The 144,179-nt window shown below is 46.5% G+C and overlaps 1 protein-coding gene across 1 annotated transcript; it reads left to right on the top strand.

Moving 5' to 3' along the window:
• Positions 1 to 5,087: 5,087 nt before the first annotated feature.
• Creb3l2 (cAMP responsive element binding protein 3 like 2) lies at positions 5,088 to 117,769 on the top strand. Its single transcript, XM_032906747.1, has 12 exons — positions 5,088 to 5,548; positions 72,356 to 72,572; positions 88,233 to 88,408; positions 89,927 to 90,014; positions 92,845 to 93,029; positions 95,698 to 95,844; positions 96,696 to 96,754; positions 97,872 to 97,940; positions 112,646 to 112,745; positions 113,007 to 113,133; positions 114,306 to 114,525; positions 116,286 to 117,769. The coding sequence occupies exons 1-12, from the start codon at positions 5,447 to 5,449 to the stop codon at positions 116,359 to 116,361; spliced, it is 1,566 nt and encodes a 521-aa protein (XP_032762638.1). The 5' UTR covers positions 5,088 to 5,446; the 3' UTR covers positions 116,362 to 117,769.
• Positions 117,770 to 144,179: the final 26,410 nt, after the last annotated feature.

Consider the following 144,179-nt stretch of genomic DNA (forward strand, 5'->3'; position numbering starts at 1 on the left):
GGATTTGCTATGTAGCCCAGGCTAGTTTTAGTCTCCTGAATGTTGGGATTATAGTGGATGTCACCATCTCTAAAATTTACTTTTAGGCCAGCATGGTCCTACGTGCCTATAACTACAGCATTTGGGAAGGTGGCAACAGGAGGGTCAGGAGTTTAAAGACACACTGGCTACATAGTGAGTTTGAGGCCAGCCTGGGCTTTGTGAAAGTCTGTCTCCAAAATAATAAAAATTATAAAACCAGCTAGCCAATTTACTTGGAGTTTTGGAGGTACCATAGTGCATTAGTGGGCTCTATCTCAAGGGTGAATTCCTGTGAGTAGCATTCCACACTGAGATGCTTAATAAAGTTAGGAGTTAGGGCAACACAGGAGGCAGGACAGTGTATGTGCTTGCTGCTCTCTCCTCCCAGCCTGTCTCTGTTGTCCCACTTGCCTCCACATGAACTTGTCAAGGCTGGTGGACGTCTCTGTACAGATCTCTGTTAGATTTCCAAAGGGCGTCCTCTGCTGAGGACTTTCATAGTCCAATATTCAGAGACTGAGAGATAGGAACTTTCTTCTCTGCTACAGGCAGAGTGGCTGCACCCAAGAGGCCTCTGTTATTTTCTCTCCACTGTGATTCCCCACTGAGGTGTAGGTGTGCGTGCCTTTGGCCCTTCCTCACAGGGAGTGCTTCAGAGGTCAGCAGCCTCTTAGCCCTTCCTGGAGAATGGGAGGGAGAGACTCCAATTAATGGCACCTACCTGTGTCCCCACCAACTTTACCACATGAGTTCCAAGTTAACCACATCCTTTAAACTCATTAACTACCCCTAAGTACAGTATATGGTTCCTTAATAAAACCAGCACAGCCTTTAAAATAGGACTCTATGTGACAGCTGAGTCCTCAGTGGTCGGTCATGTGCCCCCTGCTGTTCTCATGTGGGTTACCCCAGTGTCTCGGACTTCTTAGGGAAAGGCTACAGTTTCTCCCAGATGTCATGCCTCTGTGCACAAAAGAATAAAAACTAAGAAGTGGAGGAGGAGGAGCTCTTTTCTGATTATGTTATCATAATTGTAATAATTCCTCGATTATTAATTCCACCAGTCTAGGAAATGTGTCCCACTGCCAATGTCAGATGTTAGGTATGGTGGTGTGTGTCCATAGACCCAGACGCTCAGGAGGACCGCCTGAGACCAAGTGTTCTGAACCGGGTGACTTAGCAGGACGCTATCAGAGAGACTAAAGCAAACAGTCCAAGAGTGTTAAAGCAGGAAGAATGAAAAGAGGGCAAGGTGAACCTAGTCACAGTTTACTCCCCCTTCAAAGAACGGTGCTAACACAGAAAGGAGATTTTCAAAAGATGGCAGGAAGCAGGGGTAACTGAGGTGCAAAGCCAGTGCTGGGCAGAATTCATGGAAACAGTGTTGAGGGAGGTGACGGAGTTTGCTAAACTAGGAGAGAAAAGCGCCCAGCAGGTATGGGACATGCTCAGAAATCGCATCGGGGTGTGCAGTTCTTACACTTTGCACCACATTTCCATACTGACTTGGTCTGGCTTACTTTCCTCTCCATTTATGACTATCTAGACTGAATTATGTAAGCATGATGACAACCGAGGAGCTGAAGAGAAGGCTGGGTGGGTAACAGCGCTGGCCACCAACTTAGTTGAATCCCCAGGACATACATTGTCCTGGGACCTCTCAATGCTTCTTGCGGCACATTCAAGGCCTCTCACTCCAGATACATGCACAATAAGTAAATACACGACCTTGTTCTAAAAACAATTACGGCTATGGAAGAAAGAAGAAGAAAGTATCTTTCTGACCATCATTGACTTCAGTCTCTTTGGCTAAGTCTTCAGAACAGAGGTCAGTTATAAACCCAGGGAATGCTTGAGAAACACCATGCTGGAATGCATCTTCCCCCCGATGGCTTCCACATCTTCATGCTCAGACTGAATATGACCTTTTTTTTTCTCCTGTAAGAGTGAGGCCAGAAACAGGTGAACGATAGACCAATTTTACTCCAATAGGGGAGTTTTATACTCAGATAAATGTGCACAAAATGCTGTCTGGAGTTTTCCAGATATTTAACTAGCTCTTTCAGAGAAACTAAAAGTCTTGGATGTGAAAAGGTGAAATTCATGGGCTGGAGAGATAGATGGTCCAGAGGTTAAGAGCACTGACTGCTCTTCCAGAGTTCCTGAGTTCTATTCCCAGCAACCACAAGGTGGCTCACAACCATCTGTAATGGGATCTGATGCCCTCTTCTAGTGTGTCTGAAGACAGCTACAGTGTACTCATATATATATATAATAAATAAATCTTTAAGAAAAAGAAAAAGGGAAATTCAACAAATTAATATTTGCTGGTTAATCAAATACAGAGTGCGCCAATGAGCGGGGCCAGGTTAATATAGAAGTTGGATTCTGCTCTCCTGATGCAAGAGTCTGTCAAGTGTTGATTCCAGATAGGACAACAACAGAGATGAGGGGAAAACAAGCATGGAGAGCAAATTTGTAAAGAGGCTGACACAGGAAAACAAACATCAGGGGAAGTCAGGAGAGCATCTGGCTGGCTCGTCATGTATGTGTCTGAATTTGGTTTAAGGAAGCATGGTGTCTAGCCACACTGTTGATAATAGAGAAGGGACAGGGGCACGATGCCAAGAAGCTGGGGAAACAGTGAGCTACATTGTCAAACCCTAAGAGTGCCGGGGAAAGGGAATGGATGACTTTAGCATTCAAGATGGGAAACAGGAGGATGTACTAGCAAGGGGTCTTGTGTGCAGTTGTTGGGAAAAACACGTATGAGACAGGAGGCTGAAGAAATCCATGGACCACACTGGCATCTTTAGGATCAACCTAACATTACTCAAACCTCCTCCTTACTTACCAAAGGAAAGACTTGGTGGCTTAAAGCCTTTTAGCACAGAACCTGTGGGTCAGGAATCTGTGTAGCTCAGCCACAATCTGTGACTCCAGTTTTCTCACAAACTGTAGCCATCTGAAGGGCCACCTGGGAGAGAATCTTCTTCACAGCTATTAGCAGACTCAGTTGATCATGGACTGTTGCTCAGCTGGTAACTGAGCACTTCCGTTCCTTTGATGTATCTGTCTCTCCACGGGGAAGATTACATGGTGGCTGGCTTTCCTTGGAGCAAACAGGCAAGAGAGAAGAGGAGAGAGCAAGAGGGTCAGTCAGAATCTTTTTATTGTCTCCTCATTTTTGCCCACTCTGGAGAGGAGGGATACACCCAAAGGTGCTGACACCTGGAGGGCATTGTGGAAGCCGCCTACCACTGGGGCATTACTAGAATCAACCTTTGTCAGATGCAGTTAGGCTGGGCAGAGAAATGCTTGGGCCCTTATGTTAAGGAGAACGAACATTTCTAACCTTACTTGCTCATGATAAATTCTGTGTTAAAAAGAAATAGGGCTTTAAACGCTGAAAGAGGGATTTGCAAAAGAGATGCGGTGAAGGGGACTAACAGGTAAGAAAAGAAGGACCTAAGGCTTACAGAAAAGTTGAGAAAACTATTGTATAAGAAATGTGTGGCTGGGCAGTGGTGGTGCTCACCTTTAATTTCAACACGCCGGAGGCAGAGGCTGGTGGATCTCTGAGTTCGAGGCCAGCCTGGTCTACAGAGTGAGTTCCAGAACATCCAGGACTACACTGAGAAACACTATCTCAAACATAGATAGATAGATAGATAGATAGATAGATAGATAGATAGATAGATAGATAGATAGAAAATAAAAAAACAAAGAAAGTTCAAATATTAAAAGTCTCAAAAGATCCTAGGCTAGACAGACTCATTTACATGAAGATGAAATGTTGCTCAAAGACATTGTAAAGTTCTGAGACTTTTGAGTATCCCCACACAGCAAAGCCATGCTTTAAGGAAGACACTATACTCTGTAGACCTGATACCTGACTGTCCCCTGTAAGAACCACCTGGAACCACAGCATTTCCCTTGTATGTAAAATGGCTAAACTATAGCAGACTAGGGCTGTTTCCATAAAAGGAATCATCAAAAAGGAAAAAGAAAAATCATGTTGGGGGAAATTCCACAGAATGGGCCCTTTTCTTCTCTAATGGGGTCAAGGCTTAGAACTCTTTCCCACCACTCACTTTGGGGTGCATTAAAACACTTGCTTTCCTCTAAGCCCCACTTCATCCACATGCCACACAAATGTCACCTCCCTGACCAGTATCTGAAATAGTATCCACCTGCCCATTCTCTCATTTTTTGCCTGACACTCCACTGGGAATAAAAGATCTGTGAACCAGGCACTAGTAGCATAACCCTGTAGTCCCTCCCAGCTCTCCGGGAAGTGAGGCAGGGAGATCAGGAGTTTAAGGCCAGCCTCAGCTGCACAGCGAGGTTGAGGACAGCCTGGGCTACCTACATTCTACCTTATCTCAAAAACAGAACAAATCAACAAAACTCTATGAATTAAAAAAAAAAATCAGGCCACTGATTTAGGACTTGGCAAAGTGTGTCATTGGTTAATATCTGTTTAATAAAGCTCATAAAACTACATAAAAAGCAGGCAACGAGTGTGCTAGAACTGTGATAATCCAGAATTCTGTGCACGTGCGCCTTTTCATATATGTAGTGCATTTTTTAAAATCCAGAGTCAGGCGACCTAAACAGTTTGAAATGTGGACAGCGCTTCAATCTGCTTGGTTTCTCTGAGGAAATAAACTCGCGAAACAAAACTCCTTTAAGCGGAGACTCTTAGGGAGCACACTGGACGCGCACGCCCTCTCTTATAAAAATGTATTCTTGTCGCTATTTGATTGGTTGGCTCCGCCAGGTCCCCCTCGCTCATTGATCTATGTTCCAGTCTATCATTTCTAGACCCAAGCACCCTATTGGTCCGTTTCGACGCTCCGGCAGGAGGCGTTCCTCAATGATGTAAAAGAGCCTCTCCGCCCACATTCCGAGGTCTAGGCCGAGACTTCCCTCGACTCTGTCTCTGGGGGCGGGACATGGATGAGAGAGAGACTTTTGATACGGTATAGATGGCAAGACGCGCGTCCGATTGGTCACTGGCCTGGAAGGAGGTGGGGTCGCCGCTGGATCCAGGGGCAGAGCTCAAAAGCCCAAGGGAGTCTCAAAGTTTGTCTGGAACACTAGTGGGGAGTGGGCTTGTTGCGGGAGGACTTTCTTGGGATGAAAGCTGCCTTCTTGCCTTCCTTTTGGATGCACAGCCCGATTTAACCCCTGCACTTCCCGCCCGATCCCAGCAGTTTTGTCCTCCCCGGGGATTCACAGATCTCCGAGGACACGGGTCGTGGAGCCTTCGGCAAGGCTCTCCCGGGTTCCTGCTCCAGTGCTTAAGTTCCACTCGCGCACACGCAAGTACCCGCGGAGAGAGGCGTCTCACCCGCCCGCGGCGGCTCTGCGTGGTCCCTTCCTGCCTCAGCATCCTCGGCCCTGCGCGGTGCCCACCGCCATGGAGGTGCTGGAGAGCGGGGAGCAGAGTGTCCTGCAGTGGGACCGCAAGCTGAGCGAGCTGTCAGAACCCGGAGAGACTGAGGCCCTCATGTACCACACGGTGAGGACCCGTGGTCCGGGCAAAGGGGGACGGGGGTGAGGAGAAAAGTGGATTTTGTCACCAGCTGGGTCCTGGGAGGCAACGTTTGGGAAGGGGCATGGCCATAACTAGAGGTCTGGTGAAAGGAGTTTTCTTCTATGAACACTTGAAGGTGCACAGCTGGGACCTTTAAACTTTCTTCCGAATAAATCACCCTTTGTATTCCAAAGCAGTTTATAGTGTTTTCCTACCAGTCGCACCATTTCCTATTGCTAACGGTACAGCAACGCTGGGAAGGGACGCGTTTTGAGAATAATGCCTCCACCCAGTTACATTGATTTTGGGGGGGGTATGGTAAGGTTTGTAACTAACACACACACACACACACACACACACACACACACACACGCACGCACGCACACACACACACACACCAAAATTTGGACAAGCTAATGTAATATTTTCTTCCCATATGGTTTTTTATCCCCACCCCACCCAGTTTCTTTACTTTCTTGTTTATATCTTTAAAATGTTCCTGAGTCTTAAAAGCCTTTCTTCTCCACACTGGAAGGCGGCTGCCTCACTTGGCTGCTTAGTCTGCGTAGCCGCGAACTCCTACCCCCCTTTTCAGGAGAAAGATCTCTGAGAAGTTTGGAAAATCTGAGGCATGTTTCTGAGAGGCTCTGGGGAAAGATGGGACAGCTCACGAGTTCTTTCCTGCAGAGACCTCTTTGGAGACTCAGCTGTCAGAAGCGTGAATCTTTTAAAGATGTCACTTTTAGCTTTTTTTGCAAGAGAAAATCCTGTTTGTAATAGCCAGTGCTTGTAATGTGGCTTTGTTCAGACCTCTTAGAAGGGGAGAGAGAGAGAGAGAGAGACAGAGACAGAGACTGAGAGACTGACTGAGGTAAGGACAGGCTTGGCTGCATTTCTGTCTTAGTGCTGTTAATGGGGTCAGTACTAGGATATTTGAAACTTTTGCAAAACGGCCAGTCAGGCTCCACCTCTTTGGCCTTTGCTGCTGGCTGACTGTATTTTGGGAAAAGGGATGGGGCCTCCCTGCTGCTTCCCACCAGAGCATTTGTGGTGGCTGAGAAGGTTTGGTTAAAAAAAGAAGCCATGTGTAGGGTGGAGAGGGAGTGGTGGTTCACTCTGGAGCAAAAGCCAGATGTTGAGTGTGATTCTGATCATCCGGCCTTTGCCCACTGTCTATCCCAATGAAACCTTCGGGTTGGGAGCCTAGGTGTGCTTCATGGGCTTCAGAAAGAGCCTGAGCATTTCAGACCATAGCCGTTTTTTTTTTTTTTTAAGCTTTGGGGACTCCAGATGTTTGCACTGACATGAGCTGCAGCTTGCCACGAGTGGAGAGACAGCTCTCCCCTTGTTTTCAGCAACAGCTCTCACCAAAATGCCTTACACAGCAGCCACAAGGCCACAGCGTCAGGCCATCTTTCAGTGGGTTGGATAAAATGTGCAGACAGCCACATTGCTGGATCCTGAGAGATCCCAGGCCGGGCTTTGAGATAAGTCTCTACCTGGGACTCGCAGGAGCTGTAGGACAAAAGCTTGGCTTGGCTCCAGCTGCCTACCATCCTTACAGATTCAGGGCTGAAGACCTTGCATTCCCTTTGATATTAACAACTTAGGTGTCCTGTGAAAGGCAGTGCTGTAGAGTTGGTTTTTGTTTTGTTTTTGTTTTCCTGACAACCCTCTGCTTCTCAACAACTATTATATGGTCTCCAGACAAGCGTCTTACTTCTGAACAGCTCACATACACAACATGCCACTCATGGTGGCTGTCAGTCATTAGTATGTGTGCATGGATTACTAACAAAAGAAACATAGATGACTGGATTCTACGCCTCTGAACTGGGGCAAGTTTGGAAAAGATTTATAAATCAGTATTTTTTCCCCCGCTAGCACTCAAACTCAGATGTCTCTGTTCCGAGCGGTCAGCGCACTTCGTCCCTGATGGTGCAAGGCTGAATCCCCAGTGTGGACCAGTTTTTATTTTGTTTTCACTCAAAGACATTCTTTCCCTTCATATTTATCCAGTAATTTCCACGTGCCAAACACTATTCCAAGCACTTGGGATCCATAATGAACCAAAATAGACCAAAGCGCACATGACTCTGAGAAGTTGATGGTTTTTTTTTTTTTTTTGCATGTTTGTAGGAAAAAATAAACAAGAGACAGCAAGCGTAAAAGAGGCGTGCAGTATAGAACGGTTGACATTTTAAGTGCAGAGGAAGAAGTAAAAGCAGACTGGTGTCACCCCTGTTGTCTACCCCAGGGTAGAGACCTCAAGGACAGAGGCTAGGATAGTATCTGTGCAAGGGTTTGAAGAGGGGAGTGTTAACCCCTTGGAAAAGCCTAGGCTCAGGCTGGCTGTCAGAGGTAGGGCACCTCAGCCGTGTTCTGTGTCTGTAACATCATGTTCTGTGTCTTGGTGAGACATTTTCTTTGTAAAGATGGGCCACTTCCAAGATGCTGGTGCCTGGTTTTGGAATGACCCGGGTACCTTTTCTAAGTTGAGTGTGGCGAGAGGAGAACGTTTGGGGTAGGAATCAGAAGAGAGATTGTCTTTGGAAAAAGTGCTAAGAGAGATCATAGTTACAGTCCGTCCCCACTTCACAGAAAGGGCTTCTTTCTTTGTGTGCCTGTGCCCTGCTGCAGTCTCCCAGGCCCCACCCTTGGTTGGATGCTCTTTTTGTTGTTGTTGTTGTTGTTTTTTAACCATCTTTTGACTATCTATGATGCATGCGTGCTGCATGTGTGCCCGTGGAATCCAATACAGTCTTGGATGTTACTCCCCAGGTACCACCCATGTCGTTTCTTGTTTGGGACAGGGTCTCCCAGTGGCCTGTAACTTGTCCTATAGGCTAGGGTGTATGGTCAATGAACCCAAGAGATCTACTCTTCTCTACTTCCCCAGTGCTGGGATTACAAGCCTGAGATAGCAGGCCTGTTCTTGCTTTGTTTTTGTTTCGTGTTTTTAACTATGGCTCTAGGGTTTGAACTTCAGTCTTTGGGCTTGCCAGGCAAGCACATTCTGGCCTGATCACCAGATCTCTCCAGCACTACTGTCACCATCTTTAAAATCTCAGTTATTTTTGGGGTAGGAGCTCTAGACTTTTATTTTGCAAGGGTTCCCCCAAATTATGCTGGTGCCCTACTAATGTCGAATACTTTACTAAAATCGTGTGGTTTCCCCTCTTTCATGACCCAGTGAGAGCGCCCCTTCTTTGTCTATTTTTTCACTGTAGGTCCCAGGGCTTCAAACTCCGGTCTTCAGGCTTGTGCAGTTAAGTCCCTTGATCTGCTGAGCCGTCTTGCGGTTTAAGCCCATCTCCTTTTAGTTTTGTTTTTATATAAGAAAACTACGGCTTAGTGCACTGGAGAACGCTGTGGGACCTGGGCCTCACCCCTAACTAGTAATGCAGCCTGGATGCAAATCCAGATCTGCCTGACTCCAAAACCCTTTTCACCGCTATAGGTTGAAAAATCCCGACTTAACGAGAAGTATCTGATTAGAAGGCTGGGAGAGAATGATAGGGTTATAGAAACTGCTGAGTCCCAAAGCAGCCAACGTTTAACTGGAGCTGCCAGTGTCTTCTGTAGTCAGGTTCATTGCTCTAAGGCAGGATTTAGCGAACGACATATCTGATCGCGAAGGCTCTTTTTAAGCACACTTTTAACACGCTCACTTTCAAAAGGAGAAAATGTCCAAGTTGCCCGAGGTTGGGATTTTTTTCTTTTCCAATTGTGTCTTGTGAGCCATGAAGAGCTATGCTTTTTTTTCTCCTTTGGCTAGCGGTGAAGACTTCTGGGTCTTGAAGGCTCAAGGCTTAAGGGAGACGGTCCACAGAATGATGAAACCCTTGAATAGGGTGGATGTGGACTTGCTCAGCAGATCCCGAATTACTAAAGCTTTGGGCTTCCTCTCGAGGCTTGTATAATAAAACCTTCTGAGCTAGAGGTGTGAGTCAGGTTTCCAGCACTACCGCTGAAGTGAAGAGTCGTGATTAAGGTGAGGAATGGCCTTTTAGTTCAGTAAATAGTTTTTCTATGAACGCTGCTGCTTCCAGTCTGATCAAGGCCGCCACAGAACCCAGGACTTGTCTCTCAGGGCTGAGAAACCTTGCTGGCATGCCTGGATGTTCTGAGGTTATATGACCCTGTAAGGCTCTATACAAATTATATCCCTGGCAATTCTCTGTGGGCTTTTGCAGTATAAAGGACAGATTCACCAGTTCTCCATTAACGCTCAGTACTCACGTAGCACAGGCTTTTGGTGAAGACGCCAGAGAGCGGGATGCTTGGTGGAATGGGATTCCCAGGTTGAATAAACGTCGTCATCTTGGCTACTTTTCCTTTTCTATTCTATCTGGCAGACAAAGATTCTGTTAGTTTTTTTTTCTGAACAATTCTATTCACTTAAAATGGAGTAGGTAGAAACTAGTCTTGGCCAAGGCGGCCACAGATGTTCTGTGTGTCTTTAGTGTATAGTACAACGAGTTGGGGGGTTATGCTACTCTGATTTTCCATGTGGTCAGTTTCTGAGGTAAAATGGCTGGTGTCGGTGCTTGGGAGGGAGTATAGGGAAGCTGATGGTATCCTGAGGGAAACATTTGGCTTTCTCGTTGTCTGCTGAGAGGAGTACACCTCCTACGCTGAAGGGTTTGGTCTTCCTGCCAGCAGGCCCAGATACTAGGGTGGTTCTGATGGGCAGTGAAGCCTTTGGCTGGACACTTGGATGTCATTTCCTGTTGTCACCTCCTGCAAAGTGCTGGTGAGGAATCTGGGTCTTCGTTGGCTGAGATTGTCACTGTTTCAGGTCACCTGGCCTTCACCCGTTGAATAGGCCTAGAGATCTAGCAGGACACAGAAGTATCATTTGTCTTCCAGGCCCTTGTTTGATCTTCCTACATCGTTATCCTCTTCAAATTTTCCCTCTTTCCCAGGCCCCAAGTATTATCGCTTTGATGTCCTCTCCCCAGCCCGTCTCTTTACTTCATGTTCGCTTCTGCTAATATTAAGATTTTGAGTGCGTCCATATCGAGCCATCATTACTTTAGAGCAAAATGGCAGCTCTGTACATACCTGAGGCAGTAGCCGGGGAGTATGGCAGAGCACTTGGGGAATGGAGGGCAGGGTGAGTCTCAACTGCTCTGTTATTCCACACACAGGGCCCTTGAAGGACAGCCTCTCTTGCTCATGTGTGGCTAATTTAAGCAGGACTTAAAGATTCCCAACGTCTCTGTAAATATCCCTAACCCCTTATTCTTGTTGTTTCCCAGATGGGGGTGGTATTAATTGGTCTGAAGTATTTCTCATGTCGCAAGGGGCTAAGAAATGTAGCTCTGTGTTTGGATGATTCACTAGCTCCCCAGTGTCCCAGTGGACTTCGGTTCCACCCATCCATGTGGGCTTCCTGGTGGGCACAGTGGTTTTGGATATTATACCCACGGTGACAGTATGCAGACTAAGAAGAGAGGTGGTTTCTTTCACATGGCCCTTTTCTGAGTTGGAGGAGACTTTTCTTTACAAAGGGGTTTGTTTGTTTTCCACAATGATCGATTGCTTGTGTGCACGGGTGTGTTCATGCGCATATGTATGGGTAATGTGTGTGCTGCACATGTATGTGGCCTACAGAGACCAAAAGAGGATGTCAGGTCCTCTGAAGCTGGAGTTACAGGTGTTTACGAGCCACCCAGCATGGGTGCTGGGAACCAAACCCTGGTCCGCTGCAAGAGCCATCTCTCCAGCACCCCCCAAAATTTTCTTAACAACTTCCCAGAGTTAGTTTATGTTTAGGATTGGGTCATACACGGTCATTTCTAAACGCACAACTAAAGAAGGGTTTAGTTTAAAAGAATTATATATTCTAGCTAACCCATATAAATGACATAAAAACCTGGTATTTGACAAGCTGTAAACCTAGAACGGACAGGTTCTGAGCTATTCTAACTGACACCCAATCCACAGGCCCCCGTGTTACCTGCCGTTTGAGTCTTGCCCGGGCCTGATTCCATCATCTGGTCCTCAGGGTGCACTTCTGGCCATGTGTTCATGATCCACGTGACCTCATGGTGGCCTCCTCCTCTCTCGGTTTCCTTCTTCTTCTCCTGTGGTCTCTCTTAAGACCCCTCACTAGATAGATTCTCAGGTCCAGCCTTTCTCGCTCTACTGCCCAATCACAGCTCTAGCCTTTCATTAACCAATAGCTTTAAATTGGGGAGCAATGTTTCCACAGCAAAGTCCGATGTGTGTGAGAATTCACCAGTCTGGGGGCAGCCAGACCCTGGGGTTCAGAACTTAGCATTTGAATACATAGCAGCACCACACCAACCCCCAACAGCCAGTGTAGGATTGAAAACACTGGCTTAGATTAATCATTTCAGGATGAAAGAGATACTAGAGACCAGGTGTGATGGTTGGTATAATAGTCTGTCAAAAGTTTTGTTTGATTAGCAAACAAAGGTGTGCCCGCTATCTCTCAGAGGTGGGACAGCAACTAGAAAAATGTTTTAAATGGATAATTATTAGCTATGAGAACAAAAGAACAAGCCCGGAGTCTATGCCACTTGCAAAGTCTAAGGATTGTTTAGGCGTGCCGTAAGTATCCAAGGAAGGACCCTTAGAGTGGTAGAGAAAAAACATCCTGGGCTACATACAATGCTTGATCACGGAGGTACGGTTGGCCATGGACCGGGAGGGAGTGTCCTGGCTCATTGCCTGGCACATGCAGAATTAACTACATTATCCAGACTCTCAGCATCAGAGCCCAGTACCAGGGCTAGAGGTAGGCAGCAGGGCCGGGGATCTAGCTCACCATGCAAGGCAAGGAGGTAAGAGAGACCTCCCTCCTTCCAGGGCCACAGCAGGGTGAAAGCCAAGGGCCAATTTCAAGGCTGTTTTCCTACTTGCATGGGGCTATTGAAATATTGATGAGGCATCCTGTGTCTCTCCACAACCTGGACCTCCTGCCACAGCCTGGCCTCTCCGCTGACTTCTGTGGGAATGGTCCTGAGGCCTTGCCGGGGTTGAGCGTATGGCTGTAGGGCCCCAGTGAATGCCTCTGTTTCCTGCCTGGAGAACTGAAAGGAAATAACAAGACCTGTCACCTTACCATCTTTTCGTTAACCTTGAGCCAGTTCCTTCCTGCTTACTTGATGTTCGCCAGCTCTTCCAAATAAAATTTCCAAGTGACCTTGGTTTTTCCCTGGATGGAATTGTATGCCATAGGTGTGGCATACAAAGTGGGTTTTATATGGACAGTCTGAGACTTGGAGTCATAAAGGAATTTGTCCCCCCCGGAAGACAGACTTCTTGAGGTCAGATGTGCCTTCAGTTTTTCTGTACTCTTCTCTTTGCTAAGGTCAGGCATGAAATGTTAATCAATCCGTGATTGTTCCATGGTACACAGTCTTCCTAGGAAATGGAGAAACTGAGTGATTCTGGCCTCTTTTGTTGATAGAGAACAATGTATCAGTACATGCACATATGTATATACATTTTTAAATCTGCATCATCATGAGGGCTTTTTAAGATATTCACGTTTAGTTTGATAACGAAGTGTCTTAGCTAGAATTCCTTTTGCTGTGATGAAACACCACGATCAAAGCAACTTGGGGAAGAAAGGGTTTATTTGGCTTACTCGTCCATATCACTGTGTATTACTGGACGAAGTCAGGACATGGGGGGCCACAAGGATAGACTCAAGCAGAGCAGGAACCTGGAGGCAGGAGCCAATCCTCGAGGGGTTGCTGCGTACTGGCTTGTCCCCATGGCTTGCTCAGCTTGCTTTCTTATAGAACCCGGGGCCACCAGCCCGGGGATGGCACCACCGACAACAGGCTGGGCCCTCCCCATCAGTCACTAATTGAGTGCCTTACAGTTAGATCTTATGGAGGCATTTTCTCTGTCGGGGTTCCCTACTTTCAGGTAAGTAGCTTGTGTCAGGTTGACCTAACCACTTGGCATCCATCGCTCTCTTTTTGTTCAGGGACTACAATGAGGGTGGAGCGGCTATGTAAGAGCCCCGGCTTTCACTAGGGGTGGGGGTGGGGGTTGTATTGTGCAGTGGGTACGTCTTTGATCCAGGTCGTTGGTGACCTTGGGCGTCGTGCTAGTTGGATTTGTTTCTTTGCCTGTAATAGAGGCATTCATTTTGACCCTGTCCTCCGTGTGTCTTCAGTTTGCAGATGAGCTGTCCCAGCCAAGAGAGTCTGATGTCATTTGGAATGCAGAAGGGCATGCAATTATTTTCTCTTGTGCATCCCAATTCTTCTCTTGCCAGCTTCTATCTTCAGCTATAAACACAGGTTTCTGCCGTCAACACACGCTTGCCAGCTGCCCCTTCTCTATCTTGTTTCTGTCTGTCTTGTTTATGGTCAGGTTTTTTCTTTTTTTTCCACACAAGTAGTTATCAGCTGCAGCCTCCGTTTCTTCAGTTTTCATTGCTGTCTAGACCCCACCCACCCACCCACCCACCGTGTTCTGTTTCCTGTCACTGATTGTAGGGTTCACCAGCCTCTCTCTAACTGCAAGGCCAGCCATCTTTTCCCTGTGTTTCTCTGCTAGACCTTGTGGAAATATTTGATAATATTGACCATCGGTTTACCTTGTAACTCTTTTCTTTGAGACAGGTCTTGCACTGTAGCACAGGCTGGCTTTGATTCTCTCTGTAGCTCAGGCTGGCCACAAACTCACTATCTTTTGGCAGCAGCCTCGTAAGTACTGAGTTTATAGGCACGTGCTATCGTGTCTGACTATAAGGGGCATTTGCCTGAGTTTCCCCAACACTGAGGTGTCAGGGTGATGGGCTTAGCATTTTTCCTCTTTCCCTGAGTTGTTAATCTTAAACATTGAGCATTTGGTCCTTGGCTGTCATCTCTTTCTCTGTCCTCCCCACCGCCTCTGTCAGCTGCAGTGGAACTAATTCTTCACATCTCTTGTTTGTGGATGGAGAGCAAGAGATCTTTGGAGTGTGACATAAGATTCTTCTGGGTCCACCTTAGCCACAGAATAGCTCAGGCTGGCTAACCCTTCACAATGTTTCTCTAACTAAGGAGAACTGAGGCTACTTTGACTCCTGTTATCAGGTGCCTCCCCTTCCTTATCTCAGGGATGCTTGGTGACTCAGTAGTTCCAAGTATAAACCCATGCAGCGTTCTCATGGGCCATTCCTGGGACAGCCGCTTCTGGATTCAATGTCACCCACCAGATAAAGCCTGTGTTTTGTCTGGGCTTCTGATACACTTTGGCTAGGGAAACCATGAACTTGGGGTGGTGGTGGTATGTAGAGCTGTTTGATTGTTTGGAAGGTCAGGGCAAAAGTCAGACCTTAGATTATGTCCCTTGCATCCCTGTGTTGTTTGGGTGAGTTACAGTCGGTTCATGTTAAATCGCCTGCCTTGGGGTTGTTTTCCCCTGATGTAATTTAATTATCTAAACCTAACTGGCATCATAGAAGAGCTTTGGTGGTGGTGGTGGTGGTGATGGAGGTGGTGGTGATGGAGGTAGTAGTGGTGGTGGTGGAGGTAGAGGAGTGGTGGAGGTGGAGGTAGTGGTGGTGGAGGTGGAGGTGGTGATGGTGGAGATGGCGTGATGGTGGTGCGGTGGTGGTGGGTGGAGGTGGAGGTGGAGGTGGGGGAAGGTGGAGGGGGAGGAGGCGGTGGAGGTGGTGGTGGTGGTGGAGGTGGTGATGGTGGTGGTGGAGGTGGGGTGGTGGGGTGGTGGTGGTGGTGGTGGGTGGTGGAGGTGGAGGTGGGGTGGTGGGGTGGAGGAGGTGGTGGTGATGATGGTGGTGGTGGTGGTGGTGGTGGTGATGGTGGTGATGGTGAAGGTGGTGGTGGTGGTGGTGGTGAAGAAGAGTTGAGATGGGTCCCTCTGAACTGCTCAAATCTCTATGGCTACTCCACTGTGGCTGCATCTATGGTTGGTAACCCTCAGCTGGCATCTGGGGCATTTTGATGTGGGAACTCATTGTATGCAATTTGCCCCAATCGAAGGTCTGTGTTTGTGTTAAATAGGCTGAGTTCTGTTTTGTACTTTATGTCTTGGGTACCTACCATTGAAAGCTGTGTAGTTGGTTTTTGGTTTTGGGTTATTGTTGTGTGTGTGTGTGTGTGTGTGTGTGTGTGTGTGTGTGTGTCTGTGTGTGTCTGTGTGTGTCTGTGTGTGTCTGTGTGTGTCTGTGTGTGTCTGTGTGATACTGAACTCTCTAGTTCAGCCTGGCCCCAAACTCACTGAGTAGCCAACACCAAATCTTCCTGCCTGAGCTCCTCAGAGATTTAGAATTACAGATGTTAGTCACCACACCAGGCTAAAAGTCTCCTGCCTAAAAACCAAAACAGGCTACTTAATGCCACAGTGAAACCCATTACTTTGCATACTAACTTAACAATATACTAAAGAAAAAAAAATACCACAAACTTTAATTAAGTGGGTCATTAAAAATAACAACAATGAGGATATTAAATTGGTTGGACTATTTCATTGGGACAACCTGGTTTATGAGTACAGTTATGTTTGTTTTTGTTGTTATTTTTTGAGACAGAGTCTCTCTGTGCAGTCTAGGCTAGTCTTAGAGTCGCGGTCCTCTCGCCTCACCCCCCTGGGTGCTGGCATTCCATGCGCTTGCTGCACCGACTGGCTAATTTGTATTTTATAATGTGGAAATCTGCTTTCTGGTTTAAAAGTTGGCTTCAGTGAAACCTAGACAAAATAAAAAGTGGAAAAAAAAAAAACGGAGGTAGGAGACATTTTTTTTTTTTCATACTAAGGAGAAAAGGCCTTTCAGACTTCTTGGCCAATAAGAAGTGCCTGGGGAGAAACAATCCACAGTTTCCAAGTTGTCTGAGTGGAAAATCCTGGTTTGTAGCATTTTGTGCCTTGGAAATGTCTGAATAGTTTTTGTGTGAAGGGAAATTCCTTTTGGCTGAGAGAAAGCAAGCCAGCCGGATTCAAACTGATAGGATGGTGTTTTTAGACAAGAGGAGGAAAATGGGATTTGTGGTGGCAGAGCCCCCTTACTGGTCAGTCCTGTTAACGGACAGTCAAGGCAGCCAATCAGAGCTTTGCAAGAGTCCCCATCCTCAGGGCCTTCCTTGCTTCCTGCTCACACATCCTGGGGAAATAACACTCTTAACTGGCTCTTCCTCCAATCTCAGGATCGCTGTCTCTGCTTCTGTCTGTCTCTGACTCACACTGTCTCTCTGTCTGCTCCCCCCCTCCCTCTCCCTCCCTCCCTGCCTGCCTCCCTCGCTTGTTTTCTGAACCGATTTCGAAGCCTGTCCCTGCAGGCTATACCTGTTTTGACCTTGCGCTCTCCCAGTAGTGGCAAGAAAGACAGGCAAGGAGGTCATCGAGTTACAGGTCGTTAAATACCCGGAATGTGTTTTGCAGCAGAGCTGTGTTCGGACTCTTTTTGCAGAGAGGAGAATGGAAAGACAAAATGAAAGTGCGGAAGGGCTCTTTACAGAGAGTGTGGCATCCGAAGTCTGTGCCGAGGATAAACAGAAGTTCCCCAGCCTTCGGAGCAGAGCGTACAACACAGGGCGATACAAAAAAGCTAACGTTGAATCTGGGAATCCTAAGTAGCTTGGTTCAGAAAGGGGCTTCAAACTTCAGATCTTTCTGCCTCCATCCCCCAAGTTCTCGAATTACAGACACACACCATCACCTTCCCCCACACGCCGCAGTTTTAAGGAAAGGGGCTCTGTTGGGGAGCGTTGGGAGCCAGTCCAAGATGGTGAAAGGTTTGCACATTCTCCCTGTGGACCGGAAGGCTGAAGATAAGAGAAGGACAGACGTCGGAATGAATGTATTCGAGGAAGGAAACTTAGAAAGTGGCTAAAAGAGATAAGTTAGAACGGCTGGAGCTGATGGTGGCACAATGGTCTGCTGGCCCCGGCAAGTTCATCCTGGAGCAGAAGCCTATGAGGCCTGAGACCACGGGGAGGAGCGACGTATGTGAGAGGACTAGAAGCCAGATCTGAGGACTTGGTGGCTTTAGGGGAGACTTCCCGTCCCCTGCGTAGGCTGGCTGAGTTGCCAGTGACCTAGAATGGAAATGTTTAGAGAGCAAATGAGTTTGATGGGAAGATAGTGAGCTCATTTTAAGACTTGGTGACAGACAGATCTGTGGGACATCCGGGGATGATGTTAAAAAAGCAGTTGGAAAATTGTCTGGAGTTCTGGAGAGAGGTTCCGACTGGGGACTTAAATTGGGGTGTTGGGAATCTGGTGTTTTGTAGTGAAGCTAGGGGTTCATATAATCCCTATACACGGTGAGAGCCCCTGGTGAGAGGAATCGGAGCAGTAGGAAGAGGACGGAGTCGGGATGCAGGAACACTGTCAAGGCGGAGGCACGCTAGTGGAACTCAGGGAGAATGGGCAGAGAGAGTTCAGAAAGTGACTACGCCTCCTTTACAGGATCCTGAAGAGGGGCGAGATGCTGGTCAAGGAGACTGCCCGTTCAGCTGACTGCGAGCCTTGGAGGGGTGGATTTGCCTGTTAGCCCAGGGTTGTTTCAGTCTCTGCAGCCATGGGTCTTCTGTGGTGACAGAACCTTTGTGCAGGGCATGTGACTCCCTCTGGGAGGAGCTGTCTGCTGAGAGTGTAGACTGCAGGAAGAGGGGAGCCAATGAGTGGGGTGCACTGTACACAGGACTGCTTTGGTTTCTAAAAGGATTAATCCCAGTTCTCAAAACTGGCAGCATTTGGGTACCTCTGTGGTCTTTTATTCTGTCCATGGTGAGCTCATCTGTCCCTGGATGTCCTTCTTGTCAGCATAGTTTTTTTTGTGTGTGTGCATGTGTGTGTATATGCATATGCGTGTATGTGTGTGCGTGTGCATGTGTGTGTATGTGTAAGTGTATATGTGTGAGTGTGTGAGAGTTTTTATGTGTGTGAGTGTGTGTGTGCATGTGTGTGTGTGTGTGTGTGAGAGAGAGAGAGAGAGAGAGAGAGAGTGTGTGTGTGTGTGTGTGTGTGTGTGTGCATGAGATTTGCCAATGAACCACATGTGCTTTGGGATCCACAGAAAAGATGGCCGGCCACGGCCTTCATAATACTTAAGTGCTGGTGTTTGCCACTCCATTTCCCCTTGTTACTTCTGATCCGTTCACTAAGAAGGGCTTGGAACACCAGTGTCCACACTGTAGAGAAATGAGAGAAAGCCAGGTGTGGTAGCCTGTACCTGGGAATCCCAGCATTTGGACGGGACAGGCACAAGGAGCAGGAGTTCAAAGCAAAACTCAACTACAGAGGGAGTTTGGGCCGAGTTTGGGCCCAGCCTGGGCTTTATTCAAGAATTACTTCAACGAGAGAGAGGGGTGGGTAGAAGGGGAGAAAAAAGAAAGAAAAATAGAGGGAAAAAAAGCGTCTCCAAACAAATTGGCTCCAGTCTTGTAGGAAATAGTAACAGGGCAGGTGAGGACAGATGGCGTTGTAGTGTGGTCAGACTGTAGGAGAGACTAAAATAAATAACGTTCAAGAAAATGAGCAGTTCCAAACTCACCAGAGGGGGATACGGCCAACCCTGCCGGATGCCGTTTTCAGGCCCTCAGGCCTCCCAGAGATGTGAGGAGGTGGGCACATGGGGACTGTAGATACGTGTGGCTGTAGAGAAAAGGTTAGTTTCTGGGCTTCATGGAGGAGCCGGAATTCACACTACAGTTTCTGATGTCTTTTTTAAATTATTGATTAATTTTATTTTGTGCACATTAGTGTGAGGGTATCAGATGCCTTGGAACTGGAGTTGCAGACGGTTGTAAGCTGCCATGTGGGTGCTGGGCATTGAACCCGAATTCTTTGGAAGAGCAGGCAGTGTGCTCTTAACCACTGAGCCATCTCTCTAGCTAGTTTCTAGTGTCTTAACTAGGACACAAAGAATTCTGTCTCAGCCTTTGGGTCCTGAAGTTTATTTTATTTCATTCCATTTTGCTTATGTTTGTGACTGGGCTCACATAATGCAGGCTGGTCTTTTAAACACTTTTTTGGGTCTGTTTTAAAGTTTAAAAAAATATGTGTATGTGTTTCTTTTGAGTGTGTACACGTGCGTGTGGGTTTCAGGGAGACCAGTACAAGTTTCAGATCCTCTGGAGCTGGAGTCGAGCAGTTGTGCACCAACTTCGGTAGTGGGGCTAGAACTCTGGTCCTGAGAAGAGTAGCAAGTGTTCTTTCCAGCACCGGCTTCAAATTCTCCTTTGGCCAGCGATGACCCTGAATTTCTTAACTCAGATCCCAGGGATGTGCTGCCACACCTGTTTTACATGTTGCTTGGCATTGAACCTAGGGGATATATGTGCATGCTAGGTGAGCGCTCTGCCAAGGGAACCACTTCCCAACCTTTCTCATTCTTTCAATAAGAAATGTCTTGTAAATTTGAAGCACCTGTAAAGAAACATTTTTTTTTTTTAAAAAAAAAAGGACCTTAAAAACATTATTTTGTTTTATGTCTAAGAATGCTTTTTCAGCATGTATGTAAATGTGGCATGTATGTAAATACATGCCTGGTGCCTGAGGTAACCAGAAGAGGTCATTGGAACCTCTGGACCTGGAATTACAGATAATGTGAGCTGCAGTGTGGGTGCTGGGCACGTAACATGTTTTCTGCAAGAGCAGCAAGTGCTCTTAACCTCTAAGCCATCTCTCCAGCCCCTGATTCTAATTTTTGAAGCAGTTTTAGGTACAGAGCAAAACATAGCACAGACACAGAAAGTTCCTGGAACCCCTGCCCCGGACATACAAATCCTTTGATCACCCCACTGTCACACTGTGGACCATGGCTTCATCAGCTTTGGTTGCCTGTGGCAGTGTTTCACTTTACTTTTGTATCTTAAGTTCAGTCGTAATGACTTTTCCCCCATACAACCAGCAAGAATCCGGAATAGCCTACAAGAGCCTTAAACCTGTTGGCATGCGCTTGCTGTTTTCTCTTCATGTTGACAAGGGCTTATTCAAACACCCAGGTGTACTTCAGCAGAGCGCAGCTGAAACAGTAGAATGTTCTCATGACTTAGTCACTGTATGCCATCCTTTCAGAGGGAACTGGAATCCACCAGAGACTTTATATAAAATTCTAGTGAGGGATATTTATGTAAAAACCAAAGACTTCCCATGCCAACTTTTGTGACTCTAACTTTCAGCTGGCCATGCACTCACTGGGGAGGTGCAGGTACTGTGAGAAGTTGTTTTTCTGGTTCTGTTCTGGGTTTGTGAGTTTTCTTTCCAGGATTCTTGCTGCAGGCTGTGATTGACATTTGAGAGCCCCTAGAAAGCAGGGGCCCAAGGGGTAAGGCCATGACCAAACCCAGATGGAAAGAGTCTGGCTTCCCTTGGGTCCAGGTCATCAGGGGCTGTGTAAACATAACCAGTGACCTCGATGGTCAGGAGGCGCACAATTTTCTTGCACGGTGAGAGAGGTGGACATAGCTGCCAGCAGATCCTTTGGGAGGAGCATGAAGTTCTTTGGTGTTGCCTTTGACTTTGGGAGGACACTGGATCAGCAGAAAGGTCAAGTGGACCAAGAAGGGAGATGTTTGGGCTTTCTTGTTCCATCCTTTCCTGATTCTGTTGTGGGATTCCATTTGTCCTATAGGGGAGAGAGGTGGGAGCTTGCCTTTCACACATCTCCATGGCTCTGACTGCCACCAACAAACTGATGAGTGTGTATAAACTGTGCTGGCATGGCACACAGACAAAATGATGGTCCCTGGAGTCTCAGATGAATGCAGGTGTGATCCACCCCAAGTGGATCCAGGTTCCAGGTTCCACGGCTACATGAATGGAGCCGGGTTGCTCCGTGGCACACTTGTTGGAAAGCCCTGAGAATTCTAGTTGTCCAGTATTTCCTCCAGTAAAGAATAAACACCGTAAAAGCAGATCTCCCTGTGGTTAACCACTGTCGGGGACCTTAACTTCCGGAAGAGTCTTGGACACTTTGCAGTTATCCAATAAAATGGTTGGTGGATGATGGGTAAAGCCTAAAGGAGTGTGGTTCTGGCTGTCTAAACCCCAAGTGTCTTTCTGAGACTATTTTACTAAGCTTTGAGAGAGAAAGGAGGACATGGCATAGGTGTCTACTGTTGTGCCTGGTGCCAAGCTACTTACTTCCTTTGCCCTAGTTTTCTGTTTCCGTAACTTCAGAGAGACATAGGAAGAAAATGTGTTGGATCATGAACTTACGATGAAAAGGTCAATGAGCAGAACAGGGGGTCTGGGTGTATTCTGGCTCAGCTGTGAAAAGACGTTGAGAGAATAGAGTTACCAGAAGTTTCCTTGGCTCCCTACAGAATGACCTTGGGCTCCAGGCCCTTTGGTGATTTGCATGGCTGAGTTCACACTTCAATTTTTCAGGCACCTGCCCCTGAGGAACTGAAATTCTCTGTGAGTTTTGGTGGGGGAGGGTTGAGGCAGGTGTTTATATCCTTGAAGTTAGTCTTATGGTTTCCATCGCCATGAAGAGACACCACGACCAAGGCAGCTCTTATAAAGGACAATATGTAATTGGGGCCGGCTCACAGGTTCTGAGGTTCAGTCCATTATCATCATGGCAGGAAGCATGGCAGCATGCAGGCAGACATGGTATTGGAGAAAGAGTTGAGAGTTCTATCTATATCTTGATTTGAAAGCAACCAGGAGAGACTGACTTCCTCAGGCAGCTTGGAGGAAGCTCTCTCCTGCAATTGGTGGAGCCTACGCATAGGAGGAGACCTCCAGTGCCCACCCCCACACTTCCTCCAGCAAGGCCACATTTCCTAACAGTACCACTACCTAGGGGCTTGACAAGAGGGGACAAGATACCTGCCAGCCTCTGCAGCATTACTAGACATTGAGATGACCAACTTCATGTTTTCCTTGTGTAAACAGCCTTCATCGCTATTTAAAGGAATCTGTCAGCATGAGGAGAGTGGAGGAGGGGGACCCATAACTGTGATTGAGTGGCCCAGGTGAGGTTACAACCCATGGCCTCACAGAGCTCATAGCTCCTCCATTTTATGACACTACTTCACTACCCCCAGCTTCCCAGCAGAGCGGCTCTACCATGCCACTGAGAAACAGAACTGAGGACAAGGAAGTCACATGGAGTCCCTCTGGCGTGGGCTGCATCCAGCCTTACTTAGGTTTTCTGAAGAAGGTCATAAAAGTAGCCTGCAGTCTTCCACACCTGTAATCTAAACACTTAGAAGTCAGGGATAAGAGGGGCATCACAATTTTGAGGTCAGCCAGAGTTACATCCTGTCAAAAATAATTAGTACGTATCCATGGAAGCTGAGTTATTCTCTTCCTCAGAGAGCCTCCTGAGACCTGTGTTCTAAGATGTTACCTGTCTTTCCTTTCATGTGGACCTGTAGGCCCCCATCATACAACAGAAATTCACAGAGGCTCCGGGCTCCCTCCCTGTGGATGGACCCTTTCCCATGGCGTCTTATAGCAACATAGCTCCAGGAAGAAGCTTCTAGAAACAGGTGTCTAAATTTCCACCTCCCCTGGAGGTTACAGTTTTTATTTTCACGAAAACGTCACTGCGGATCATGGTGTTGACCGTGGAAGAGCGAGTCCTTGGCCACGCAGCTGACACGTTCTAAGCAGTTACCCAACAGTTCTTTGTGGAACTCCAGTACAGCAAGACATTTTATAATTTCGGAGGCTTTCTGGTGTCTTTGGTCTTTCATGAAATGGTCTTTGTCAACTGAAAGAGAAATCCCTGGTTGAGAGACTTTCCTTTTTTACTGTTCATTTAAAAAACTCACTTTGGCCAACTTGCCTTAAGAAAAATAAAACAAACACACACACAAACCAAAAAAAAAAAAAAACAAAAAAAAAACAAAAAACAAAAACAAAAAAACCAGTGACAATTTAAAAACTATAAAATTCACAAGCACATTGGTCAATGTTTTGAAAGCCCAGCAATTTAAACAGGTAAGAACCTGCTTATGCCATGAACCCAAAGTGCTTGAGCTAGGTCCTCTAGGACTCGTGTAAGCTACTGGCCCAAGTTCACGGGGCCTGGAATTTTCCTGTACGTTTATTCCTCCATCTTTAGCACAGAGACCTTTGTTTTTATGACCGCAGAGCCAGCTGCTTCACTTGTAGCCGTCCTTACACTGGGAAGGAAGGGAAAGGCGAAGCAGGAAGGCCTGACTTGTGAAGCCAGCGATTCTACCCACACCTTCAACAGAAGGCCATTTGCCTTTCCTTGGCCGCCTCTCCTGAAAGAGCCTTCTCATAGCTGAGCGCCTTTCTATCCAGGGCAAACACTGGATGGGAAAGGCAGATACTCCAGGGCCAGGCAGCAGTGTCTTTTGTGGCATCGGAGTCCCATTTGACCAGGCTTACGCAGTCATTGGACTAAAGATGAGCTGTGAGCTGATCACAGTCCCTTCCCCCATAGATGAAGGAGCTGTTTCCTTTTCTTCTCTCGCTTCTCAGGGGAGGAGGAGGGAATCCTCAGCGGTCCTTTTGATACTTCTGGGTGGGTGCTTCTCTTCTGATCTGTTAACTGTGGCTGGAACATGTGTGGACTGTGCGGTTCCCTTCCACTGGCGATGTGGGTAACAGGGAACAGTCAGTGTTGTGTGTAGGAACCAAAAGGCCTTATTATGCTTTCCCAGGAAAAGCGGCCGGCCAACAATAATTAAGGGGCCGCCTCTGAGTGCAGGGCCTGGAATCTGGCCTTCTGGAATGATCGCAAAGCAGAAACCGTTGTAAGACTCAGCCCTGCCCTTGAGGAGTGCAGGCTAGGAGGGCCTACAATCCACAGTTGCACAGAAGAGGCACCAAGGAGGTGAATGGGGAAGAAGGAAAAGCCATGGAGTCAGAGTAGCCAGGGCCAGATGTTGGCTCTGAGGGAGCTGATTTGGAAGAGGCATTTGTGAAGCTCTCCTAGATGGTGGATGGAAATCTGCTTTGACAGTAAGCAGTTTTGTTGGTTGGAAATAGTGCTGTCACCAGTCAGAAACCCGGTGTGTTTTCCCTGCAAGAGCAGCCTGAGCCGCCAGTGCTCAGGGGTGTTAGAGTACCCCGGTGACTATAAGTGGCTCTGAAACTGCTCTGAGACTCAAACTGGAGTGGAACCCTCCGGAATGCTCTCTAGGATGTTGGATGTATACTGTGTACTGGCACCTCTCATGAAATGTCAAGGAAAGTAGGTAGGAGCCAAGCAGTGCCACATGTCATCGTCTTAAGTTGCAGGGTGAGGCCACCAGCCATGTTCTGTATGTGTGTGTAGGCCCTGTTGTGGCTGTTCCTGTCCTGGAAGCGTTTTCAATAAGCTCTGCTTCCTGTTGCCTCCAGGACTCCACTAGATCCTGGCTATTGACAGGTGAGAGCTGATGGCCTGAGGACCAAAGAGAATTGCACATCAGCAAGTTGTGCTGTGCACTCAACAGCTGCACCCAGAACCTAATCCTTAGACTTGGCTTTTTTTTGGGGGGGGTGTGATTGTTTTTTAAAAAGAAGTGAAAAAAGAAAAACAGCTGTGTTACATTGTGCTGCTAATTCAAGGCCTCTTACCACATTCTCAGGATTCTAACTTGGAGAAGACATAGGTCGAAAGTGACCTTTCTGACCATCAGTGGTGGGCTCATAGGTCCCTGAGTTGAGCCACCATTTCCCCTCCACTTACCCTGGCTGCCTGGCTGTGGCAGGCTCTCTGATTTGGAGCACTAGTGGACTTTTCTGAGTTGGTTGGGGGTACAAACAAGAGTGTTTTCCAGCCCCGTGCTTCCTTTTCTTCTTTCCTTGTTCTTGGCATCGCTGATTCTTTTCTACACCCGTTTTGAATTTTATTTGACCTCAAATTGTTAAGTTTCCTTTAAGTTGCTTAAAAGCCTTTCAAAACCTGGCCAACAAGAATGTACTTGAAGAGTGTAGATTCAGAGCCTGACTGAGGGCTGAGCCACTCCTGACCACAGTCCACTCACTCACTCCATAGTCCCTGAAGCATGCAGAAGGCATTTGCCACTGCCTCTGCCTGCATTTCCCATGTGGCCACTGCTCTGCTCTCTCCCTCCCCACTCCCCTCCCTTCTCCTCCCTCCCTCTCCCTCCCTCTTTCCCCTCCCCCTCCCTCCCCTTTCCTCCTGCCTCCCCCTCCCTCCCCCTCCCTCCCCCATCTCTCTGTCTCTGTCTCTGTCTCTCTCTTCTGTCTCTCTCTCTCTCTCTCTCTCTCTCTCTCTCTCTCTCTCTCTCTCTCTCTCTCTCTCTGCTGTTGCATTCCTCTTCCTTGTTCTTGGGCCTGTCTTCCCCCTTCTCCCCTTGTTTTAGCTTCTAGTAGCCTTGAACTAGGGTGACCTCTTTCATTCCGAGGAGTTGATAGTCACGGTGTTTTGGAGGGTATCCACTACAAGACATGTATCCCTACCTGTTTGGAGTGTATGTCTCTCTGGTGTATGAAAACTGCATGATTTTAGTCCCAGACATATGGGACAGCTAGGGCCAGAGGAGGAGTCCCTTTGTGCTAAACCATGAACTAGTGAATAAACATTGGGTACAGCAAGGACAGGGGCTAGGCGCTCTTGGAATTAGAGATGGATGAGGAGTCTGGTTTCTGGTTGGGCGGATAATTTCTTCCCATTTTACCTTTCCTGTCCCTCGCTCTGTTTATTTGAAATACTGGTTCTGTAGCCCTACCTGTTCTTCAACCCAAGTTTAGAAATCTCTGCTCTGTATTTTCAGAGCTGGACTTGCAGGACGGAGACACGTGAAACTGAGCTGCTGTTTACAGATGTCTGGAAGCTTAGTGCAAGCCTTGGAGGGTAGCTGGCGTTTGCTACCCTCCATTTTCTCCAGCTGAAGTTTCCTAGGCCTAGGGGGCACTCTGCCAGTGTGCCTCCTTCTTAATTAGACCTCTGGTCACTTCTTTGACTTACTTCAACAGTTTTGGAGCTGTGGAAGCCCTGTTGTGATACCTCTACTGTCTAAGGCAACTGTGCTGTCTTGGATGCTGGCCACAATGACCTTGGAGCTTAGAAAGCAGTGATATTGGTGTCCCAGCCTCAGATTTATGTTCAGTAGGTTTTGGGGTAAGATCAGGATGCCACAGGTTTTCCAGTCTTTCCTGGTAATTCCAAAATGAGTTTGAGAACTACCTGGCTTTGAGCCTTGACACTCAAGACTAGTCCACGGATGGGCAAGCATCAGCAACACACGGGAGCTTATCCTTCATACAGGAGTTCAGATTCTCTTCCAGAGTCCAAGTCTGAAGAGCCGGCCATCTTCAGATACCCTAGGACATACAAATTATTACAAAGCAGTGTCTACATGAAGACATTGAAACAGAAAAAAATGTTGAATTACTGCAGATAAATATACACAAATAACAAATAATAATTAGATACTGCGTTCTTTGGCAACATAGGTAGATTAATTTTAGTAAAGTTTCCCCATGTTCTGGTCACTGTTTGGTACTTGGAAATAGTTTTTATTAAAGTATAATTGTCTTATTTTCCTTTCCCTATTTCCTCCCTCAACCCATCTTGTTCTCTCTCAAATTTGTGGCCTCCTTTTCTTTAATTGTTATTTACTCCAATAAATATATAGTCAGTGTGTGTGTGCGTGCGTGTGCGTGGTGTGTGTGTGTGTGTGTGTGTGTGTGTGTGTATGTAGTTTCAGGGCTGATGACTAGGTTATTGGATAAACAGTTGTGGGGCTCCTTCCCAGGAAGATGTATTTTTCCAGCTCTCCTTGGTTGCCTGTAGTTCTTTGTCTAGGGGTGAGATTTCCCCCTTCCCTGTTAGCATGTGTGTTGGTATCATGCTTGTTTAGAGCTCCTTTAAGGCAGCCATGTTCTTGACATTTCCTGAATGTAGCTTCAGACCTTTCTAGAAGGTGGAGTCTTGCCGGCTTTTCCAGTCTTTCCAGCCCTTGTTCTGTGTCGTTCCCTGAGTCTTAGGTGCAGGAGTTGTATTATCAATGCATCGGTTGGGGCAGGGTACCCCACGACTACTTATTCTCTGCCTTTTGATAACTTGTGGGGTCTTTGGTAATGGTCTCCGTCTGTTGCAAAGAGACGTTCTGAAGGGTGAGAGTTACGTTTGTCTGTGAATCTGTGCATATAAAATCTGAGAACTACTGGCTAAGCCGCTCGAATGTCTGATCACCCTGGTATGTGGCTTCCTGGGCCCTCAACATTCTTCAGTGTATGAGGGGAAGCTAGAGGGAGTTGAGCAAACTGAGAAGTCCATCCTCGGGGTCAGCTCTCGATCTGCATCGGGATCTTACCACCTTCCCTTCCTGACCAGTACTTCATGCATCGGTCCACTCAGAAGCCCCAGCACGTGTCAAGGCAAGGATCTAGTCACTGTTCTTTTGAAATCAGTCAGACAGGACTTTGTACAGCTTGTGCTTTTTGATAGTTTGAACCAATGGCTTCACCTGGCTCTGTGTCGTTCAACCTGCCTGGTAGAGTTTGCCCTGTCTTGACCTCCGAGGTGGAAGCAGGAAACTCAGGCGGAACAGTGTTAAAAAGGAAACAGACAAAGCTTTTGAGAGCTGTGATAGGTGCACATGGGTGACAGGTACAGGGCCCTAGCATTTATTCCTTCCCTCTCTGGTTCCCACAGACAACTCTCATGAACCTAACAGACACAGAGGAAGGGTGGCTAGGGGCTGAGAAGGATGGAGAGCCTAGGATCTGTTCATAGGGAGCAGTGGCCCCTCAGCTCTCATGACTCCTTATCAGCATTTGAACCCTGAGATGCCAGATGATCGGGAAGCAAAGTATAGGTTTGGGGGATGTAAAAAAATTGCTTCCTAAAAGTTGCCCTACCTGCCTCCCATGGTAGGCCAACAAATTTGAGAGAAGGCTAAGCCATGCGTGTCTTAGAGGCAGACCATCCAGGGTAAGACGGGGATGTTGGAAAATTCACAGACATAAGGCATGTGTTTTACCTGGTTTTCTTTTCTTTCTTCTATCATCTATCAATCATCCACCTATTTATCATCAATCAATTATCATCTATCACTTTCTTGTCTCTATCTCTACCGATCTACCAATCATAACCACCATTTATCACCTTCATGATCTTGTCCAGGACCAGGACATCCTGAAACTAGTCTAATGCTTCAGTCAGATGCCTCATAGATTCTATGAAGTGCCCCACTCCAAGTCACAGCTTCTCAACTTTTCTGAGCCCTGTTGAATATACCCACCCCCACTTCTGTGCCCGCAGCCACTGTGCTGCTGGAGCTCCCTCTCCTTAGCGTGTTCTGGGTCTCTGAGAGGACGGGACTGGGCTGTAGCTCCTGTCACTTCAAAGCATCTTGGGCTAGGATCCTCTAGTCTAGTAAACCCAAGCAGACTTCCTTGCTTTGTTTGTGGTAGCGATTATACATTTGATGAAACCTGGGGGCTCCAGGCTGCTTGGCTCCTGTAGAATATACAGATTTGTGACAGGTAAGAATAATGGAATGCTATTGATAGCCCATAGGCATGCAGTGTTGTAACATTTTTTTTTCAACTTCTCCGTGATTTACATTTTTTTCCCAGTGTGAAAGGCGGGCGGGGGGGAAACACAGCATACCTCCACAGAGGACTATCCCGGCACTGAAGTGTGAAATGGTGACCGTGGCTATGAGACATTTAGGGCATGATATCTGGGGCCGATTCCTGCAAAGCTTGATGTTGAGATGAGCAGGCAGAGACTGCGTCGGCTTTACGGAGAAGGAGTATGGGAGCGGCAGCTCTGAGCGCATGCGTGATGGCCGTGGGCGTAGGCGGGGTGGCGTTCCATTTGGAGAAGGAACCTCAGAAATCCCTAGATAGGAAAGGGAAAACTCGGTTGCTCACATAGCCCTGTTAAAACCAAAGCTTGCTCAGTCAGAGCTCTGAGTATCCTGAATTCACATATTCTCAGAGAGAGAAGGGATGTTTTGGACGAGGCTGACTCCATCAGAGGTGGTGTCTGGGGAACATCTGGTTCTCACATGTGGGAGTAGAGCGCTCAGCAGTAGGAAGCAGAGGGCCATTTGGCCCAGCCTCCCCCTCAGTGTCTCTCTCAGTGAACTACACTCGGTTTACACAGCTGGGCAGAGTGACTCCAGGGTACAGTTCTGAGAATGAAGCCACTTTTAACTCCAGCAGATGTGTCTCCAAGCCTGTCTTACGTAACACCCAATGGCCTTCTTCCTGCTCTCCTATATCGGGGTGTGGAGAGTCTGTAGGAGGAACAGCACCCTAAGGAGAGCTATGCCCTATGTCCTTCGCTCTCCTTGTCAGCTCCTCAACCCTCCCCCAACCCAGCCATCTCCTTGCAGCTCCCCAGCTCCCCTGACTTCTGCTTCTATGGAGTGCAGAAGCAAAGGCCCTTCTGTCCTGCCGGGGAGGCTGCAGAACAAGGGACAAAGGCCCTTTAAGAGACGGAGACAGACCAGAGGACTGCAGATGTGAGGTTACAGTGTGTCCGTGGGAGCTGCCGAGCTGCAGTCAGCTTGTTGCTGAGGCCTAAGTATGGGGCTCACTTGTGGCTTCTGGAAAAGAACCCCTCTGCCGCCGCTGTGGAACTTTTCAGCGCCCCCCTTCCTGGAGCCTCCTCAGAGCCCCCAGGGAGCTCAGGCTGTTCCCTCCCTCGGCTTTTTGGAGCTCTGTTATAAGTTAAACTCGGTCTGAGTTTATGTGGCGAATGTCCTTGGGAGCCTGACTTGCAACCTTATCAGCGCCTGATCTAGGAAACACAGAGAGAGCTTCCCCGGCCAGGTCCTCTCAGTTGCTGGAGTCACTGGTGTTTTAAAAAACGCCGTACTGTTTATAAAACACGCCCATTAACATTATCTCTTTCAATTCATACAGCCTTCTTAGAGAGCCCAGATACCTGGATGGTGACATGTCTCTTCTCACTGTCACTTTTGTGGCTCTGGGTATCATCTGTCTGTAGGTGATGGAAACCTCATTAGCCTGGGTCTCTCTACAAGGTCCGATCATCAAGTTTCCAGTGTATCCCAAAGACTCCTCAACTAAATCTCTCCTGCCTAAATTTGCGCTGTGTTGCCCACCTGAATGAACAGGGAGGTCATCTCTCCACACGCACAGCAGCATCTAGCACCTCCGTCGTCTCCCCCTCCAATCCAGCTGTTCACACAGGCCTGCGCCTTCCTTCCTGAATTCTACTCCACGCCCTTCTTCTGTTCCTTTAGCCTCCTTGTTAGGACAAGGCGAGCCCTGTTTTCTCTAGCGGAGTCTCCTGGAACGTGCTGTGTGTCCTCTCTGCTTCTTGTCTCCCTCAGATTGGTAAGAAATCCTTCAGAGTGCAGCTCTGGTTGTGTCACTGTTACTCCATAACTCCACAATGGCTTTTACGTGGCTGTGGGGATAGAAACACAACACCCAGTCAGAGGGGCCTACAGCATCCTCTTTGGTTCGACCTCTGTATAGCTAGGTCTCTGATTAGGTCTCTTCTCATACATAAGAGCTCCTCCCCTCCCTCCCTCCCTCCCTCCCCCCCCCCCCTCCTCCCCCCCTCCCTCCCCCCCCCCCCTCCCTCCTCCCTCCCTCCCCCCCTCCTCCCTCCCTCCCTCCCTCCCTCTCCCCTCTCCTCTCCCTTCCTCCCTTCCCTTTTCCTTTTCTTTCCTTTATTTCTTTTTAAATGTATTTTAGGCTCATGAATGTTGTTCTGCTTGTATGTACATGCACTACATGCTTGCAGTGCCTGAAGAATTCTGAAGAGGGTGTTGGAGCTCTGGGAACTGGAATTACAGGCACTTGTGAGCAGCTGCCGTATGGGTGCTGGGAACCAAACTGAAGTCCTCTGTGAGAGCAGCAAGTGCTCTTGACCACTGAGCCATCTGTCCCTCCAACCCCCCTCCCCTGTTCCCCTTCTTAAAGCTCGTTTGCGTTGGGCTCATGCACCCATGCCTTGGTGTGAACACTTCTTCCTTTTGCTTTGATCAGTTAGCAGTTGGTTGTCCTTCTGGTCTACCCAAGGCATAAACAAATGCTCACTGCTCTTCCCTAAGAAGAGAGTTTCTAACCTGATCTCTTTCTGGCCCACTCCTGATTGTTTGATTGTCATCTTGTCTCCTGCCAATGTGAGAGGGATCTCTTTCCTTTGCACCACTGCTGCCCCTCCCCCTGTCCCAGCTCTCAGAAAGATTTGTTGACTGAAGGATTCTGCCCATCAGGGTTAGTGATGCATAATCATTGGCTTCGGAATTGTTCCTCAGAGTGCACGGCACTATTTTACACAGTGATCTCTGATAGCCAGAAATGATATGGAAACCTGCAGAGTAAACTTTTGGGGAGTCATTGGTTAGATGCTTGGTCTCCATCACTGGTGCCACAATGCAGGGAGGCTTGTAAGAGGCAAGATTAAAGACTGACTTGTAAGGCTGGCCGCGGCCCCCTCTCTCCACTCCTGTGTTTTCCCACATGGCCCTTGGCACCTGCATCATCTCAGATCTCCTGAGTAAGTCTGGGAAAAATCACTCATCTGTGTAGCTAGGTCTGTGTGTGCTCAGTGTGGGGGCATCTCCAAGTGCTGTTTGCCGCTTGCTGCTTCTGAGGAGTACAATAGGCTATGACTTACTGTGAGGTTGGTTCCTCCAGCTCCCCAGGGCTGTTTGGCTTTCCCTTGTGTTCTTCAAAGAGACTAGGTACCCCTGGTTTGTCCAGCGTGCCTTGCTGCAGTATCAGACTAACTCCTAACAGCTCACCACTTCTAAGCCAGAGTCACTTTGAGCTTATGGATTCCTTGGTGGGTCCAGGTCTTCTGTGTGAGGCAAATCAATGAGAAAACTGGTCTGTCTGCAGCACTCAGACAACATTAGCTGAAGGTGTTCAGATTTTCACTCCAGCTCTGCTGTTTTAAGTGTCTGAAGGAGATGGTGCACAGAGGGATGGAAGGGAGAGGGGGAGAAAGGAGGATGGTGAGAGAATGAGAGAGTGAACCTTCTTCCCATCTGCACTGGGATTGGGGACAGTCCCCGAATCAAGGAGGATTCTGTTGCCAGGGTGTCCATCTGGGCACCTGCTCTCAGGAAAGCACAAGTATTTGCCCGTGAATATCACAGCGACTTTGATGTTCATGGTGTCCCTTGGATATGCATAATTCAAAATAAGAGATCTCCTCATCCTAGATTCATGGTTTTCCCATTTTCTTAGCTAGAAAAAAAAATTTTTGTCGTTTTCGTTCGTCGTAAAAAAACATTACCTCGCTATAGAAACCTAAAAGCATTTATTTGTCATTTTGTTCATTATATAAAAAAGTATTGCCTTTCTATAGAAACCCAAAAGCCCTGCATCCCTCAAAAAACTCATTATCCACTTCCCCAGTTGATGCTTATTCTGACAGACCATCAGCCACCACTTCCTATGAAAGTCTGACAGGGTTATGGTCTGTTATATGGCTGCCGGGATTCGATGCCTTCTGTTCAGTAATAGAAATTTTCCTACATAATACTGACCTATCACTTTTAGTGGCTGGGTCCATCCTTTGTATGTAAGCTTTGTAGTTTCTTAGTTAACAACCACGCAATGTTTGGCTGTTTCCTATATTTTGCTTTTGGAAACCCATTGTCTTTGTCTTTAACTAATTATTTCAGAGGGTGAGAACTGCCCAGATATGAAGTGGAAGGGCTTGGTAGCTTTTCTGAGACTCCATGGGAAGCCCAGGGCTAAGTCCAGGCAGCTGACCACCGGGAAGGTGACTCAGGCAGTCATGCCTGCGCTCAGGCCATGGGTTCTGTGCACACTAGCTCATTGTCACACATACACAGGAGTTCTGCTTGATTGACCTTCCACAAACCTTCAAATCCCACACAGCCCCCTCTATTTTTGATGTAACTCAAACTCTTAGAATAGGCGAGCTATGCCAGTAGCTATGCAAGCTTGATTATTTTCATTCTGATTTGTGTTTAACTCTCAGAAATCACGCTAACTTTATTTAGGGAGTCAGATCATGCTGGGGTTGGAAGCCTGCCACCCTCCAGGCCTTTTAGAAGTGTGGGTATTCCCAGAATCTCACAGTGGGGCACACAGTTCTAAAATGACTGGGGCTAGGTGTGTACGCACGGTGTTAAGGGAGCTCCTGTGTGTTGGAGGCATGGCTCAAGGAGAAAGCTGTTCTTAGAACAAGGCGCATGCTGTCGGTTCCAGACAAGTGGTGTTTAACAGGCCGCTGGCCCCTGGCCCACCCTCCAGACCTGTGGAATGTGCTCTGTCTGGACTACACTCCCAGCCAGCCAGGCCCTGACTTAGAGAGGTCTGAAGCCCGCTCTCCTACTCTCTCAGCCCTTGGCCCATGCCCTTGCTCTAAGGAATAATCTGTTTGGAAAACTGGGTTTCACCCTAGGCCACCCCCCTCATTCCAGAGGCTGTCCACTTACCTGTGGAGACTTGGGGTTTTTTTTGTTTGTTCGTTTGTTGTTGTTTTTCTTCCTCGTGGTTTCTTCCTTACGTGGGTTTTCCTCAGAATGTAAAACAGAAGACAACACTTCTAAGAATGTATGTAAACTTCAGTTGAGATACATCAACCCATTCTGAGCTAAAGGCTGTGACAGACAGAGAAGCTGGAGAAATGGCTCAGATGTGGAGAGTGGTGAGGGGCAGCTCCAGGCACCCAAGTGGAGTTGCAGATGCTTGTGACCACCATGTGGGCACTAGGAACTCGGCTCCTCTACAAGACAGTCAGTGCTCTTAATCACTAAGCCATCTCTCCAGCCCTCTAAGTTTTTTTGTCCTGAATAAGTTCAAGCCTGAGGGAAGTCATATAAACAGAGCAGCAGGACCAGGAGGTAGAGGTACTGATGCCAAGCCTAACAACCCGAGGCTGCGCCCTGGGAAATACATGGCAGAAGGAGAGAACTGTCACCCTTCCATTTGTCCCCCAATCTCTACATGTGCACCGGGGCACACTTTTCCCCCCAACCCCCACATAAACAAGTAGACGTAGTCTAAAATCTAAAAGTAAACAAATAAAAGCCCAGTGCCACAAAGATAGGTCTCTTTCAACATACATACACGTACATACATACATGTACACACACACACACACACACACACACACACACAATTGAGTGAGGGTATTTATAATTGCTTGGATTATTTTGTCCACGTGAGGTTGGATAGGCCATGTGGAGTCTCATCTCTGGAGGAAACTGCTTCTTCTCCCACGAGCCATCACAAGTGTACAGCGCTTCATCTAGCAGCGAGGCCTTGTGGAATGTCCCCATCCCCTTTGGCATGTCTGCCGCTGTGGTTGCTATGCAGGCCTCCTTTAGGCAGCCATGTTGTTGAGAGGTCATCGGTGCAGCTTCCCTGTCAAGTCTTGAGGACACTAACTGGCAACCGCCTTCCTGGTCTTCCGGCTCCTACAATCTTTTAGTCTCCTTATCCGTGATTTTCGCTGAGCCTTTAGGGATTGTGTTACGGATGTATAACTGGGGTTGCGGGAGGGTGGGGGAGGGGTGGTTACTCAGGATTTTGTTTGTTTGCTTGTTTTGTTTAATGGCCCTTTGAAAGCTCATTGAGACGTGGTGACATCCCTCCCCAGAATGCTTTGCAAGTGTCTTTGAAGATCCAACACATTTCCTTAAATGATCTCAAAGTCGTATTGCTCATGAATTTGTACTCTATTCACCTTTTATGTCCTTGATCAGATTGCCCAAGTTGTCCCCCAAAACGTCCTTTATAGATGCTTCTTGTTTGATTCAGTACACGGATCAAATATTGCTATATGATTTACAGACTTGATATTCTGGGCGTCTCCGTCTCCAGCCAGGAACCATTTTCTTTTGCTCGTCTGAAGACTGCAGGTCCTGCTGGGACTGCAGACTGGGGCACCCATCCCTTTGACTGCACAGCGGCCTTACATGTTGCTTGTTGTCTCACTGGGCTCCATATCTTTTGCATTTTCTTCTCTCTTCTACTCTTTTCTCTGCCTTACCTTTTTTCTTATCCCTTTTTCTTCTCTCTCTCTCTCTCTCTCTCTCTCTCTCTCTCTCTCTCCCCCCCCTCTTTTCACTAACCTATCACAATGCACATAGACTTCTATGTCCTTGTGTGCCGAAAAGACTGAGAGAACATAAAGGTTGTCAGCTCTTGTCCAGGGAGACACCATCAGTGGAAGGCAGGAGAGTATCTTGTGTGCCAAGACCCAAGTAGAAGTGGCACTGTGATGCATTGGGGAACGTATGGGCTTTTAAAAGCCATATGAAGATGTTAGACTAGCAAGTCTTTACGGAGTGGTCTATTGTATGATCTATTGTATGATCTATTGTATGATCTATTGTATTACTTAACTCCATGTGCTCTTCTCTCACAATGGGAAGAGTCCTGTCTTCTCTTGTGGTGCTGTTAGAGATTAGGAAAACTACTCCAGAGCAAAGATCCTGCCATACAGCTGTGCTCAGATATTGGTGACCATTATGTACATGATGTCCCTGCTAGTGTTTGCTCCAGAGAAGGCTCAAGTGAAGAGCTGGCTGGTCACGAGGGTGGCTCAAATGAGACTGACCTTTGGGATGGAGTTTGGGGTGGTCTACTGGATAGGATGGAAATTTGAAAGGCAGGTGCTGCTCTCAGAAGCAGAAACAGAAGCTAAGCTCCCATCGTAAAGCACGGCACCTGACACCTGGAACACAACCTGAGACTCAGAGCCAACTGTCCCAGTGCGTGGCACTGTGAATGGCAAAGGAGACTAGCTATTAGGAGCACCTCTTGTTTGAGCCTCACACTGGGAATGAACTGGAGGGGCAGGGAGCTGCTGTGGGAGGGGGCTGGCTCTCAAACAAAGGCCGGCATTGATTTCCATTTTAGAACTGCTAGCGACAGAATGATCATGGTTGTACGCCAGAGGGGCTTCTCTTCCCGGGTGTTTGGTCTAATGGTAGACAGTTGGCACTAGGCTGTTGATGGGACTTCCGTTAGGAACTCACTGTCAAACTTCTGAACCGGCCTAAAATTATCTGCTTTGCTGCCCCTATCAGCTCAGGCTGCAGGAGCAAAGCCCCATGGATGATAGGGTTGGAACAATCGTCCTGGAGGCTGAAGGTCCAAGGTCAGCATGCCGACATAGAGCAGATCTAGTGAGAGCCACCTTCTGACTTGCATGTGACTTCTCCATGCCGTGTCCTCACAGGGCAGTCTAAGGGAGGGAGGGAGGAGGAGGAAGTGACAGGGGGTAAGGAGAGCATGCAGCTCGTGCTCTCTGGTCTCGTTTTATAAGAGCACTAATCCATCATGAGGACCCTGGGCTTCAGGACTTGACCTAAACACAAGCACCTTTCGAGGCCTCTCTTTCAAATAGCATCACATTGCAGACTGGGGTTTTAACATACAAGTTCTGAGGGTTCCATTATCCCTTCCTTCCATGGCCTATCCCCCCACACTTGGGAATCCATATTCAGTGGAAACAGTTACCTTGCCGTGTGTCGTGTGTGGGGTGTGGAGGCAGGGACATGATCTGGAACTACAGTTCTAACAAAATGGCTTTTACAGGGGATTTCAAGAGAGCTCCACACCACGTGGCCCTTCCTTTCTGCCTCGTACGCATTCCTATTTACGCTGTTCCTTATTCCAGACATGAACCCAAGGCAAAATGCTATTGCTTATTCTCTGTCAGGCCTCCAGACTGAACTTTTTGTAGCCCCAAAGTAAAGCTTTCCCCCCACCTCTCTTCAATAGAGTCCATTGTTTTAAGCTGCACCTCTTCCTACTGAACTATGGCTAAAATCAACATATGCTTCTGAAGTGTCCGGGTCCAGTACAACCAGCATTTCCAGAGTTCTTTGTGGGCAGAATTTTTAATTTTTTTCTTTCACATTGCTTTCTGAAAGAGCATCCTATTAGCATCCAAACTTATCAGAATATCGTTCTAAAGAAGTATTTAAGCAAGTCATACAATCCAAAGACCACACAATGAGTGGATCACATAGCATTGTCTGTTAGGATATAAGATGCAGTTGGTTCTAATCTCTCTCGTTTCTAAAAGAACTTTAATGGCTGCTCAACATGAATCTCTTTTCTCTAACCAATGTCATATATCACTCTCCTATCAATCTCTGCTCGCCTAAGTCCCTCATCCTGGTGGTGAACATCGGGCTTCTCTGTGACCAGTGGCTCTTCCTGGGTGCTCTATAAACTAAAGACAGCAATGAGAACTTGTTAGAAGGGCAGAACCCTGGGCCCCTCACAGACCCAAGAAATTAGAAACTGGTATGAGACATGGTGTCCATGCCTTAGTGGGTATTCTGGCTGGTGCTGATGTATCCAAACGGTTAAGATTTCTTGCATCAGACTAGATAGAGTCGGGTAGATATTTATCTCCTTATTGACTGTGCTGTCACAACTGACAGTGTTTTGTTTTGGTCACCTTCAAACATCAAACCATTTTAAATAAAGTGCGATATTGAGTGACAATCCCCTGGTCGATTCAGTGTAGATGAGAATTTATGACCTATGTCAACGGTTGCTGATGGTGGTGGCATTCCCTGGGGCACTGAAGGTTTCTTTGTTCTTAGTCCTTCGTCATGAACGTGGGCCGTGCCTACTTCTTAGAGGCCTCGTCAGTACTTTCTGACACTAGGGATCTTTGAAAGGTGGTACAAGGAAATATTCTAGAAGACCTAATACCATTGACCCAATCACTCATGGACTCTCTTAACATATTAATGTTAGCAACATCCGGTATCTCATAAGGGGTTCCCAAGCCTCAAAGTCAAGGGCTTTGCCATTGCTTCCTTTTAATTATTCTCTGGGAGGAATCGAATGCCTAAATTAGTAGCATTCCTTGTGTTTCCGTCTTGTTTTATTCTTTTTCAGCTTTAGTGTTCCCATCTTAAATGAATGTAAGTATATTTGTGTGTAGATGCGGGCATGCTTTGTGTTTGAATGACAAAAGGTAGGCAGACAGGCTGCATTTGCTCACTGGAAAAATGTCTGTTATCTGAGGAAGGAGTGGTGCTTGGAGATTGGGGACAGTTCACTGTCTTGCCCTTTGCTATCTGGATAAGGGGTGGTTGCTTTCAGAGTTCCAGTATGAGTCCTTTCCTTATCTAACTCACTCCCCTAAGTAGGTTAATCTCTTAACAGAAGGAGATTTTTGTCAGTACTGGTTTGCAATTCTGTAATCTAAAGAAAGGGTAGAATGTAATGAATTTGCAAGTAGTGTTTCCAGAACATTCAGTATTGGGTTTCCTGTTCTATTACATCAGCTCCTATCCTGCCTCTGGGGTGGGATTGCTAGGGACTGGAACAGGGGTGGGGAGGGGCCGGATGGGGTGATGCTATACAAAGCCAGCCTCTTCAGGAATGACCTGGGTTTTTGAAGTCGGTTAAAATGTTTAGATTTGGTATGTCAGTAGCCTCAAATGCTTCATTCTCTGTACTGATAACATGAAAGGGTTACCACACAGGAAAATAATTTTTCCCTGTCAGAATAGATCTGGATTGTGTTGGAAGCCAGAGATGTTCTGCTGGGTAAAGTGAGGCTTCCTCTTTTATTATTTTATTTCTATTTGTATGCTTTACATATGTCACGTCCTGACCACAGTTTCCCCTACCTCCACTCTGGCCCTGCTTCCCCTTTTCCCTAGATCTACTCCTCCTCCATTTCCCTTCATAGAAAAAAACTAGAACTAAAACTGGAGATCAGGCCTTCCGGGGATATCAACCGAACACAGCATAACAAATTACAGCCTAGGCACAGACTTTCATGTCCAGGATGACTACTTTTGAGGCAACCCATAGGAGGAAAAAGTTCCCAAATGCACGCAAAACAGTCAGAGACACCCCCAACTTGCACTGTTACAGGTCCCACAGGGACACCAAGCTACAAGACCATAACATATATGCAGAAGACTACCTCAGGGCCTCAAGGCTGTCCTCAGTCTGTGAGCCTCTATGATCCCTGCTTAGTTGATTCTGCAGGTCACGTGCTCACAGTGTCCTCCACTCAAGTGGGGCTTTTTGTACCATGGTGATTTTTAAAGGGACGAGAGGTCTGTTTAGAGCTTTGAGGAATGTATTTTTGCAGAAAACAGATTGTGCCGAATAACTCTTCTCATGTCTTCACTTGTTAATTCTTATTTCTCCCTTCGTGTTTGAACAGATAGGCAAAATACTGCCCTATGCACTTAGGAACATGGTTTCAAAAGAAAGGGTAATGAAAGACATAAACGTTTCTATTTAACACAAAAATATATCAAGGGGGTGGGGACATCACTTAGTGAAGTGCTGGCCTTGAAGTACAGGATCTGAGTTTGATCACCAGAATTCTATTTAAAAAAAAGAAAACAAAAGCCAAGCGTGGGGCACCATTTGTTACCCTAGTTCTTGGGAAGGAGGACACTGGTGTTTCTTCGAGGCTTGCTAGCCATTCATTCTAGCCCACTGGATAAGCTCCAGGCCAACGAGAGACCTAGTTTCATACAACAAGGTATGTGGCTCCTGATTACAACCCCGAGGCTGTTCTCTGACCACACACACGCACACGCACACGCACACGCACACGCACACAATCAAGCAATGTCTTAATGTCTTGTCACAAGACTCCCACTGTGTCTTCTGATGTAGGGAAGAGGATTTCAAGAGGACCAGAGGGAACTTGGTTGAATTTCACATCTAGATATTCTAGTATAAATATGGTTCCTGAAGGTTGAAGTTATGAGAAAACTGAAATTTAGTCTGATACAAGAAAAAAAATAAAAAAGGAATATACATAAACAAAAGAAGGCGGGGCAGGGGTAGTAATGACAGCAAAGAAGAATCTGGAGTGAGATGAGGAAGGGAGGAGACTTCAGGAAACCCAGGGAACCCCAACAGCTGAGAGGGGTTACCTGAGTGTCATGTCAGACTCCCTGTTCCATATCACTTTGCCAGTTAGTTGAGCCCAAGAGAAAGCAAGTGTGCCGTGGTGCTGTGAGTGGTAGGGGTTATCTGGGAGCATCCTGTGGAGGGATGCATTTCTGGAACGGATCCTCGGAGAGCACCAGACTCGTGCTGTGTTTTGTGTACTAGAATCACAGTGGTTATTCACACGGAGGAAGGTCTGGCTTCCAGGCTGCTGACATGCGGTGAGAGAGATAGGAAACGCTGAAACCTCCGGAGGAGGTTAATAACTCTATGGCAAAGCAGGCCGTGACATGAGAAGGCCAGCTTGGTGGTGGCATGTGTTTACAGAAGCTGGAGGAGGTGGTGGGAAGACCTCTCAGATATTGAAGGAGGTAAGGACATGGTCAAGCCAAATGCCTGGGAAAAGAAGTTCCTAAGATGTGTGGTGGGGGCTGGGCGGGGTGGGGGTGGGGAGTTGAAGAGGCCGTGTACACCCGAAACAGAGTGAGCAAGGAAAGAGGGGGCAGACTGAGGGGGAAGAGCAGCTGTTGCTCCTAGCTGAGAATCGGGGCTTTGCACACAGGAGAGAGGAAACCAGCCGCTTTCAAATGTGTCCCTGGACCAGTGTTGAAGGCGGGGAGCTCTGGCCATCAGAGAAGTTATGAGATGCTCATGAGGCCGACAGGATGAAGCTTTGTGTAGGTTGTCCCAGTGTTCTGAGCTACCTCATGAGTTCAACATTCTGGGCTTGTCAACTGAAAACCTCTTAGGCCCCTCTCAGCCGGCTGGCTGTTCACTGAAAGCTCCTGACTTCAGGCCTGACATTAGGTGGGTAGGTGGGAAGGTCAAGTGGAGACCTGGGGTTGATAGATTTTTAGGGTTATTTCAGTCATAGGGTACTTCCTAGGAGAGGAATCCTATAGATTACAAAGGTTAAGGGACACTGTAAAGACACTGAACAGTGGTAGATTGCGGCAGTATGGCTCTTGAGATCAGGGGACGCCGGGCAGATGCTGAGATCGTCTATATCTGCCAGGAAACACAAAAGAATGAGCCTGAGATTTTCCGGGGACAGAATGCAGAAATGAGTGGTCATGGCCAAGACCGGAAGGCTTCTGAGGAATCCCTGGCAAGAGAAGGAGCCTCAGTGGGCTAGAAATGCAGCTGAATAGTTAGATGCTTGCCTAGTATGCTTGAAGCCTTGGGTTCTGTAGCCACCACAGTGTGCAAACCAGTGGTTTTCCAAACGCTTCGTCTAGGTTTGGTGTGCATGGTTGTTAAGTCCTACCTTTCGAGGAGGCCGAGGCAGGAGGATCACTTGCACTTCTGGTTCAGCTTGGATTATACCCTGCAAGATTGTTTTTAAAAGACCAAGGAGAATCAGGATGGGCCAGTGCTTTGCTGTTCAAACGTGATGACCTGACTTAGGAATGCATCTGTAATTCCAGCATGCTTATAGCAAGATGGGGGCGAGGGAATCAGACCACCTTTCTGGTTAGCTAGCCTAGAGTATGCAGCACGGAAACAAGAGACCCTGTCTTAGAAATAAGCTGGAAGGAAAGAACTGACCTACACACACACACACACACACACACACACACACACACACACACACACACTACAACTATTAAAACAATCTGGAAGCTTCAGTTCTCCAGAAACCACCAACCCCTTAAAGAAAGGGGGGATGGTGGCCAAATATGGAAATGTGCAGGGAGGGGTTGTGACTGTCAGGAGCAAGTATGTGAGAGCTGGGCACTGTTGCCGCCTACCTCTGTGTCTATGCATGTGCACATGTCTGTTTAGTTCTGTATTTGTTTGTGGTCACTGTCTTTTAAGCTTGCATCCCTGTGGCCAGTTTTATAAGCTCAGCTCTTGTTATTCTTTAGGGGCAGTATTATGCAATGTAAAATTTATTAACCGTGTAATCAGACATCTTGGCGGTTTAAATTCTAGCTCCCACACATTCCAATGGGGTGTTAACCCAAGTCTTGGTTTACTGTGGTACAAAATGGGTCTGATCATATTTACCTAATGAGGTAGTTGTGAGAATCCACAGTAAATTCACTATATATTTAACTAGATGTTAAAAGCACCCAGTAAAATGCTTTTACTGTTGTTTTGTGAGGGTTATAATGGGAATGTCAAATATGAACCTTATAAAAGCCAGGGAGAAGCAACATGGAAGGGAAATCGAGGGGAGATCATGCAGGCAAGAAGTAATCGAGGGGCGTATTTTAGCACTGTGCTTTCCACTGTGCCCGGGAACTGCTCATTAACTCAGTTCATGCTTTCTAGACAGCTCATTTACTCTCCTTGCTAGATGCCAAAGGATGTGGTTCAGCCAGGATAATTTAATCTGGACTTCATAACTGATGTCCATCACCCCACTTTGCAGGGTGTGAGGAATCCTTGCTTTGGTTCCCCATCTCTGAAGAGTTGAATGTTATTCACATACATACGTTATACATTTCTTCTGCTTTTGAATATGGTATATGGCTTTTCTTTCTTTCTTTCTTTCTGGTATAACAAATCACACCACATCTTTCTGGCCTAAAATAACCATAAGTAATTTAACCCAAGATTCTCGGACTGGGCACACTCACATGCACTGGTCTTTTGCTGGTCTCGACTGTCTCCTCGAGTGAGTCAGCTGTGGGTGGGCCTCCCGCTGTGCTTCTAGGGTTGGCTGACTATCAGCTTATCAGCTTGGGAGACAGAGGAAGGGAGTGGTAGAGGTTAGCCTCTCATCACCCAACAGACTACTAGCCCTGGCTTGTTCCAAGGACAGCTCGGACTCTCAAGAGAAAGACTGGAAATGCCAAGGACTTTGGAGGCCCAGTTTTAGGAGTTAAACAATGATATTTGCAGCATGTTCCAGTGGCCCAAGCAATTCAAAATGTCCCCCTAGACTTAGGGAGCAGTGAGTGGACACCCCTCTCCAGGGGAACAGCTCAAAGCATTAGTCATTTTTGTAATCCTTTCTTCCAACAGGGATTCTGCAGACCTATTGACCAATCAGTTGTCATCCCTTGAAGTCCAGGATTGTTTGTGTTATTTTTCCTAAAGGCCTCTGTGATATCTTCTACTTTATTTAAGTCCTTTTGTTTTATGCCTTGATTTCATGCTTTGGATCTTAAAATGTTACTCACATGCCAAAGACTTAGTTTCCAGACTCCATTATTGGGAAGGGGGAGAACATTTAGGAAGTGGAACCTAGCATAAGGAAGTTAGATAGCTGGGAGCATCTCCTTAAAGGGGACCTTGGGGTTCCAGCACCTGTCTCTTCTCTTTTCTAGCTGCCTTGAATGGCTGTGAATGGCTCCCCCCGTCACAGGTTTCCCCTTGGTGTATTACCTTGACACTGGCCTAAGAACAACGGGGCCAAGAGGCCCGTTGGAACCATGAGCCAAGACAAATCTTCTTTAGCTGAATATCTCAGGCATTTTGTCATTAGCAACAGAAATCTAACAAAATGGGTATTCCCTCTCCCTTCCCATGTGGTGTCATCTCAAGTTCGTTAAGTGCTAGTGCTGGAGAATTGGGTCTGACCCCACTGACCTTTCCTGGACATCCACCCTGACAAGATGATCTTATGTGTCCTTGTGTGGTGGCCGGAAGAGCTGAGAGGTCAGCTGGGTGACCTCTCTGGAGGCTGCCCAGGTTCTCTGGCTTAGGAACAGCTTGGTTACTGTCTTTGATGCAGGCGATGTGTACGCATGAGTAAACAGGCTCCCTGTGAACTACGGGATCTCTTGGGACAGTGACAGTGCATTGCCGTAGATGCTGGACACATAATTGAGTTCCTTGAAATTAAGCTCTCTTTAACCATCAGATGATCTTAAGCCTTTGGGTTGGCTTGAAGTAGCTAAGAATTCATTTTCTGATTCTTTGTAAGGAGGAGAAATTCTGATCGTTTCCCTCAGACACAAGATTTAGCATCTGTATTAGTCACTGTGATAAAACACTATAGCCAAGGCAATTTACAGAAAAGTTCATCTGAGCTTACAGGTACGAGATTTAGAGGCCATGATGGCATGGACAGCTCGAGAACAGGATCAGGAAACGGGATAATATCTTGAACCACAAACATCAAAGAAACAGAGAAGGGGTTGTGGGGAGAGGCAGACAGAGACACAGAGAGAGGGAGAGAGAACATACAAGAAAGGGAGCAAATTGCAAGTAGGGTAAGGCCTTGAGCTCTGAAAGCTCTTCCCCAAGTTACATGCTTCCTAAGCCTTCTAAAACAGCGCCACCAACTAGGGACCAAAAATGTTCAAATACCTAAGAGAACGGGCAATATTTCTCATTCAAACCACTACAGGACCTCAGTGATTAGCCTTGAAGTCTCACGCTTGACAGGAGTTATTTTTAACATGTATTTTTACCTTAGAGTTCTAACTTGTGCTAGGCCATTGCATTACTTCTGTTTCTCTGTTGTGCTAAAATACCTGGGGGGAAAAGCAACTTTAGGAGGTGTTTATTGGCATCTACCACTCCGGGGGACACAGTCCGTCATGGCGGGGGAGCTCTTGGAGGCAGGAGCACGAGGTGGTGACTCACACTGGGTCCAGTCAGGAAGCAGAGGACAGTGAACGCTAGTCCTCAGCTTGCTGCCTCCTTTTTATTCAGTTGCGGGACTCCAGCCTGGGAAACAGTGCTGCCCACAGTTAAGGTGGCTCTTCCTGCCCCAATGAACTGACTCTAGAAAACCCCTCACAGGCGCGTCCCAAGCTTATCTCTTAGGTGATTCTAGATCCCAGCCCTGGGGTGAATATTGACAGTCAGTATAAAGCAATGGTTCTCAGCCTGTGGGTCTTGACCCCTTTGGGGGTTCAAATGACCCTTTCACAGGTCATCTAAGACCATCAGAAATGTCAGACATTTACATTATGATCCATAGCAATACAAAATTACAATTATGAAGTAGCAACAAAAATGATTTTATTGTTGGGGGGTGACCACAACATGAGAAACTGTGTTAGAGTCCTGGTGTTAGGAAGGATGGGACCAATGGTAAACGACCACAAACGCTCTTTGTTACACATACCTTTGATCTTCCATATTCTCAGGGAATTCTCGGTCACCTCCTGGCTCACAAACTTAACTTTGTTTTCTCTGAGGGTCCCTTGCAGGCACTTGTACAAGCAAGCAGGGGTACCTACTTCTCTTAGGGACCACAGAAGCTTGGGATGGTGATGATTTTAGGGAACATCTACAGGGAAATACTACCCAGTGAGTGACCTGGTTTAATGGCTCCTCAGGACTTCAGGGTACCAAGTACGGCAGACTCTGTGGGGAGGAGGTCCTGTTGTGTGACTGTTCCCTCCTCAGGACCAAAAAGCCTTTGACTCAGAGTTGCAAACGAAGAAAGCACAAGCTCATCTAATGTGTTCTTGCTTACTGTTCTCTTTATGCCTTGGCAGAGGGCAGAGATAAATGTCACCTACTTATCATATGACCCCAGCTTTCTTCCAGGTGTGCTCCTCGAGAAAGACTTGTGAAATGGGTGAATTGAAATGCAGGGAGCAGGGAGTAGGAGTTATTGGGGTTTCCAAAATAGTCTTCATTTTCATTTTTTCTTTTATCTTTTTTTTTTTTTTTTTTTTTTTTTTTTTGAGACAGGATTTTTCTGTGTCATAGCCCTGGCTGTCCTGGACTTGCTTTCTAGACCAGGCTGGTCTCGGACATAGAAATCTGCTGGCCTCTGCCTTCTGAGTGCTGGGATTAAAGGCATGTACTACCACACCCGGGCAATCTTTTCTTTTAAAAAAAAAAAAGTCCACATTCCCTTGAGCTTAAAGGTTCATTACTAGTTGAGGCCCTGGTCTGGTCATTTAAGTCAGAAACGACCTCCCCTTGCCCCACTCCCACCCCATGTCCACACCCATTGAAAGAAGTCAAGCCTGAGTGGCGATTATAGTGTGAAAGCTGGCTCTGGGGTTATAGAAGCAGGCAGCTCTGCGGGTGGCCAGGATGTGGCCCAAAAGGGCAAGGAAAACAATAAGGTCATGCCATTCATTAATTTATCAAGCGTTTGTTTGCCTTCTGCCCGGCTAGCACTGTAACTGAAGGCTTTCCCATGATAAGGCTATGGGTAACATGATCAGTGGACACATCCATGAAGAGGGGAAATGGGCAGCAATGCACAAGTAACTGGAGGAGGAGAGGGGAGAGGAGGAAGAAGAGGAAGAAAGGTGACTTTTGGGAACACATTGGGTGTACAGCATCATGAATGGGGAAAGGCAGTGTTGTGAAACTTAGGGATGTTTTGCAGGAGATGAAGGTAGGAAAATTATTCCAGGATGTGTCTACAGCAGGGTGATTTGGTGACCCCTGAATCTCTCCATCAGGCCAGAGTGGAGTAGAGTTGGGAGATGGGAAGAAACAGAGGCAAACGTCACGAGAATCTTCATGTCAGGAGGGCTGGGGATGAACACACACACACACACACACACAGATACACACACACACACACACACACTTTTTTTTTTTTTTTTTTTTTTTTTTTTTTTTTTGCCTCCTAGTAAAAGTCTAGAACACATCGACTTCCATATGGGAACAGTTTCACCTGCCCTAGTGCAGTAACTTCTTACAGGAAGCATTGTGTTCTGTGTGGAGCCAAAGGATTTGGATTCTGGACAATGAAGTGCAAACCAAACTAAACTAAACATTGTGGTTCTTTTGTGCTGCTTCAGTACGGTGTGTCTTAGCTATGGCTTCTTGGCTCTTCAGCATGGCACTCTCTGTGGGTGAGGAGTTGTGTGGAGAAAGAGCTGTGAGAAAGGAGGTGAGGTCAGAGCAAGAACTTTGTGAAAAGAGAGAACGCAGCTGACATTCAGAGCAAAAGTTCCTGGGGAATTAGGTGCATCACACAAAGCCAGAGGCCACAGTTGCTTCCCGTGGTAAAAGTGACCTTTGGAGGGCGGAGGAGATAACTCATTTGGCACAGTACTTTCTCTTGTGAGCAGGAGGACCTGAGTTTGACCCCTAGAACCTACCCTAAAATTATCTTTTTATTTATTTATTTATTTAACCAGGTGTGTTGATGTGTGCTTTTTATCTCGGCACTCGGGGGTTGGAAGTAGGTGTTTCTGGGTTCACTGGCCAGCAGCCGAGCCTACTTGGTGAGCTCCAAACCAGTAAGAGATCTACACTCAAAGTGCCTAAGGAATGACACTTGAGGTTTTACACACACGCGCGCGCGCACACACACACGCACACACACACACACACATGCTAGTTGGAGTGACAGCCAGATGCTGCCCCAAGAAAATGCCCCAAGTAAGCCAGACAAGTTACTTGAAGATGTTTTATAAAACAAAGGTTCAAATATCAAAACCATACTGTACTGAGATTGTCTTTACTTCCAGTTGCCATCTTTTAACTTAATTTCCACAGATCTGGTAACGCATTTATGAATACTCACAAGGCCTTTGGGAGACTGCTTTGTCTTGTTAGTATAGGGTGACAGTAAACTCTGAGTCCTAAACTCTTGGGGCTTGGCTAGTGTTTAAATATCAAACTGGTGATCATTTCAAGGGGCTTGAAGGTCTGCCAGGTAAGAAGATAAATCATCCACACAGCAAGGACAGCTGGAATCTGGCTGTGCCCTCCAGATGGCCTGGGGGACATTTCTCCTCCTCTTTGAACAGGTTCTTTCAGAAGTTTCTAGGTTTATTTGCAATAATTCAGGGTTTTTTTCCCCTAAAAATGTAAAGATAAGAGAACAGAGTTATATATTAAAAACCTGAGTGAAGTTATTTGTTAATTATTCCCCCTGAAATACTGTTTTTTGTTTTTTCTCTTTCTTCCTTCTTTTCTGGCTTCTTGACTATTCTGGCTTTGTTTTTTCTTCTCTTTCTTCCTTTCCTTTTTGTTTTTGAAATGAGATCATTTATTTTATGACTGGTTGAAAGATGAACTGCATGGTGCAATTGCTGGCCCTCATGGGCTTAGGTGTTCCTTTGAGGAATGCACATCGGAATCTGGTATGGGCAATTTGGGGTGCCTTATCCACCCAGTCCCGGTAGTGTTTTATCTCAGTCTTGGTGCCCCAGTGGTACTTTCTCTTGCACTTGGCAGGGCAGGCACACGTGCCACAAATGGTCAGCCTCAGAGTCACAGCAGCACATCTTTGCTCTTCAAACCATGACATTCCTTTCGGCATCTTGCTTCTCTCATCGAGGCAAAAGAGACAGAAGAGAAGGCACTTCCCCCACTGCCTGTGGATAATCTTGTGTCCCTGGAACTTTAAATAATTTCTTAAATATTAAAATGCATGGATTTTAACCCCAGTTGGAAATGAAAAGGCCAGGTACCCTCACACATATTTCTAAGGCACTGAGTAATTTTGAGCATGTTAGTTTGGGTGGCAGGGCTCACAGGGCGATGAGGAGGTAGCGTTAAAGGGTTAATCACAGCATAGTCATTGATGCTTCCCTCCACCAGCCAGTCAGTCCTGGTTGTAGCAAATGCCAGTGAACATAGACTCTTCCTGCAACTATTTGATGACTTCTTACTCTATATACCACAAAGGTGGACGTGAGCAAGAATTTCGACATAGAGTCTAGTGACTGTGTGTTTAACCACTTACAAAAGGCAGGTGGGAATCTGAAAGGTCAGGGGAATATTGCTTGATTACAGCCATTGATTATCTTTCAAGTGTGTGTGTGTGTGTGTGTGTGTGTGGGTGTGGGTGTGGGTGTGTGTTTTCATCAAAGACCTTAATGCACAATCCGAGACACTGAAACTGTTTTTTTTTAAGATTTATTTATTTTAATTTATATGAGTACAATCAATGTAGCTGTCTTCAGATACATTGGATCCCATTAGAGATGGCTGTGAGCCACCATGTGGTTGCTGGGAATTGAACTCAGGACCTCTAGAAGAATAGTCAGTGCTCTTAACCACTGGGCCATCTCTCTAGCCCTCAAGTGTGTTTAAATGGGACTAGGTGTGCACTTCAGTTACAGTGCCTCTCCAACAGGCAAGAGACCCCAGGTTTGATCCCAGTACCACGTACAAAGCAGGGTGTGGGATTACAACCCTGTCCCAGAATTTGTGAGATGGAGGCAGAAAGAACAGAAATTAGAGGTTGCCTCCGGCTGCATAGGACGTTTAAGGGCCAGCCTTCGACACAAGAAAAGTTGCCTCAAAAAAGGTGTGAAGACCATAGGAAAGCTGGAGAATTTTGTTTAATGCCAAATAAGATCCCAGCCTCTCCGGTCCCTGGAGAGGGGTCGAGTGAGGCTGTATTTCAGAGCAGGGTCCCTCTGGAGCAGAGCATCCTGCCTCTGGGATCTGCTGACAGAGGAGGGCCAAGTGCTGGTGCTGAGGTAATCTGCAGCCTGTCTCCTCCTGGGCATCTGGGACTGTGGGGCGTACCAGGAAAGTAGAGGGCAAACCGGGGCAATGGATCACCCAACTCCCCAACCTCCCTGCCTCTCCCCTCACTCATGGCCAAAGAAGGCAGAAACATTCCAGACTCCTTTCTCAGGTTTAAGAATAACGTTCACCCCTGAGAGACCTGCAGAGCTCGTCCAAACCAAACGATCTTTTTTGAGAAAGCTCTCTCTTTCTCTCTATCTCTCTCTGTGTCTCTGTATCTCTGTCTCCCCTTCCCCACCCACCCCCTGCCCCAGTCCTTGTGTTCTCCTCTCCATCTCCCTCTCTCTGTTTCAGTCTGTGGTGCTGGAGATCCAACAAATGTGGGACAGGTTTGTGAGTGCAGAGTTACAGGCACTAAATGATCCACTTTAAAACTAGGGGTGCTCGTCCAACCTTTGGATGTAGGTGTGAGGCACCTGTGGGAAAGTGACAACCTGAGGGCTGCACCTGGCTCCTCCGTGTAAAACCTTCCCACCTGCTGAGTTTCCTGAAAGCAGTGAGCTGAAGACCTTTCTGGGAGAGCAGGCTCCTGAGAGATGATCCCTGCCTGCCGCCACTGCTGCTTCTACTGGGCAGCTGTTGACTTTCTGCAGGCCTGAAGGTTATCTGTAGTCTGCCAGTTATATCCTCAGTGCTATGTAGCCTTTTCTTTTTAGGAAAAATAATACACAGTTAGGACAAGGTGTCGCTAAGTGCCAACTCCTAGAATCATTCAACACTGTGGCTCCATTTCAACCATCATCTTGCTTATCCATTCTATGTAAATATAACGGATACTGTTTAGCACCTCAGGGTCAAAGGGCAAAACTCTGGTTATCCTGTGGAGGCCGAAAATAGCAGAAGCCCCAGCAGGGGCCTCTTGGATGGGATCTTCTCTCTCTGTTTTTTTACCCCGTGACTCTCCAGAACAGCTTTGTTTACTCTTTCAGCCTGCGTACAGGCACACACACACACACACACACACACACACACACACACACACACACACACACACACACACACCTCTGTTTTTCCTCCTGACGAGGTTGCATGCCTGTGTGATATCTCTGGCTGGTGTGAAAAGTCTTGATGATGTTTTTCCATTCTGCAAAGGTCCTCTTTGTTTGACTCCCAGTGAAGACCTCTCCTTTACTTGGTCGTCTGACCTCCAGCTGTTTATGAGCTAGTCTGCATCAACAGTTGCCTAGACACCATGTGAAAACAGGCTTGGATAAAGGCTTTCCCTTCCTTCCTTCCTTCCTTCCTTCCTTCCTTCCTTCCTTCCTTCCTTCCTTCCTTCCTTCCCTCCTTCCTATCACTGGTACATTCTGATTTAAGGTTGGTGTTAGAAGTAGCTCATTGTATATATCCTGGCCTTAAGGTACATGGAAGTCAAGCCAGAACCCCATACATGGGATACACCCTTGTGCCTGTTGTCAACATTCCAGGGTGGTCATGGATGACCCAAATCTTTCTCCTCCGAAACCCCGTATTACCTTCCCTTCGTGGAGACTCTGTGTTGTAAATGACCTTTTTAAAGAACATTAGCAAAACCAACAGAAAAATTTCAGACACCATTATTCATCCTCCAGTTACTCGGAGCTCAGCCAGGCTGGAGAGTGTGTGAAGAGAGAAGGCGGGTGCCCCAAGTTGGTCATGGTGCAGGAATGTGTTATGTGGAGTGGCCATTAATCAGCCCAGGGATGTGCAGGTTTTCAGCAGGGCAACGCTAGGAGCTGGTCCTCTTTTAAAAGCAATTACAGTGACTTAGAGGGACAAACTCCCTACCCCTGAATTCTGCTACTTCCCAGGAAAAAATCATGATGGAGTCAGGAGACACCAATGGGCACACTTTTAAAAGTCTGAACCGACTGAAGGATTCTTAAGCTCCTGGGCAGGGAAATAAATGACTGTGGCCGGACCTGGGGTCAAAGGAGAAAGAGATGCCAGGAAACCATAGTGTTGGCAACGTCAGCAAATATTTACTGAGCACCTCCTACGTGGAGGATTTCCCTTTATAGGTGGGGTAGGGTCACTGTCAATCAGTCAACAAAGTAGGAGTCACATAAGAAAAGTCCAGAACAGATAAACATTAATTTCAGATAATGACAAGAGCAAAGGTGGATGCTAAAACAGGGTTTGGGGACCCCAGTGGAGGCATGGGTACCATCTTTTGGAGCTGACTTTTGATATGGGCTGCTGAGGGCCTGGGAAGGATTTGGAATCAGCAGCCAGGAGATGGGAAAGGAGGTGCCTTGTGGAGGAGATAGAAATCCAGATACAGAGGACGTGCAGGGCGTACACAACAAATCATCTCCAAGTTTCCCAGATGGCCTTAATTGACTTTTGGGGGGGAAGCCTAGCATGGTATTAGTCACAGGATGGACAATAAGGATGTGTAGATTTTTCTCATAATCGCTTCTTGCTGTTTGGAGTGGTTATGTCCGACAAAGTCATTGAGTTAGCTAATAGCAGAGGAGAGAAATGTGAAGGTTCTCATAAGCCTCTCGTGCTAGCATTTTAATCAGTCAGTTGATACATAGTCTTAATAGTGTGTACATCTGCTTAGAGACACCTCATTCACTGTGTGCTACTGGCTTGTTTACACTGGACCATGGCCAAGAGCGCCATACCTTGTTTGAATGGCACTTATCTGTCCCGAGGATGTTTTCTGTGAGGCACATCCCAACGGTGCCTAGAGCTGCTTCAAACAGCAAACTCATCCACAGTACAAAGATGTGTAAACATGACACTGGACAGACCCTGCAGAGGACACCGTTTCCGGTATGAGGGTGGTGGAGTCAGGCAGCTGGCACCAGGGGCCTGAGTAGCAGATGACCACTGTTTTCCATTCTTTGCACAGACTCACAGGAGACCATGGAGCTCCCACTCATTTAGGGGTGGTAAGTAAACCGTAGCAAGCAAATGAGTCACAAATACGGAGTCTGTGGATAGGAAAGTAGAGAGCATCCCACTGTCCTGACTGGTCGTAGGTGGTTGACAGTATGGTAAATGGCTTGCCATGAATGTGGCTCTATTCACAGAGCCAAGTCTCAAAAGCTCAAGGAGGAGAAGATAGCTGAAAAGGCCGAGGTAGGTGAGAGACATATATCTTAAAAAGATTGAGGGCAGTCATATTGCCTTTCATATAGGAGGGGCTTCATCATGTGTGAATATCCGTGTTGTGGACTAGTTGCCCAGAACACGATAGAGCTATAAGTTGACTGGAATCATGCCTAACTCTACCTAAATTAATTGACAGGTATTTTGCCCCACCTCCTGGAAGCCATGACGGTGAATCTTGATCTTTTCTTTGACCACTATCATCTAATAAGAATAGATATACATGAAAACCATAGCTCATGTTGCCCATGCAGCACAGACAGGCACGGTTCTCTTTCCGCTTGTTTTAAAGCTGTGTGTGCTTATGGTGTTTATGCTCCTCCTGTGTCTTCAGCATGGAGATAAGTCAGCTGTGGACGCTGACTTTTCACTGAAGGATGGTCTAGTGAGGAAAGCGTGGTTCTTAGACTCAGGGAAGTAGCTGTTGATTCTGTCTCTGTCCCTTTCTGAGCTGCACAATTTTGGGTCCATTGTAGATCCTCTCTGGGCTCACACTTTCTCACTAGTAAACTGACTAGGAAAATCACTTAACTCATATATATGTCTATTGTGAAGATTTATTGAAATAATACATTTAGCCACTTTTTCATTATGCCTCCATGGCTAGGTCTTTGTTGACAGCTAGTTCGTCAGTGGCTCCCTTTTAAAACTAATGAGTCATCATGCAGACAGTGACCTTTGTCTCCCAGCTGCTCTGCCTGGAGAGGATCACTCCCAACCGAACCATTATCACATCGATAGTGTCCTCTGGCTTCTGCATCAGTAAACACCTTAACCTGATATCACTGTTTACTCTCTTCCTTCTAAACACAAATGTTCTAGAGTAAACAGGGAGGAAGATTCCCTTAGATTGTTTTCCCCCTCTAATCTTGAGGGAGGCGTTGCCAGGTTTTCTGTGTCCCCTGTTTAAGGGGTTCAAACACACTTGCTATGACAGACAAATGAAAGGGATGGGCAGCTACTGGCTCAGTGTGGTACCTGTGTCATCAAGGGAAAAGTGTAATTACCAGGAGTGGCTTGAACCACAGAATCCCGACCAATAGCCAAGGCTTTGTGATACTAGGCTAGAGACATAACGGTTCCCCCCTTTTATGATAATTTTGCAATCACACCATCCTATATGGTTCTTTATACCTACACCTTATACCTAATAAGGACATGTTCTAGAATTTATACTTTATTTTAAAAATCTGTTTATGATACTGTGGATTGGGCCCAGGGCCTTGGTATGCTAGGTAAGTTCTCTGTCACTGAGCTTCATTTTTAACTTATGAGATTCTTTTAAAAAGGCTCTACGTGAAGTTAGCAGGTGAAACCAGCTACCGGAGAACGTCATAAGATCAGCCTAACAATGACAAAGACGACAGGTCATCGTCTCATGCTAAGTGGCTCTGTCTCTCTGAACTTTGATAGCTGATAACTGCAGGAGAGAAATTGGCATTTGTTTGCGTTGGCTTGACTTTAGAGATAACTTGGGTCCTTGATGGTCTCTGGACCCTGAGGTGAGATGACTAATTTTTCAGCTAGGGGGAGGAGAGGGACTTCTTTGTGGACCTGATTGGGTCTCTTTTCCATGTTATGTGACAGTCCCACCACATCTCCCATTATATTTGTGTGTCCTGTTATATTTCACACTTATGTAGACATATGCAGTACCCCATGTTTGATCTGAGTGCTGTAATTCCTTTAATACCCATCTATTGCTTTGTGGAGTCCACAGAACAAAGACAAGGCAATTCGTCTACACATGTCTAGGATCTTGTAGTCTAAAGCAATGGACAGGATAACAAGTTACTGTGATGGGGCTACTTTTCAGTAGTTCACTAGTATTCGTGCTGTCATAATCAGTTCAGTTGAAAGATTCAAAGTAGAAAACTCATGTGTTGAGCCAGGCACACTTTTAAACAGGAAAGAGAGCATTCTTAAGTTTTAATACTTATCTTGGTTGAGGCTAGTTAACCTTACGTTTCCTTCTGGTAGTTGCAATGGGTATTAGCTAGTGGGAGCCAAGTAGGGACATCAAAAACGATAACACACCTATTTTATTTTTGCCTTAAAGAGGTAGAGAGATGGTGGAATAGAGAAACTACAGGTAACTTTTGTTCCCACCCTAGTGTTTCTCTGGCTGTTATCAAGCCTTAGGGGAAATTAATTGGATCCTGAATGGATTTGGGGCAGAATAGCGTACCAGCCTGTATAATGGACAAGCGGCTATTTTTTAAGTGTCCTGGTAGGCCTTGTGCTGCAAGACAGTTTCTTTGTATATCTGGAACTCAGTCTAGTTTCCCCAACACATCCTGAATTTATCTTCTCTGGTTGGAGAACAGAGTGACACACTGTGGGGGCCTGAAGACAGTGAGTAAAGCAAGTGTGGCCTCGAGAGGCGCCCGGGATTAGGTGTAGAGGAGGCCTTGTTGAGGTCACATGGGGATCTTGTTCCTACATGTAACCAGGAACCATCGCAGAAGGACCTGGAAGGGTAGTTACCTGGAGGAAGTGCCAGGTTACAGAGCTAGTCAGGGAGCTAGCTCAAACCGGCTGGTGCACTGTCAGCTTGCAAAGACAGGCAGAGAGAGGGAGTGGATGTGGAGGTCAGTCTTCAGAAGCATCAGTAGTCAACTGGGTTGTGACCTGTCTTATGGTAGAACACAAAACGTCTTATGCAAATATGTCTCCTTTCTTCAGTTTTTCCTATGAATGTTCCTTTTAAAGGAACTCAACTTCTTGCTGCCCTGAACCATTAGGAGAAAGACACACCCTCCTCCTCTGACACTCACCTGTAACCCCAGACACAGGCCAGGGCAGAGCAGCAGGTTTGCCGTTTAGGAGGCCAGAGGTGAAGTTCCAGCCAGACTTCTTTTGTAGCCAGACTTCTCAGAGGTGCGAGCGACAGGATGGAAGGCAGACATCAGGTTCAGAAAGTCTGCAAAACGGTGAGACCTGGCCTCCCATGCCAGGCTAGAGGCTGTCTGAGGCACGCAGTCTCCCACGGCTGCCACCCTTGTTGCAGGATTCACTTTTATTAGCATAACTGTTTTCAGGAGTGAACGAAGTAGAGGGGGTATGGGTGTAGGAGCAGGCAGACGTGAGGCCAGATGACGGGGGGCGTGATGTTGTTGTTTGTCTGCCTGAGATACTCCATGTGGCAAAGCGCCTTAGCCGCGGTGACTTCAGAGTGGGGATTTCTCACAGACTGGAAAGACCTGGGAGCCAGAGTAGTTGGATGTGGTTGAGGGCTCAGTTCCTGGCTTAGAGATACCTAATGTGTTCTCAGAGAGGGAAGGACAGGGGGGCTAGAAAGATGACTCAGCAGGTAAAAGCACTCGCCACTACTGGAGTCTGCCGGCAGGGATTCACATGCTGGAAGGAAAGACCCAGCTGCGGAAAGCAAACCGTCCACACGCACTCCATGGTGTGCCTGCTCGCCCAGCCCCACCCCTACTGTTTAAACAAAGGAAACGTACAAAATGAAAGAAGAAACGTAGTCATATGAGAAATGTAAAATGTAAGAAATTTAAGGGGAAAGGAAGGAAGGGAATAAGAGAGAGAGGGAGGGAAGGAGAGAGAGGGAAGCAGAGGAGAAAGAAGAGAAGGAGGAGACAGAGGAGAGAGAGAGACAGATGGGGTGGGAGGGAGGAGGGTGCATGCTGTGTGTGGAAGCCCGAGGTCAGTCTTGAGTGTTCCATGGGTGATGTCCATCGTGTTTCTTGAGATGGATTATCTTTGTTGCCCTACATCTTGCCCATTGGGCTAGGCCGGACGCTCCAGAAACCCTTTTGTCTCTGACTCTCCAGTGCTGGGATTAAAAGCAGCTTCCACACTTTACATTGGTTTGGGGCATTGAAATTCAGATCCTCACACCTATGCAGTAAGTACTTTGTGGGGGGGGGGGAGGCATTTCTTCTGCTCCTTTTCAGGAGAGAACTTGTCATATCCCGAGGGCCCTTGCCTTGTGACATCATCTAAACCTAACAACCTTCGGAAGGACCCATCTCCAACCATATTGTGCAGGAGAGATCCAGCCCATGAGGTTGTGGGATAATACAGTGTGGGACGATTTTTGTCTTTAGTATTACTACTATTACCACAAACGTAGCAATTAGAAGAACCACATTGATCTCTTCTTGTTTCTTGTGGGCAGATTTCATGGCCTAGCTGCCTCCTTTTCTGTTTTTTTACCACCTTCCAGTCCGGTGGCAGCTGGGGCCTCGGCCTCTATAGAACCCCTCTTTTGGGTTCTCTAGTCAGTTGTAAGATGGGTATACTTTGGGGAAGTTGGCCTGTCTTTTTTAGACCAGCAGGAGGACGGTCTCTCTACTCGGAGGAACTCCTGGTTAGGACAGCCCTAGGGTCCTAGTTAGGATTATTACTGCTGTGGTGAAACACTGTGACCAAAAGCAAGAAGAGGGACAGGTTTATTTGCTTACCCTTCCGCATTGTAGTCCATCACTGAAGAAGGTCAGGACAGGATCTCAAGCAGGGGAGGAACCTGGAGGCAGGAGCCATGGAGGGGTGCTGCTTACTGGCTTGTTTCATACAGCTTGCTCAGCCTGTTTCCTTATAGAACCCAAGGAGAGCACCACTCACAAGGGTCTGGTCCTCTAATTGAGGAAAGGCTGCGATGAACATAGTGGAGCACGTGTCTTTGTTATATGTTGGGGCATCTTGTGGGTATATGCCTAAGAGAGGTATAGCTGGATCCTCAGGCAGTTCAATGTCCAATTTTCTGAGGAACCTCCAGACTGATTTCCAGAGTGGTTGTACCAGTCTGCAATCCCACCAACAATGGAGGAGTGTTCCTCTTTCTCCACATCCTCGCCAGCATCTGCTGTCACCTGAGTTTTTGATCAGTAGCCATTCTCACTGGTGTGAGGTGAAATCTCAGGGTTGTTTTGATTTGCATTTCCTTATGACTAAAGATGTTGAACATTTCTTTAGGTGTTTCTCTAGCCATTCGGCATTCCTCAGCTGTGAATTCTTTGTTTAGCTCTGAACCCCATTTTTATTAGGGTTATTTGTCTCCCTGCGGTCTAACTTCTTGAGTTCTTTGTATATTTTGGATATAAGGCCTCTATCTGTTGTAGGGTTGGTAAAGATGAGGAAAGGCACTACAGCTAGATCTTATGGAAGCGCTCTCTCAATTGAGGGTTCCTCTCTTTCAGATGACTCTGGCTTGAGTCAAGTTGACATAAAGGTAGCCAGCACACGTGGGCAGGAGGGTCTCCCATTTAATAAACTAGTCAACTGAGTTAGAACCTTAATTACATCTACAAAATCGCCCTCATATCATAAACTCACGGTCTCTGCCCTACTCTTCTTGCAGAGGTTACATCCTGGGAAGGGGCTAACTACACAGAGAATGTAGAACAGAAAGCAGGGAGTTGGGGGTCCACTTAGAATTGAGCCCACCAGAGCAGTCGAGAGAAGGTGAGTGGCCAGGGTCTGTCTGGTGCCTCAGCTGGCAGTAATGGGGTGGGTATTTGGATTGCAGGATCAAAACTATGCTTTTAGGTAATTTTTAGTCAAAAGAACATGGAAGCTACTGCCAGGTACAGTTCAATAGCACCAGCTTCCCATGGGTGGAGACTTGGACTCACACAAGAGAGTCCATGGTAGAGTGGTGCTGGGGGCCCTGGTAGAGCCTGTTTGGTGAGGAGCTATGAGGGAAAGGGTCCTTGCTGGGCTTCCGAGCCTGGTGTGCAGAGTTACCAAATGGAGCTGCCTGCAGCCTGTACTTTCCCCAGCACAGCTCAGAGGGTGTGAGTCGTGATTGCTACTAATGAGGGGGGAAGTTAGAGGGGGAAATTTCTGTCCACTTAACAGCCTGTCAGAGTAGAGGTGCTCAGTGGCTTGGGGAATTAGTGCTCTGCAGACTGGCTGTGTTTTAAGCCCACAGTCCCCAGGGGGCTATTCATTTACGTATTTAACAAGGATGGAATATCCAGTCTCTGCTCTCTGGACAGAAAGAACGTTGCTTCTAGTCAGGTATCCTCACTGTTCTCTGTCCCCCAGGACTATTTAAACCAGGTTTCACTTAATTCTTTTAAATGGAGTCTGTTTTGCAAGGCCGGAAAATGTGTAGGGTTTTCGTTTTTTTTGGGTTTTTTTGTTTGTTTGTTTGTTTTGTTTGTTTGGTTGTTTGGTTTTTTGTTTGTTTGTTTTTTGTTGTTTTTTTATTTGTTTGGTTGTTTTTTTTTCTCTGCTATCACAAACTTGAAAGTTTTTGTTGCAGAAAACATAGACCAGGAAAACCACACATCTGATTCTCTCTGTAGATACTGTCCTCTCACCACCTCTGTCTGAACATCCCTACTTCCCAGCATTTTGATAGGTAGCCTGTTCTTTTTAATCATTGAGAAACCACAGAGAATTCATGTTTTTCAATGCATACATGTGTGATAGCGTTTTAAAATACGTTAGCAAGTGGATTTCTGCTGTGGCATTTTAAAGAGTTACTTAGGTACCCTTTTAGTTATTTAGGAAGTCTTCTCTGGGCCATTTTTGACCTCACACAGGAGGTCGGTGGCGGTGCAGGGTGATTTGCTCCATTCGGAGACCCATCTTGGTGGCTGAGGTCCCGTGCGTTGGTCCAGAGCTCAAAGCTCGCCAGCGCAGTCTGCCTGCTGCTTGTAATGGCCAAACGCCTGCGGTGTATTTACCTTCCCCCTGCCCAGTTCCCAAGTTTCCTTACGGAGTTTTTAAATGCCTCCTTTGTGAGTTAGCAGCCCCAGTAAACAAACCACTTTGTTGAATCCAGGAGTATTAACACCACCACAGTCTCCCAGTTTGACCGTGCGTGGCAGACATCACAAGGTGGCGGGGTGGTCCAGCAGCTCATTGGTTCCACACACAGACTCTGTGTACAGTTCAATGAACTGGGGGTTTGTCTTTCCTGTTTCCTTCTGAATGGGCTGCTGGGGCAGAAAACTGTTAGAAAGAGGTGAGCAGAAGATCGTGGTGGCACTTCTTTAAAGCGTAGACAGAAAGCCTGATTTGCCAATGAGAAGAAAGGGCCTCAAGGAACGTGGCGTGTGCATTCTAGTGGGGCCTCAGGCAGGGCAGAACACACTATCATCAGCTCACATATTCATCCAGCCGAGGCTCCATTTTTTTCTTTTGCTTGTTTGTTTTTGTTTTGTTTTGTTTTTTAGACTTGGTCCCATGCATCGTAGCCTTGCCTCAAAGTGATGTTTAGGGAAGGATGACCTTGGATTTTTTTTTTTTATCCTCCTGCCTCTGCCTCCTGGGTTACAAGTATGTGCTACACGGTTTCATGTGGTGCTGGAGATTAAACCCAGGACTCTGGGTAGTAGGACTGAGCAGTATAAAATCTCCATCTTGACAGTACACTTTTTTGACTTTCTGTTCTCTATATATGTGATATTTTTGGTTGCTATCTTGATGAGAAAGGGACTCTGATAGCATTTTATGCTCAGAGGCCCTATCGTGTGTAGGCTGGTCCTGAGGCATGGGAGGCCCCATTGTGTGTAGGCTAGTCCTGAGGGGGGCACTCACAGCATGGCCTGGTTGTGTATTCTAGCAATTTCAGAATCCTTTGGTCTCTTCTGAGGAGTGGTGTAGAAAACATGAAACCATGACCCCGGACTGTCCTGGAAATTTGCCTTGCCTCTCTTTTTCCCACTGAGGTTCATCCGAGCCAAGGCTAGGAAGACTGTGGTCCATGTATGGGATTGTAGGTCAGGGAGAAGCAGTACAGGGCTTTTAGGTCTCCGTCCACACTTGGCCTGTAAAAGTTGAGTCACGGTTTTGTTTTGTTGATAAACGCCTTTCCCGCTGTTTGTCTCTAAGGCCAGCTGTGGGAATTGTGGAAATCAGCCAGTTCTGTCCAGCTGTTAGCTCAGCTGTCCTCAGGGAAGCAAATTCTTTGCCAGGAGTTCCCAGAAAAGTCCAAGGAGAGGGGTTCTCAGGGAGGACTGACTCAGACCAAAGATTTATTTTCAGGATGTGTATTTCCTTGGGTGTAAGGGGAAGCATAGGCCAACCGCTTCACCACCACCTCCTGAATGTCAAGGGTGGGAGAGACTAGAAAGTTCCGAGGACTCATCTGGGTCCACAGAAGCAGGTAGTGACAATTTGCCTAAAACTAAAGGCCTTCACATTCCACATGGAGCCTTCATCCCAGTACACGCTCAGACTCCTCATACGTTATCAGTGAAGCTTTGCTGACTTCCTTTCTAAGTTCTTCCCCGCATTCCCACCAGGGCATTGCATCATGGTCCCATCGAAGCCACATGCGCTTCCTAAAGCCATCGGCTGCGTGGATGGGGGAGAAGACTGTGTCAGGAACAGCAGGCAGCTCTCTGATCATGCTGCATCGAGCAGCTCTCACCATGGTTCAGCCGAGAGCAATACATAGACCAGCACCTCAGGTTGTCTTCCGCAGGAGTGGGTGGGGAGGGGCTCAAGGAAGGAAGCTGTTTGGCAATGTTTTAACATGTGATGCTTACATATGTTTCCCAGACAGACTCTGTGGAATACCTCTGGTTGGTTGTTCTTATAACAACCTCCCAAGATTCCATTTATGATCTTTCTTGGAAAGAGATGAATGTGATCTCTGCTGCCTAGAATCAGGATCCTTTTGGTGTGGTCATGATGCTTTCTACAAGTCATTGTGGTTCAGTCCTTTTGTGCAGGGCTATGCCATGGGTTCCCAGTAACCCAGTGGGTGGGGTATATCTCAGGCTTCACAATGGTTGCTTCAGGTCATCTGGGTCTTTTTGGTCAGCAGTTTCACCAAAACAGGAATTTGGCACTACTGCTTAGCTCTGGCCAGTTCCCTCACAAAAGTTTGGAGGGATGGTTCAGCAGTTAGAAGCACTGGCTACTCTTCCAGGGGACTCAGGTTTGATTCCCAGCATCCACAGGGCAACTCACAACCATCTGTAACTTCAGTCCCAGGGAAATCTAAGGCCCTCTTCTGGCCTCCAGGGGGCACTGCACCTATGTGATGCGTACACATACATGAAAGGCAAAACACCCACACACCCATACATACATATGGTAAAAATAAAGGGAAATGTATTTTAAAGCGTGGGTGGGGGTTGCATAGCATTATCATTTCTGGCTAGAAGAGAACCAAGGAATACAATGGGTGTGATTAAATTTAATTTATGGAGAAGCAATCACAGGGAACGAGAGAGATGATTAGAGAGCCGAGATGTGGGCCTTTTGCAGAAAAGGGAAAAGAAAAAAGTTCCACTATAAACTGATGGACTGACAGCCAGGGATGTGGCTTACTTGATGCAGTGCTCACCTAGCACACACAAAGCCATGGGTTTGATGCATAGCATATACAAGTGGTAGGTCTGACCACTCTGTGTGGTATGTGGGGGAGGGGGAGTACCCCACATGCAGATCTGTAATCCCAGCACTTAGGAGGTGGACTCAGGAAGATCAGGAGTTCAATAGCATGCCTTGCAACACGTATGTGCTGAATTTGTTGGCACTAGAATTCTGAAAGGCAGATTTCTGACTTTCAGATGAGATAGAAAGTACCAGTGACTTGGCCAAGTCGAATGCTAAGGATAACAGAGCCGTCTTAAAATACAGCCACCTCTCAGGACCTAATGGAGGACTGGTAACAGACTGCCTCTGCGATTACCAAATCTGTAGACACCCAAGCCTTTTACACAGTGCCTTAATATTTGCATAAACCTACACACCCCGTCTCATGTATTATAATTATCTCCAGGTAACCTACAGAATAATGCTATGTAAATAAATGCTCTTCATGTTGTTTAGGGAGCATTGGCAAGAAAAGAAGTCTGTTGATGTTTGGTACAGAAATAGGTTGCTTGGGCCATTGGTTTGCTTTTGATCGTTTTCAGCTTCAGTCCTTGGTTGGTCCCGTTTGCAGATGGAGAGCCCACAAGCATATATGTGAGTCCAGCGAAGGAAACACTGCTTCACGAGGCTAAGGTCCCCTGATGTGTGGTAGCCACCGTCATTCCAGAGGGAGGGGTGGCATATGCAGAGTCTAATGGACCAAGAGAACACATGGATGCACGCCAGAGCTGTGGGATTCCTGGCGCTCTTATCTGTGGTGACGGAGCTGCTCCTGGCAGGGAGCCACTCACTCCCCGAGTGCTTAAACAAGACATGTACCTTGTACATCTGACACACCCCCGCCCTCTGACGTAGTCGGCTCATAAATAAAGCAGAGTCTGTGGAATGTGCAAACTTCGTGACTCCTTCACCTTTTCATACCTGGCATCTGGCATTAGGTCTTGACTTAAAGGTCGGATTGCATTGCAAAGATGTAAGCATTCCAGGGTGGCAGGGGACTTAGGGTGGGTGGCTTTGGGGGCCTCTTTTGTTTGCCGAGCCTTGCGTTTGGTCCAGCCTGGACCCTTACTCAGGCACCACGTGCAGCCTCTGTTTTCCTCAGGTTGGGATGATCAGGCCGGCGCCTGTGGTTTTCAGAGTTTCTGTCATTGTCACTGGTCTCCAGCCTCCAGGCTGTGTTATCATATACAAGTGTTCAGGAATGGTAGACATTAGTCCCTTAAAGTGGACTCAAGATAGTGAGAACAAGTATCTTAACTGTGTCTTCAATGAAGTATATCAGGAACACCCTGGAATGTTGGGGCAAAGCCCAAAGGTTAGCAGTAGATGAAGCTGGGGGTGGAGGTGTGTGGGTACACTTTCTGTTCAAGAGTAGGAGGAACCTAAAAGCTGTAGTGTGTGTGTGTGTGTGTGTGTGGTGGGGGGAGATATTTCTAGACCAAAACTCCCTCCCTATTCACTTACATCATGAAAATATAAAGGGGTTAAAAGAACACAGGAAGGAATATCAACAAGGTACCAAATAGCAACCAGGAAGAGATGCTTAAGGGAATTTAGCTAGAAGATGATGCATCAGATATTTTAATCCGCTTAGCTCCACCTGCGGGTGAGCTGGCTTTGGACTGAGCTGTGTTGGAGACTTTTTGCTAATTGTGGAAGAGTTAAACATTCAGGTTTTCTAGGTTCTGGTCTATAGGACAGACCAGGCATGGGGCCCTCTGTGTTGCCAACACTCCCATCTAACTTTGCCATGAAGGAGAGAAAGGAAGAAGGAGGGGCTGGCTGTGAAGACAGCTGCTCTCCGTACCCCGAGTCTGTGTATCTCCCCTTTATAATTGGGGAGACTAGAACTACAGATTCCGTACTGCTCTGGCATTGAGTGGCTAGCTCCCTCGGGATTTTGCATGGCTTTCGTTACGGTGGTCAGATTCAACTGTCTGCTCAGGTAGAAGAAGCAAGAAAAGGATTCACAGAGTCGAAATAAACCCAAAGGCCTCCTCAGTCTCTCAGGGCTCTGCTGCTCTAGAATCGTAGGAGCTCTCTCTGTTATCACAAGGAGATGGTCTTGCTGATGGGGCCAGAGTCAAACATCTAAAAGCATTTCTTTAAAAAACAAAAATTAGGAATCCGAGTTGCTCGCTCTTTGTTGTGGAGGTGGGGGATTTTGTTGCAAGTGTCAGAAAGCAAGTTAGAGACCAGGAATCCTGCCTGGTTCCTTTGGAGGATTGCAGTCTCCACCCTCTGGCTTGTCCTAGCCTTGGGAAGATAAAGTAATGGGATGGGAGCTCTCTATCTTCAGAGAAGCTACAAACATTGAACGTGGAAGATAAACATCACTATATCTTCTTGTTACTCCAACAGGAGAAGGACAGGCTCTTGGTCAGGCCTAGAGGCTGGTTTGGCTTCAGAAATTACTCAGATACATGTTTGGAGGTCATTTGCAGCTGTAGATAGATGTCAATGATGCAAACAGAAAGCAAATGGAACTTGTTTGTGCGAGCTAAGCAAAACTGTTGGAGCCCCATTGCAGGGACCACCAATGGGCTACTCTTACCTGAAAGTCACAGACTCGTGTGTGCATACACACACACACACACACACACACACACACACACACACACACACACACAAAATAGAGAGTCTTCAAAGGAAGCAGTACATTTTCCCCACAGCAAATAAAAGAAGAGCTGCTGTGGTCCATTAAGGGTTGGGCTGCATTCATAATTTCTTATTTTAATGGCAAAAAGTTATGTAGTTTAAAAGCCATTTGTACTAGTGCACACAAGGCAAACAACATCTGTAAAAATTTACATTTATATAATAATAGGCAAATGAAGGGCAACAAAAAATCTTGAAGAACATTTTGAGGTTTGCAGCAAAATTGAACAAGAAACACCAAAGACTTCCCAGACAGCTATATTTATGATCAACTTCCGGGTCAGAGTGACCCAAGTGTTACAGTTGGTTTGCACTGACACATTCTTCACACAAGGGTCAGCAATTTATGTTAGATTTCACTCAGTGTTGAGCCTTCTGGGGTGTGGACAAGTGTGTACTGACATGAGTCAGCATGACTCCAGTGCCCAGAGTTAACTGTCCCCCAATCCTGGTGTGCCCCTGCTCTCTTAGGTAGAATCTACCTACACCTCTATAATCGGATTATAATTCTACTATGTTGTTTTATGTATAAAGAAAAGCACACGTAGATACAATATATTAAAGTGTGTGTGTCTTAGGGTAAGACGAGACAGTTTCTGTTATACTAGTTCAATTTCAATAAAACAAATTACATTTGCCAATTAAAAATCAAATCCATGAAACGCATCCTCTCCCACACAGCTCCTTTTATAATGAAAAGAGGTCCAATGCTTGGCCCTTATCAATATTATTATTTTTATTTAGAGACATCTGTAATTATCTAACGTGTAGTGCCAGATACAAATCGGGCACACTTGGGATTTTCTTGTAATGAGGTTTGACTCTTCAGCCCTGTTTGTTTGTTTATAACTTTGGCAGTGTCGCCTTCTTCCTTCTGGTTGCGGGGTGTGTACAGAGGCCTGAGTGGGAACCTCTCTGGCCTAAGGCCTCCAGAGGAGGGGCCAGGGGACAGCTCCTTCTATCCCAGCACAGGAGCACTGCTTTGTTGGAAGGAGGTCTCTGTTTCTAAAGTGAATTTGAGGCATGTCTTCTAAATCCTTTGTGTGTGTGTGTGTGTGTGTGTGTGTGAGAGAGAGAGAGAGAGAGAGACAGAGACAGAGACAGAGACAGACACAGAGAGACGTATTAGCTTCTTGCTATCTGTTTTGATTTTTGAAGTACGAAGGCCCCCCTTTTCTTGCCCCCCCTTTTTTTTGCCCAAGTGTAATCTTTTTCATAGCTAAGGCCGTCCCAGCTTCTGGTCCACACGCCCAGAGAATGGAATGCTTAGTGAGTGCAGATTGGGGGCTTTGGGTGGCTGTCCCAGTGGTTCTTCTATCTGAGCCTCCTTACCTGCTATACCGGCTTCACTGCCCCCAGGGTATAGGTCACAGGGTCAAATAAAACAAACCCACAATAGAGAAGAGAGCACTTTCCCTTCTCCTAAGTCGAAAAGCCTGTATAGCTTCATTTTATGTTGCCTGCATCATTTTAGAAAATTACAGAGTGCCGTAGCTGAGTAGGCTGCTAACCATGGCCTGCCAGTATTTGTGCCTGGTTACTATTATCTTTGTTGGCAGTGCTTAGCCTCAGAGCATGGAATATCCCTCTCCTATTTGGGACAGACTTCAGGCTAGCAGGCAAGCCCGGGTAAGTAGTGTTTGTGTGGCTGTGGCTGCCGGTGTGTCTCAGGCAGGATGGTCCAGAACATGTCCCAGATTGTGCAGTAAATCTTTGATTCAAAGCAAGATACTCAGTATGGACCAAGTCCATCATCATCCACGTTACCATCTCTTAACCTATAACACCCTGTCTGTCGAGGTGGATAAGTACTGACTGAGTCTAATGACCACTACACAGTTCCTCAAGCATGCTCTCCTTAACACGCACACACACACACACACACACACACACACACACACACACACACACACACCACACCACGCACACACATACAACAGGCACACACAGATGTGGCGTTGGGCTGACAGCTACAGAGTTCCAGCCTGCTTTCTTTTCCTTGGGCTATGAGCACCCAGTACTACGGGCCAGAGAATGTGCTTCAGAGAGCTCCCTTTGTGCCAATGAAAGTTCCACCTTCCTTCCTACCTCCCTCACCTGGCATGGTGCCTTGTCTAGAGAGCTGTATTGAAGCCCCATAGGATGAGAGGCCTCACGGGTGAATCCTCTGAGGGAGATAGTAGGAAGCCTAGCACCACCTACTTGAACTCAGGGTCCCTTGATTATCTTCCCAACTCGTTTCTTTCTCCTGGCCCTCATGACCTCAAATCTTGGAGCAGGAGACCTTATTAGTATCGGGTCACCTTTCTTACCTGCTCCCCCCTTCCCCGTGTGTGTGTGTGTGTGTGTGTGTGTGTGTGTGTGTGTGTGTGTGTGTGTGTACATACACTGGTATATGCATGGAGACCAGAAGAGGACATTGAGTGCATAGAATTCTTTGCCTTATCCCCTTGAGACAAGAGCCCTCACTGAACCTGGAGCTAGGCTGGTAGCCAACAAGCCTAGTAATCCCCCTCCCTCCACTACTGTAGCTCTCGGGCTCTAGGCACATATGTAGCTGCATCTGAAGCAGGACGAAAAAGTCATGCCATTTGAGTTAAGCTGGCAAGGAAGTCCGCCAGCTACATGGTAGACAAGTGACCACACGGCTGGAAAGCAAGCCTTAGAGAAAGTAAAGAAGCCCGAAGGGCCAGAGGAAAAAGCTTATTTAGAACAGAGAGAGGAAGAAGAAGGGGAAATACTATACTTTTCTGAGTAAATCGGTAAAGTGGGGTACCTTCAGGAGCCATAGGGCTTCAGCCCTGTAAGCTGCTTTGCTAGGTGGGGGCTGGAATTCTGAGAAGAAATAGTAAATCCGTTATCTCTGTAAAGCGATCGTTACTCTATGTCTTTAGTATGACTTAATGTGAGGCTGCCTTCCTAGGGCTGGTCTCATAGGCTGCTCATTGACCTGCCCAGCTGGAAGGTTAGGTCTCCACCCAGGCCAGAGATTTCATCCACTTGACCAGAAAAAAAAAAGTCATCCCTCTGTGTGCCTTTATTATTGTTGATACCATTTATAAATCTTTAAAAAGAAGTCACCTGGTGTCTTCACTGAGCTGGATGAGACGCATCCTGTCATGAAGTGGGGTTTAGCCCAGCAGCTGCAACTCAGATGACTCTGAGGTCTGGAGCAGAAATGTCTCCATCTCCTTTGCTTACCATCCATCGAAGGCATTACTGCTCCACCGAACACTCTCTTGGCATAGTTGTACAGTTTTCATGTGCTCATTAGGAGGTGGTTGGTCTGTGAAGTCTGTCTGTTTAGCATGAGGCACTGCAGCGAGGCAGCGTGCTGTAATAAAAGTACACAGGGGTTGGGGGTTTGGCTCAGTGGTAGAGCGTTTGCCTAGGGAAGCGCAAGGCCCTAAGGTTCAGTCCCCAGCTCCAAAAAAAAAAAAATTAAAAAAAAAAAAAGTACACAGAGTGTGGAAACCCTTGAGCTTGGCATGGAACCTCAGTTCCGTCCTTCATCAATAGCACAACCCTAGACAAAGTACTTAAGCATCATAAGGCACAGCTTTCTCATTGATCCGGAGGTGTGTCTCTCTTGGAGGAGAAGATCTGATAGGTCAACCACTCAGTTCCTCAGGCAAGCCCACCACACTACCTAAGCTACTCTGAGGAACTTTCCATGTATCTCAACCATGAGGCTCAAATATCTCTTTCCTAGGATGAGCAAGGTGGGAAAAGTCCCATCAGTTGGAAATAAGAGGACCCTAGTTCAAAGTCGTGTGACAGATGAATGAGATATTGGACTATGAGTTGCTAGGCAATGTCGCAAGATTGCTATGGTCGTGGAGTATGGAGCAGGCTATGGAGGTAAACTAGTAAAGCTTGGTTAATTAATAGGCGGAGTGGTAAAATGGTATGCTATTTTCTCAGAAACAAACTACATTTACATAACTGTTGAGTTACTTGTTAGAGTATCAGAAGGGTCCAGAAGGACTCACTCTTTGAAGACCACTCTGTTCTTTTCTCTGGTTGTGGACCACCAGACCATAATGCCTCACTGTCTGGCTAACATTAGTGATGCACTGATTCTGACCTGAGCCCTGTACCAGCAGGAGGAGGCTGACCTGTCTGGTGCATCCCCAAGACCAAAGCTGCGAGTAGGCCTGCCTAGAGCCATTTTGCTGGTCTGAGCGATGGCGTCTGGTGGGACTGATGGAGCATATCTCTTCAGTCCCTGACCCCACTCAGTGGTTACCTTTGTTAAGTTCCAAGGTGGGTGGCTTGGCACTGTTAGTCCTTGCTTCTGAGGAGCTCCCTTTCCCCAGAGGGGGAGGCTATGATGAAGCGCTTGTTAATGACTGTGAGTTTTTCAGGGCTGCCTGTCATTAGGGCTAAATTGTTTCATAACATAATAATTACCGTATCATCCAAAGTAGGGGAGGGCAAACACAGCTAGGAGGTTTATTATTGGTTATCGAGAGGATGCTCGTGAAAACATTCATTAGTGCTGCTCCAGAGAAAGAACACATGGTGTCAACGGAGCAGGCCAGCCTGGGCAGCCTTGCCTGGCTTCCAGATGGAACTGGAGGCTAGAGGTCTAATAGAGCCAGCCTCGCTGGCCGGAGGTGACCTTGCAGCTTGGGACATAACTGCAGTTTGGAAATGGTCAGGCCATAATCCAGTTCTCACTTTTGTATATAGCTTTGCAATGTTTACTTCTTTCTGTTACTGCGATTTTGTCCTCAAAGGGAGCTCCGTCAAACACCTCCCAGTAGTCACCATCCTTCAGGCCAGAAGTGTAGGTTGCCCAGGCAACCGTCCACTGACCTTAGTGGTCCAAATCTTAGCCGTACAACTGCCCTGCTCCCCACTGGACTCAGCTGGTTGCAGAGAGAGTTCTTGGGTCCCCATGCCGACGTGTGATTCAGAATCTCCATCTTTGGTTTCTCCAGATAGTTCCTGTGTATGAAGAAATTTAAGATATCCTTGCCCTATCGTAAGTGGCCATGCCTTGGGTAGGCCTGGGTCTTTTCTGTCTTACTTATTTCGTGTCCCTGGGTCTTCCTCAAGTTTGATATTTGGTAGCTGCGAAATCTGTGAATTTTGTTCTCAAAGGACGTTGTTGGTGTCCGAGGACAAATGTGGTGTAGGCGACAGGATAGTGAGCGGGAGTGGAGCCAGCTTCCTGTTGAAAATGGAAGTGTGTATAGAATTATAGATGCTGAGGATGGCTTCAAGGTAGAGATGCTTTTGACACTCGGGCAGGTTGGGGAGGAATTTTTGGTTGTCATACCCAAGGGGGAGTGTTTCTGACATGTAGGCAGTATAGACTCAGGATGCTGTAAAGCATTCCATAACATACAGAACAACACAAACACACACACACACACACACACACACACACACACACACACTGCTGTCATCACCACTACCACAAAATATGTCTAGTTCAATATATCAGCAATGCACTGCTAAACACCCTACAATGTACAGAGCACCGCCCCTGACACACACACACACACACACACACACACACACACACACACACACACACACGTTACTGCCATTGCCTCCACACCAGAACTAAAAGAATAGCCTCCAATTAATGTTATCCAGGCCTAGAATGATTTTGGCCTCTGCGACTTACTGTTGAATAAGCTCATCCCTTCTTGGTTCTTTCTGAGCTCTGACTGTCTGGTCAACTCAGTTGTTCCAGCTCAACTCCTCTCCAGGATAACTGATTTAATCTGGCTTCTCTCTCTCAGCCTCTCCTGAATTGCTCTACTTGGCCTCAGACTAACTCTAGCAATGTTCTAATCTTCTATCTCCTGCTCATTCTCTGTCCCATTCTGTCTTGACCTGTGCCTAGCTTGTTCTCTCTCTGCACCCTGTCTCTGTAAAACCGTCCCAGTAAAACTGCTTCCTCCTCCTCTGTTCCCTCCCCCTCCCCTTTCTCTCTCTTTGCACTGTCCCTTAAGTAGATTCCCTTTCTTCTCTATTCTTCTGAGAGTTGGGCATATCCTATCCTATCCAAATCTTTCTCTGATTCATCGCTTTGTCTGCCACTCACTTTCAAACATGGGTGCTTCCTTCTGTGAACTAACTGTACCTTCATTGTTTGGGATTAAAGTATGTACTAAGGGCGTGACTGTATTCCAGCTGGAGGGATTAACGGTGTGTGCTAAGGCTGAGCCACACCACAACTAGAAACAGTTTTTTTTTTCAATAATTAACACAATCTTGGGGTTGGATTAGATATTCTGCAACCGGAGAGAACAGAGAGAAGTGGGCTGTTAGTTACTTAGCACTACTGCAAGGCTTGCTTGTCTGATCTGGTCAACTTACAAAGAGAAAAGGTTTCCTCTGGCTTCTGTTGTAGAGATTCCTTTGCATAATTGGCTACTTTGCATAATTGATCTCTTTGCTTGATTGGTTTCTACAGATGCTGTTGCTTTGGGCCAGCCAGCATTCCTTTATGTAGGGGTGCATGGCAGAACAGAACTGCTCATTTCATGGCCGGGAAGTGAAAAGGAGAAAAAGAAAGATCCCAGGATCCCCCTTAAGGGCATTTCTTCTATGACTTGAAGCCCCCCTGCTAGGACCCACACTCTTAAAGGTTCACCTACCTCTGACATACAGACTTTTGGGGCAGCAGTCTATATCCAAACTAACAGCTTTACTTCTATTGTGGGCACCTTATGATAGCCACTCTCTCGTGTTGTGGAAATAAAGGATAGCTTCTCTCCAGCCCCACGGTAGTGGTTGGACGGTAGTAGTGCAGAATGTGGCTGGTCATGGCAGTGATGGCCCTGAGAGAGTCACACCGTCCTCCGTGCACAGTCACCTGCAGTGGATTTTACCATTTGTTTTTCCTCCCTGGAATTAGAGATGTATTGTGCCACCGTGACCCTAGGCTGACTCTCCGTCATTGCCAGGGCTAGAGAGTCCAGGGAGACGGGATGTTGTATAACAGTGATGTATGATTCTGAGGTCATTCACCTTTCATGTTGTTCTTGATGGGAGATTTCTACCATTCTGTAGAGGAGCCGCACCTAGCTTCCCTGAATGAGGGCCCAGGTGTCTGGCTTGCTTAGCCTAACCCCTAGCCAAGCATGCAGGTCTGTGTGACTGCACCAGGGCACCTCGATAAAGTCAGTTCCTCAGTCAATCACAGAGTGATAAATTATGGTTACTTTAAACCAGTAAATGTTGGTTGGGTTTGCATGTGTATGCGTGTGCCAGGCCAGAGGTCAGCTCGGGTGTCTTTTTTAGGGCATGCTCACCTGGTCTTTGGGGTTCCTTGATTAGGTCTGACTGACCACTGAGCCCGGGGAGTCAACCTGTCTCTGATTACCCAGCACTGGATTTGTAGACGTGTGCCACCGTGTGTGTGCTTTCCTGTGTGCACTGGGGATCAACCTCGGGTCTTCATGCACAGCATGCACAGCATTTTCCCAACAGAGCCTTCTCTCCAGCCCCACTGCAGTGGTTTGGTGGACAGAGACAGGTTCGTGAGTGACCGAATCTCTATTTGCCTTGTGTGTGTGTGGAGAGCTGGTATCCAGAGTAAGAGAAGCTGATTTCTCCCTCCTCTTCTTGCAGCACTTCTCAGAGCTCCTGGATGAGTTTTCCCAGAACGTCTTGGGTCAGCTCCTGAATGACCCTTTCCTCTCAGAGAAGAGCGTGTCCATGGAGGTGGAGCCGTCTCCCACATCACCAGCACCTCTCATCCAGGCTGAACACAGCTACTCTCTGAGCGAGGAGCCCCGGGCTCAGTCACCATTTACCCACGTGGCTGCCAGCGATGGCTTCAATGACGGTAAAAGCGGAGAGCAGGGAAACGCCGGGGACCTCGAACCTTGGGACTCTAGCTCCGTGAGGAGACATGGTGCAGGCTCTATTATTGTTAGCATCCACATTAGCCACACACCCGCTGCCCGGTGGGCCTGGTGGTGAGGTAAATGGCAAGAGGGGCAGCATGAACGTTTCCTATGCTAGGCTACCTCTCAGGGACTTCCTGTGACGGAATCGTGGTGCTCTCTTTAACACTGGGTCTTGGGCAGCAGAGCAGCCATTTGTGATCACACTGGCCTCATAACTAATGGTGCCAGACGGTGTGCGAAGCCAGTTATTTTAAGGCATCAATCATTTTCCTGACAAAGGATTTTTATGATCATTTTTATCTAGAAAAGCTTCTCCGGCATTTTCCACTGACCCTACACTCTTGGTGAACATTACTGGACTCTCCTGTTGATTTCCCCTTTGTGCCCGTTTTCCTCAACAGCACTGACGCGTGTCACTGTGGAAGGACGGGCTGTTCTAACTAAGACGCTGAGGTGTTTTGACCATTACTCTACATAAGCGTCTATCTGCCGTCTGTTCTATCTGCCCAATTCTACACACACACACACAGACACAGATACACACACAGATACACACACAAACACACAGACACAGACACACAATTAAACTATGTTTTATTTTCTTAGAGGGACGGCCAGTTATTTTAAGTACTTTGAGTAAACTTTAAAGGTCTTGTTCTCTATTCTCATTCCAGCATATGACTTTTTTTTTTTTTTTTAACATGGCCATGGGGTTGGGGATTTAGCTCAGTGGTAGAGCACTTGCCTAGCAAGTGCAAGGCCCTGGGTTCAGTCCCCAGCTCCGGAAAAAAAAAATTAAAAAAATTAAAAAACATGGCCATGACACAGTGGTCAAAAATGGACCCCTTTGGGTTTTGCTCTAAGCCCCCTTCTGCCATGTCTTACTTACCGTGTGTGTACAGCAGTGTCTTTTACAGGTTGCTCCCATATAACATAGTTCCTCATGCTTCTCTGTGGTTAAAGGCCCACGCCTGTATCCAGATACATAAGGAAGTGATTGCTCCTCCGGGGGAATTCATTACTAGCCTCCAAAACAATTAACTTCTCTCAGGACTCAGAATGTCATGGGTGTAAAAATTCGCACTCTTCTCTAGAATACGTTTTGTTTTTGTTTTTGTTTTGTTTTTTAATTTTTGAAGATGCACACTAATCAACACGAGGAAGGTGTGTTCTTACACACTCAGGAAAAAGGGTGCTGTGAATCCGCTAGTGGAGTCTTTCCTGCCTGCCAGAGCCTCAGCCACATAGATACTCTGACTTTGCTTTTTCTATGGAGAGTTTAGGAGCATGAGGAGTTAACCCTTTCCTGTAGTCTGTCCGCTGTCCCTGCCTTAGATCAGTAGGATGTGTTTCATTCACCTTCTGGGAAAGAAAGGAAAAGAGAGCTGAGCTAATTTGAGGACATAATGGTGTTTGGGGGGTTAAAACGAGTTCCACTCCCAATTCTTTTCCCCTCCTTCAACTTTAGTTCATTTCAGCGATGCCCTGAGATCAGCTGCAGGGGATGACTTCTGATGTGACCGGCACCCTCTTCTCCCCTTAGCTAATTACAGCTGGTGTGTTATTATAAGAACGTACCATTGAAGCGTTATTTGAAACGTATGAGCTACTCAGTTCTCTAATTTCCATGTAAGATTGTCAGACTGCGGTTGGCCGTATATAACTGAAACCGTGGAAGGCGAACTACAGATAACGTGTGTGTTGTTGCTGTGTCCCCACGTGTGGGCCAGCCTGGTTTCAGGTTACATTCCTTCGAGCCCTGAGTTGGTTTAATTGTTTTGTAAATGAACTTTAGCCTTCAATGAATGCTGGACAAATGACTGTTAGATTCTTCTACTCACCTTCACTCTAGGTTCCCTCCTGTTCTGGTTGTTCCTTTGCCTCTATTCGTCTCCTGCTTCCTTTGACGCCTCTCTCTCCAGCCCGTCTTCATTTGTGGACTCACCCTCAGTGTTTTGTATTTGCCAAGTACGTTGTGTGGGAAAAACCCCTGCCAACATTAATGACTTAGAGTGGCCATTTGTTCCCTCATGAGTTCTGTGCCTTAGTGCCCCGAAGCGATTCACTTACGTAGTTTTGGTCCATAATTTACCATGGGATTGGATTCAGATGCTGGCTGAGACGTTCTCAGGGTTAGATGCTCTACCCTAAAAGCAACAAGCCACTGCTGGTGAGTTCGTCGCCCTTTGTGTGGGTCTTTCCATGCGGCTGTCAGTTATCTTTCCTGGCACAGCCGGGGAGGAAACTCAGCTTCTCACAGAGGATAGCACTGATTAGCAGTGGGAGGGGATTGCTCAGGAAGGCAGCTCTGAGGAGGCGCTGGTGCTGGAGGTCTCTTGGATGCTGACAGCCACTCTGTGAGTTCTTTGTGTCGGTTCCTTTACTTGTTTGCCACACTGTTTCTCTTTGTTCACCAAGCGGCTCTCAAGCTTACCTTCAAGGCACTGCGGGATTTATCAGGAGGGGAGGGTTACAGATGTATGTGACCAGTTATGGAATCGTTGTGATGTGCCAGCCCGAGTAGAAGTGACACACTCTGCATTCATACACTTCCTACACATTCCAAATGCTGCATTACCACCGACCGGCTCCTCGAGGGCCGTTTAACCTTTCTGGCCCAGCTTCCCTGGGTCCGAAACTAAGGTGAGAGCGAGGTCTCATGTTGTCCTTTGAGGATTAAGTGTGAGGGATGAGAGAGTTCATTGCCTTCCAGGTTCTGCTTCTTCTTGGCTGTAGAACAATCACTATGTACGACTAAGATCTGCAAGAGGACAGGGCCCTCAGGAAGACTTATGGAAGATTTTTAAAAAACTTATTTTAACGTGTATTTATTTAGAGGGACACGAGTGTGTGCGTCCAGCATGCACGTGTGGAGGTCAGAGGAAAATTTGCAGAGGTTGGTTCTCTCTTCCCACCATGTCGGTTCCAGGGATGGAATTCAGGTCATCAGGCTTAGCCGAAAGTGCCATTACCTAATGAGCCATCTTCCTATGCAGGACCTCTCGATTTACCAGCCTGTGTTTAACAGTGGAGTTTAGTGGGTACTTAGCGGTCTAACTTCTTAGTGGGCTATTTTATTTTTCCTCATTTGCGTTTTATATAACAGCTAGGTCCAGAGAATGTGCCCAGATTATAATTGTTTAGGGGACAGGAATTAACTATAAACGTAATATTTTTTCTTTGCATGGGGATTGTTAGTTACCCTTCTATGTTCAAGTATCCATGTAGCTGTTGGGTCTCTTTTTTTTTTTATATTTCGAGTTGAGGGAGGGCAAGTTCCATTCCGTGTCTGGCAGTTAGCATTGTGCTTGGTACTTTGAAGATAGCCAGTTGTTTAAAAAGACGGCACAGGAGCATCCATCTCTGCCCTGCGGGGCAGAACCATGGAAACCATTGCTCTGCTTGGTGCATGGCCTCTCTGTACATACTGCAGAAGCAGGATTTCACCCGTGTTAGCTAACAGCAGCTGTCATTTGCAGGATCAAATATGCCAAAGAGCAGGAGGTGTGTTGTTAATGCTTTACGGCTCATTTTCAAATTAATTTCATGTCTTGTCTTTTAGTCCCTTACCTTATAATTGCCAGTCAGTGAGATATGGAAAGCAGAAAGGGTGAGGAGCTTCTGGGAAGGGAGAGAGGCTGAAATTTGAATGGGGATAGGTGGCATGAACAGAGACCAGCGGAAGAGAGAAGAACCAGGCGTATGTCTCACACTTACAGTTTGCTGTGCGCAACACACAAGTTGGGTTTGGCCTAATGAAATTCAGTAGACTAACTTTGCTTCAGTTCAACATGTTGGTTGTACACCTACTATGTGCCGGACTCTAGCTTAGATACTTACGAACCAAGTAACATGTAGACCCTGCTTGAGGAATCAGAGTCTGATGGAAACAGTGTACCTAATACTCTACCAGACAGAACTGGAGTAGTGTTCCAAGAGGAAATTAAACTGTAGGAGTTTCCAGGAGAGAGAGAGAGAGCACACCCATGGAGGGGTCAGGAAGAGCAGGATTTCAGCTGGGCCTTGGCTCCCTGCCTGGAGTCAGCCCCCTGGAGCTTTCTCGAGGGCCACAGATGGAGAGCAGAGAGCCAGGACTCCGGTGCTTTGAAAACAAGATCCCTGGTGAAAAGATTGTTCACAGAACAGATTTCCAAAGGTTCCGGGTTCCTTCCTCTTCCATTCATTAGTTGTCTTCCTGTGTCTACGTCTGGGTTTATTGTTGTTTCTACTTTGTCCTCCGTGGCTGAAATTTATTCCTCCCTGTGGTCTTTTCTTGTGCCAACACTTTTGTTGTAGTTTTTAATTGACCGATTGATTCTTTCAATTACAGAACTTGTGCTTGGTTCATTTCCAGCGTGTCAATTTCCTTGATGACTTTTTTCTCTGTATTTGGACTTCCTCTCCCAGTTGACTATTTCGCTCACGTTGCAGACCGTCTTGTGAGGGGGGACTAGACTTCTTTAGTGCACCTACTGATTTAAGTCATCTTCTGTCTAGTCATTAATTCTTGTAAAAAGAAGGACTACGGACATTTCGGCTGTCTTGGTAATTTGGGGTCTCATTATGGATTGTTGGTAGTTTGGGAATGAGTCATGGAGAAGACATCCCTTGGGGGGACTCCCAGAAAGCAAAAGAACCAAATAAAATTAAAGAGGGGGGAGGTATAAAACCAGGAGATACATTCAGCCTACAGACTTTCAAGGCACCACAAAGAGACACAAAGACTACAAGACAACAACCCTCCTTCCATCGAACCACTGGGGTCCCATTTATGTTCTCTTTGACTCACATTCCTTTGACTAAAGGGATCGTAATTGCACACAAACTAAGCCTCAGTATGGGGAGAACAGTCAGCAGATCTTATTGAGGAAGGCTTTCCTATCTTAAAACCAAAGAATACCCTGTCGGGGGTCCCCCAGGTGACACCTCGTTCTGTTTGTAGTTCTCACAGTGTGACAGGCTCTGCCACTGATTTGCTGAAAAGAAGCAGAGGGAGTTCTGACGGATTTTGCAAAGGGCGTTTCCCACAGTCCATCTTCATGGACATTCTGGTGATTTTCTTTCAAGTACATAACTAGGAGATGATGGATGTGGGATAGGAATTGTTTGAGACGTTTGACAGTATGGTTTCATTCTCTCGAACCATGCCTTACGTCCCTCCAAGCCCAGGCATTGAGAGCAGGTGACCATCCTAATAAATACGACTTCACTTTAGACAGCACGCAGGCATGGAGTGTTTAAGAAGAGCCGTTTGCACCAAGCCCAGCATTCCTCACCTCTTAATAAGCAATAGCTGAAATAGTACCGAGCCCTCACCTCCAGGGGCGGACGGCGAGCTTCCCACAGCTCTTGGGAAAGCCAGTAATTCAGCTCTCCTTGTCCAGCTTGACTTGGAGCAAACGCTGTTCTTCGGCAATTGCTCCTCAGCTTGAAAGCAGAACCCTCGGGTTTGTGGAGGAGAAACTGGGAAGGGGGATAACGTTTGAAATGTAAATAAATAAAAAAGAAAGAAAGCAGCACACGTACATCTGAGTAGAGTCTTGGTTTAGAAGGAGTCTCCTTTTTATTCATCTCTCCCTCTTCTACCTACCATAACCCTTCTATCTCCCTTCCCATCCCTCCTAACTTTCCCTTCCTCCCTTTCTCCTCCCATAATCCTTCTTTCTGCTTTCCCTGCTCCTCCTCACTTCCCCTTATCCCCCACCCACTAAGTCCCAGGGTAATCATGCAGAGCAAATGTGTGTTTGCATCCTGTCAAGTAGACTCTGGGTTCCTAAAAACAAAATTTGGTGCCATCTATGTTTTTTAATTTTCTGGTAAGAGGTGTTATAACTTTCTTTAGTTAGTTTATGTATTTATTATGTGCATGCCCATGTTCTTGTGTGTGTGTGTGTGTGTGTGTGTGTGTGTGTGTGTGTGTGTCTATGTAAGGGTATGCACATGTCCATGTTCCACAAATGCTGAGGTGGAAGTTGGTTTTCTCCTTCCACTCTGTGGGTTCTGGGGATCAAACCCAGGTCTACTGAGCTTAGCTGCAAGTGTCCTTACCCACCGAGCCATACTGTGGACTTCGATAACTTTTCTTAATTCCACAGGAGATTCTATACCTAAAAATGGAAAGGTAAGAAACCCTGCTCTAATACATCACAGGAGTCATCCGTTTGAAGACTGACTAGCTGGAAACGTCTCTGAAACACTGGAGCCACAGAGGTTTATGGGGCTCAGGCCATGGGGGCTGCCAAGCCCAGGATTGTAGTTGCCCTTCATAGCCTTTGGAGTCAGTCTCCACCCCATTCGGCCACCTCTTCTTGGGTACAGGATGGTGACAAGATGCTGAGGGTGCTGCTTGTTCAGCCAACAACATAAAACGCGGAAAAGAGGAGAGAAATGAAGAGGCTAAGAGAAATAGCCCAGTGAAATGTTCCTGGATATGCTTATGGCCTGAGGAATACAGGCTTATGTTGAAAAGAGCAAACCTTGAAGGTCAGTCCAGGAAGTCTGCACCATTGGTGCCTACTGGGGGTAATCAAATTGGGATGTTGGGTGTATTATTCAATTTCCTATTCCAATAGCAGATGTTGGTGTCGCCACCTCCTAAGGAGAGAACGTTTGTCCTTCAGCTTTGGAGGCTCCGGTGTGTCTTCCGTGGCTGACAGGGTCTATGCTGAGGCAACACATCACAGTGGACATTCACAGTAGAATAAAGCTGCTCACCTTGGGTTCAGAAAGTAGAAAAGAGAGTCCCATAATCCCCCGGAAGGACACACCCACTGACTCCACACCTCCCACTAGGTTGCATCTAGGTTTACACTTCCAGGAGTGCCGGACTGGGGACCACACTGGAAGATGCTTAAGACCCACGCCATAGCTGGGCTTCTTCAACGTTTTCCTCTTAAGACACCTCTTTACTCAAGAAAATTCTGCATGACCCTTGGGTATATAGGTCTATAAAATAGGTTTACAGAGCAGACATTTACTATAATGAATCATAAATGGATTTTAGAACAGTTCTTTGGCCTACGCATAACTCTACCGTTAGTTGAAGGCAAAAGCAAGCATCCAGTTAGGCAGATGACTGCACTTATTTTTGTATAAAGCATTAACCTTGGACAAATATTGGACACTACAGGGTATAGTGTGTCTTCGGTGTCTTCGGAGTGGATTAATAGTCTGGTTTTAAAATCATCAGCGCTAAGGATGCTGTTTTGCATGTACTTACAACATGGCAAGAGTATGTTTGGGGCCTTTTCAGAAATTGTTGGAAATTCTGTCCTAATCCCAAGTCAAATTCATCTTAACATTTTTTTAAAAAATGAAACTTAAGTCAGAAACTCCAATGGCAGCTTTTAAAATCAAGCATTCTGACACAGTGGACGCCAAAGATGCAATAATTTGATACTTACATGCTGAAGAATGATATCCAAGATGATATCATCTTAGAATGATACTAAAAGCCCTTGGTTTCTATGATTAAACTATTCCGTTTCTATAGGAGCAAGAAATTTTGTATGGACACTGAAAACACTGTAGGCCGTGACATGCAGTGGTCCTGAGGGGTGACCTGAGGGATTTGGGCTCTGACGGCTGGCGATGCATGGTGTAGCCAATGACTGGCGGTGCATGGTGTAGCCGTTCTGTACAGTGCAGCGTTCAGAGCCAAAGCCATGGTAAAGTTGTTCAGCACCACCCAGGGCGAGCTCTGCCAGAAGTCCCTCCGATGCAGTGTAAGTTTGATTTTGAGTTACTTTCTGTCCATTGCGTGTCCAAGCCTTTTCCGGTGACCTGACCAGCCCCGATTCCCACCTTCAGTTGTGGGACTTGCAGCTGAGCATTCTGGGAAGTGTACCACAAGGTACACATATACTCTGTTCTTTTGTTTCAGTGCTTATCCCAAGAAGAAACTCAAGAGTGCTAGCCTGCAGCACTGAGAGAGAACTTGGTATGGCCTCTGTCCTCTGAGGTTGTGTAAGAATGGGGTTTTAAAGTCTATACAGTATCAGTGGGCTAATCAAAAGTGATGTATAATGTATTTGTGCCAAGGTAACTTATTTAGGCTGCATTAAGAGACTACCTAGGGGCCATCGAAAAGATGGCTCAGTGGTTAAGGGTGCGTTCTGCTCTAGAGGTCCAGAGTCTGGTTCCCAGCGTTTGTATGAGATCTCTCACAACCACTTGTAAATTCCAGCTCCGTGGGATCAGGCACCCTCTTCTGGCTTCCATGGGTACTACATTCATGTGCACATACCTACACCCCAATACCTATACAAACAATTTTAAAAGTAATAATAAAAATAAATTACAAATCTGTCTGTATAAAATAAAGTCTGTCTTTGCTTGTCCCGTGTCTATAGAGCACAGACAGATGAATGAATCCATTGGGCCTTCTTAGGCTTATAGGAGCTGGAGGTAGCTGGGTGGGCTAAGTATGGACACCTTGAATTTATGGAGCTGTTTTCACAGTTACAAATGAAAGCGAGTCCTCAGGGAGGAAGCTGTTGCTGGTGGGAAGTCACATGGCGTTCATGAGATAAGCTGCTGCAGGAGGAGAAGGACCGTGGCATGATTGGGAAGCAGGGTTAGAGCAATGAGGGAAGCGTTGGTTGTAGAATCAAAGGAGAGAATCGTGGCTTTGAGCAGGGAAGGGGTGCACGCACACAGCTGCCTACAGAGAGGCAGGCAGCTGTGTTACACAGATGGCACAGAAAGGGTGGCTTTTGAAACGAGTAGAGAGATAGGCAGCAGGATTCACACAGGGCTGTGTGTGTGTGTGTGTGGGGGGTAAGGGTGACTCATAGGTGACTTAGGTTTCAGCTCTGTAGCCTTAGCAGGATCTTGGTGTTGACGTGTTCCCAGGAAGTGAGACCCAGAGAAGAAAAAGTCACTGAGATGAGATAAATAGCTAATCACATTTCCTTTGAGCTGATGTCGAGAGCATCAGCGTGCGTCATCCCAGAGTGGGTTAAAAGGATGTTTTCCTCATCTGCTTCCATACTGGGCCCTCTGCTTGGGGCGGGTCCACGAGAGAACCCCCAGCTTGTGTTTGGGTAGGACAGGCAGGGGAACACGGTAACATGGCTTCCCTTAACACATCGAAGTGTAGAATAGTTCAAAACAGCAAAGATGACGACCGTTTACTGAGCAAAGCCACTCTGATTATTCACGCATGACAGCTCCCTGTCTCCGATGAAGAAACATACCTTGTATGTGACAGGTTTGTGTACATCAGAGTCTTTCCAAATCGGTCTCTCATCCCGTGGACATTTATGTGGTTCATGCTCTAAACACGACGCCCTGCAGGAGAAACTGTGAGTTTAAAAGCAGTCTTGACTCCCAATCAGGTACATCATGAATCTCTAGAGTCATGTTGTGGGTCTGGGCTCTGCCCAAATTATGAATGGCTTGATCCTGAGCGAGCTGTTTCAGTCTTCTTCTGACCTTACAGATCTTTAAGACAGATTCTCTGAGTTCATATTTACTGAGCGCTTAGAACAGTGCCTGTCCCTTCTCAAGCACTGAATAAGTGAACGCTGCTATCGTTATTGTTCTTCTGTGGATTGCTCTATAATCAAGCACGTAATTTACCAAGTGCCCTTGACAAGAGTGACAGGAATCTCTATACACAGGCGTGGGAAGAACACAAGGAGACAGAAACCATGCTGATCCCAGAGGTCCACCCAAAGACTAAGGATAACGCGTTTTAGCTATTATGGGTTGGCCTTAAACCATGTTTCTTCATATCAGAAACACTGGTTTGGTGGTCTGTAGTTTAGGAGTGACCCATATTTTGTTTTTTCTATGCATACATATGGGCTCAAAAAATAACATTTATTAACATGAATACATCTAGGCTAGACCTGTATTGAACCATTGCTCCCTTGGAAAGCAGTGTACACAGTTGACAGTGAGCCCAGGATATGGGACTCATTTCTATGATGTGAACCTTTTTCTGAGTCCCAGGTCTACGAAGCACCAACTGTACACTTTTGGGTAAGTTTTTAATCTCACAGGATTTTTGTGTTTCAAATGGGAGTAATGGTCGTATTAACGTCTGTGGTTATGCTTAGGACTAAGTTAATATTTCCAAAGTACTTAGAACAGTACCCAGCCCATAGCAACGCTGATGGTGCCGCTGAGTTTTCTATCATGGACACCTCTTCACTTTATTTTAGGGCACCAAGGGCAGATGGGTCACTGGCTCCCATGCAGTGGGCCACAGTTTTCACCGTTCTGACCATGTTCCACAGAATCCTTGTCCCACAGCCCCCTGCCTTCCAGAACGCAACCTTGGGATTACTGAAGGATAGTGTTATTCCGTTTTTATTAGTCTAGGTGTTGTGCCTGCCTCTGATTCTAAGCCTCGGTGGCCCCGTAGATGTGTTTTGCCAATAAAATCCACCTGCAAGACTAAAGCCCTGGGCAAGTCGCAAAGGTTACTCCTTTTCTCAACCTACCCTGGGTTGACCTCCTGCCTTAGAGGTTACACTTACCTTTTTGTTTTCTCCAGCTTGATATTTATTTCCCTCGGCCACAGAATAGGCCAACAGCCAGAGTTGGGAATACAAGCTGTCTTCTGACACTGGAATTTCAACCACACTGGAATGCCGGTCTCATCAAACTTCTTATTAACTGCACTTCTCTCATTTGCAATCAGCTTTTTCATGATGTATCTGGCGGGTCTGGTTGGCCAGTCTACACATATTTATGTATTTTTATTAATCATTCATGTGCAAGTCAGAGGACAGCTTTTTCGGGGAGTTGGTTCTCTCCTTCCACAGTTATGTAGGTTCTAGGAATTGAACTCGGGTCATCAAGCTTGTGAGGCAAGTGCTCTAACCGACTTATCCATCTCACCAGCCCCTACTCATATTTATTGACACAATCTCCAGTCGATAACTTAGAGGAATTATTCTGAAAATCAATGCAGTTATCTCATTGCAAGAGATTCTCATATCTTAACACCAGCCATATTGTATTAGCTAGCTGTGCTGTATATGATGCTACCCGAAACCTTCATTCATTTATGTATTTGTGGGGGGCAACGTCTATTCCGGAGTGATGTCAAATTTAATGTATAGTCAAGGATGATTTCGAACATTGGATCCTCTTGCCCCTACCTCCATAGTTTGAACACTAGGATTACCGGTATTTGTGTGGTACTAGGGACCAAGCCTGGTGCTTTGCATATGCTAAGTAAGTACTCCACCAACTACATTAAATGCCCAGCTCTAAATGTCAGTCCTTGAGGTAGCAATGGTTTTATTACTAGAGCTCATGCATTTCCGCTACTGGGGATTGGCTGATTGACATGGGAGTGGGGGGGCAGGGAGGGTCAGATAAGTGGCTGCTAATTCCAGCTACATTCACTCGTATCCCTAAGGGTAGCAGGGAGTTGGACGACTTGGCTTGGCTCTGCTTATCTTGCCTTTGGTTTGTATGGCTGTGCTCCTTCCTCTGGGACCAAGAGACTGATTATCCCAGCACACCCTTCTTAGGCGACAGTAAAACTGTGAGAACATCAAGCCCATCTCAGCTAACACATTTCAAGATTCTACTATGTTGAGAAGCTAACCCGCACCGCCTAGGTTCAGTTACATGGCCAAGCTGGAGGCGCTGAGAGTTCACACAGCAAAAGGCACAATTAGGGGGTTCGATGGCTGATATCCATATAACGTGACTAGAGTAAGACTCACCTAGGAAAGGAGCCTCTGGCCGTGCTTGTGAGGGATTCTCTTGATTATTTCGGGCAAAATACTCCTCTAAATATGGGCGGCATCATCCCCCATTGGTTTGGGGTCCTCAACTACCTAAAAAGGAAAAAGTCGGCTGACTGTTAGCCCATCCCTTCTTGTTTCATGAGTATGATGTCCCTATCCACGTCACTCTAACTACCATGGCTTCCCCACCCGTGACGGGCTTCCCTCTAACTGTGACTGCCTCTTAAGTTGCTTGGGTTGGGATATTTTATCACGTCAATTTCAAGTCACAACTAGTACAGAGAGAGAGAAGCCATCTGGAGTCAGCAATGGGCCCTTTCGGCCACTACAGAATCTGTGCATTAACTGCCGCCCCCACCAAAGCCACAGAGGAGGCAAAGGAGGTCATGGCTGCATGTGATAACTGGCCATTGTATTAATAGTTTCAAATACAGGCTTTTACAATACTATAAAATGTTAAAGAGTAAGAAAAGCCACAGTGTTTTGGATGATTGTCTTGATCTGTATCTGCCGTTCAAGCTGTTTCCTCTGTCTCTTCTCCTCATCAATAGTTTACTATTACACCACGGTTTTCCTTAGTATATTATGGAACTTTCCTTGGTTATCGAAGGGGCTTTGTAAATATAATGTGGATGTCTATGTAAATACTCCGCTGTATAGATAGACCAAAATCCGCCTCATCTTCCTCCCCTCGTTCATGGATGGCTGTTTCCTGTGTTTTGCCTTTGTAAGTCAGAGTGTGGTGAGCTTATTTAGGTAGACGCCTTCACTTGTTTCCTTCACGAATGCTGGTAGGTGCGCAGCAGCCCGGGAGCTGACCTCAGGTGGCAATGTAGGAAACTTAGATACCAGTCTCCTTGTTGATAAAAATGACACCTTTGAGCCTGAGCTTCATTTTAACTCAAAACACCTTCAAGATGGAGGACTACACTGCAGCCCTGGGTTGGAAGCAAGGAGGCAACACCAGTTGCCTGTCCTCGTCTGAGCTTGGCGGAGCAGGGCCGTGGACTTTTCACTCGGAAGACTTCTGTAGTCCTCAAGAGAGCCGACTTCCTTTCTAGTTATCATTGCTAGATCTCTAGCCGCTGCTCCCAGTGCAGCCGTGATTGGTCTTCAGATAGGACCAGGGACCGAGCATGAAGAGCAAACACTGCTCTTTCCTGTTTCCTACCCGCTCCTGTCTGTTGAGAATGGTTTTGTTCAAGCAGAACAACGAGCTTCATCTTCCTCCTGGGCTTCCAGTTCAAGTGTCCTTTCTGCACTGATTTTACCTGTTGTGAGGTAAACTGGATCACAGTCGCTTTGACTGTAATACCAGGACGTGTGACCTTACCTCGCAATTTACTGGTCATTGCGTGGGGCCGTTTTCCCCAGAGGTGCTCCTTCCTCTTTATTTGATTATACCCAGGGCTAAATGTCGTTTCTATGTCCCTTCTAGCCTCTGCTGCGGGCAGGCAGTGCTCAGTCTGGGCTGTGAGTGTGATTTCTACCAACAGAAGAGTGAGCGCCTCACTGCCGAGTGGAGAAAGAGATCCACACCCTCTCTCTGCCCCATCTCCACCCTGTCCTACGTGACCCACACCCTCACTCTGCCTCTCCCTCCCCTCCCCATTCTGTCCTAGCATGTCTTCCCCGTGGCTTCCTTGCTGTGGACAGTCTTCTAGCTCTGAGCCTCCTTGTGAGAGAGGCCTTAGTCATTTGACCTGTGGTTCAGTTGTTTCTATAAGCTGAGCAGGGCGCCCATCTGGCCAGCAGAGCTAGGTGTCAAGTACAGTGTGGTGTTCCTCCTCTGGCAGCCATTAAAAGGCCCTTTGTTCCCCACCAGCCCCTCCTGGTCCAGGATGTCGCCCACACTCCGTGATGGAAATCCCCCCATCACAGCAGACGCTCAGCAGGGTACGGAGCTCGCTCTGAAAGCAGACCACCACCTTGTGAGTGGGAACCTAACCTTTTCTGTGCTCAGAGGAAGTAGTTTATGGGGGCTCAAGTTTATCTTTGCGAACTTTTGCTTCTCGCCACCCTTCCCACGCTTCCCTCCTTGGCTCTTCTGTATGATGTTTTTCTGGTACCTTTAAAAAAAATTAATAAGGAAGTTGGAGTCGTATTCCCGAGTACACGTTCTCCCTTTGCACTCCTGAGCAGTTATGGGTCACTGAGCAGGCAGGGCTTGTTTTCAGATAGCAGGGAACACGTGTGCTTTGTGTGTGCCCCGTCTTAGTAAAGCTGGTGTCCAGTGAGGTCCTGACTGAGAGCTCTTCCTTTTCCTCTGCCTGTTTCCAGCCTCTTGGCTCTCCCTTCTCACCCCACCCATTTTGTTCCTGCAGGGCTGGGCTGAGTAATTCGCTCTGCTGCTGTTTGGTGCGGTTTAAGCCCCAGGGCAGTGTGTGTCCAGTGAGGAGCCGCTGGCTCCGTCTCACTGCTTAGCCTAGCCGTTGTCGGCTCTCCCCAGGCCCATCTAAAAAGCCTTGGTAACAAGACAGAGCCTGGGCTCACCAAGACCCTACCGTCCTCCATAGATGAGTATTAGCCAAACAAACTCAGAACTGTCCGGGGGCTCTGTGCAATGTCTCTGATGTTTAGTGTTTTGTGAGGCATAGGTAGGGAAGCAGAAGGGCAAATCTAGGAATTAGGAATGCTAGAGAGAGAGAGAGAGAGAGAGAGAGAGAGAGAGAGAGAGAGAGAGAGAGAGAGAGAGAGAGAGAGAGAGAGGAAGGAGGAGGAGGAGGAGAGGAGAGGGATTGAGGTATTTTTGACTATACTTTTATATAGTATTATAATAACATTTTTGGAAGTGTTGTTGTTTTGTTCTTTCAAAACAGGCTTTCTCGGTGTAGCTCTGGCTATCCTGGAACTGACTCTGTAGACTAGGCTGACCCCAAACTTAGAGATCCTCCTGCCTCTGCCTCCTGAGTGCTGAGAATAAAGGCATTCGCCACCACTGCCTGGATCATGTTTAAAATCTTTAAAAACACATTTAAAAAACCTTCTTTTTCATCTTTTTTAATGGATTTTTTTAAATTTACATTTCAAAGGTTATCCCCTTTCCAAATTTCCCATCCATAAACCCCCTATCCCACCCCCCCACCCTGCTTCTGTGAGGTTGCTCACCAACCCATGCTCCCCTTCCCACCTTCCCACCCTGACATTCCCCTGTACTGGGGCATTGAGCCTTGGCAGGACCAAGGGCTTCTCCTTCCACTGGTGCCCAACAAGGCCGTCCTCTGCTGTATATTCTCCATTTACTTAGTTTCCGTCTTGGTATGCTCAAGGAGCCCTGGGTCTGAGCTCTTGTTCCTTTACTGTGATAAAACACCACGACCAACACAACCTACAGAGGAAAAGCTCTACTCAGACTTACGGTTCCAGAGATTTTTAAGTCAATCATGGCAGCAGGGACAGCTGAGAGCTAAAAGCTTACATCTTGAACTGCAGGCTGGAAGACAGGAGTGCCCTGGGAGTGGTGTGTGCTTTTGAAACTTCAATGTCATGTCTTCCCCCAACCCCCAGGGACAGACTTCTTCCAGCAAGGCCACAAGTCCTCAGCCCCAAGCACTCCCACCAACCGGAAATCAAGTGTTCAAATGTCCAAGCTGTGGAGGACATCCTCACTCAAACCACCAGACGGGGTTTCTGTCTGTCTGTCCATGTAACCCTTCTGGCAGGTCTTAAGGTCATCATGCCGGGTGGACACAAACAGAAGCTTTTGTGTTTTGCCGTTCAATTCCTTACCCACCCATCTCTCCTCTCACATACACATTTCCACTCATTCTCCTCTCCGTAGTCTTTCGTTGGAACTTTGCTCAAGGCGTGGTCAGTGGTCACATGACTCGCTTATACCTGATGCCCCAACGTGCTCACGTGTGGCTTGTCCTTTTCCCACAGAGGAGGTGGAGAGTGAGAAATGGTACCTGTCTACAGAGTTTCCTTCAGCCACCATCAAGACAGAGCCCATCACAGAGGAGCAGCCCCCAGGACTTGTCCCTTCTGTCACTCTGACCATCACAGCCATTTCCACTCCGTTTGAAAAAGAAGAGTCCCCTCTGGATATGAGTGCTGGGGTATATCTAGTTTTCTTCCTTATAAATAGAGATATTAAGAGGTAGATATTGTTGGTCTCCAATTTATCCTAGGAGGTGCATGAATTTGAGGGAGAATAGCTGTATGTGTATGCATGCATTCATGTGTGTGTATATACGTGATTGTATCAAGATTATGTTGTTATCAACGCTGTGACAAATTTCAAAGGCATTGTGCAGAAAAAGCAGTAGCAAACCTGATTTCATTTTTTTTCTGTAATTGCCTCTATGAGATTAAAAACACAGAGGCATAGCCACAGTAAAAGGAGAAAGGTTGTCCGTGGGGTTGAGTTTTATTGCAGTGGGAGAGGAATGGTTGAGGTTATAGTAGAGTCCACAGTATTTGGTGCCACGGATGCTGGTTCTACATAGACTTTTTCTCTTCCAGTCACCTGATGAGCCATCCTCACCTAGCCCAGAAATATCCCACCTGCTGATTCACACACGCTGTGTTACTGGTGGAGATCATAGGAGGGCAGGAGTTTCCTCCTTGCTTAATTTAAGCCCATGACTGTGGAAAGTAGAAGTTAACACCACCCTACCTCTCCCTGGGTGTTTTCAGTGCCTGATGGGTAACAGACCAGAATCACGCTTGCATATCTAACAGTTCTAAGTTCAGAGCCCCACTTGTGTGACTCCAAACATATCCATGTAGTCACATCTCCTATCAGCAAGATGCAGTGTCTGTTTGGTCCTGAAAAGGTAATGTAATGGGAGAGGCACGAACACATAGCGGTCTCCTCAGTAGGGAGATCTGGGTTGCAGTTGGTCTTTGGATTCCTTTCTCAAAACCTCTCTGGGTCCTGAGAAGAATTTTAAGGTCTGTATTAGTTTTCTTACCCCACAAGATTTTGGCTCACTTGATGTGTGCGTGTGCGTGTGCGTGTGCATGCGTGTACGTGTGTGTGTGCGTGCGTGCATGTGCGCGTGTGTGTAAATGTACCACATTACCACATGTGTTCATGAAATCACTGAGATCAGAAGAGGGTATTGGATTCCCTGGAACTGGAGTTATAGGCAGTTGGGAGCTACTATGTCGGTTCTGGGAACTGAACCCGGGTCTGTCAGAGCAGCAAGTGCTCAGCCACCTCTGCAGACCTCCGTTGGTTTTGCAGTATGTATGTAACTAATGGTTCAGGATCCTGTCCTCTTGCTCCCTTCTCTCTCTTCCCTGGTGGGTATTTTAGCGTTAGATATCGTTATCAGTCATTGAGGAGTCTGGATCATGCATCCTGGGGCACGTTGCCTCATTTCAGAACAAACAGGAGGCCTGTGATTCTTTGAAATTTTCCCAGAATATTTTACCATAAATGTCTTTATCATAACAGCAACAACAACAGCAGTAATAATAGTAAGCCTTAGATTTTAACTAGAGCTGTCAGGTCCCAGGTTTGGCTGTGAGGAGATGCAGCATTTGACTCTAAAGTAAGACACATTTGACAACTAGCTTCTGTTTCATCAAGGCTCTTCCAAGTCTCACGTTTGAAATTCCTTTCCCAGGGAGACTCCTCATGCCAGACACTTATTCCTAAGATTAAGCTGGAGCCGCACGAAGTGGATCAATTCTTAAACTTCTCTCCGAAAGAGGGTGAGCTCATCTCCCGTCCCTCCCACACCCCAGGGGCTCCTTCTAAGGGAAAGGGAACACAGTAGAGGGCAGGATTATAGACGTAGCAGGCTGTATGGAACGGTCCTCTTCTTAAAACGCTCGATCCCAAAACAGTATTTTGAAATCTGAAGAGTTACCTAATGAAATTATTTCTCTATCTGCCCTTTATTTTCAGCTAAGCACTAGTGTGGTTTGATGCTTACCAAGGATGGGCTTTAGACCCATCACTGAGTGCTGTGACACGCGTGTGCTTGTGAGACTCACTTGTCCTTACGCCCTCCTAGTGTGAACCCACTCTCACCCACTCTCACCCCGCAGTTACACAGCAGTCCACAGTGGCACCGGCTTAATTGAAACTTGAGTTGCCATCCTCTGCAAAGGAAGCTGTAATGAGTCTGCACAACCAGGGTGTGTGCCTAGCTGCGCTGTTTGAGTGACAGTCGTGATGAGCTCCTCTCCTTGGTGATGTCCATGGCCCTGATGATGATGCACCCCTTTGGGCTCCTTGCCATTCATTTAGAACCCAATCGCCCCATTCTTGGAGTTGTTTGCTTTTTGCTCATTCCCCACATCTCTTTTAGTTTCCTTTTTTTGACTTCCTCATCTGAGTTCTCCCGGGAGACCAAGTTGGGACTGGACACAGTCTCTCCACCTTAGGAGGGCACAGGAAGCTCTCAGTATCATGTTTATACAGAACGTGGAGCCCACTCTTCTTAAATCTGTGTCTGTCGGTGCTACACCTCCTTTTATTTACACGTTCAACACATGTTTAGATGTACAGTTTACTTCATGATCCACAAAAAAGTCAGTGTACACAGTTACAGAGGACGCATGCGCCAGTGTGCAAAGTCCCACACGTTGTGTGAGCGTGGGAGTATAATTTACCTTCGTTCCTTTAGGACCTGATTCAGGGCTGGATTTGAGACCATTAAATCAGGGTTGGCCCTTTTACTATCTATAAAAGGTAACATTCTCCATCTGCATCCACATTGAGCCTTCGTTTCTTGGCATTAAGCAGCCCACCTCCATGCCTTTGAGCCTTATAGTCTGCTTCCAAGCGATTTCTTTTATCTTCATGGCTGCTCACCGCCACCAAATGTACCTTGTTCTTTCCAGTATGTTGTGATGTGGCTCAGAAAGTGTCACAACCCAAACCGTAGAGCCCCATAGTGGCATCAGGATCGAGGGTCCCTGGAGGAGGAATGGCAGTCCTTACACATTATCCTGGATAAAGACAGATGAAGACATCGAATATCCTTGTGTACATCAAAATGTCTGGGCAGAGTAGCTTGCTGTCCCCTGCCCCTTCTGCAGCCTGGGAGCAGCATTGCAAATGATGTTTAGAAATCTGATCCTGAGGCACCTGTGGCCAGAAGGGCAGGCTTTTCCTGTCTGCTTCTCTCTCTCTCGTGGGCTACCAGGCTGCTTAGAAAGGAGAAAGGCATAGCTTAGTCTGTGCCAGGCCTGGAGGCAGAGAAACTTTCAGTGCCTTGGGAATTCAGCTGGACTCCCCAGTGGAGAAATCTGATTCCTGAATGTTTTGCTTTTGCTGTTTTTTTGGTTTTAACATAGTGTCATATACTCATGGCATAGGGGAAACCTACTAATATGTTAAGACGTGTCAACTTGCTAGCCAAGTGCGTGATGTGTCAGAGGGGGCATTCTCAGCCTACCCCTGTACAACATGCACGTGCCCTGTAGATCTGGAGATGCCGCATGAAGCCGGGATGAGGGGCCCACAAATGTCATCTCCCTCAGCAACAGTGGCTGACAGAACAGAAAGATCTTGTTCAGAAAAGAGAGAGAGGGAGCCCACCGGGACTTTGTGCAGGAGGACCCAGGTGAAGATCTCCCTTTAGAAGCTCACTCCACCTCGAGGTATTAGCTGGATGCCTCCTGGGTGCGCTCAGCCCTGGTAAATGTGCCCCGAAGAAAGGCTTTCAGGGAGAAAGCATCTCGCACCCCCACTTCTTTTTCCCATGACTACTTATCTGTCTAATGGTGGCTGTAGGGTTTCTGAACGAAGAATGCCTGGCCTCCTGCCTGCCTGCAGGCCCCACCAGCAACATTCCTCCAGAAACAAAGGGGGCTTTTCTCCAAGAATTCCACAAGAGCTCTCAGGTTGGCAGTTTCCTGAAAGATTGTTTAAAAAAAAAAAACTGCACACTACTAACATGATTTGTATGTCAACCTGTGTAAACTCTCTGAAAAGAGTGCAGCGGGGACATCGTGTATAGCTCAGTCGACCGAGTGCTTGCACACATGCAGGAAGCCTTCCAGTCCATCCCCAGTACTGTATTAAACCTGATACGGTGCTGGAACACACATTCAATCTGGGCATCACAGAGGTGGGGGCAAGATGACCAGAAGTTCAGGGCCAACCTCAGCTGTCCAGAACTCAAGGCCAGACTGGGATGATGCATGGAACCTGTCTCAAAATATGTTACAAAAAATAAAACAATAAACACAGTAAAAAGTCTTGTCAACACCATGTCAGGAGTTCCCAGCATCCCAGGCTACCCCTGGGGTCATTGTTTTATTGGTGTCTCATGCCCATGTCTGCCCGGGGTAGTTTTGTGCTAGGACTAGTAAGTGTAACTCTGTGCTCACTCTCTCTCTCTTGCCATACAACAAGACCCACTGTTCTGCACTGGCTCTCCTCTCCTCACTACGTCGAGTCTCTAGGTCACCCAGAGAGTTCCCACTCTCTGCACCTACCCCAAAGCTCCCAGTGTGGAGACACATGCTATGTGTTTAACCAGCCCCTGAGTCTTCTGTGGTGGCTGAAATGAGCTCTCTTTGTCCACAGCCTCCGTGGACCAGCTGCACTTGCCACCCACACCACCCAGTAGTCACAGCAGTGACTCTGAGGGCAGCTTGAGCCCCAACCCACGCCTGCATCCCTTCAGCCTCTCTCAGGCCCACAGCCCCGGCAGAGCCATGCCCCGGGGCCCCTCTGCCTTGTCCACATCTCCTCTCCTCACGGCTCCACATGTAAGTATCTGGGGACCCCTTCTGGGGATCCTCTCAGTCTAACTTTTCATCCTTGTAATGAAATTTTTGTTTAATGGTTCGACGTCTCTGTTCGTGCTATGTGGCTGTAACAAAATACCCAGGACGGAGTACGTTAGGAAGGAAAGATGTTTGTTGGGGTGCATGGTCCAGGAGGTGGTGAAGCTCAAGAGCTCGGTGCCTGCATTACTTAGCCTCTGAAGAGGATGCTCTGTGCGTGGCACAAAAACAGAAAGAAGAAGCAAGGAGTGGGAAGGACACATGAAAAGGAGACAGGGAGGTTGTGTAGCAGCACTGCCATAGTAACTAAGCCCGGTCGGTCCTGTGCGACCCAGCTCACTCCTGCAGAAGGGCATTAATGCCCACACCTCTCTACAGTACCACCCTGGAGACCAAGCCTCCAGCTGGGGACAGACTGGATCCAAGCCATAGGACCAAGCAGTATAGTAAGAACCCTAAAGAACACGTTTACAAAGACCTGCCTACAAATCTCAGGAATTCCCTTTTCAAATGCAGATGCAGTTCTGATCCACGTGTTTATTTTCCAGGGCTGGAAGCCTGGGGCATAACATTTCTGTTCTTTCCCCCTCAAAGTTACGCCACAAACATTTGCCATTAATGTAGGAGATCCTTACTTAATGGGCGCTAGAAAATGCCTTTCATCTCTTAGATAAGCATTCTTGGGTGAAATTTGAAAAGAAAGCCTCTCAGAGATTAAGCTCTTTGATGTCAAAAGCTCAAAAACAGTTTAATCTTTGTGTGTGTTTCGGGGGTTGGGGGATGTTAACCCAGGGTTCTGTGACAAAATCCCAGGTCATCATTCTGCACACAGGTGAAGAGGAGGGGTAGAGCTTTCACAGTTTATTGTTGTAAAGAGGGAATCTGATGTCTACGAAGTCTTGAGAATTACAAGCAGATTTTTTAAACTATACTATCATGAGTAAGAAATTTTAAACAGAGTATTTTACTTTTTGAGAATTTCATGCATGCAGTGTATAGGATTAACCAATATAAATGGAAAAGTTTAAGAAGGAACAGGAACTATCAGCATAATGTGGATAGTTTTGAAAAGATTCGCTTGCCCCCATATGTTTTAGATTTTAACAGCACGCCACCATTACCGAGAACAAAGGCCTTCACTTCCCATCCCTGCCATCTCAATTCAAGCCTGGATTTCACTGTTTAGGTTGCTAAAATTGTGTTTCATGTTCTGTGTCTGCATCTCCACACCATATTCCTGTAAGCATCTCCCTGCTGTCTGCAGGCCCCTGGAGCCCCAGTACCTCTGCCCGTATTAAGTAGCTTCTTCCCCTTTGCTATCTCAGCCTCCTGAGCTCACCTGCTCTGGGCCGGGGCGTCTCCAGTTACTCTTCTGAGTACAGCATCACCTTTTGCTCGCATTACCTGCCTTGTCCTTTCAAGCACCTCCCTCTAGAAAGCAGCGTTCGAGTCTCATCTCCTCTTCCGAGCCGCCTCTCATCCCATAAACTCACAAGGGTCCTCTTTCTCTAAAAGTTGAATGCCACCCCAGTCAGCATCTCGAGAAGCTTAGCCTTGAACTGCCCTCAAGGTCTCATGGGTAAAACTCCAGTCCCACTGTCTCGATCCTAAGCCACTCCAGAGATGGGGTCTGTTTTCAGTCCTCTGTGGCAGGGAGCATGGAGGTTACGCACTAGTGAGTCAGCCTGTGTGACTAATATAAACACGTCACTGTGTTCTGCGCTAAAGGCAACGGACTGTGGTTCTCAGCTTCATTGCTGATGGGCAGGACTCTTGGAAGCCTGAACTTCTGTGGAAAATGCCTGCTGGTGTGCTACAAGGAAGGGACTTCAAGCCCTTTCCCATTAACCCTATGCCTCCAGAGATGTGGGGTGTGAATGCTATACTCTTACTTTGTGTTCGCTGAATAGTGGGGCATTCCCTGGGAGACGCAGTGGATGGTGGCCTCTGCAGCTTTGCCTTTGATTGAGATACCGGGGAGGTGGTTCAGTGGGTCAGAACACTGGCCCTGCAAGCATGAAGACCTGAGTTGGAATCACAAGCACCCACATAAAAATGCCAGGCCTGTATCTGCAACACCAGCATTGGGAGGTTGGGACAGGTGGATCCCGAGAGCTACTGTTAGCCAACCTAGGTGAAGACAGCAGGCTTCTTGTTCAGTGGGAGACTCTGCCTCACTAAAAATGCAGAGAGGAATAGAAGATGCCTGATATCCTGTTCTAGTGTCCATATATGTTCACAGGCACATGCACATGTACCCTACATGTGTGCACCACACACACATACATACATGCACACATGAATACATACGCATGTACGTACATATATACATACACACATGAATACATACGAATGTACATACATACGTGCATACATACACACATACATACACACACATGAATGCACACACGTACATGGTACACAGTATTCATCACACACACACACACACACACACACACACGTAAATAAAGAGATAGACCACCTACTCTAGCACACCTTCTCTATCCTTGCTTTTACTTCAGAGCACCTATGTCTGACCCAGTGAATAAGAGGCCCCCTTTCTCTGCACCGTGAGATTCTCCACACTCCATGTCGAGGTCGTTTTTCAGTCACTCCTCTCTGACCTTTCTGTGCTCCCTGGTCTGCACAGAAACTGCAGGGGTCGGGCCCACTGGTCCTGACAGAGGAAGAGAAGAGGACCTTGATTGCCGAGGGCTATCCCATTCCAACCAAACTGCCCCTGACAAAATCTGAGGAGAAGGCCCTGAAGAAAATCCGGAGAAAGATCAAGAATAAGGTGAGCTGTCCCCCTCTAGGCATTTCTGTGGCAGACTGGAGAACTAAGCCCTCAAGCCCCAACCCCCAAGGTCCACAGCGTGACTTCCTGTAGTCAGGTCAGGAGCGTAGACACTGTCTGCCTACCGTAGGTTCAGCCTCACACTAGTATGTATACTCCTTGTTGCATGATAGCCTGCTCAGAGGCAGAAGGAGATACAGGAACCTCTCTTTATCTTTCTTTAAAAAAAAAAAAATCTCAGTGTTTCCATTTTTATGACGTATATAATATTTTCTTCTCATTGTTCTATATGTTAACTTACAAGCAAATACAGCTTTATGCGGGGGTTACTCAAAAGCTTGGGTTTGTTTTTTGTTTTGTTTTGTTTTGTTTGTTAGTGGTCTGTGATAAAAACAAACTTCAGGAAGCCACCTAAGTCTCTGTTGCGTCCAGAGCTGTGACGCACGCAGACAAAGGGAGCTGGGGAGGAAGGCAGAGAGAGCAGAAGACACAAGAAAAAGCCAGAGTTCCACCTCTTCGCCCTCATGTAGAGCCAGCAGACAGTTTACACATATCCAGGCCCAGCTGGCTGGTTTTATATAATCGAGATAGCTGAGGGCCAGGGAGCTGACATCATTTTTCTGAACTATTCCAACCATCAGTCTGCGACCCAGGGGTTTGTCGGCGGGGTGGGAGGATCTGTCTGGGCCGGAAGCAGAGCTGGTGATAAGTAAGGGGGAGTCCACGTTTAAACAGGGGGGTGGGAGTGGCCACATGAGCGAGGCCGGCGTTGCTGGCCCCGTGCTCCTTCCATTCCGTCCTGTTTTTCTTTCAAAAATGGAAATTCATCCCCTTCCCTCCTTATTTCACAGATTTCTGCCCAAGAAAGCAGGAGGAAGAAGAAAGAATACATGGATAGCTTGGAGAAAAAGTAAGCCTGCTCACTGGCCTGTTGTGTTCATTAGGCCGGGTTCAGCCAGCAGGGTGAGAGGGTCTCCCTTTGGCTTTCTGAAACCCCCTCCCAGCGCATCGGCAGTGTTTGCCTGCCCCCTAGTGGCCATGTGGATGGAACTGCTTATAACTATGTTGTGTGAGTCCCGGCTCTCTGACTGACTAAGATCTTGAGTGCTTCCAGGCTGCTTGAGCAAGCCTTAGACTTTGACATTCCAGCAACCCCTCAACATGGATGCCCAGCTTCAGCCTACAGGAGTAGTGTTGTTGGCAGACAGATTTTTTGCAAAACAAAACAAAACAAAACAAAAAAAAAAACAAAACCACACACACACATGAAGGCAACCTTTGTTCTTTTGAAAGCCCTGGAATGCCCTGAGGGCTCAGAGAACCGTGTGAGCTGAGGACCATCTCTACCAGCCCTAGAGAGTAGTTCTCCAGCTGACCAGTTGGTGTGATTTTGAGGTACGAAGGAGGCCCTAGGAAGACCCACCAATGAGTCTTTCTCGTTTGTACGAGTGAGGTATAGTACTGGCTGGCTTTTAACTAGTTCTAGAAGCTTCTACAGAAAGTCGTCCTTCTGTGAGCTGGTTTAGGGATAGGCAAGGTAGCATTAAGGACTCCATTCCGTTTTCTTGGGTTTCATCATGCCCTAAAGGTATCCACCATCAAGTTTTTTTTTCAGTGATCTCTCTTCTCTGTCTCACTGGGCATGTGTGCACCAGCACTTCACTGCCCTGGGTTCTGGTCCTGCCTGCCTTTTACCCAAGCTCCAAGCTTTGTATCAGATCTGAGCAGCAGTGCAGCTCCCTGGTGACTCTCCAGCCCGTGGTCTAGTGGTGGAGGAGAGCAGCAGGAAGAGGTGGGGACCTGACTGAGATGCCTGATGGGGTTTATGCATGTCCAGCGCACGCTACTTCCTGAAGAGAGCCCCGGCCTGCCGTGTCGTCCTTGTGGACCCTCACTGTCTTCTCTATTTGGGCTGCTCCAGCTCTCCCTCACTGACCACGCCACTCCTTTCTCTGTGACACCAAATGCCCCCGACTGAGCGTTCGCCCTGTGGGGAGTAACCGAATGTCTCTCTGCTCTCTCCACAGAGTGGAGTCTTGTTCAACCGAGAACTTGGAGCTTCGGAAGAAGGTGGAGGTGCTGGAGAACACCAACAGGTGGGTGAGGCCAAAGGAAGGGGCTCTTTAAGTAGCTGGCCACCACCCCTGGTTCCTGCTTCCTGGGCTTCCCCATATACACAGCTGTAAGCACACACGCACACAGGCCACATGCATGTTCTTTACTCTTTAATGGTTGGCAGGTAGGACGGTCATAGCAAGGACTATTCTAAGGAAGTTGAAAAGGATTGGGCTGGGAGCGTGGCTCCGTAGTAGGAAGTGCTTGCCTAACATGCACAAAGCCCTGGGTTCGATCCTCACTATCACAACAAACAGATTAGTGAAGAAATGTTTAAGAGGGGGCTTGGAGCAGAATAATTAAGTCCCTAAGTCTGATTCTCCTGAAAATGAAGGGTTTAGGGCTGGAAAGGGAGGCATGGGGATGTAGGGTCAGTTAATCCTAGTCACGACTGTGCTCATTAGTTTAAAAGACGGTGTTTTTGTAAGCCTGCTTTAAAAAAAAAATAGTGACTTACATTTCAGTGCCATTTTGAAAACTTAGCTGTGGCTCTGAGTTAATTCTTTTGGCATTTTCTCTGTCGGTTACGGCTTCTGTCACGCTGTAGATCTTAGCTCACTCCTTCTCAGGAGATGGTATGAGATTATCCCAATTGTACAGAAAAGGTCCCAGGACCCAGAGATGTTAGGGGATTTGCCCAGGATCGCTCACAGTTTAATCATGTGAATTTCAAAGAGAAGGATCCTATGGGTTTAACTCTGGTTCAGGAGTAAGGGGTTAGGATGGATTTGGAATGGGTGTTCATGGGCTCACGTGGGGTTCACCTGTGCCCTGAGAATGCCATCAATGTCAAATGTCAAAGACTCCTGTCACCCTTAGCGAAGTACAGGTTCAGTGAAGTATAGGCCCAATAAATTAAGCAGAAAAAACTTCATTTGGAGTTAAGAAAATACGGATCAGCCGTTACGGGAGTCAGCCTAATAACATGTCAAAGGCTACGTAGGGTATCTGATTAGATCTCTTCACATGCTGTCACCAGCAACTTTACCTTTGAAGCCTGAGTCCTGTGCCTCTGTGGTTTATGGTTACAAGAGCAGGTTGAGAACTTGAACTGTTGTCTGTGGGAATCAGCTAGATTCCTTCTTAGTAATCTGGAAGGGCACTTACAGAGGGGATCAGGTGCCCTTTGCCTGACTGCTGTGACCTCAGACCTCCAGGCAGGAGTGTCCTCTCCTCTCCCTCCTGCTGACATTACCCTGGATCCCGATGGCTGCTCTTCTCCACCCCTCCCCCGTCTCTGACCGCCTTCTGACCAGCACAGGTGACTTAAAGGCTTTCTTGGTTCCCTGACTCCCACATCTCAACCACTTCCTTAGCATTGTCTCCAGCCCTTCCCTTGTTGCAATGGATGCTCTGGGTTTCCGAGTCTGAACAGATTTAGCCCTGAGCTGGGGACGAGGCGGGAAGAAACCCATCAGCATTGGTCTTTCTGTCATCTGTGTCCTGGGGCTGTCTGTCCTGGCTCTGCTGCTAGGCCTCCTGTTGGCCACACGGGTGCAGCAAAGCCTCAGTGGGGCTGTGCTGGGACCAAGAAGGAGCCTGTTGTGGAGGAGGGCTCACAGGCTGCCTGGCCTGGGAGGAGATCTCCCCCCTCCTTCTGGTGGCTTTGTCTGTTTATTCCTTCATTGGCATGAACATTTAAAAATGTCTCCCTTGTTTCCACCTCCCGAGTGCTGGGGTTCCTGTATGCACCCCCCACAGCCAGACTGGAACGTTGTTTTTGTTTGTTTGTTTGTTTGTTTGTTCGTTTGTTGTTGTTTTTTCTTGTTGGCCTCAGTCAGGTATGCACACAAACGGGCAAGGCATCCATTTCAAGCCTTCTTATCTTTAACATACAGATTCTCTTCCATGTCGGTACTATTCATCCCGCTGGCCTCCAAGTCCGCCGTGCCTGTGGTGCTATTAGACAGTCCTGTGTTTACTGCGGAATGCCTTGCTTTATTTTCGAGTTTGTGAGTTCTTCCTTGGGTTCTCTCATCCTCCTCAGAGGGAATATAAACACTCATTTTCTGGTTCTCATTAGTTTCTAGTGATTACCTAGATAGATCAATACATAAGGAATTTAGGCTCCATTTCTTCTTCACCTTTTAGCCGGCTATTTATATTTAGTAATGTTGTGGGGGATTTATGCATGTGGCTGGGGAAGAAATGGAGGCCAGCCACTGAAATCCATATCTTTGCCTATTGTTCTTTGCCCTGTTTTTTGAAACAGGGTCGACACCTACTGAATGGACCCTGTAGAGTTGCCATTTCTGTAGACTGGCTGTCCCCCAGGATCTGCTCTTCTCCATCCCCCATCACTCCCAACTCCAGTGCTGAGCCACCTACAGCATATAGCCACACTTGCCTTTTAAAGGAGCACCAGCTATCCAAGCTCCTCGTGCTTGCATAGTAAGCCCTTTGTCCCTGGGCTTGAACCCATGCCGTGATGAATGTCTATACTCCCACTGATGGGAAGCAGGAGATAGATGGATCCCTGGGCTCCCTGACCAGTCAGCCTAGTCTGATTGATGAGCTTTAGGCCAGTGAGAGCTTGTCTTAAAAAGCAAGGTGGACATCTGACACCCCTGGCCTACACACACACACACACACACACACACACACTCGACATATATAGAATACACATGTAAACCTCAAAATTCTTTGATTTGGATCAATGATACTTTCTGGGATCCTTCATATGTGTTTGCATTATGCATATTTCTTAATTAAAACCTTTTCATTGAACGACATGCACTGGGCCCATCCTCCATAAATATGTTTTCTGACTCCTCATCGAAAACGTTTTCATAATTCCCTCAGGACATTGGTGTTTTGGCCCTTCCCTGACAGTGGCTGTCGATGAAGACAGTCAAGACTAATATATTGGCATTGGCCAAAGCAGAGAAAGGCTTCTGCTTCTTTTGTTATGTCTTTACCTGGGTGTAACTGACAGATAAAGCAGTATATTTTTGAGGGCCATCATTTAATATATGTGCACGTTGTGCAATGATCACTAGAGTCGGGTAAATCACACACCCCCACATGTGGTTACCTCCCTTCCTCTTGTGTAAGTGCTTTAGATCAGAATAAGGATTAGCAGAAGCCTTACTGCCCTGTCATTAATTGCAGTGACCTGCTGTACACTGTCAGCTCATAGAAAACCTTTTCATCTTAAAGCCCGGAACAAACATCTCCCTACTTCCCTAGTTCCCCAGCCCTGTGAACCAATTTTGCAATCTTTCTGAGTTGGAACTTTTTACAAGTCATTCTGTATGTAAGCAGTGCCACAGTATTTTTCTTTTGTCTCTAACCGGCTTCTTTCACTTCTAAAACAGGGAACCATGCTGGTTGTCCCCAGTTTGTGAGCCTCATGCCTGCCAGGAGGGTTCCCTTCCCTCATGGGCTCCCTTCCAAGCCTCTGTGTGCTCTTTCCCTCTTCTGTGGATAACCTGTGGTGGTAATAGCTGGTATCCGGCTCCTTATAATCTTCCCACAGATAATTTTACCCAGGAGCTCCTCTGGTCATCATAGCCAGGACCCATATTTCGTGCCTTCTGGCTTAGGAGGAAAATGTATCAATGAGCTGTTCTTGCTGAAGCATGGGCTGGGAGAGGCGGTGCCGCCTTCCCATCTCTTCTCTTCTGCCCTCCTTTTTCTGTTTCTCGCAAGGACCTCCCCTTATTCAGAAGCCCACAGTAACCAGAACGACTGTGGTGTAAACACTAACCATGTGCCCAGCACCAGCTGCAGGAAAGCAGGTGACAGGGGAAGCTTCTGGACCCGCAGTCACATCACATGGTGTTTGAACTGAGCACAGCCCTAGCCCAAAGGAACACACAGCTGTGTTTGTGCTACTGTTGAAGCTTCTCCTACCGTTGTCCTTTGGAGACAGCTGGACAGAAGTCAAAATAGATGACGAATGTGGATGGGGACATGGATTGCAAGATGTGGGTGGGAGGTAGAGAGGGACCTCATTGCAGATAATGTGACACAGTGAGTGAGTATTCATCACTGGAGGAGATCAACGCCTCTCCTGGCCAAGATGCCCAGATAAGGAGTACTAGTCTAGACTCATTTGCACAAAATTCAGCAAGACACTCCTGGCATGTTATTGATTTCTAGAGGAAAGGACCTCCGTTTCTGACCTCAAGATGGGGCAGATCTCCATTCCTTCTCGTTCCAGAGCTGACAGACACATGGCAGGAATGCACCTTCATGACACCGTCACTATGATGATCCACTAATTGCATGCCATCAAGGAAGAGGGAAGTAAGATGGCGGCCCAGGGGACCCTTCCTCCTTAGCTCAGTCAGCAAGAGTATTTGCTCTTAGTGGTGTAAGCTAGGCTGTCACTGACCTCCCAGTGTGAGCTCTCAGGATGCAGGCCATCTCAGGAAGGCCCACCCCTGTCTCACTCCCGAGACATCCTGTTCTTCATCCCCACTCTGCCTAAGTGATGCCCATCTACCATCCCGCCCGTTACAGGAAGGTGTTCGTACCATTCAGCGCTCGTTTTGTTCTACTTCTAAAAGGCTATGGGATGCAGCCTCTCTCCTCCTGCCCTGATTTTAGACTCTTAAGAGCTTGGTCTTAAAATGCATCTTGGAGAACCTGTTCTCCTGCGAATCAATATAAGGTCCAGTGAGGTTAAAGTCATAAAAATAATTGAAAGTAGAAAGGGGACTGGAATTCAGCCACTTGACGTTCCTCCTGAACTCTACCTGCCCCTCCCTGCTGCTGGGCTGCCCTCTCCTCTACCCAGCATGGGGCAACTTTATATCTGGCCCAGAAGGCCTCTGCTTTAGAAGACTGCTTTTCCCTTCTCTAGCCATACCTTCTCCATGGGCTGAAGAGTCAGCAAGACCATAAGGATTCGGTCTCCCCTGAGCTCTCACTATGTGCTGGTACCCAAGTCTGTGTGGACTTCTACCCCAAGTCTGTTCTCTGATGGGTAAACTAGGGGACCAGTGGCCCCTGAGGCCAATCTTTATGAAGGTTGTGTGTGTGTGACTGGAGCTGAGGCAGGTGTAGGGGGGTGGATTGAGAGGGGCAGGGAGAGAGGGGAGAGAGGTTGAGGGTTTTCTCCTTCAGTGTTAGGCCTGAGACTTCATTTCACTTTCCTATAGAAGATCTGAGGTTCCCAAGTCCAAGAAGACTTTGTTCTGCCCAGCACAGCAGGCGGTGTGACCACTGACACATCTGTATTAATTCTTTTTGAAACCGCATTCCAGAAAAGATCCAGGTGGGCATTGCCGTCCCAGTGCCTAGGGCTAAGAAGGACATGGGGCTTGAGGATTCCCTTTTTCTTTAGCAGGTTGTAAATAAGCCTGCTTTTCTGCCCAGTGGTGGAGATTACTTCCGTCATTAGGTTGCCCTGAGAACCGGCCCATATGGCAGATAGACCTTCTGGTCCTGGCATAGCCAGAGAACAGCATCTGCTCCCTTCCTGAAGGAGTTACTTTCCCTGGCTGTAACAAAATATCTGAGGAAACCATTTTGAGACAGGAGATTTTATTTTGGCTCATGGTCTGAAACAATGCAGTGACAGGAAGAAGATGTGGTAAGAGGGTGAGGCAGGTGGCTCTTTGCTGTCTTCTACGTCTCCCCCTTTCCTTCAGCCTTGGACAGCTCACAGGCTGGTACCGCCCACATTCAGGGTGGTTCACTTCAGTTAAGACTCTCTGGGAAGACTTCTCAACACCCCTAGAGGTGCCTCCTAAGTGACTCTAGTCAGGTTGGCATTGAAGAATGACTTATATGCCTAATGTCTCTTCAGGATAATGAAGAGTACTGTCCTTTCCCGGTGCTGTGCTGTGGGGTAGAGTCCAGGGTGGAGAGAGAAGGGAACCAGCCTGCACTTGGGTCTAGGTTTAGGATGTTGGAGTAACAAACGGGAGTTCAAGAATTCCAAAGTCACACGGTATAGAGAAAACCACAAGGGGCAGGCACTGACAGACAGAGTTGGCCCACTTGAGAGTGGTTCAAGAAAAAGCCTTAAGACTTATGGGATGTGCAGGACCTTTCTCTCAAGCCAAGGGAGTTGAGGATGAGTATTTGATCAGCAATGGGAATCACCCAATTTTACTCTTTATCCTTTCCTTTAGTGAGTCCTCTAAGTCTATTTTTCTTGGTCTTTAAAACCCTATATAAGAATCCCTAACATGAACTGAATGGTGGTAGAACAAGCCTTTAATCCCAGTACCCAGGAAGCAGAGGCAGGCAGATCTCTGAGTTCAAGGCCAGCCTAGTCTATAGAGTGAATTCCAGGACAGCCAGGGATACACAGAGAAACCCTGTCTTGAAAAACAAAACGAAACTCCTATCACAGGTCTTTTCAGTTAAATCTGCAAGGGTTTGCCTGGGTCCTGCCTCTCCTGGGGTATCTGTTAAGGTTACAAGCCCGGTTAGTTTGCACCCATCTTTGATCTTCCTCCCTGCACTCTACTGTGCCTTCTGTGTCTAGGTTCCTCTCATCTCTTTTGGACCAGGTACTGGCTGAGCCCACCCTCTGCCATATATAGAGGAGTCACTGAGGACAGAGAAATTACCTAAGTTGCATTTCTCTAGACTTTCATCTTGGTTTAATTCACTTTTCATTCCTCCAGTATCTACACCCTTGTATGCATTGTGTTTCCTTTTCATATGGAAATATCTGAGACTTCAAAGAGTTGCTAAGAGCTCTTCCATAGAGCCCCCAGAGAGATCAGACAGGCGCTTTATTGTGCCTTAGTGGTGAATTTAGAAATCTCATAGAACTGGTAAATATTCTAAAATTCTCTTTTGTATGCTCCTAGGGCAGTAGGTGATATTGTAATTCAGAAATGCTCTCTGGTACTTGTAAAACAAATATCTTATAATATAGAAATCCTCAGGTCTGGGGAGATGACTCAGGAGTTAAGAGTGGCTGCTCTTCCAGAGGACATAGGTTCGATTCCCAGCACCCACATGATGGCTCACAACTATTTGTAACTCTAGATTCGGGTGATCCAATGTCCTTTTCTGGCCTTCACAGGCACTGCACATATGTGATACACAACATAAACAGAGGCAAGATATCCATACCCAAAAAAGAGCATCGGCTGCAGTTGTTAAACTAGTGAGATAGTTCAGGTTCCTATTGTTAATGATCTGTCCTGCAATCTCCTCACCCAATGAGTGGGGTAGGCGCTTTGGCCTTTGGCCTCTCTCTGGGGCTCAGACCTTGAATGACTGGACAGAGGCGGTGTGGGGAGAGCAACACTTGGATGACTGCAGGTGGGTTTGCTCTAAACAGACTTGGGTGTTTATCTGCTCCAATGAGCTGCTGATTCATGGGGGGGGGGCACTAGTGAGCACACTCACTAGTTAATGTACACTGAGACTTTTTCTTTGTAAAAATCTCTTCATGTTTTATATTAACCTCTGTTGTGGAAATTGGTTAAGAGTCCTGGTGCCCACCCAGGAGCTATCTGGATTCAAGAATGAAAGACACACACGTTTGGCAGTTAATTTTGATTAGCTCGATGGCGGATAGCAAACACTGCCCCCTGGTATATCTGGATTAATACCCTCTAAATTTACATTTATCTTTGTTGCCCCGTTACCTTCCGGACAGTCCCCACCCCCCACCCCACAAATGGGAAAGGCTGCTTTCCATTTATACTACATTTCAGATGTCTCTCCCTCCTCTTCCTCCCTGGTGTGGTCCATCCTACTCCTCACGGCGGATCCCCTCTTTCTCTGTTCTTCCCCCGGGAACCTAGAAGTCCCACCTTTTAAGCCTGCCCAGCCATTGGCTGTTGACTATTTATTGATCAGTCAAAAACTAATTGGGGACAGGGACCTTCAGCTTTTGGACACACAGATTCCCGATTTGGGGGGCTGAATTAAGACAAAGCATTAGGACCAATTCCCAACATCTCACCCTTTCTGTCCAAATAAAAACAACAACAGAGACAACTCTTCTCTCAGACATAAGTTGAGCATAACCATAACGATTATGTAAATTATAAAGTATATACAATTAGCATTTACTCCATCATATTTGTCTATTCCAGTACCATTATACTTTATTTTTATAATTTGATTTATAATGAGGTAAATCTACCATTATACTCCCTTCTATCATTAAGAACAATTAAATCAAATTTTATATATCTCTGTCCTTTATTTATCTGGTTGTGGGAGGCAGGCAGCTTCTATTGTTTGTCTCTCTCTGTCTTTCTCTGAGCGGCCAGCCTCTCTGTTCAGCAGGGGCTCCCAGCGTCTCTGAGCTCAAGATCTTGTATAGTTTAGAACCATGGGAAGAAATCTCCATGTAGCCTGGGCAAAATTTCTAGCCTAATAAGAAGCCAGTTCCCTCCAAATCTTAATCTAACAACATGGTATGTGTGTATTTTGTCTGAGAATCCCTAGATAATTTTTAAGAGTGAGTTTTTGCCCCATGTTGGGTGCCATCTATAGCGGTGGATTAGGTAACCGGCTCTGAGCTGGCAGGTCACGTGCGTGCTGCACCTGTCCATAGAGCTGTCTGGATTCAAGAATGAATCTCTCTCTCTCTCTCTCTCTCTCTCTCTCTCTCTCTCTCTCTCTCTCTCTCTCTCTCTCTGATATGCCTTGGCTAGCTCAGGACTAGCTCTTCGCATGGCTAGCCCTCTGGTACTCCTGGCTTAACACCTTCTAATTTTTTTTTATCTTCGTTGCCCTGTTACCTTCTGGGCAGCTCTCCCCGCCCCAGGGCCGCTTTCCCCTTCCACCTACATTTTGGGTGGTTTTTCTTCTGTAGCTCCCTCTGCTTCTGACTCATGATGAATCTGCCTCCTTCTTTCTCTCCCGTCTCAAGCCCGGGAATCCTAAAAATCCCACTTCTGCCTGCCCTTCCCAACCATTGGCTGCTGGCATCTTTATTTACCAATCAGAACCAATGGGGGCGGGGCGGGGTCCCTCAATGTAGACACTCGCGTAAACAGTTTTGGAGACAAAATTAACGTAGCACAAAGAGCATTAGGCCAAACCCATTTCACCTATGGCAGACATAACACATAAACTTGTATGTATATATGCTATAGCTAATTAATGTGTATATATTACCCACTACTGTTAGTTGCTGTCAGTTGTCCCCTGTACTGTATTTTCTGTTTGATTTCATTGCTTTAAAATGATACAGCAGTCACAACCCAACTGATCTCGTGTCTCACTAAGAATCTGGAAGGCATCTCTCCAGGTACTCATAAGGATATTAAAAATAAATAAATAAATAAATAAATAAATAAATAAATAAATAAATAAAAGGTTTCGTCATTTTCTGAAGGAGGCCGGCCGACTCGCCTAGAGAGTTAAGGTGCACTATGAGATCTAATGGGACGTGTGTACACAGAGAAGGCATGGGTGACTCCCCCACCCCATAACTGGGATCTATCAGTGTATTCATTTTCCTGATTTCTGACTCCAATGGGAAATGAGTTTCTTGACTACTCAAAGGCTTACCTATGCTGCTGTACATCTTTCTCACTTTCTATTGCTCCCTCTCTATTTTGGAAATGAAGGGTATAGAAGAAAACAAAATTAAACCAAATATAAAGACAACATTGATGTATTTTCCAGTTCCTGCAAGCGTGTGTCTCGTACTCTTGAAGCTTTTGAATGCCCTTCTCAGGTGTTTGTTTGTTTGTTTGTTTGTTTGTCTGGTTTTATGTGCTGTGTGGTGCTTTATTTGGGGCAAGGCTGTAGCTCCCCTTGATTGTTGTTTTGCCAGGATATATATGAAGATAAGCCACTGAGTTTATTTTTACACTTTACCTTAGGACAAGAATATACATTTTCAATCAAGCTGGACCCTCCGATGTAACAAGTTGTGAAAAATCTTTTGGCCCAGATAAAAATGTGTGTTAAGAGTGTTTCTCCCCTCTAAATTAAGACCTTGATCCCAGAAGTCCAAGAATCCATTAAGCCATAATTGTCCTTGCTCACTGAAAATTCAAAATACAACAGCAATGGGCAGCACATGACGCTCTGGAGGCACCACTGGGCTGTTTAGAGAAGGTGTCATAGTTTTAGCATTTCTGTTTACTTGCTAGCTTTCCTTACCTCAGGTCCTGCAGGCTGGTTGGCCTCCAGGTTTTCAGTGCTGCACTTGGTGACAGCTGTCCTTGTGACCTCACAGAGTGTCCTGCATCACCTCAGGATAATGTATCCATTCTCAGGCCTTCCCAAGAAAGAGGCTCTCTTCACACACCAGCCATTGAAGAAGCAGCAGCACCTTTCAGAGCTGCATTTGCTTCAGCAAACCAGATTCCCCGGCAGAGTGATTCTTCCAGGATCCCATTAGCTGTTGTGGCTAAGGATGCTTTGCTTAGCTTTGCTGAGCTGCTGAAGCACACAACTTAAGTAACTTGATTAGAGGCACAGAGTTGTCATGGTGAGGTCTAAACTCGGGCTCCTCTGTGTTCACAGCCCATCTTCTTATCCGCCATTCACGCACCCGCTAAGTAAGCATCACTAAAGCAATCCATCTACTTGGCACCTGAGAGAGGAACAGGTCTCATCTTTTCCATTTATCTAAATAAATCCTGGGTTTGACTTCCTGACACCTCACGCTGTGCAGGGCTCATCTGGGCCTCTCTGTCTACCACTTGCATTGTCTTTAATACGCCCATAGATGTTCCGCAAGGGGTTTACTTTGCTGCACATTTTATGAGTGTTTTAATGAAAAGTAGTGGGTTCTGTGGTGTCATTTCCATGCATGCCTCACTGTACTTGCTTCTTATTTGTTCTCTTCAACCCATGTTCTCTGTCCCCTTCTGCTTTCCAGTCACCGATATTCATTACACTCTCTCCCCTCTCATGGTCCCCTTCCTACTTTCATCACACACATACATGCACTTATACACATACATACACACATTTACATACATATACATATGCACGTATAAACATTCACATATACATATCCATATGTAGATACACATGTGCACATATATACCCGTATAAATACACATACATGCACTTATACACATGCATACACACATTTACATACATATACATATGCACGTATAAACATTCACATATACATATCCATATGTAGATACACATGTGCACATATATACCCATATAAATACACATATGCAGGCACATATACACAGGTATACATACACACATATACCTATATTATGAACATGTACATATACGTATATACATGTACACACAGATACATATATGCACAGGTGCACATATTCACACAGGCACACATATATACATATACACATAGGTACTAAATACACAGGCATAAGTGTACATATACATATTTGCCTGTATGTATACACACACGTATACACTCACATGTATCTACACAGACACACATGCACATATACCCATATATGTGCACATAGATATATACATATTCATGTATACACATATACAAACAGGTACACATATATACAAATATACATGTGTACCTACATGCATCCACATCCACATATACACACACCATACATGTGTACACATACACATGTACATACAAATGCACATGAGCATACGATCACATGCATGCATACACATACACGCATGTATCCCTATGTATATATCTGTGTCATTAATACTGAACATTAGCTGGTACAAACCTCAGTGCTATTGGATTGGTAGTCACCTGGGTCCTGGCACAGTTCTCCCTTCTGTGGTTGTTTGTAATAGTGACATTTTGTGTCTAATGGTGCACATATCACTCCACGGGGCTGTTGTCTATATCCCATTATGTTATATTTTTATTTTTTATATTTATATTGCATTTGTATTATATTTTTACTGTGACTTTCACTAGGCTGTTGAATAGGGCTGTGTTGTACATATTGGAAGTTATGCGGACTGTAGAGTTGGATGGGTTGGGTTGATACCTTGGCCCAAGCGGTCACTAGTTATGGTCGCTGAGGCCAATACTCATCGCTGCGGCACAGTCAGTTCCTAGAACTCACCCACTCTTCATTTTCTTGGGGTGGCAAATGGTTTATTTTTTTTGTAGGATTCTACATGTATACCCCAGACTATATTGGGTCACAGGACCTTATGCAAATGCTTGAGGCAGATGAGTTAGTCTGCTTCTCCCTGTCAGGATGCTTCAGGTTGCAGACTGGTGGGCTTTTGGAGTGCTGCTTGTTCATATGTGCACACACATGCACACACATGAGGTCTGGCTTGGAACTTGTGCACTCATTCTACCAAGGGGCTTCAGGGACATCTTCCTTGCTAAAAGTCCCTTTGGAGAATATTTGTCTTAGGGAAGGGGATGCTAATCCCTGTGGTCTCAACTAGAAATTGGAAGGGTGGAATATTTCTGCTGTCCTGGGGAATCTGTTTTCTCAGCAGTTCACGAGAATGTGAACTGGGCAAGGACCGTGGGTGGGCAGAGAGGAAGTATGAATGTTTGATGGTAAACAGGCAAAAAATAAAAAAATTAACCAGGATGGTTTTACTTCCAAAACACCAGAGGATGTATGAGCAAAGTAGATGGCATTAGTACAGCTTGGGAAGGGTCTTTCTAGCTGAAGGCCGGGTAGAGAGAAGCCACCCCTGTGTAGATCACAGCTGAGACTGTATCCTGGCTCAACACTGCTCAAGGCAGACTTGGGCACCCAGTGAAAGCGTCAGCCAACACTGGAAGCAGTGAGGCCCCTGCTGGAGTTAGCAGCAGCCAAGACCATAGGATTGATGCCTTGGACGATGTGGTCCTGTCTGTGGGCTTGCTTGTATATATGTCCCAGGACTTGAGGGAGAACCTCTCGAGGGACTCAGGGTTGGCATTGCAGATGACAGTCTATCCCACACATGGTAGAATCGCAAGTCTATAGAATGAGTTCTACTCAGTCAGGGGCCAGGCAGTAAATCACCGTAGGGTTTGTGTCGGTGGGTAGTGCAGAGGTGCTCTGAGGAAGTTTTGTAGGAGAGTAAATTCAGTGATAGAAGATGCTGCAGCACAGGGACTCCTGGTTATGAACTTTTAAAGTGGAATTTGAAATAATTGTGCTATCAGCATTTCTTCGCCTTGAGCAACATACAGTGTGCTTTTAAAGCAAATCCTACTTTGGTAAGTAAACACAGGTTGTGTCTAAATACATCTGGTCCTGCTTTTATATAACCAAAATGAAAAGTATGATTAAGTACAATAGCCTTCCACAGTAAATATCGTTTCGCTGTCCTATGATTATTCCACAAGGCAAAAATGCAGAGTGGCTAGGACCACAGGAAGATTTTATTTTTTAGCTTAGAACGCCTCTATGTGTGCTGAGGACTGTTCAAATTCTTTTAGCAATTGCACTGACACTGACCCTGCAGAAAGGAAAGCCATTCTTAAAGCCACTGGCCCTTGATTTGCCTAAACTAAGAGAACTCTTGATACTGGCCAGTACAGGATTACAAACCTCAGAAAAGCGTGCATGTGTTTTCATCATTGGAAAGACGTGGAGGGGATAGGCTGTGATGGGAAGCAAGCCGTGAGGAAATCCCAGAATTCTTCTTGCCTGGCTCTCAAGCATTACATCATGGTATGCATTTTCCTGAAAATCTTTGATACTCAGGAGACCGTATTTTCTCCTAAAACCTTTCCGTGGACAGATGCTGGCCTTGGGCAGAGCCAATAAGCATGAGGCAGGGTTCCAGTGCTTGGTGTTAGTCACACCTCCCGGGAGACGCTCTAATCCGGGTGGGGGCGAGGGATGTGCTCCCAGATCCCTGCTATGCCCTGCCATACTGGGCTGAGGGTTTGCAGAGGAGTTCACAGACATCTTGATATCACACAGAGCATCTCTGAACATTCCCGGTTGTCCTATCTGAGAATAAAATCCCCCTTTCCCTCTCTCCCTCTCTCCCTCTCTCCCTCCTTCCTTCTCCCTCCCTCCCTTGGCAGAGTGCTCTGCGCTTACTTGTTGCTCGCTGATAGACTGGCCATTTCCAGTCCTTGCCACCACCTTCCGGCCCCTCCTGCGATTGTTCTCTTCCGGCCTTTGTTTTTCCTCCTTCTCTTGTTTTTGTTTTTTCTAGAGCGGTGTCTCTCAGCTCTGGGTGAAATGAGCCTCTTTGTAATTACCACTGCCCTAGTCTGTTCAGACTGCTGTAACACAATACCATAAAAGGAGTGGCTTGGAAACAACAGACATTTATTTCTTCTGTTCTGGAGTCTGAGGCGGCCAAGATGATGAAGGGGCTGGCAGATTCAGTGTCTGGTAGAGGCTGCCTTTTGGTGCATAGAAAGAAGGTAGCTCCTAGCTGTGTTCTCATGTAGTGGAAGTGAAGAACTGTACTTTTAGCCCCTCATATGGGCACTCGTCCTGTTATTAAAACTCCATTCCCAAGGCTACTCACCCCACAACCCCTGCCTACTGCTGATATATCCCAGCCTCAGTGTGAACTTAAGAACTTGGAGAGAGGGGACACAGAAACTTGAACGTTTGCTGACAGACACGATTCTGCCTGTCAGGGTGTATTTGGGGGCTCCTCTCTTGCCCAGAACAGCTAAAGATGGGGACAGGCTGCAGAGCTGTTGTCAGGGCCGAGTCTGAAGCTCCAGGGGGTTCTGCCTTGATGGCACCAGCAGGCGTAGTCCTTTCCTCTAAGGAAACAGCACTTCCAGACTCTGCTCAGTCACAGGTGTGAGGCCGCCATGATTTCTGCAGGAGGCTCATACAACGCATCTCGATCTCACCTCTCCCTTCCTGACTTTTATGTGTCACCCCGGCAGGACTCTCCTTCAGCAACTTCAGAAGCTTCAGACTTTGGTGATGGGGAAAGTCTCTCGAACCTGCAAGTTAGCTGGCACACAGACTGGCACCTGCCTCATGGTGAGTTTCCCAAAGGGACTTCCTAACTCCAGACTCCCCTGCCTTAAAAACGATAAAAATGAATGAAACCAGAGAGAGCACACATCCTGTTCCAAGGCTTCCTCTTCGGCGTGTCATTTCAAGGACATGACTGAGGGCAGGTCCTGACCCCTGATGGACCGGTGTTCCTTCTTGTCCTGTGTTCCCAGGTGGCTTGTTCTCAAAGGTCTGCTCCCCACAGCCTGGGGTCTATAGCTCCCCATCTTCTCTCCTCACCTCCAGGTCGTTGTGCTTTGCTTTGCCGTTGCATTTGGCAGCCTCTTTCAAGGCTACGGGCCGTATCCTTCTGCCACCAAGATGGCTCTGCCCAGCCAGCACCCCCTGTCGGAGCCATATACGGCCTCCGTGGGTAAGTCACCACCTTGTTTTGTTCCAAGCTCTCTGCAAGAAGTCTTATCCGACTGTAAAAGTGGAGCGTCTCTATTTCAGGTGGGGTGTTCTGGGAGTGACCACAGGACTCCCTCTGTAGCAGCCGGAATTCTCAGGAGCACCACCGAGAGTTGTTAGATGTACCTACTGTACTTGCTCTCTGATAAACTCTGACACCCACTTTTGAGTTCTGATTTGGGACAAGGGTGGGCTGATGTGGATTGTGCAAGACCAGAAAGTGAGGAGGACATTTAGCTTGCCTTGATATCTCAGTGTCTCTGAGTGGAATTAAATGCTGTTGCAGTAAGAGTTTGCAACAACATTCAAGAAGTTGTCTGTCTTACACTCAAGACTTGGGATGCTCAGGTGTTGACTTGACGGCACGTACTGATCTCACCTTGATCAATGATGATCTTTGAGTATTTGGCAAACAGAGGTCACAAGGAGGGCATATAACTGAGTGGCACAGCTATGTTAGTAACAACACACACTAAGTTAGGAGGCACGGGATTTGAGAAAAGGACAGTTTCACCATTCTCAAAATGCCTGTGGATTTCTGCAGTTAGGTATATCCAAGCCAGACAGGTGACAAAATGACATTCCTTTCAGATAATTTCAGTGGCTTCTTGGGGACTTTCTGTTCCTAGGGAAAAAGCTTTCAATTTTGTAAGTTAAGGGGAGCAGTTTCTATATCCAAGAAAATGGCTACAGGGTTGTCTATGTGACTCTCCCACAATGCAACAGTGGTCATCTCCATCTGACTTGTTGGATTGGCCTTGTGCTGTCTCGGCAGATCCTAAGACCTGCTTTCTGAGGATGCCTCCTCATTTGGCTGGGTTTTAACAGCCTCAAATATTTGTGCCCACTTTCCTTGAATTGTTTTCCCGGGAAGAGTTATGGGTAGGGGTGAGAGAAGTTTTATCTAAAGGCAGAGACGGTGGGAGTTGGCTTTGCGTTTATCTACTTTTGTGTCCTTCTGGCCTGTAGAATTGGTATCATTTTAATGCATGAGCTCTGAAACCTGAAGCCATTGCAGAAAGCCAAACCCAGCTGTCACTCCATCCCAGGAGATGAGAGTGTGCCCACTGAGTAAAGGACGTGTGTGGGCCTTGTGGTATTTTGCTAACATCCGTTGCTCTGTTCTTCCTTCAGTGAGATCCAGGAACCTGCTAATCTATGAGGAACACTCTTCCCTGGAAGAGTCGTCCAGCCCAGCCTCGGCTGGAGAGCTCGGGGGCTGGGACAGAGGCTCCTCTCTGCTCAGGGCGTCGTCCGGGTTGGAGGCCCTGCCTGAGGTGGATCTTCCCCATTTCATTATCTCCAAGGAGACCAGCTTGGAGAAGTCAGTGCTGTTGGAGCTTCAGCAGCACCTGTGAGTCCCGTAGGTATAGACCTAGTGGTTGATGATGGAGTGTGAGTTGGCCCTGGCAGGAGATCGAGTGGACACTCTCCTGGAGGCCCTCTCGGGACTCACCTCAAGCACTGGCATGGGGAAGAGTCTGTGGGTGACTGTTAGCAAGAAAAAGGTCTAGGAAGAGCTAGTCTAGTCTCCATGTCATCAGCCCAGAGCTGGCAGTAATGGCCTCAGACAACAGGAGTAGATGTGAGTCCCCTCAGTATCACCGTTTTTCTCTCACAGCCCTAGAGTGGCCACATGTGGTAGCACATGCCTTCAGTCCTAGCACTTGGCAAGAAGAGGCCAGAAAACCAACAATTCAAGGCCAGCCTCAGCTTCATAGTGAGCTCACGTCACAGTTACCCGGTGACACAGAGCGCTTGTTCTGCAAATGTACCTTCAATCCAATTCTATAATTTCCTTCTAACTAGAGAGTAAAATAATGTTATGCTGGGTAGCAATACAATTGATGATTTCATATGTTAGTGCACAAGAATTAGCTGTAACTGCAGATGAAATGGCCCCTGGACATGCTTCAGACCAGAGGTGTTTGGAATGGTTTCCAGGTACTAGAATATTTGCATGTACATAATGAGATCCAAGTCTAAACATGTAATTTATCTGCTAGGTAAAAAAGTTTTAGTTCTTAGAACAGCTCGGAGTTTAAACCTGGAGATTAGGGATGCTCAGCCTGTATACATTTATACGCTTATATCAAGGGACAGTCCTGGTGAAACACACTACTTTCTTTCCTTCACGTTGAAAAGACTATCTGTCTCCAATTCTGCACAAGTTTTTCCTCTCAGATAGCGGTGGAGGATGGGGGGATCCTTTCTAAGACATAATGGCTGATGCGATCTTAAGGTACGGTTGTTGTAGGGGACACTTGGGGGGCGCTGATCAGCCTAGGAAGCTCTAATGTGTGATGAAGCTGGTGAGTTAGCTAATCTGTGCTCCGAGGTGGCTCAGAAGTGAGGCTGCTCCATTTCACTTCTCTCTCAACTCTGTGCAGCAGAGGTCACAATCACACGTACTTTTATATGTCTACGTGACGTGCACACACTTAACACTGGCACTAACCATGCCTGAGTGTGCTAGCAAAACAAATCCTGTAAGCAGCCCACGGTGAATAGCCTTAATTTTATTCCCATTGTGGAGAGAACCTGGAGACAGTCTGGAAGCCCTGGGAGACGGTCTGGATGCCATGGCTCCCAGCACACTCTGCTCTCCCAGCTCAGGGGTGGAAGCCCATCCTGATCCCCATTTACTGCTGTGTCTCCTAAGTAATCACGCTTCTCTGACCTCCATCATAGCACTGGGAGATTTAATGAGCTGATACACAATTGGACCTTGTGGTTATTTCATGGTATATATTCTGTGTTATTCATTAAAAAGTCATTGTCTGGATTCTTAATTCTAGAGCAGATGTCAGCCCTTTCCCTTCTTTCTCCTCCCCGTAACTTAAAACGCTGGAGTCATTGATATACAGCCAACAACCATCGAAAGCCATTTAAAACAAGTCAGCGTCAAACTACCACAGGTCTCCTCTGTGCCCAGATACAGGAGTGAGCAGGTGACTAGTGGGAGATCCAGGGAGCAAAGAATCACCACTAGGTGTTTAAAGGACTCTGCCAGGATCAGCCCTCAGGGCTACAATTGAGTCACACTTTGGTGTCTGAGAATTTGAACAAAAGGTGGTAGCTAATACTCTTTCTCTCCGTTTGATGCCTTCACAGGGTCAGCAGCAAACTAGAGGGGAACGAAACACTCAAGGTTGTAGAACTGGAGAGGAGAGTGAACGCCACCTTCTGAGGAGATCTCCACCCTCCTCTTCTCCTAGCTCCATTTGTGCATCCCCAGCCTGTCCTGCTCTTAAGTGCCCCCTTCACCACTGGATCTCGAGGAGGATGTGGACTTAGTGTTATGGCTTGAGAGAAGAGGCCAGACCAGGGGTTTCTGCTTGTATGTCCCCATGGCTCTCCACAAAAGGGAGCTAGTACCTCTCCATCCCTTTCTCTTACTGCCGTTGGAAATTATTGTAGGGGTGAGGTAGGGGTGGGACGAGCAGGCTTGTTTCCACCAATGGTGCCAAGAAGACAGTGCCTGATTCTTCCCTGTGAGGAGCGACTCCTGAAGGAGACGTGACGCATGCTCAGTTGAGACCCCAGACACTCGCCACAAACACGCCAGGGAGAAACAAGGCACTGACTCCTGAGCTCCCTTGCTCCCTAGGACTCCAGTGTGACCCTTGCCTGCACTGAGAGGACCAAAGTGTCATTTCAGTCTCCTCTCCACCCTGCACCCCGGAGTCCTTATTGGATGCCTGCACAGGCAGACGGGACTCCCACCACATTTTCAGGCCGCAAGTGCAATTCCTGAAGGCATCAGGCTCTTCTCCTCTAGGCTACCCTGCCCACTGTGTTGCTTGTAGGATACCCCACACCCATGCACAGTCTGCATCCCCACAGGACAGTGGCTCTGTCTCCCTGGCCTCCCCTCCCCATTTGTAAATAGTATTTATTAGCTTGCCGAACAGCTCCCAGCTGACCGTAGGAAAAAGAGTTCCCCTTCCAACCAGCAAAGACTTCTATTGGCCTTTGGAACAGGAGAGCCCCCAGGACCTGGGACCCCAGTCTTTGTAACTGATGCCTTGTTTCCTCCTTTTCTTTTTTAGAATTGGGGACCTATAAATTAATTGCTATTGGGGAATCCCCTTAGGCACGTGTCCCCTGTTGGATGAATACATGAGAACGGTGGAATACTGTCTTCTTGCTTGGGCTCTGGGCTCTATGGCTTTCTCTCTGTGTCCTGTGACACAGAAGGGAAGCCCTGTCCTGGACAATAAGCACTGCTGACAACCTTGCTAGCTTGTCCTGCACACCCGCTTGCCCCGCTCCCTCACCTTCCTCCTTCCCTCTGCCCTCCATGCACCCGCCTTAACTAATCGGGGCTGGAGTTGGTACCTTTCGTACATCCACAGTGGTACCTTTTACAGTCAGGTTCGGAAACTTTGCAGCTCACCCAAAGAGACATAACCAAACCCCAAACTCATTTTCTTTTTATGATTTAAAAAGTAGAAATTGTAGTTAAAAAGACAACTCCTTTCCTCTTTTATACAAATAAGAAATGGAAATTACTCTTTTATTGTATGAGGCAGAAGATTCTTTTAAAGTGTTCCCCCCACCTCCACCCTAGCTTGTAAAAGATTTTATGTAAGAAATGTGCTTACACTTTGTATTTTATTTTTAGCAGCAGCTAAAAGGCCTGTAGTTTTGGCCTCTCTCTCTCTCTCTCTCTCTCTCTCTCTCTCTCTCTCTCTCTCTCTCTCTCATCATCATCATCATCATCATCATCATCTTTGAAATATTAGAGCCTGTAGGAAGGGGATGATTATGGCCCTGCATTCTATGTCACATATAAGGTTTGGTGTCATTAGTGTTTGTCATCATGGCCCATGAGCAGCTCCTTACTTGATCTGCTCATGGCATCACAGGGAATGCTCCCTCCCTCCCTCCCTCCCTCCCTCCCTCCCTCCCATGGTGGGTTCCCAGCTGGCAGATGGCCAAGCTCACTTTGTAATCTGTGAAACCTGCCTCAAGGCCACTGTGATCCCAGCAGCCCTCCTGCCTAAGAGGCTGTCACCTTCCCTTACATGGAAGGCTCAGAAGCATGGGTTATACTAAGAGGGCGGCCAGTGACCTACTCCTCCTCTTTTGCCTTTTTGTCTTCTCTCTCCCCATGATCTTGCTGGGCCTGGCCCATTCTTGAGGCCAGTTATACGTCATAAACTTACAAAATGCCGGGGAGAGCCTAAGCAGGGAAAATCCTAGGGTTAGGGAGTGTTTGTATGACGAAAGGAAGGGTTTGCCGAGAGGAAGGGTTTGCCGTAAAGAGCGGAAATGGGGTTTTAGACTGATACGTGCATTTGCTGAGCTGAACCTTGGGTTTGTGATGTGCCTGTAGAGCTGGGTTGAGACCCCATCTATGGAGGAGGAGGAAGAGGGGGAGGGGGAGGAGGAGGAAGAGGGGGAAGAGGAAGAAGAAGAGGGAGAAGGAGATGTCTAGCCACATCCTTAGTTCTCTGAGGACTTTATTTTCTTCTCTACCTACTCCTTTGGGTGTCACTGTCTCCAGACAGCAGGGCTCTTTGTCTCTGGGAAATTAACCTTCCAGAATAGAATCTGTAACAAGAGAAGTGGGACACAAGCCAGAGAACTCAAACAACCCTTTAAAGGAGCGCTCAGCCACCAACACTGCCACTCTAAGAGAAGAACCCCTGCCCTTTCACTCCTGGCTCCGGCAAGTGAAGGGAACCAAGCCAGTGATCTCTCTGGGATGCTCAGTGGAGTCCAGGGACCCAGCAGAGTTGCATAAGACAAGACGATTACGAGCAGTTAGTGGATGTGTGTGTGCTCACTTTCTGTTCCAAGTTTAAGGCTAGGATATTGCTCTTCCCCACCAACTGAGCTGTCCTGCAGACCAGCCAACACCTTACGGTTCTGTCTGAAGGTTGGAAACAGTGGTACACCCAACACCTGGACTGAAGCTCTGAGAATTTTTGAAGAAGGCTGCTCGACCTAGAGAGAAGCCAGAACAAATCTGGCTGGTTGTGTTTTCTACCTTACAAACAGGCCCTACCATTTAAAATCACTTCAGTGATGGAGACGTCTCCCAGAGATTTAGAGAACAAGGCTTTTTTTTTTTTTCCCCAGTCGCCCCTCCTGGATCTTTTCACAGCTCCCGGCTTCACACTGGGAAGAGGACCTCGTAAATGGAGGAGTCACAACCAGCATGGAGGAAGAGCCTCTGAAGTGTCAGGACTGCAGTGTGTCTCATGCAAAGAGAGTGCTCTATAAAAATCCGACAGCTGAACTCAGTTGCTCTTTCCTGGCAGAAGGTGGGGGTGGGATCTAACATCAGTGCAGGCAAAATTAGATAACCATTCGTCTCACAGAAATGATTCTGTGCCTTGGGAAAACAGATTTGGGGCCGCATTACTTACGAACTACACTCACCAGGTTAATAGATACCCCCTAAGCACCAGCCCCTCTTGGATGCCCCCCCCAAGTCCCTAGGAGCATTGTCCACACACAGCAGGGATAGCGACGGCTTCCTCTTCATGCCTACAGATTCCCTCCGAGCCCATCTTTTGTAACCACAGGTCTTGTTAAAATTCCTTGCAGCACTTCATGTCCTCTCATGTCCCATGTGCTCAGGCCCAGAAGAAGCAAAACAGAACTCTGAGGGCCTCTGAGTCAGCTCCTGTGCCTTGTGCAGTGTATATGTGAGCCCCCACGGAGAAATGGAGACATCTTGTCCCCACCTGAGGAGTGGACATCTGCCTGGTCCTTGCCAACATGGAGGCGGAAATGGGAGAAAAGGCTTTTAGTTGCTAATTTGTTTCCGCTGAGCCAAGTGTTTGAGAAACCTGGATGAGAGCTTGGCACTCCCACTTGCGGCCTGGCAGGACCTGTGGAGCCATTAGCGGTGGGGGTCTTAGCGAGAACCACTTCATTAGAACACTTCAGCAGAGGCCGTTAGCAGGGCCCACAGGATAAGTTCTGCTTCTACCCCACAAAGGCAGTCACAGGAGAGAGTGGAGAGAGCAGTAAGGTGGGGGCTGGAGGGAGCCAGACACAGATTCTGGTTGGTTCATTCATTCATTCATTCATTCATTCATTCACTCCTTAGGTTTTTGCAGTTTTACTGAGTCAGAACAGGTGTCCTGAGGAAAGAATAAGAGGGACTTGGAAAACCAGTTTTAGTAGCCATTCAGAGGGTCCAAGTACTATGCTAGGTCTCTCCCCTTTCTCTCCCCGCAACCCCTGGTACTTATGTCTCCGATGTGCCTTGTATCTGACCCAGGATGACAGGAATCTCTGTCCCTGGAAGGTGTCATATATTACTGTCTAGTATTAGGTTGAAGTTGGGGGTGGGGGCTTTCTCCGTAGACACAAAGGTGGTTTCCCTCAAAGTGAGCCACTATTAGATTTGCCCATCAGGGGAAAAGAAATGGGGTTATATCCATTAGGAAAATCCCATTTCGTAGATAGAGGTTCAATCACATAAAAATGTGGCCAGGCAGGATTAAAGGTATTCTAAATCCTTACCTCGGGGCATTTTCTTGATGCAAAGGCACTACTAGCCCATTTGAAAATTAACATTCTGTGTCTCTGGGCCAAGAGGCCAGCATTGTGCACGAGGAGAAAAACAGTGAGTGCTGTGTGTTACAGCATAAAACTCGGAACCGCCATGCCTTCTGTTGGTTCCTAAAGGGAAGGAAATCTCTCCTGGGTATTTTTCTAAGGGGTTGAGGATTGTGCTGTGTTAGTTTTGGGCCTGTGAACCTGATGGAAACGGAAAGCAGGGGTGACTCATTGCCAGGAGAAGGAAATGTCATGGAAGGTACTGTAGTCTCTGGAGTCCTTTCTGAGGACACACAGACGGTCTGGCTCTCTGGGCAGAAACAGATCTACCCACTGCAGTGACCTGACTGACTGTGCTCAGCTCTTCGCCTCTATGAAATGTGCCCTGCCTGTCTGTCTCATCCTGTCTTCTGAGCGTGGTTCACAGACCTTGTGTCTGAGTGAAGGGAACCCAGGTTCAGGCTCTGTTTCTCTGCTTCTGTCTTTTTCTCAGCAGCAGGGTGGGAACGGGCCTTTTGTGCACTGGTTGCCTGCACAGATGAAGCCCATGATGAGTCTGTGGGAAACACCAACACTCATGCACCCTGTGGGTGACCCTCCCTACACAGCGCAGAGCAGAGAGAGCCCGGGAGGTGCCGCAGGCTTCACTGAGCTTTCCTTGCCCAGACTGGCAACCAACGTTGCTCTCTTTTGAAAGACTCTAGCTAAAGTCAGCGTTGTTTAAATCCAAGTGCATCACAAGTCTGTGACCTGATCTGTTGCACTGTCTTATGGCTTCTTCTTCTTCTTCATCATAGCTAATTAAATACCAAAAAATAAAATAAAAATAAAATAATAAAGCTTTGTAGTATACTTGTACTTAGTTTGGGGAAAAAATGAAATTGTAATGCATTTGTATTTCCATTTCTTGCAAATAAATATTTTTCTTAGTCAAATGTTGCCCATTCTTTAAATCCTGGTAACCTGGTTTCAAAGGCATTTGTGTGTGTGTATTTGTGTGTGTGTGTGTGTGTGTGTGTGTGTGTGATGTGTAAGTGTGTGTGTATGATGTGTAAATGTGTATGTGTAGTATGTGTGTGAGATGTATAGTGTGTGTGGTGTGTGTGTATGTGATTGTGATGTACTGTGTGTGTGTGTGAGTGTGTGTGTGTGGTGTATAATAGGAGTGTGTGGGGTGTGTTTGTATGTATGTGATGTGTGTGTGTGTGTGGAGTGTGTGTTTGAGAGTGTGTGTGTGTGTATGTGTGTGTTGTATGTGATGTATATTGTGTGTGTTTGTGTGTGTGTATGTGTGTGTTGTATGTGATGTATAGTGTGTGTGTTTGTGTGTATGTGTGTGCTGTATGTGATGTATAGTGTGTGTGTTTGTGTGTGTGTGTGTGTGTGTGTGTGTTTGTGTATAGACATTTTTCCCTGATTACCCAGCCAAACTGCAAAGTAGACTCAGGCCAACATTCTTTATATTCTGCGGTGCTAAATCTGAGTCTTCGCTGGAGGAATATAATAGTGAAAAATGCAATTGTTTTTCTCAGCCAGTGGCAGAGAATCCGTTTTCTCCTGAGATCCGTGTGGTCTAGCTGCTGTGTTTGTTGTCTCCTACAGCTGTTCCTAACTACATTCCCAGAATCTATGGGTTTGATTTTGCTTCTCTCCAGTCTGGAGGCTCAAGACTGACGCTTTGGATTTGAGCCAAAAAGGAATGGGCTTAGCATAGGAGCAGCTGGGGAGGAGGCCTCATGACTTGTGCTCCAGAAATGCCAATGAAATGGCGGATAAAGGTCAGTGCACTCAAGCAGAATGAGCTTCCTTGCCCTGCATCTCTAGATCCAGTCATCTTTCTCCCCTCAGAGAGAGCAGAGCTTTCGCCGAGTCTCAGGAGTGCCCTGCAAAACCAGCTTAGGGAAGGAGGGGTTTGTTTGAGCTCCCAGTTTGAGGGCACATCCAACGCGGTGGAGAAGTGAGGCAAGACTGCATCTGTAGTCAGGTAAGGGGTGAACGCTGGTGCCGCCTCAGAATCTCATTTGGTTTTTATTCACCCCACGACGAAATTCACGCCGGTGAAACTGCGATGCTCACATTTAAGGTGGGTCCCTCCAATTCAGTTAAACCTTTTTGAAAACACCCACAGCCAGACACACCTAGATGTGCTTCCGAGGAGATTCTAAAGCCCCCTCATACTTGACAATGAAAATTGATTGCCATAGACCCTAAGGCCATGGACTATGCTTACTTGGGAGAAAAATAAAGCTTACTTTCCATCTCTTAGCATCTCGCCTGCTTCCTGCTTGGGCATGCGGTAAACTTATCCGTTCCCCCTGAGCAGCTGGACCTCCTTCTGTTCCCACAGGGAAGCCTTTCCCCATGCTGTCCTGTTACAAAGCCCTCTGGGCTGCGTGCCTTTTATTTAGACAATAGGATATGTTTTAATATGAGAATCATTCTTAATAAAAGTCACTTATTATATTAAATTTACAAAAAAAAAATCACGGCCACTCAAACACTTGTCCAGTCCTACACTCTGTATACAACTACACAGGTTGAATTCTCATGCTTCCCTTTGTACTTGCACTGACTCAGTTATAATTTCCTACGCTTATCCACCACACAAAACAGAAAGCCACGACAGAGTTGAAACTGGAAAAACAATTAACTCTATATCCTCTTAGCACTCATGCATCCTTTTGCCTGCTTGGCATCCTCTCCTCATCACGTGATATTGCCCTGTCTTGCCACAGAGATACGGTCACGTTCATGTTTACCTGACATTGTATTTACTATAGCAAGGAACTGGCACCAAGCTAGATATCGATCAACAGATAAATGGACGCTGGAAATCTGTCTGTCTTATATGATGAACATTATACAGCTCTAAAGATAATACAGTTGAACATTATGTCCTAAACGGGCCTCTCCATTTGCTGTATATCTGATGCTTTGACACCTCGGATCTTGCTGCATCTGGAGATGCAGCTTCAGCCATCCCGCCCTGTGTGCAAACCTTTCAGATACAAACCAGCCAAGTTGTAGCCTACACCCCAACTACCTCCTTTGTGAACTCCCACAAGGTTCTGACACTCTGGACATTATCCCTCTGGCACACAAACAGGACCAGGTACCAGTAAATAGAGACAGTCCTGTACCCCAGAGCTTTTGGAAGCCAGTCCTAAGTCTGCTCACCTTGGGTGTTCTAGAACACACGGTTAAGGCTTTTGCCACATTTTAGCCTTTGCTTCCTCTGCATGCTAGTTGGTTCTCATCTCCCCAGGGGGCCTCATCTTGGAACCATCGATAACTAGCTATCTTTGCTTTTCACTGGCTGCTGTCATTTGATGGGTTAGCTTCCCCATATTCAGAATAATAAAAATCTGTATTTGTAAAGCAATCTCCAAAGACTGTATTTCCTGGAATCGTTTTTATAGCTTGTTAGAACACATTCCTTGGGCATTGCTATAGCAAATTAGAGACTGGATCCAGACCGGCAGGGTTCACACAGTGGCCCTCTGACTGAGGTGGCTGTCATTCAGAGTTTTGTTACCTCGTTTCATACTGGTCGTTATTTTGTTGCAGTGAGGAAACATGAGACCTGCAGGAAACATCTTTGCTGGTTGCTGGGTGAAGAAGGCAAGTGTTTCAGTCTGTAGCCCAGGGTCAGGTTCCAGGACAAACCAGACCAGACCCTTCCGAAGCTGAGATGATAGACAGTGGGAGGTACAGGTATCTGGTGAGAGGAAGTGTGAGGGGAGATTCAGGACTCCAATGGCTGTGGCTTCTTACACTGGTTACAGTATTACCTCTTTGGCCTTGAAGGAAAAGGAGGTACCTATTGAATGCTTTTTGTGTAGCAGAGGTGTGTGTGTATGTGTATGTGTGTGTGTTATGTATATGTATATGTGGTTGTGTTTGGTTGTCTGGTGTATGTGTGGTATGTGTGTGTGTTGTGTGTGTTTAAGTGTGTGGTGGATGTGTGTTGTGTGTGTTTGTGTGTTGTGTGTGTTTAAGTGTGTGGTGGATGTGTGGTGTGTGTGGTGTTTATGTGATGTTGTATATGGTGTGTGTGTGGTATATGTCTGGTGTGTGTATGCTGTGTGTGAGAGTGTGTGTGTGTGGTTTTTATTTGATGTGTGTGTGGTAGTGTGTGGTGTGAGTATGCGATATATGTGTGTGTAGTGTATGTGTGTGATTGTGATGTATGTGTGGTGTAGTGTATGTGTGTTTATCATATATGATATTATTTGATTCCTACAAATGCTTCATGCATAATTACTTCCTTTTACGGTTGAGTAAGCAGGTTTAAAGAATTACGGCCATATAACCAATCCGAGGATTTCACTATTCACTGTCTCTAGCCATGTAGGCTTGAAGGACACCATTCCAGTGTAGGCCAGCGTAACTCCAGGAGCACAGGCTGGAGCATGGCTCAGTGGGTGGAGCCTCATGGGTATGAAGTCGCACATCTGTTAACTGAGCAGGCTGCTGCAGGGATTTCCGGAGGCCCGGGTGCACCTTGCTGCCCCATCCCTTCCCCTTACTTCTCGGCCTCTCGGCCACCAGACCTTTGATTTGGCCTGGGGCTCAGGAGAATAAACACGAAGGGGAAAAGACTGGATTGGTGATGGACAAAGAGGGTGGGGGGATGGCTTTATCCTGGGTGACCAGAAATGAAGGAGCCTGAACAGAAAGGCAGGTTGTGAAGTATAAAGTTGTCTACACAGTCTTTTCATGACACTTAAGTGGAGTTCCAGTCCGCAGCCTACTTTCCTCTACCCAGAGATAAAACCTGTATGTTTTTTAAAAATGATTCTGTTTTTTTTAAAAAAGATTTTATTTATTTATTTTATGTATATGAATGAGATGTCTCCAGACACACCAGAGGAGGGAATCAGATCCCATTACTGATGGTTGTGAGCCACCATGTGGTGGTGGGAATTGAACTCAGGACCTCTGGAAGAGCAGGCTGTGCTCTTAACCACTGAGCCATCTCTCCAGCCCCCTTTACTGAATCTGAAAAGTTCTATTTTAAAAAATCTGAAAACTGGTCCCGGTGGTGCATGTCTTGGGGTGGGCGTGTGCAAGCAGAACCGGAAGTTCGGATCCACCTTGGCTCCATGTGAATTCAAGGCCCGACTGGGATATATAAGATCCTGTCACAGAAGTAAAATAAAAAGTATAGTGTGAGGAATTCGAGTTGCATAGGAGCAAGTGCCTTCCTTTTTTTTTTTTTTTTTTTTTTTTTTTTTTATTAACTTGAGTATTTCTTATGTACATTTTGAGTGTTATTCCTTTCCGGTTTCCGGGCAAACATCCCCATAATCCCTCCCCTTCCCCTTCTTTATGGGTGTTCCCCTCCCCCCCCTCCCCCCATTGCCGCCCTCTCCCCAACAGTCTAGTTCACTGGGGGTTCAGTCTTAGCAGGACCCAGGGCTTCCCCTTCCACTGGTGCTCTTACTAGGATATTCATTGCTACCTATGAGGTCAGAGTCCAGGGTCAGTCCATGTAGAGTCTTTAGGTAGTGGCTTAGTCCCTGGAAGCTCTGGTTGCTTGGCATTGTTGTACATATGGGGTCTCAAGCCCCTTCAAGCTCTTCAGTTCTTTCTCTGATTCCTTCAGCGGGGTCCCGTTCTCAGTTCAGTGGTTTGCTGCTGGCATTCGCCTCTGTATTTGCTGTATTCTGGCTGTGTCTCTCAGGATCGATCTACATCCGGCTCCTGTCGCAAGTGCCTTCCTAACAGGTCTTCCAGCATCTGCTGTCGTTCAGAGCCTGTTAGGTACCAGGTGATTTTTTATGTAACCCATGATGCTAGCGTAGGAAAGAGGGTCAGATATGTGACTGATCCCTAGCTACAGGGTTATGGGTCCCGTGTCCGTTTCGCCACAGGGCTCAGCAGTTCGGGAGACAGAGTGTGGGAAATTGACCGAGCTTACCCCACGCTGTTGTTGGGTGGGTGTCAAACTGTAGGGAAGCCGTGGGACACCGGTCCGGGGGTGGGGAAGCACAATTTGAGGTGTGGGACAGCCAGAGCTGGCTCGGGGGATCCTGGGTCTGCAGCGAGGCCGGGGTGTCTGGTTCTCGGGCTCTTGGGTATCTAGGAGCTGCTGGAAGCTGCGAAATAGCTGAGAACAGAGTTGGGGGTCTGTAGTCTAGATCTAGTCCGGGGCCAAGGTGAAAAAGAGGGAAACCATGGTGGGTCCTGCGAGGAGAGTTTTTGGCTTGACTTGGTAGGTTGGCTTGAGCTTCGCTTGGTGGCAGCCATGGCTGGGAGTGCAGAGAGGCCTTCTACAGAAGATTAGACAGTAGCTCTATAGGCAAAGACCTTCTCCATGACTCCTCGAAGTGGATCGCAATGGAAAGAGAAAGTCCATGGTTTTAAAGCATTTATTGTCATGACAGAAAGCGAATGTATAAAACCATACCCCACTTCTCAGGGTGAGCCTGAGGTTAAATACCTTTTGCAGGGAGGGATGTCTGGGAAGGAAAGCTTATTGGCTAAGCCTCCAGGCCTTTAGATACCTCATTAGTATGGAGACTGTCTTGAGCCTACGTGACCACAGGTCACATCCTCTACTTGTAGAGAGGCTTGGGGCATTGTCCTTCTGTGACTGATGGCTAAAAGTCTGTGGAGGTCTATGGCTAGTGTCAGCGGCCTGGTGCCTGTTTGTCAGGCAAAGCGTCTACTATCTCTTCAGGGTCACCAGGGCATCTAGCTTTAGCTCAGCCAGGAACCAGGCTGCCTTTCACGGTCCCACAATAAGCCAGTGGATGTGACTTCTCCCTGAAACAATTTCCATCAACCAAAGGCTCACCTGAGCAGGAGAGACTAGCTGCCCATGGGCCCCCATGAACTGAGTATATCCAGGAAGCAAACCTGCTGGGAAGATGATTCTGCTACATACCTTTGTTTAAATACTTTCAGTTTCCACCCAGGATTTGGAACCCTCTGAAAGGTGCCCACCTTTATGGACAGAGAAAAAGAAGGAAGGGTAGATCACCCAGTCATTTCCCGTAGAACTGTCCCTGTTGTCACGTGGGAGGCTCATAGCACATAGCCCCTCACCTTTGGAGGGACTGGGCAGATGGCACAAGTTGGTGTTGTCCCCCAACGGGTGCAGCTGTTGCTGGATCACTTGGCAATGCTCAGGCAGAGTTTGGGCCCCAAGAGAAGGCCATGTGTTCTCCTCCTCCCTTTAGGCTGTTGTTTTCAGAGGGAGGGATAAAAATACCCATTGAGGAATACCAAGAGAGCTGCCAGAGAGGCCGCTGTGCCGTTCACTGAGAAATCTGTTTCAAAACGTTTAATGTTTCCTAACTGAGAAGTATCTGGGCATCCGTGCTACCAGTAACTAATGCCCTCTTCGGTGTTGCTGGAAAACAGATGTCAAGTTCAGTTCCTGATGGGTGCAAGAGGACTTCTGCCTGCCTGGAAGACTTTTAAAAGTCTCCAGAAGGGTTGGGGATTTGGCTCAGTGGTAGAGTGCTTGCCTAGCAAGCTCAAGGCCCTGGGTTCGGTCCCCAACTCTGGAAAAAAAAAAGTCTCCAGAAGGCAATGTGTAAGTGTCAGGCTACCTGAATAGTTAGGAATCTCAGAGATAGAAAAGTCAGGCCTCCATCTCCACCATGTGGCTCCACCCCTCTTTTCTTCTAAGCATGGTTCAAAGTGGTTAAGTGCAAACATATATAGCTAGGCTAAGAAAATCCTTGGAGACAGTCTTTGCGATGACATTCAGGAAGTCCTGTGCACTTGAATGGGGACCCAGGCTTAACAAGAGATTGCCTGTAGAGAAGACCAGTCACGGAGAGCATGGGTGGGCAAGCAGGCGGAGAAAAAGAGCTGCGAGGAATATGCTGGAAGCAAGGAAAGAATAACGCCAAAACAGTTAAATTTAAAACATTAGTGTGCCTTAAAATATTAGAATCTTAATAAGCTTTGGTGGAAAAGTAGCAGCCCATTGTTCCTTTTCCCAAGAAGTCCCACTTGGAAGTAAGAGATTAAAATTGCCTCTCATGTCTATATATCTGAATCATACATCAACATTCTAGAAATTAGTTGAAATACCGATTTTGAAATCTTGAACTTGCGTATTACAATATATAATATATAAGAACCTGACCGTTTCCAGCAGAGAGAAACATGTCCATACCTCTCCTCCTGATTTTCCTGCTAGAGAGTTGCCATTAATAGAATGCTAGAGGGGTTGGGGATTTGGCTCAGTGGTAGAGCGCTTGCTTAGGAAGCGCAAGGTCCTGGGTTCGGTCCCCAGCCCCGAAAAAAAAGAAAAAAAAAAATAGAATGCTAGAAATGTCTGCTGATCCAGGTAGCATTTTAAGATCAGATTTCCTTTATATTAAAATTTCCTCTTTTCTGGGATTAGTAATTCCCCTTCCTTCCTTCCTTCCTTCCTTCCTTCCTTCCTTTCTTTCTTTCTTTCCTGGCACTTTTTTATTAGTTGGTGTATTTCCTTGGTAATCTCATATATGTCCACACCGCAATTCTATATTCATCCCCATGACCGTCACTTATCCTAGCCTTCTCCATCGCTTATCCTAGACTTCTCCATCGCTTATCCTAGCCTTCTCCATCGCTTATCCTAGCCTTCTCCATCGCTTATCCTAGCCTTCTCCATCACTTATCCTAGCCTTCTCCATCGATTATCATAGCCTTCTCCACCGCTTATCCTAGCCTTCTCCATCGATTATCCTAGCCTTCTGCTATTCACACTGATCCTCTTTCCCCATCAAATCCCCTTTCTACTTTGATGTCATTTTGTTTTGTTTTGCTGACTTACTGAGGTTTTTGTTTTTGTGTTTTGTTCACTTTACATCCCACTCATTGCCCCGCCGCTTCTGGTAATTTACTGCGTTTAATTAGGACGTTTTGTATGAGCACCTCTGAAGAAAACATCTCCTCCCCTGCAAACGATCAACTTCCAACAGCTCCCAGAAAGAAGTAGGGCCTCATGGGGTCCAACTCCATTTGTGAGGGAATGGTGACAGGCTCCATCTCGTACAGATCTTGTGCAGGTAACTACAGATTCTCTGTGTTCATGAGGGTCGTGCCCATCCTAAGGGGATGTATTCCTTAGCAGTGTCCCTCTCGTCCTCCAGCTTCTCGTGCTTTCTGTCCCCTCTCCTGCAGTGTTTTCTGAGACTTAGAGGAGGTGGCACAGATGTCCCACTTACGGCTGAGCACTCACAGTCAAGTATTCTCTGTGCTTTGACCAGTTATGAATCTCCGTGGTGACTGCTGCCCACTGCAAAACAAGACTTCTCTAACCAGGTCTGAGAGCAGTCCCAACATAAATATTTAGAAGTCTATTAGCTGAACGTAACATATCTACCAACAGAACAATGGTAGCATCTTTCCCTCGTCTATGATATCCCCAGTTATGGGCATCTGATTGGGTTTATGATACTACGTGTTTCCTCTTGTGGACCAGGCCTCAGATCCAAACAGAAGGGGATTGGTTAGTTCTATAACAGCCATGCCGTTACTACACCCTGTGTGTGTGTGTGTGTGTGTGTGTGTGTGTGTGTGTGTGTGTGTGTGTGATGCTTGGCAGTGCAGTTGTGTAGTATGTGAGGTGAGGAATAGTTGGGTGAGACTACTGATACTATTTCTCCCCCAAGCATCCTGAATAACACCTTCTGGAATTATGAAAGCTAGCCAGCAGAGGGGAAGAAGTCTCCAGATCAGTTCCAGCTTGACTTCTCTGTTTTCTGCAGCTAAAGCATCTTCAGTCATAGGTTCTTACCATCTAGCTGTAGTGGGCAAGTCAGAGTAGGGGGAATATTGCCTCATTTTTGTAGTGCGCACATGTGTGTCTCATACAAATAGGTAATATTAAAAGTACTCATCATGCAATCTCTACAATATTAATATAAACAGTACACTGACTATATATACAGGCTGTTTCATCAATATTAATGCCTATCAATATTATATTCTTAAGACTCGATAAGGTACATAATTTACCAACATTCCCCTTTGCCTTTGTGACATTTTTCTAAGAGACTTGTAATCACTGGCTTCAACCCATTTGCTTTTTGTCTTACTTTACAGTTATTACCTTGAATCTGTATTTTTTCCACTCTGTTCTTGACTATGGTTTTGTAAAACTTCTCCCCATTAAAAAAAAGACCTATCTTTTTATTTTTTTTAGGTATTTGTTTTATTTTACTCATCTAAAAGTATTAGATGTCTGCTTGTTTGTGCATGCATCAAAAAGCATCAGATGTCATTGAATATTTGGCTTTGAGATGCTATAAGGGTATTGGGAATTCAAACTCAGGTCTCCTGGAAGAACAAGTGCTTCTAACCACTGAGCTGTCTCTCCAGCCTTCTTTTTCCATTTGTTTTCTTGGAGTTCATGTGTTCTAGAGCATGCCTTCTTTTTCTCCCTCGGCTTATTATATGAGCTGACTGGGCACATTCCTTATAGTTGCCTAAGAAGAGGTTGGCTGTCTTCTGAGGTTCGCCATATCTTATTCTGCCTTCTTATATAAGTGAGGATTTGGCTGCTGCTGGAAATCTGAGTGGGAAACCCTTCCTTAAGGATTTTGTAGAAGTTACCCCCATCAGCTTTGAACTTCTAAAACTCCTGAAGACCTCTTCTTCATCTATATCTGTTGTCAGAAAAGTTACAAAATGCTGATCTTTCTTAATTGAGGCCTCTGTTTAATATATTAAAATCATCTTATCATGACATTTGCCTTTTAGTTCTCAGAATATTATTGAATGTTTATCTGATTAATAGTCTTCTAGTTTCAGAGGTAAAGGCCTGAGTTCTTTATTTTTAAATATTTTCTTCTGATAGTCCCTTTTGTTTTTGTTTTTTTGGTTTTTTCCTTAAATTAGAGACTTCTACCTTAACTGCCAATTCTTCCACTGTAACCTTGGGGGCCATTACAGTTTTACAACTGAAAGCTCCTTTTATTTTTACAAATTTCCCTCAGGCCTAGAAATGGTGTCCTGCTTTTTAGAAGCAATGCCTTCTAAGTGTCTAAAACACAATCTTTTAAAATTTACTTTCCGATGTCTGCTTTGCTCCACCTTTACTCTCCATTTGTTCATTTTGGCCCCTTATTTCTTCCATCTTCTTTAAATGGCTGAATGAATATCGCTGTTCATTGGCAAGCATCAAAGAGCATTAACCATGTACAATGATTCGTTTTATTAAAGTATGTGTTTGGTAGGTAGGTGTTCGTTTCCCATTAGTTTAATTCAAACTGAGAGTGAAAAGTTTAACCAGGTTAGTAACAATTCAAAAAACAAAACCACAACAACAACAAAAAAGTGAGGTGGAATGGAACTGCTTGGGAAAAAGCAGAAAAGGCCAGAGTAGGAATTTAACTGTTGGCAGGCACTGCCATTCAGGAGACCTGGAAAGAGCCTGACAAGTTAGCATGGACTTGACTCTGCTCTCTGCTTCAGTCCATGCTCCAGCTCTGCTGACTCAGGTCTCGGTGGCTTCGACAGTGTTCTGTTTCGGTTCCTCCCTCGAAGAACCTCCAAGAACCTCAGAGATGACTCAGCACTCTCCCTCAGCCCCCCCATTTGCCTGACTGATTTGGAGGTTACAGGCTGTTACACGTAAAGTTAAGAGAGTAGGTGAGATCGCAAGTATGGTAGCTGTGAATAATGAGGATTGATTGTGCAGCTAAAATATTAGACAGAAATTGCTCAAAAATGAGAAGGCTGCTCACAGCCTGGCGACTGCAAGGGCCTTACGTTGTGTAAGCAGAGGGTAAAAATATGCTCTAGGTTTAGATGTCTGTTAAATAAGCATTAAAAGAATAAAACAAATGTTTGTCAATCGAGAAAAAAAGGGTAACAGACATAGGCATTGTTTTTATTCTCATCAAGGGGCGACGATTTAAATCCAGTAACTAGCACTGGTAAGCCTGCTGGGAAACAGGAGCATATTGGTGGTGGAAGCCATTACAACTACATTTAGTTGATAGTTCAAGCTCCATCTTGATTTCATGCCTTAGCATACAATGGTTTTGGGTATTTTTGCATTGTTCTAGGGCTTCTTGAGATTGTACACAAAGGTGAAGCAGCTTAGCATATCTGAAGAATAGATGCTACTTACAATTAAGGGCTGGAACTCTGGTCAGAAAAATTAGAAACATTTTTCTGTGCATTATAGAGCTGTTGGTCATGAGTGTAATACTGGTGATCCAGGAGTAGAGAACACTCCCCATCAAAAGAAGGGAAGGAGAAATAACAACTCTGGAAAAGGTGCTCAAGTAGCATCTACAGCAAGCGATAGAAAGCAGCTAAGCAGGTAAATTTGTAAGATGCCAACTTTTGAAACAGGAGGAGGAAGGGGAGAAGGAAGGGAAGGAGGAGGTGGGGGAAGGAAGAAAGCTCACATTGTTATAGGACTGAAAACCAAGGGAGTCTTCATGGCTGCATTACTCGAGGCAAGAACGATGTTAAGGCCTTTCTCAGGGAGCTGCTATCTCTCACATTTCAAACAGTTCCAAGGCATGGCACTTGTTGAACTTGGTGACTCGCCCTTGAGGGGCTGGTCCTCATAGGTGTCCTCAAGCTAAGGAGCTTGTCCCTGTACTCATAGCCTAGGAAGCAGAGTGAGCTTTGTACTCACACTTGGATACATCCTTCTGTCACTCTGTCCTAGAGAAGCCCACGTTCCTGCTTTCAGGTTTGTCTTTATGCTCTGATTGTCCCTCTTTCTCCGAATTCTCTTGCTTAAGTCTATGTTAAAATATATTTATTAACCACTCCCGAGAGGGGAGGGAGAGATTGAATTTGTAGATAAAGAAGGTATTGCGGTTTAAGAGGCTGTGGAGGGATTTTTGACACACTTCTAAACTTGTACAGGAAAAAGGTTCAGCTAGTGTTCTATTTTAAGCTTTAATTTGTCTATTACTGGCTCCTGCTCTTCCTAATTCTTCAATGGAAATTTAAATGTTTCTGGGCATGTATATAATTTAGAGGAAGAAACACAAATGTGGCCTAGTGTGCAAGTATGTATGTAGGTCAGAGGACAACTTGTGGGAGTTGGTTCTCTACTCATGTGGGCCCCAGGGACTGAAATCTGGTTGTCAGACTTGGTGGCCAGCACCTTTCCTTACTGAGCTATCTTGGTGGCCCTCTTCCTAATACTTAAAAAGATAGTTTTGCTGGGTATATAATTTTAGATTAACAGTCACTCAGTTATTTTTCTCTTGATTCCACTGTCATTGAGATTCTTTCTATTTTACCTGTTGAAGAATCCATTATTTTCTGATACTTTCTGATCTGATGGTAATCATGTCTTTTCTTTTTGACAACTTTCTAATCTCTTTTGTTAATAACAAAACCAACGATGTGTTTATTAACTTGATATTCACTGTGTTTCCTTTATCTGGTTGATTGTTCATTTCATCAGTTTTAGAAATTCTCGAACATTATCTTTTTAAATGTTTTCTATCTCCCCATTCTGTTAACTCATGTGCAATGCCAAGTTCTTTTATTCCAGACCTCGTTATGTTTGTAGTATCACTTATTTCTTACATTTGTTTCTCTATTGGCTGTTACTCCCTACCTAACTGCAAGCTGGAGAACCAACAGATGGCCTCCATTGCTTCCAGTTTCCAAATCTACCTCAGAAGCTATCAGCTATCCTTCCCAGGGGAACTGGAGCAGTCATAGCCACTATCCAGTGATTGAGCTGAGTGCTTCAACTCAGTGTGTGATAAATGGCTTAAGGAACATTCATTTAAAAGCTCCCTGATGAGTCACTCAAGGTGTTGTTAGGGCTCTATTTCATTTTGATTCCTTTGCCTAGTATCTTCCTCCAAAGAACACAACTGGGGACTCAGCAGATTAGATATCATCACAACAGGACTATGAAATTGGAAACATCTCTATAAATGCAGTTGTCAACACAGTTGATTTGTGACAGCCTTTCCAGTTCTAACTCTTAAACACACATGTTCCACACCAAAAGAAACACATTTATCTTTAAAAATCAAGATTAGGACCCAGAGACAGAGACACTCTAGTCTAGACTATTCAGGGCACCCACCCTAGACCGAGACAGCCAGAGCTCAGATTTTGCAATATTGTCTTTACTTCTGCAGGCAAATGTCTTAACTTCTCTACAGTAATTCCCTTAAATGTAAAAGGGGAATAAAAATAAAATCTACTTTGAAGGGTTAATATGGTCTCAGATACTGTTAATATATGTAATATTGTAATAAGGGCACCACTCTGTTTGTCAGGGGCCAATATCCCATTGCACGTGCTCAGTGAGTTGTATGTAGGGGAAACCAGCAAGCTCCAGACCAGTGGTTCATAACCTGGCTAATCCCTATAATCATCTAGAAGATTCTTGTTAGAATACTAACTGCTGGGCCCCATTCTAAGGTAGTCTGAATAACTTGGTTAGGGGGAAAGTTCACCCACGGGCGTCCAGTGAGCGTCCACTGAGCAAGTTATGTTGCTATTCAGTTAATGGCTCCACATGTACAGAACGAACAAATGAACAAATCCAACGAACAAGTCACAAACAAAAACAAAACAAAACAGAAAACAGAGATGGGGAAAGAAGGCTGGCCATAGCTCAGCAGCAGAGCACGTGCCTAGCATCTGCAGAGCCCTGGCTCTCCAGTAAAAGGAGTGAGGCAGGCAGAGAAAGCGCTTAGCTGAGTAGTCAGTTAATGGGACAGGAACCATCAGCTGGAAATGTGTGTGCAAAAAGAGAGGAACAGAATGCGAAGAAAACCATCAGCTAAAGCACAGTTTCCACGAATTCCTCATTTTTGATATTTCTGTCTTCTTTAGCTTCATGGTAAATAATTGTCACTGAGGGACCAGGAGGATTTAAGTTGGGCACAGATTTCAAATTCAATTTCCTATATTCTTTTTCTCTTCTCTCTCTTCTCTGTCTCTGTCTCTGTCTCTCTCTGGCATGGGCAACTCAGTCATTAAAACAAACATGGCCAGTGTTTGGAATTTGGTGGGAAGTCCCTGGAGGACAAACCCCAAACCTGGAAACTGATGGACAGCTACCAAGTAAACGTTGACTGGTGAAGAGCTGTGAGCAAACGTTTAGTCTCCCTGACAATACAGGAAAAACAAACAAATAAAACAAAACAAAAAGTGAATAGCTCAGTAAGTGAGTTTAACTGAGGTTATTTACAGAAACATGGGAAACAAAAACTCAAAGAATCTCTCCCTCCCACAGCAACTGTTGGCCTCTTATGTAACCCCCAGAGATGGACAGCCCCAGAAGTTGCCTGGATCTGGTCATCCTCATGACCTCTCACTTCTCCTTCCACAAGGTAAAGTTAGTGAGCCCAACCTTATGAGGGTTTTATGGAGTGAGCATAGATGTTCAGATATCAAGATACAATGCATTTCCTGGGCTCCAAAGACAACATTTTATAACAGCTATCCATTGGAGAGAGCCTCTCTCTAGCCAGGATAATCCCTAAAGCAGGGATCTGCAAAGGAGACCAGGCCTGTTCAGTGTCATAGAATGGACATTAGAATCTGCTAGGTGAAGGCTGAACCAGTGGGGGTTGATGCAGTAGGTGCTGAAGGAGTCTGCTGGCTTGGAAAGAGGCTGCTTGGGAAAGTCTATTCAGAACTGTTGGCACCAGAAGATTGGAAACGGACAGTTCTGTTCTCTTGACCAGACTTTATTTTCCCCTGCGGGTCAGTAGGAGGAAGAGATGACCCACATCTTGACTATCCAGTTCTGAGGAAGCCAGCTAAGTGCCCCAGTGCTGAGGATATCACAGCTGTCCCGGGGGGTGGGGCTGGGGGAATAGGCATGGGAACGTCACCAGACATTCAGGGAGATGGGGATGTTTGAGAGAGAGCTCAGGCTGAATAATCAGATTAGCTTTCTTTGGAAGCAGGGCTAATGTAGGAACTGAAGACAATCTTAATAAAACCATAATGAGGGCTCTTAAGAATATGTGCTTAAAGAACAAATTAGAGTTTCTGGAGCCAAAGGATATTCTTGATTTAAAAATTAATTGGGAAATGCAGAAATTGCGTATGTGTGTGTGTATTGTGTATATGCGTGCATATATGTGTATATGTGTGAATGTGTGTATGTATGCACATAGTCTCACAAAATAAAATAGTAATTAAGTGATCCATTGGCTTTTTCCTTATAAACTCAACACACATCTCTAATTCTTTTCACGTCCCCCATTTTAATCTTTTCCCCCTCAGTAATTTACATTACTTGCTTCTGAACTCTTAAACATATTTAAATACTCTTTAAAACCACAACTAATTTAATCTGCCAAGCCAAGCCACTGTATTCCCTGTGAGGACAAGAAACAAGGGCAGAACCTCCCATCTCCACGACTGTCAGAGGAACATTTTCCGGTTAGCACCCACAAGATGCAAAGCAAAGCACAGGTCCATTCAGTGTTTGAGAAATGGGCCATTACATGGCTTCCGGCTGTCTGCAGAGGTCTCTTCCTTCCTGAGACTTCCTTGCATCTCACAGAGTTCCCTGGAGCATTTGTTTTCACAGCGTCCTGTCGGGCACTGGTGTTTAACTTTCATGAAGGAAGGGAGCGGGAAACACAGCCTTGAGTTCATCTATTCATCACCCGTCACTCATTCGCTTGGATGAAGAGATCCTTTGGAAATAGTTCAACGTTCAAAGTAGTACATTCACTCAGGATAGTGCTTTCTGTGATGGAAAAAAAAGACAGAAGGATCCGTACCCACTCCTGAGAGAAAGGGAAGATGCTAATGTCTTTAAGGAGCTATGCAGTCACACCCTTTGAGCACTCCTCATGATGCTGCCTCTGGCCCTTTCTTTCTTGATGGCGGTCTCCATTTGTGGAAGGAGAGGAACAAGAGGGGAGGAGCTACAGAAAGGGGGAGCGGCACAGTTAAGTGGTAACAGACTCTTCCCTTTTCCCACAACAAAGTAAATGGCAAAGTGGCCATTTGCCTCCAAGGCCAGGTATCCACCTTATTCGTATTTATTACAAAGATTATTCTCTGACAATTCCATACAGGTATATAATGAATTGTAGTCATTATCAACTCTCTTTAATCTTCCTCTGCTCCCATGGAAATTCCTTCTCTTCTCAAATCACCCGCCTACTTTTTGCATCGTGTGTGGCGTGCATCCACTCAGTTTAATAAGAGATGCTTGCATGAGCATGGGTGTAGATGCTCAGAACAAAAAGGAACCTTAAAGAATTCCTAGTTCAGTTTTTGGACCAAAGGAGAGCAATAGCTTAGTTAAGTTGGGCCACTTGCCCGAAGCCATATAGCTGCTTGGTTATAATGTAGAAACCAGGGCTCTGGCTTCCTCAACAAGGATCCTTCTGCTAACTCTTATGGTGGCGCACTGTTACAGGGTTTCCTGTGTTCACTTTGCTGCTTTAAATTTAGGGTCCTTGTTCTTGCTCAGGGCTCCAGAAAGTACAAAGGCTCATGGTTTAGTCTAAATGCCCATTGGGGGTGAGATAAGGGAGCCAATGGCTGGGTTGAACTTTCAAATTTCCCCCCATGCCTCAAAATGGCTAAACTGTGGACTGAGCCTGATTGCTCTGATCTCTGATAATACTGACTTCTCCTATCAGGTGAACCAACCGCCACAAACTCCAAAGCAGGAAACTCAGGAAGCCATAGTTATGTAGTTTAGCACTCTGGGCAGGATCATGGGCCTCACTGTAAGGTGTACCTAGGAGATGTGCTAGAGCCACGGACTAGCTGCCCTGGAGGAATTAACACTTACTGAAGTCGATGAACAGCAAAAGAGTGCAGAACCTTCCGTAGATGATGGGTGGGTTATAGAGTTGAATGACACTCCTCGCAGACCGCAAGAGCTTCTATTATTTCTCTTCAATACTAAACCTTCATGTTCATGTTTGTGATTGACGAAAAATCAATGCAAGGCACACACACACACACACACACACACACACACACACACACACACACACACACACCCCATCAACTAAAACAGCCCTCAGCCACTGTTGTGAGATTCCAGGGCTCATGGGCATTGATCACCAAGTAACAATGTTTTACGATTGTGAGCTAAGGAGGACAGAATTGCTATGAAAATGATGGTGTTTTGCTAAGCGTGGGCAAGTGGCGTTCCCACAGGCCAGGGGCAGAGGGGTCGTTCTGATTGCAGCCTAGAGATATGATTAGATAACATGTTCTCTGGAACCAAACAGACCTGTGTCACATTGAAGGGATTCAATTTGGCAACTTGGTCATCCATCGACGCTCTGCACTGACACCGTGGTTTCAGATTAATTACCTGTGCTTTATACTTTTAGATTACATTTGGGAACTATTTAGATTCTATTGTTATGTAACTAGAGGCTTGTTTGGGGTGGTGTGAATTAAAGTGACAATAGAAAGAATTCCCATGAATCGAGGAGACTTTGAAAGAATTCTTGTGCTCCTTTGCGAGCAGTCAGTGTATGAAGATCCAGTAACTACAGAGTCAACTGTGAATCACCTGGAAAGAAGTTCGAGCGAACATTACAAGGCCTTTGGCAGCAGATGCAATGTTGAACTAAGAGAGCTAAATGACCGCAGTCCAATTAACGACCACGCTGGCTTGAAACAAAAGGGGGAAATGTTCTTTTCTGTGGCTCCCTAATGGTCGGCTGGCCTGAATGTGCTTTGCTGATTGCATTGGGCTCACCAGAGGGACTGTGAATGGGAATAACAAACCCAGGCCCCAAGCACACTGTTTTTGCTACAAGCAAACTCTGGTCCTGAGAACATGAACATCTGTCCTTGGGGAACCGCATCATCTCAGAGAAGCAGAAATCGAGAAAGTCTTTAGAAAAAAGAAAAACAACTCTACCTTGTAATTCTGCATTGTCTTTGGGTAATAAAGGAGAGAACAGGCTCCAGTGGAATCTGGTACAGAGATTGCTGTCATGACTCAGACAAGCCCATCAAGAAATTACTTCTCCCTTTGCCTTGTAATGGCCCTTGCCAGGCTCCCAGTCATTTGGACTTGCCTTCTTTGGAGGGCATATTTTTCCTGCTCGTGAGCTGAGACTTAGAGTCAAAAACCAGTGTGGACTTATGTTCATGATTTCCTGCCACTCAGTTCTTTTTAAAGCTTTGTTTCAGGGGCATCCCGAGGCATGGATTGGACTACTTTATGTACCTCATTTTAAGTGAAACACTGTCTTTTGAGATAGACTAATCTCACTGTAGCACATGTCAGAAATTCTTTCCTGTTGAAGACTGAGTAATACTCCCCTGAATGGATATACCACTCTTTGCTGCTCCATTTATCCGTTGATAGGGGTTTGGGTTGCTCCTGCCTGTCCACCCCTTTTGTAAATATAGCATGCTGCTGTGAGCATGTGTGTGTGCACACCTCTTTGAAATCCAAATGCTTTTTGTTTTTTGGTATGTGTGTAAAAACACAGTTGCTGAATCATACAATAGTTCTGGGTTTGTTTCTTTTTCCTATACTGCATTTTCCTCCTGACTGACAAGCATCATGTAACCCTCTCTCTTCAGTGGTCTCTTTCTCAGAAACACTTGACTGATTTGTATGTCTGTCTACCTCTGTGTCAATCCTCCATGGATGTTTTAAAACAATCCAAGTCAGCCTTGCGTTGAGAACACGAGAGCTCTAGTAAAATGTGAGTGGATTCACAGAGGTGGAGGCAGAGGGATGGTCTTCATTTGATCGGCTTCACTCGAGGTTATTTTTATTGAAGTTGTTCTTCGGCAACTTCATACACATTTATAGCTCTGCTCATCCTCCCCCCCCCGCCTCCATGCCATCTCCCCTCCCTACAAGTCTTTCTGCACACTCATGTCCTTTAATACTAGAAGGAAACTTGACGAGATGTCCACCTAGCAAACTATCTACCTCCACTCCCGCATGGCCTCTGACTCGGGAAAGGGGGTTTAGATCAGGTTTACGGCGCCAGGTATGAATTTCCTCCAGGGAAGCAGGGATCCAGTCAGAAGGATATTGGTTACTCCTATACTAGCCATGCTTCTATCGCATCGGTGGGCGTAGCCCGCCTGCAGCTTGGTATTGTAGCATGCGCAGCTCACTGGTGGGTAAAAGCAGTGTGAATTTTCTCTCCAGCCTATAGGGTACCTTCCGACACTGTGGAAGCTAGCCAGCAGCGAAGACGTTCTCTCACGTGACCCACTGACTTTAAGACGTTCTCTCACGTGACCCACTGACTTTAAGACGTTCTCTCACGTGACCCACTGAATTTAAGACGTTCTCTCACGTGACCCACTGACTTTAAGACGTTCTCTCACGTGACCCACTGACTTTAAGTAGACCTGTCTGTGTGGATATAGGTTTGGGACTGTCCACTGGTGCTTGGGTCACTGGTGGATACGCAAGTGAGGACAGCGACGATCTCTTCACCCAGCAGGGCCCGTGTTGTTTTGATAACCAGACTTTTAGAGTAAGTTTTAAAATGTGGCAGAAATATGATACCTCAACTTTGATCTCTTCCAAGATTGTTTTGGTTATGCAGGTTTTCCTTATTAGGTTTTCCAAAATGGTGTTCCAAGGCTCTTGGAGCTTAGAACCCGTGTTGATGCCAACATGCCTTATAATTCTCACCCTACCATTCAAGCCACAGGATCCCAATCATTGACGGGAGAATATGCCCTCCATCTTTCTTTACTTCGAGTCATATATGGACACAATGGTACCAAGCAGCCACTCAGTAAATGCTCATTGAGTGACTTCTTGTTCTGGGAAGTAAATAGCACGACAGAAGAGCCAGGCTCCACTCTGCATCCATCCATCAGCTGCCTGGGTGATCTTGGGCAAGCCGTCTACCTTCTGTAGGCCTCCGGTTCTTCATTTGTGAAGTGAACCATGATGGCAGCTGATCTCCAAGCTCCCTCTTATCTCTGACGTCTTATCATTGCCATTCGTGCAATAGGACAGCTGTAATTATTAAAATAAACTCACTGTCCACAATGCGCAAGGAAATTAGAAACAAACCGGAATGTATCTAATGATTTGGGCTCTATGGTCCATGTTCATTCTTGAGAGGAACCGGTTTGCTCATTTCGAGCCTTTCTGATATTGAAAATTCACCCTTACAGGGAAGCAAATGACTTTTGTCATTTATTTGAGTTAAGCACATAGCTCTGCTCTCTATAGTTTTCAAACATAGTCTGCGATACCTTTGTCCCTGCTTAGAGGCACAAAAGGACATTTTCAAAGAACATGGTATTTGTTAAAAATAGTATTTAACATTTAAAATGTCTTATAATTTATGCCATAAATAATTTTGGAAAACAAACCATACCTAAAATGAACTCTCTTTATTTGGGTATTCCTTTTCTGTCTTTACCCAAATGATTTCAATAGATTCACCTAATTTTATGACCCCATATGTTCACATAGCATACATCCAGCAATTTGTATGGGTTCCTTGTTTTTCTATTGGCAACCTCTTGGACTGGTTTGTTTAGCTATGTGTTATTTTAAAAAGTCTGTAGCAGATCTCTTCCCTTATGCAGAATCCTCTATACTTGGACTTTTCTTCTCAGGATATGTTTGAAAAGTAGGATAATTTGCCTCAATAGTAATATTGATAATGTTATAATCAACTTTGGAACATATCCACAAAAACAATCTTATTAAAATATTGTCTAAATACCCCATGCTATATATTTTACTATGAATATTTAATTTTTTTTCTTTTTGGGGACCGCCTTTCTTTCTTCCTTCCTTCCTTCCTTTCTTTCTTTCCTTCTTCATTTCTTTCTATCTTTCTTTCTATCTTTCTTTCTTTCTTTCTTTCTTTCTTTCTTTCTTTCTTTCTTTCTTTCTTCCTTTCTTTCTTTCTTTCTTTCTTTCGAGACAGAGCTTCTCTGTGTATTCTTGGCTGTCCTGGAACTTGCTCTATAGACCAAGTTGGCCTTGAACTCAGAGATCTGTCTGCCTGCCCCTGTCTTTCGAGTGCTGGGATTAAAGATGTGCACCACCACTGTCCCACTGAATATTTAAAATGTTATCTTCATTACTTCTAAACATATTTGTGCCATGTTACAGGAATGCCTTTTAGCAATTAGAAAATAAAAGTTAAATGTAGGCAGCAGGTACTTAATCAGGCCAGAGTTGAATTTTCTCGTGTAATAAAAAGTCTCATGGAGTGGATGTCCTACACTGGGGATGTCACAGGAAAGTTTTTGCAGACCAAGGGCATCCATCTGAATTTTCCATCCTAGAAATTGGTGTCTATCCTCAGGACTACAAGATGGCTACCACAAGCTCTCCAAGCCCATGGGGGACTGAAGGGGAGGCCTGGAAGCCTGAGCTGTCTCTGAGTTCTGATCTTGGTTCGTTGGTTGGTTGGTTGGTTGGTTTCTCATCTCCATTGTCCAGAATGATGAGGATGTAATCTGATGTGAATTTCTGTTAATTTAACAGGCTGCTGTGTTTACCACATGAGTGTAAAATAGGAAGGAGATAGCTTTGATTTATTATAATTACAGGGCAAACGAGAAGACACTGTCAAACTTTGTCCATGTTTGAATCCGTAGCACAGTGTTCATATGGAAGAGACCCAAGAAGAGATGGTGATAAGAGAAAAGGTCAGGGTGTGACCCCTGTAAATCAGGGTGGGCTCACTGAAAATCAGGAATGGCCTCACTTTCTTTGATAGGATCAGGAGAGTCTCCTGATTGAGCTTTGCATGAAAACAGAGAAAGGTGTATTCTTGGGGTTGGGGATTTAGCTCAGTGGTAGAGCACTAGCCTAGGAAGCGCAAGGCCCTGGGTTCAGTCCCCAGCTCCGAAAAAAAGAACCAAAAGAAAAAAAAAAAAAGAAAGGTGTATTCTTGTAAGCTTTGACAGAAACCTAGACAAACATGCGAGTGTGTGTGTGTGTGTGTGTGTGTGTGTGTGTGTGTGTGTGTTTGTGAGTGTGTGTGTTCAGTTTACAGAATAAATATAAGTTAAAGAGGCAATAGAGGACGAGAGGTTTCAGAAGTGGGCTGATGGTAGGTTAGTTAAAACCTATACCAATGGACTAACAACCCAAGTCCAGTGCTGAGAGGGGCTGCGGCTGAGCTCAAGGCAAGGCTCATGTCGAAGCTGCAGGATGGAGTCCAGATATGAGGTAAAAGAGCAGGGCCAACAGGAAGTTGGGCAGGCAGTCCCTGTAGCAGGGCACTCAGCCTTGACGAAGCTCCGGGGGCCATCAGGTGCCCTCTGCCTGTGTGTCCTTGATGCACACTGGACGTCAGGTCAGCAGAGACATGCTGTCACAATGCTAGGTATCTACCATTTTATGGGGTCCAGGTGAGGAAGTCACCTTTCCTTGGTCCAGTGGGTGTGGTAAGTTTTTGGTTCTGGTTTCACCAATTGATTTTACTCTGTTTGTGTGCCCGCACAGACTCATTTCATCTTGATGAACTTATAGGGTGGGTCCCTTTCTTTGCTGAGGAGTAAGTTATTTATCATTCTGTGCTGCCTGGGTGGCGCCAGACAGATGGTGTGGTCTGTAGGTCCACC

The sequence above is a fragment of the Rattus rattus genome, chromosome 6, assembly GCF_011064425.1.
Source record: "Rattus rattus isolate New Zealand chromosome 6, Rrattus_CSIRO_v1, whole genome shotgun sequence".
Lineage (NCBI taxonomy): Eukaryota > Metazoa > Chordata > Mammalia > Rodentia > Muridae > Rattus > Rattus rattus.

Excerpts from the sequence above, each read along its gene's own strand:
- Creb3l2 (XM_032906747.1), top strand. The coding sequence starts at position 5,447 with ATGGAGGTGCTGGAGAGCGGGGAGCAGAGTGTCCTGCAGTGGGACCGC. Across the intron at positions 88,409-89,926 it reads CTCTGGATATGAGTGCTGGG|GGAGACTCCTCATGCCAGAC; the intron begins GTATATCTAGTT and ends TTCCTTTCCCAG. Across the intron at positions 112,746-113,006 it reads AGACTGGCACCTGCCTCATG|GTCGTTGTGCTTTGCTTTGC; the intron begins GTGAGTTTCCCA and ends CCTCACCTCCAG.